The sequence below is a fragment of the Spermophilus citellus genome (genome assembly GCF_964194105.1).
Source record: "Spermophilus citellus genome assembly, chromosome: 3".
Taxonomy (NCBI): Eukaryota; Metazoa; Chordata; class Mammalia; order Rodentia; family Sciuridae; genus Spermophilus; species Spermophilus citellus.
In genome coordinates this window covers 137,424,597-137,525,885 of record NC_138184.1, presented here as the reverse complement: position 1 = coordinate 137,525,885, position 101,289 = coordinate 137,424,597, and the positions used below count along the sequence as shown (strand labels likewise).

At 34.0% G+C, this 101,289-nt stretch overlaps 1 protein-coding gene across 1 annotated transcript; it reads right to left on the bottom strand.

Annotated features, from left to right (window-relative positions):
• Positions 1 to 2,921: 2,921 nt before the first annotated feature.
• DPY19L2 (dpy-19 like 2) lies at positions 2,922 to 88,353 on the bottom strand (the record flags this gene model as incomplete). The annotated part of the gene is made up of 22 exons (XM_081284688.1): positions 2,922 to 3,072; positions 6,382 to 6,507; positions 7,687 to 7,786; positions 9,059 to 9,233; positions 10,099 to 10,218; positions 10,684 to 10,708; positions 20,657 to 20,703; positions 21,987 to 22,058; positions 23,291 to 23,392; positions 25,730 to 25,810; positions 37,618 to 37,677; positions 40,329 to 40,415; positions 41,196 to 41,273; positions 49,771 to 49,870; positions 52,308 to 52,399; positions 54,586 to 54,643; positions 56,765 to 56,858; positions 59,756 to 59,876; positions 79,277 to 79,414; positions 81,974 to 82,061; positions 83,414 to 83,438; positions 87,960 to 88,353. 22 exons carry the CDS (start codon positions 88,351 to 88,353, stop codon positions 2,922 to 2,924), a joined length of 2,334 nt encoding a protein of 777 aa, XP_081140814.1.
• Between the last annotated feature and the right edge of the window lie 12,936 nt (positions 88,354 to 101,289).

Sequence of the window (101,289 nt, the reverse complement as noted above, 5' to 3'; positions counted from 1 at the left end):
TAGACCACCTAGGTTTGTGTCAGTATACTCTATGATGTTTGCACAATAATGACGTTGCCCAGTGACTCATCCCTCAGTACATATACCTATAGTTAAGGGATATATGACTGTACAATAATAGCAAAAATGGAAGTATCTCAGAAATTGTTAAGTTATGCACACACACAGTATCATGCTGCATGATGTTTCAGTGATGAACCACATACACAGCAGTATTCCCATAGATTATATGATATAAATTATAGTTATGCTGCAGCTGTCTTAGTCTGTGTACATCTGTGATATTCAGACATGACAAACTTGCCTAACAACACATTTTTCAGAATGTATCACTATCACTAAGCAATAAATGATATACAAAACAGGATATTATATAGTCATTAAGTTGTTTACAACAATGTAGCACTTACATGTTTATATGTGAAAAGAAAAGCATAGAATAAGTTTTAAACTATTCTATAGAAGAAAATTAGCAAAAAAATGTATAGTTAAAAAAAAAAAAAAACAAGAATGATCCCAACGGCGTAGGAGGCTGAGACACAAGGATCTCAAGTTCAACAACACCAAGGCACTAAGCAACTCAGTGAGACCCTGTCTCTAAATAAAATACAAAATAAGGCTGGGGATGTGGCTCAGAGATTGAGTGTTCCTTGAGTTCAATCCCTGCCCCCGCAAAAATAATGAACAACATTTATGAGATTTTAATACAGCTTACTGAATATTTTCCCTTTCTTTCAAATTTCCAATCTTTTCAAAAATTAATTTTCAGTGAGTATGTTACTTATACAATAGAAGCATAGAAAATATAAACATATAATTTCATTTTGATTAAAATTAATATTTTGGATGTGGTATCTATCGGCTATAAAAGGGTAGAACACACATATTATTTGTTTAAGCCATGCATCAATTCCTGAGAGCTCGATGATGGAGGGGATTGCTGCAGCCTATGTACAGTTCATTCCTAGTCATGGTTTCAGATCAATGTGCAAAAAACGTTATTACAGGATACTAGTTTCGCTGAACTGGAGAATTAAGCAACATGACTGAGCTTGGTTACAGTGCACGGCACGCATAGCACTTAATAAATATGTTTAAATGGATGGATATACCTAATATATCCTAATATAGAAGAACCAGAATTCAAGCTTAGGTCCATCTTGTAACAAAGGTCAAACTATCTCCAGTGCCTTCCCTTCTAGCTGCAGCTATGCAGAATTGTCTAAAATAGTTAATTAAAGCCATTGCCAATGTAAACTTGGCTAATAAATCCAGCAATCTCCAATTTCTTCCTTATATCAGAACTCTTTCAATTTCAAAATGTATGCTTGATTAAGAATCAGAAGATAGAAAACACAAAGAATCTTCAAGTGTTTTTTAATTATTTAACATACAGAGGACAGAAAAATAAAAATCCACATGAAATCATTATATGTATATAGAACATTTTATAGTTAATAAACTCATCCATTTTTGCCATATTCTGCCAATTTTTTTTTAAAAAATATGACCTATGAAAACATTATCAAAAATGTGTTTCTTGAATTTTATGAATATTAGTTGTTATGTCACTTTTCCTTCTTTGCTCCACACTTACAAAAGGAATTATTTGAAAATTCTAAAATAAATAAAATGTGCATACTTTCTTAGCTGTTTTATATTCTATACTGAATATTTTAAACTACAAAGATTGAAAAACAATTTTAATGGTTTTTTCTATGTGTGATTGCTTGCCTTCTATAAGTGAACTAATCTATGGAATTAAATCATTTTGTTATCACAAGAACATAAGGGAAGTATAAATATAAAAACTTCAAGATGATTAACTTGAATGCACATTAAAATACTGCAGAGCTGGCATATTTAATATTTATCAAGCAGAGAAAAACAATGTTACTCTGCAATTGGCGACTGTATCTTCAAGATAATTACCACTTTTCAAAGCATTATTGTTGGATAGGTTTTATAGGGGGAAAGGAATTATAAAACATGACCTTCCTCATCCAAAAACAAAAGTAAATGAGACTTAAAAGTATGAATTATGAAAGATGGTGGCTGGAAATACTATGTCCAACAAGGCCCTCAAGCCATCAAGGTAAAAAGAAAGGCCTTTGCTTGATTCAAGATCTAGCATCTGAAAATCTCATTCGATAAATTTAACTGGATTTTCTTTTCTGATTATGTTTAACCACCAAATTTGATTGTGTGCCACAGCAATTTTCATTTTACCTGAGATTAAAAGAAAAACCACTGGATTCTAAAGACAGATTAATACCTGTTTATCTCAGTATGAAAACTGATCAGTGGAAAACATTAATCTGTTAGGGTAAATAAAATAAGTTTCTAGAAATTCAAAACATTACAAACCAAGCTGTTTTTTTTAAAAGCATTTGAACACTATTAAAGATCTTTTCTGAAGTCTAGTAAAAGAAAAAATACCACTTGAATGGACACAGAGTTTCCTCACAGACTGTACAGTGGTTGTGAGCAGTATCAGGGTCTCAGGAAGTGTCATTTCAGAGCTGCATTATTCTAAGTGGTTGAAGGAGTCTGAGCTGATACACCTGGTACTAGATAAAACCTGAAATGATTCACCTAGTTGGATAAGAAAGGACTTCCAAATCCTTGATTTATTAAATTCCATTGCTCTTTTTTGCATACATTTTTCCTTAAAACTCTAAGATGAACATTTTTTTCAATATAAATGATTTAATCATTTACACAACAAGCTTAATAAAGCTGACATTCAATGGAAAACAATGAAGTGATCTACCTTTAGTAATCAGAAAGACTTTAAATCATTTTTATTATCTTGTTTTTAAGTGTCTCTTTTAACACTTGTGATTTTATTAAATCACCAGGTAAAAAATAAGGCAAACCGTGTTTGTTTTCAACACACCTCTTGCACCACAGTGTAATTCTCAGTTAACCTTTAATACTCTGTACATACTATTCATAAATACTGTGGTGAAGTAAGGCCTTGCATCCTTGAGCAGGATGCTACATAGTGGAGGGTTAGCAGCATTGGAAGGGTCTTCAACATCCCAGATTTCAAGCATGCTGCAACCAGGCCTGAAAAAGACACAAATATATCTATATTAAAAATATATTCATGCATAGAGAAAATACATAAATTATAAAGTATTTCCTAAATTTCCAAACACTAACTTATTTAACAAATTAAAGATCTTAAGTGTCATTTCAAAGAACACAAGCTCATTATGATAAAAATGAAATTAAGTATGTTGCATTTTCATGTCCCACTTAATGAAATAAAGGTTCAGTATACATTCAAAAATACATATTTATAAATTCACTTTCAAAATGAAACAAATATATTTTCCAAGCACTATCACCATCCAAATATCAGGCCTATATGTAGTGAAATGAGATGAATTAAAGGAAAGCTAATCAAATTTCTGATTAATCCCAATTTGTTTGGCATAAATTTCCTTGATTAGCATGAAAACATACAGTCAAAAGCAGGGAAAGGAGGTTCTTATGTCAAGTTTGTTTTCTTCAATGCTTTCCTATTTTAGGTGGTTCTGAGTAGACTAAGAAAATATTTCTCACTAGAGTGGACTAAATAAGATAATCTTTCTCACCCTGCAAAGGAATCAAATTGATTTCTAATTTTTATGTTTCTAATTTTTGATACTTATATTGAGGTATAATTTATGTAAAATAAAATTTACTCATATCCTATCCTATATGGTAAAAGTTTAAGTATGGTCAAATGTGCATAGAATGTATCAACATCAACACAGTTATAGAAAGTGTCCATCAGTTTTCCCCTATTGTCTGCAATCAATCCCCTTCCCCAAGCAAGGTCCCAGGCCTGCCCTGATCTCTTTTCTGCACTACAGAATTCAGAATCCTATCCAAATATATTAGGTAGGTAGGCTTCCCATTTCTGGTTTCTTTACCTTAGAATGTTTTTGTATTCATACCTTAGATGTTGTACCTCCTACAGCTAATATTGTAGATCAGTGATTTCTTAATTTTCATTACATGGAGTTACAACAATTTACCCATTTGCAAGCTAATAAACATTTGAGATAATAAACAATGTTTTCCAATGACTTATGGAGGAGGCTTTGTATTGACATGTGTTATTACTTTAGGGCAACACCTAGTAGTAGGATGTTGTTTGATTAAATGTACATTTAACCTTTTAAGCAACTTCAAAATTGTTTTCCAAGGTCAATACATGATTTTCTATTTCCATCAATAATCTGTAAGACTTGAGTTGTACTACAAACACCTGGTATTATCCATCTTTGTAAATTTTGTCATTCTAGTGTTGTTACGGGTCATTCAGGATATCTTCTTTGGTAAAGTGTTTGTTTAAATATTTTGCCAAATTTTGTGTTGTTTCTTATTAGTGATATATGAAAGTTCTTTATATATTCCTGATAAAAGTCCTTGTAAGATATTTTAGCAGATGTATTAAGGCATACTTGATCAGATTATTCAACATATTCCACATATTTAGAGTGTATAATCTAATAAATTTGAACATATGTATATACTAATAGAAACCATAAATATAAGACAAAATTTAAGATAGTAATAAATAAAAATTACATTACAATCTGACAATTTCTGATTAAAATGGGATGTTTATATTTTATAAGAAAAACTTTGATTTATAAAACTCCTTATTAGAGCAGCTACATATGCTTATTTTCAAAATATCAGTTAATCTTTTCTAAAACATCCAATTATCCATGTGAACAAAGAGAAAAATGAACATGTGCTCCAACTGGAAAGGTCTTTTTCTCTGAGCATGAAATTTGTAATTACTCATATATTTTTATATCTGCTAAAAACTTATAACTAAATAAGATTCAAGTAAAATTAGAAAATAAAATTAATGAAAATTGATTATGTTAAAAGTGATTGTTAACAATAGGATTTGGTTTTGCATGTATATCCTCAAAACTTGCTTTTCAAAACATTTGTTTATAGTTAAATGAATTATTAGTTCAATTTAATGACCCATTGTTAGTAAAACTATAAAAGAAGACTAAAAGGTGGAAAAATCTTTCTTAATATTTGATATATTATTTTATCTTTGGAACATTTTATGTACATGTAATTAAATATACTCACCTCTCCCACTCCCCTTTTGCACGTCTACTCTCTTGTCCCAATCAACATCCCTTCCTAGACAACCATATACCAGCTTTCTCTCACTATAGATTTGTGTACATTTTCTGGAATTATTGCTTGCTTGCTTTTTTATGTCTGGTTTCTTTACTTAATTGTTTTCAGATTTACCCATATTGTTCTTTGTATCAGTAGTTCATTCTAGTTTTTACTGATGAGTAATACTGTATGGTCGAAATATTTCAATACTGTGTTTACTCATCCACCCGTTAATAGATATTTGGACTGCTCTTAGTTTTGGGCTATTATAAAAAAACTGCTGTAAACATTTGTATAAAATTATTGATGTGAATGTATGCTTTCTTCTATGCAAATACACACAGCAGGTGTATGTTTGAGTTGTTATGAACTGCCTGTCTTGCAAAATGGTTATGCCATATTACATTCACACAACCCACATATGAGAGTTGTAGGTACTCCAGTGTCAGCAAAGTTGGCATGATGAGTTTTTTTTTTAATCTTAGCCATTAAAGGAGTCACCAGACTCTGGAGTCTGCTTTGTTCTTCTGATAGCCTGTTTGTCATTGTCATTCTAGGAGGCAATTAACTTGCCTACATCTACTGTAATATATAGCAGCTAATATCTCTGTTCAGGAGTCTAAAGAAAGGCCTCAAGAATCCCTTAAACACCTTAAGTTTTTTGGTTATTTTTTTAAGTTCAAAAATTTTAAATTTTAATTAGTAATATTTTTCTTATTATGTCATTTTGAGTTATGAGAAACTTTTCTCTTAAGTCTTATAAATCCATTGTTGTTCAGCTATAGTACCAAAATGTTAATACTGTTGTTGTAAATTCAAATCTACATTTCTTACATCTAATACAAATTGTCATAAAAATATGAAGAAGTATGAAAAAAGCTAAGTTTAAGATAGATGTGTTTAACCTGATTTTAAACATATGATGTATACATGTACTAAAACAACCCCAATAATATGTAAAATTTTTATATTTTCATGTATCAATGAAAAAATAAATGTTATAAAAGATGCTAAATGAAAATCAAGATGCTAAAATGTTATAATAATTTTTTGAAATTAGATTATCATAATTTCACTTTGCTAACTGAAATGATTTTAAGTAAAATGCCAAGGTAATAGTATAATGGAATTTATTTTAAATAAAGTCTTAAAAAATTAGGACTATTGTAATAAAATAAAACATTTGTTGCTTCAAAATATACCATATCGTAGTATAGTGTTAATACTTACTTAGTTCTCACAACACACCATGCCTCTTCTAAAACATAATAATTCACATGTAACTCCAACAATTTATCTCTCACTTCTTTTGCAGATTTTCGACTATATGCTGAATAAACTATTTTTGTTCGGGCCCTTTAATTTCAAACAACAATTATAAACAGATTTTTAAATAAAGTATAATGGACTAAAGAAAATTTAATAGCAAATTGAAATTTCAATCCTCACAGGATGGGGTATTGGTATGTATGTAACAGAAATTATTTTTGAAATAGCTATTTCCACATTTCTACTTATATTGTGAATGCTCTAAAACAACCAGTTTGAATTTTGAATAATACTGCTTGTTTGTATGCAATCTAGTCTGGATTTATACTGAATAGCAGGATAATTTCTCAGAATATAAAATTTACTTTACATAATACACAAATTAATTTGCTCACAGAATATTTTCAGACAGAATCTGAAAACAGATTTTATAAATAATATCTAAAGAAGCACAGAAAAATAGATGAGTTATATTTCAATGTAGCAAATAGAATATTTAGATCCTGGGTATCAGAGAGGTAGAAGAAGCACATTACATATTTTTCACAACAGGGATATATTCATCAAAATATGGTACAATGAATGATTCGACTTTAAGTTCTTATGAAAGAATGAACAAAGCACCCTTTACATGTTAAATGTTACTTAGGACTTCAAGCATATGGGATGTTCAATCACCACAACCAGGCATAAAACTTCAAATAATTAAAAAATTTTCCTTTAAGAATAGGCCAAAAATCCACTAAAAGAAAAAGATTACACTGACCATTAATAGAATAATCAAAATGAGTTTTGGAAGCCAGTCATGTATAAAAAACAAACTTTCATGCCACAGTGGAAACCAGATTTTTCATAAGCAGTTAAATACCCCAGAATTTCATAAAAGATATAATAAGGCAAATTTCATTACTTTTTCTACCAATAAGATCTAGGAAGTTTCTTAAGTTAAGCAGAGGGACCTGTGTTAGAGTAGGGGTTGGCAAACTGGCTGTGGGTCAAAGCTGCTGCTTAAAGTTTTACTACAGCCTGTTCTCTTGCTCAGTTTTCAGATGTTTATTAAACCTACTTTGAAGGAAACAGGTGCATATTGGATGATTTCTGGATTGTGATTATAATCGTTTTAATTTCCAACATGATATGAAGATGAAAGTGTGTGTGTGTGTGTGTGTGTGTGTGTGTGCGCGCGCGCAAACATTTCCCCTATTCCTAAGAACCAGTAACAAGCAGGCAAATGATTCTGAGTGAAATATTCAGTCAATTACTAACCTCAAGTCTGCATCTTCATAATGTGGATGATTCACAATGGGATGAAGTGTAGACAGTTTGATGCTTGCCATTGTAGGCATAGCACCTGCAAAAACAGCATCTGAAAAATAATATTAAATGTAAAAAGACCAAAAGTAAACTTATCCATAGTATCTGAATTTAAATTAAGCAAGATGAAGCATTTACTTGAATAAGAACCATTGATATCATTCATTTTATTCACTCAGTATTCACTGTCTACCATATGACATCTACTTTTGTTAAGTATTATCTTGGTGTTGGGAATGGTGCTCAGTATTTTTATAAGAAGCCAATGATTTAATCTGCATAAGAACTCTATGAAGTGAGTTCTCTGTTTCTTTTTTTCTTTCTTTTTTTTTTTACTTTGTAGAAGAAGAAGCAGACAAACAGCAAAGTGAGTTGTCTAAGATTGTACACCTAAAAGGTTCAAAGCTCATACCCTTAGGCACTCCACTATCTCACTTCAGGATGACACTACAAGCCAGTACTACAGAGATGCACAGGACAAGGGACAATGTAAATCACATGAGTTATCATGAAATTAAAGCATTTAAAATTATTTAAAAATGCTAGGGAGTGAGAAACTGTTTTAAGTGTCAAGGCTCAATAGTACATTTTTTCAAATGATTTTTGTATGTTGTGATATGTAGTCATGTCTATGTGCCAGAGAACACATAAATGTCTTTCTTTAGATGATCTTTAAATATTTATAATTATGTTCTCTCAGTTGCCATTTGAGTTTATGCCATTTATACATTTCATCCAATCATTTTATAACTGTGAGTAATATTTTTTAATGTAAAGGCATGTATAAATTCAGTCATAAATAGGACTACATAAAAAACTATCTGGCTTCAGTGTCAGTTTTGTCTCCTGGTAAACCAAATGAACAAATGCTTGTAATTGTGAAAGTTGTTATCATTTTAATTAGCACAATACAAACAAGGCATGCTATTCAGATCTACTGAAGCAACTGTTTACTTTCAAATATAACCCAGCATTCTAAATGTAACTGTGAATGCAAATGCAAGACAAGCTATCTGCAATGTAGTAGGAACTATGGCCCAGTGCCACTGCCCAGCTTCAAGAGAGTATCATACTCTCAATGCAACTGGCCTAGAAAAAGATCACCACTCAAAGCTTAAGACAGTTTCTACTGAATGTGTATAGTGCTTCCTCACTAGTGTAAACATGAAAAATTGTAAGTCAAAGTACTATAAGTCAGTCTGTGCATACACACACAGACACACACACACACACATACAAAGTGCTAACCACCTAACTACACAGTATATATAAATGTCTGTATATGTATAAAACTAAGTATGCATATAACTAAATAGCTACATACCAGGTCTGGTATTGTATTTGATCCATTGTATAAGTTCTTCCTGAGGCAAATTATTAAATTCTCCTATTATGCTCCATTGGTTGTGGAGGTTTGCACAACCTTGTATTGACATCACTGTCAGAATGCCAAAGATAACATTCTCAAAATGAACTTTGCAAAAAAGCCAGCCAAAGAGCTGAAATGAAAAAAAACCCACATTTATTTATAATTCTTATATGAAGAATGCTATTGGATTCTTACTGCTTAAACCAAGATTTACATTTGATATCAGAATATAAATACAGAATTATCATCAGCTATTGCTTAAAAACAATGAATACATTACTAGGCCTCTCAAAAGAATTTAAAAAGGCATACCTGATCCTTCTAGTAATGATTTATAACCAGGGATTAGGATTAGCAAATCACAATTTTGAAAAATCCTAAAATTAGATACATTAACATTTGGTTGCCTTGTGGAAACCAGAGAAACTTTATTAGCCCTAAGGTGTATATTCCTCTCAGGAAAACAAACATTATATTTTCAGACTACATACTCATAATCAAAACTAAATAAGATGTTTCTATAGGTTCCAAAACTCCAGGTAATTTATCTAATTATTTTGTATGTTAGATACACCCAGGGAATCCAGGATCAACAACTTATTTTTTAGGAATTCTCTGTTCCAAACAGGACTATACTTGAGCAATTATTTTGTATCTGTTCACTGCTGAATGAATACTTGAGGGTGGTTTTGGTGGGCTGTAAACTGGCACAAACAACTCTGAAAGACAATATTGTAGGTTGAATACTAAACAGGGGATAATGTGTACCTAATCACTCATCAGAGAAATATCAGTTACAATCAAGGAACAATATTTAAAGCCACTTGAAGAAGCATCTTGCACTCAATAGTAAATTGTGAACTAAAATTTTTAATGATTTAAGTTAACTAAATTAAAGCGCCTCATTTTATGTTTTGGATTACTCAGCAAAGCCATGGTAACTATACTAGTATTGCTACAATATGACAGTGTACTTGCACAAGATGGTGCCTTACCCGCCGGTTGCAGATCAAGGAAGCCATAATACACATGTGTGGTGTCAAAAACAGTTTCAGCCTCATAATTAAAACAGCAAGGGAAGTAAATGCCATCAACTGCAAAGTGTGAAAAACCAGCTATAAAACAAAACAAAGTCTTTATTTTTTATATTTTATTATTAATAAGTATAAAGTATATTAAAGCCGTTATTATTCATTAGAACAAAGATCTTCTAACTATAATGTCTATTAATGTTTATTTATTCAGTAAATGCTAGGCACTGTTCTGAGTGCTTCAGATATAACACTGAGCTCTACCCTTGTGAGGCTAACATGTGAGTACAATTTAATATGAAGATACTGACAATAAATAGACATACAAAATAAATAAGTCAACTAGAGTCCATAGAAAATAAATAAACCTCATATAGTCCATTGGTAAGTGATAAATGGGCAAGAAAGTGGAACAGGGAAAAGAACCACCTGTGCAGAACAACTCAAGTACTGCTAAGGGTGCCCCAGCAGCCAGGCTACGTTTTGTGAATTATCCTTGAACGAGAGTTTAATATGCAAGTCTACCAGAGAAAAAAATGACAACTTTACCTCACCACGTTCAAGGAGTTGTTTTCTGGAATAAAATAAAAATATTACCTATTTACTGAATGCCCATTATACTATAATTACATAAAAACAGCTTCATTGATTTGTTCTTAGATTTTTGAAATTTTATTCTCTTAAAACTACTTGGGAGTTTAAATAAAAAATACAAAAGATTAGATAACATTACTAAAATGTACAGTAATTTGAAAGGCATAATTTATAGTCATTGTACTGAAAGTATGTCAAAAAGTCATTCTTCGGTTAAGATAAAAAATGTTTTGCTGATCCTTGAAGATTGTAATTCTGGAAGAATGAATACAAAGGCTTTCCATTAAATATTCATATTACATATAATAAATACTTTAGAAAACTACTACTGGAGTTTTGAATTGTTTTCATTTTCACAATTAAAAACCACATGAGCATTCTTGTGCAGTAAGTTTTGTGAGCATCACTGAACATTTTCTTAGGATAAAGTTCTAGAAGAAAAATCATTGGGTAAAGCACATGAATATTTTTAGTTCTAGAAGAGTGGTTCCAACTTATTGAGTACGTTCAGGAAACCTACTATGTTTTAACCACTGTATAGTGAAAAAGCAGAAACAGTATAGGTAAATTCTTATCCTTATGAAGCTTACATGAGAGTCAAAAGCCTGCCTACTTTATTGTTCCACTGAAAGTATGGGTATTTTATAATATCCAGGATCCCTAATAGGGATTTAAAAGTAGAAAAGAGAAAAATAAGCCAGTGTTCAAAGGAAATTCAGGGGTATACAGATCTGTAGTTTTTTTTTAAAGGGTGTTTGGGGGATGTATCTCAGGACAATTGTTACCAATTACTCTACCACCATTGCAGCTCCTTTCCTACATAGGCAGCCGAGAGAGAAAGGTTTTCCCATTTGTCCTGAAGTTGTCCACTCACAACAGAATCCTGGAGTGAGCTATTGCATGCAGAGAAAATGCCTGGTAGGTACGTATATATTATAATTGTCATGGACTGCCCCCCGCAACAGTAAATACTAATACAAATAGATTTAGGAGCTCATTTAAGATATGAATAAATAAGACACAAATAGCATGAAGGTGAAGCACCAGGATAAATGAGTAAAAACTCTGACCTCACAGAAAACAGAGCTAATTCAAGAAATAAAAGAGACTACTAAATGAAAATTCCAACTATGATCTTCAGAGAAGTTTGAGAGGATATCACATCCATGTAATCAGAAAGCTACCATGAAAAGGAGCTTTCAGAAATTCTGAGAAAACATATGTGCATAATTCAAAACTTCAAAATAACACTGAAAAATAGTGTACATAGCTGAAGTTGGTAATAGTGTACATAGCTGAAGTTGGTAATAGTGTACATAGCTGAAGCTGAAAACCAAACCATGTAATTCTCTGAAAACAGAGAGAAAAAAATAGATAATATGATAAAAGCCATAACAGAAGTTCAAGAAAGAGAGACTAAGTCAAAGAATAAGGGAGCAACAATTCCCTCAGCTGAAGAAGTAAATACTCAGATCAAAATAAACCTTTCTTTTCCCCCATCTCCCACCTCTACAAATTTCCAGAAAGAAACACTTTATAGAAGATTTTTCACTTGCAATGCTCAATATTAGAAAATGAAAAAGAAATCTACAAAATGCTGAAATATGATATGTCAAGAGCTTTGTAATGTTGTGAACAACCAATAAAAAAAAATTTAAAAAAAAAGAAATCAATCACAACTTCTGGAAATGAAAGACAATAAATCAAATAAAATTTTCACTTGAAAGCATCACCAACAGATTAGAATATGTATAAAATATAATTTTCAAGGCCTCAAAGACAGGGTCTGTGAAGTGGACCACTCAATCAATAGAAAATAAAAAATAAAAGAACAAGATCAGAATATATAGAAACTCTGGGACAATAGTAAGAGACCAAATTTAAGAATCCTCAGGATAGAAGAGGGCATAGAGATACAGGCTAATGGCATTAAGAAACTTTTCAGTGAGATAACAACAAAAAGTTGGCCAAACCTTAGGAATGAGATGGACATCCATATACAGGACTGTTTACATGACACCAAATAAAAAATATTTTTTAAAAAACTCGCCAAGACACATAATAATCAAAATGCATAATATAGATAATAAAGATAGAATAATAAAAGTCACAAGAGAAAAATGTCAGGTCACATTTAGAGGTAAAATAATAAGCCTTGCTTTTGACTGCTCAACTCAAGCCTCTAAAATACAGAATGACTTAATGAGAGAACCCATACTCTAAAAGAAAACAACTGTCAGCCAAGGTTGTCATATCCAGTAAAACTAACATTCAGAATCAAAGAACAAATAAAAATTTTTCATAATATGACTTAAGTATTCATGACCACTATATATCAGCACTATAGAAAATGTTTACAGAAATACTACACAAAGAAAAACTGAAAAATAAATTCCAAAGCTCTCAAATGGATAAAATTCTCCAGAAGAGTAATTAAGTGAAATAAAATTAAGAACAAATTAAATTTATAAAATAAACCAAAATGGCTGGAAATAATAAACATCTCTCCATAATAACTGAATATAAGTGATCTCAACTCACCAATTAAAAGTCACAGACTGGCAGAATGGATTAAAAAACAAGATCCAACTATATGCACTTTGCAAGAAACTCATCTTGTAGGCAAAGACATCCACAGTTGAAATTAAAAGAATGAAAAAAGAAATTTCATACAGGTGGAGTCCAAAATTAAGCAGATTTCAAGTAAAAAATTGTCAGAGAGACAAGGTAGGAGACTACATATTGTTAAAACAATTCAACAAGAAGATATGATAGGGCTGGGGTTGTGGCTCAGAGGTACAACACTCGCCTAGCATGCAAGAGGCACTGGGTTCGATCCTCAGCACCACATTAAAAAAAAAAAAAAAAGATACTGTGTCCACCTACAACTAAAAAATAAATAATTTTTAAAATAAGATATGACAGTTAAGATTTATGCCCCAAATGTTAATGCTTTTAGGTAAATAAAGTATACACTTCTTGTCATTCCCTCCCAGAAAGACCCCAAAACGTGTATGACTCCAATACAATAATACTGGTAATACCCGTTTCACCAATAGATAATCATCCAGATATAAAATCAATAAAGATATTTCCAGGCTAAATAATACTATAAATGAAATGAACCTAAGAGATGTCTATAGAATAGTTTATCCAATAACAGCTGAATATTCTTTCTTCTCAGTATTTCATAGAATTTCTTCCAAAATAGAGCATATTTTAGGTCACCAAGTAGGTCTCAGCAAATAGAACAAAACTGATATTCTCCTGTGCATCTAATCAGATCATATTGGAATGAAATTAAAAATCAACAGTAATAAAAATTATAGAAATCCTACAAACTTATAGAATTAAACAATAGTCTTTTAGATGAAGAATGGATCAGAGAAGGAATGAGAGGGGAAATTAAAAAGTTCTTAGAATCAAACAAGAATAGAGATACAACATGCCAAAATCATTGGGACAGTACAAAATCAGTTCTAAAAGGACAGTTTATAGCATTAGGTGCATACATTTTTTAAAAAGGAAAAATATCAAATAAACAATCTAGTGGTACATTTCAAGGTCATAGGAAAGCTGGAGAAAATGAATTCCAAAGCCAGTGGAAGACAGGAAATAATCAAGATCAGAGCTAAAATTAATGAAATAGAGAATGAAAAAAATACAAAGGGTCAATGCAACAAAGAGTTGGTTCTTTGAAAAGATAAGTAAGGCTGATAAACTCATAGCCGATCTAAACAAGAGAGTGAGAAGATGAAATCAATAAATTAGAGATGAAAAAAGAGATGTCATCACAGATATTTCTAAAGTAGAGAACCATTAGGGATTATTTTTGAAAACTTATAAATTGTAAAATCTAAAAGCTTTGATAAATATTGAGACACAGATACCTTCCAAATTGAATCAAGAGAATACAAAAAAATCTAAACGAACAAATATCATGCCATGAGATTGAAGCAGTAATAAAAAGCCTTCCAACAAAGAAAAAAAAACCTGGACCCAATAGATTCTCCACTACTAGACATTTAAAGAACTAAGACCAATCCTCAAATTATTCCATGAAATTGAAAAGGAAGGAACACTCACAAACTAATTCTAAGAAGTGGCTATGAATCTCATACCAAAACCAGATAAGTTTTCGGTCCCATAAGGACAGAAAACAAACCAATATCCTTAATGAACATAGATGCAAAAATTCTTAATATTAGTGAACTGCATTCAAAAACACATTAAGAGCGGGACATGGTGATGCACACCTCTAATCCCAGTGGATCAGGAGCCTGAGACAGGAGGATAGAGAGTTCAAAGCCAGCTTTAGCAACAGAGAGGTACTAAGCAACTCAACGAGACCCTGTCTCTAAATAAAATACAAAATAAGGCTGGGGGTGTGGCTGAGTGGTTGAGTGCCCCTGAGTTCAATCCCCAGTACAAAAAAAAGAAAAAAAAAACCACATACACATTAACAAGATTATATATCATGATCAAGTTGGATTTATTCCAGGGATGCAATGTTGGTTCAACATATTCATGATCAATAAATGTAATTCATCATATAAATAGAATTAGTGAGAAGTATCACATGGTTATCTTGATGGATCTTTGACAAAATTCAGCACTGATTCATATTAAAAATATTAGAGAAACTAAGTATAGAACAAACTTACCTCAACATTATAAATACTACATATGACAAACTTAAAGCCAACATTTCACTAATGGAGAGACACTAAGAGCATTTCCTCTAAAATTTGGAATAAGAAATTCTCACCACTCATATCCAATATAGTTCTTGAAACTCTAGCAGAACATCCAAGAGAAGAAAATTAAAGGGATGTTTGCTGATGACATGATTCTATATCTAGAAGATCCCAAACACTCCACCAGAAATCTTCTAGAGCTGATAAACAATTTCAGCAAAGTAGCAGAATACAAGATCAACATTCATAAATCAATCATTTTCATATACTCCAAAAATGAATCTTCTGAGAAGGAAATCAGGAAATAAAGGTATTATGTCTGTCTACAACTAAAAAATATTTTTAAAAAAAAATACAAATGGTGAACAAATATATGAAAAATGTTCAATATCATTAGCTATTAGGGATATGAAAATCAAAATTACACTGAGATTTCATCTCACTCCAGGTAGAATGTCAGCCATAAAAAATACAAACAATAATACTGGAGAGGATGTGGAGAAAAAGAAACACTTAACCCTATTGGTGGGATTGTACATTAGTACAACCACTATGGAAATCAGTGTGGAGGTTCCTCAAAAGGTGAGGCATGGAACCACCATATGACCCAGCTATACCACTCCTTGGTATTTATCCTACAGAATTAAAGTCATCATATTGTAGCAATACATGCATTTCCATGTTTATAGCAACACAGTTCACAATAGCTAAGCTATGGAAACAACCTAGGTATCTATCAACAAATGAATGGATAAAGAAAATGTGGTATATATACACAATGGAATTTTATTCAGCCATAAAGAAGAATGAAATTACGTCATTTGGCAAAAAAAAGGATGGAACTTGAGAATATTATGTTCAGAGAAAGAAGCCAAACTCATAAAGTCAAGGATTTATGTTCTCTCTCATATATCATTCTCATATGTGGAAGCTAGAAAAGGAGAAGGAAAAAAAATGGTTAGTGGGGGCGGAGGGGAAATCTCATGAAAATCAAAAGGAGATGAGTAGAGGAAAGGGACCAGGGGAAGGAGTGAGGGAAGAGAGAGAAGAAATGCTCAGGAAAGACACAACAAATAATATTGACCTATTTTGTGCATGTATGAATATGTTACAACAAATCATACCATTATATACAACTATAACACACCAATAAAATAATGGGAAAAAATAAAATGCTTATGCACAGCAAAAGAAATAAGAGCATAAAGAGAGAGCCTAGGACATCATTACCCTGGGGTACATGTATGACGCTACTTCATGTACAACCACTGAAATGAAAAGTTGTGCTGCAATTGTGTACAATGAATCAAACTGCATTCTTCGGTCACATATACCTAATTAAAATAAATTAATTTTAAAAAAGAGAAAGTCTAACAAATGGGAGAAAAGCTTTTCCAGCTATTCCTCCAACAGAGGATTAATATCCAGAATATATGAAGAACTCAAAAAACTTAACATTAAAAAATAATCATTTAATCAATAAATGGGCAAAATACCTAAATAGGCATTTCTCAAAAGAAGAAATACAAATGGTCAACAAATATATGGAAAAATGTTTGATATTCACAGCAAGCAGGAAAATGTAAATCAAAACTACACTAAGATTTCATCTCATCCCATATAGAATGTCAATAATCAAGAATACAAATAATAATTGCTGGTGAGGAAGTGGGGGGAAAGGTACACCGATATGTATTTGTGGGACTGCAAATTGGTACTACTTCGGAAAGCACTAAGACGACGCCTCAAAAGCCTAGAAATGGAACCGCTACACAACCTAGCTATTCTACTCCTCAGCATTTATCCAAAAGAACTAAAATCAAAATACTATAGTAATAAATTCAGCACAAGTCACAATAGCCAAGTTATGGAACCAGGAGAGGTGCCCATCAATGAACAAATGGATAAAGAAAATGTGGTATATATACACAATGTAGCTATTCAGTCCTAAAGAAGAATGAAATCATGGCATTTTCTGAAAAATGGATGGACCTGAAGAACATCATTCTAAGTGAAATAAATCAGATACAGCACTAAAAACACATGTAACAAAAGCAAACAGAGACAAGTGGGACTATATCAAATTTATAAAACCCCTGTGCAGGAAGGAAACAGAATAAAAAAATTGCTAAACATTTATCTGATAAAGGATTACTCTCCAAAATATATAAGGAATTCCTGTAACTCAATAGCAACAAAACAAGAATAAGAGGAGGAGGATGAGGAAGAAGAAAAAAAAATTCAATTACAATACAGGCTATGGACTAAGAACTTGAATAGATATTTCTCCAAAGGTGACAAGGAAGGGCCAAATGATGCAAATTGAAATCATAATGATTTATCCCTTATATATGTTAAGATAGCTGTGATAAAAGAAATAACAGCAACAAGTGTTGGCAATGATATGCAGGAAAAGAATCCTTGCATATTAGCTCCTATGGTTAAACAGTACAGAAGTTTATAAAAAAATTAAAAATAGGACTACCATAAAATCCAGTATTCACACATGTAGATATTTATCCAAAAGATTTGAAATTGAGATCTTGAAGCAATATTAACACTCCTAAGTGTAGTGCAGCACTATTCATAATAGTCAAGATGTGCAAACAACTTCATATCCTTTGACATATAAATTGATAAATAAAATAAAATGTTACAATGGAATATTATCCATACTTTTAAAAAATAAAATTTTGCAATATGTGGCAGTATGAATGAACCCTGGGGTCATTACCGCTAAATGAAATAAGTCAGTTTCATAAAGTTTCAATATTTCAATATACTTATATGAAGTATCTAAAGTAGTCAAATTCACAGAATATGGCTTTTGGCCATTTCCATGTTATCTTTACAGAAATGTGTATCTGAATTCTTAAGCTATTTTGTAATCAAGTGGAATGAGAAGGAGATGTGTTCCTGTTTTTAACCTATTAGAAAAAAAAATGACAAGTTGTGATATCATTGGTGTTCATGGAGATGCAGGGAAATGAGCATGTTCATCATTATAATTTCTCAGTATATATTAAATTATAAAATGCTTATAGTTATGATCCAGCAGTCCTATTTTAAATTCAGTAAGGTACAGAAATAGCAAAAGTGTGAAAAGGCAAATATACAAGAATGTTTATTACTCATAACATTGTACATTATGACAAAAATAAATAAAATTTAAACATTCATAGATACAGCAATGACAAAACACATGGTGGTCACCCATGATGGTAAACAATAAATGCCAAAAGTACTATGAAATGTAAGAAATATTTAGGCAGAAGCCCATGACACACTGTTAAATAAAAGTAACAAGCTGAAAAATAATAGGAATATTATGATTCTAATTTTTAAAATTTATATTTCCACATATGTTTTCTAGAATGATAAATATGAAGCTGTTTACAATATCTGTGAAGTAGATCTAAGAGAGGGAATATTTTCTCTTTTTTTGTTATACTGTTTTTCCAATATGCTATAAGCATGTATTACATTTGTGATTTAAAGGACTGCTCTGCCTCTATGCACAAAGGCTGTCATTTCTTGTATATAACCAATGAAAAGAGACTTGCTTTTTCTGAGTTAGGCATCTTCCACTCATTGACTCATGAGCCTGTCTCTTCCACATTCTACCCTCTCAAACACCTGAAGACAGTAGTCATGTACCTTCAATCTTTTATCCAATTAAACATCCCAACTTCCCTCATGAATTCCTTATATGAGTAGTTATCAGTTTCAATACACTGTTTCTGAATGTCAAGAAACATTTCCACAGCCTCCATCTGTCTAGAACGGTTGAGTGGGTCTATTATCACCTTTATTTTGAAATGATTTCAACAAATGCCTCAAAGGTCTTAATTAGTCTTCTGGCAACCACACAAAACTGCTAATTAAAAACTCAGCATGTTGTTCAATTCTCTCCCTCTTTTTCCTTCCCCCTTGCCCCTCATAACCTCTTATAATTTTATGTATCATTGAAGGTCTCCTACCATTTCCATGTGCTTTCCCTTCTCTCCCCGTTTCTCTCCCCCCATTCGTCTTTGTTTACTGTAGTCTTTTCCTCAATGGGAGGGGAGGGGAGGGGAGGGGGGATAGTAGGGGATAGGAAAGGTAGCAGAATACAACAGTCACTAACATGGCATTATGTAAAAATGTGAATATGTAACAGATGTGATTCTGCAATCTGTATTTGGGGTGAAAATGGGAGTTCAAAACACAATTTGAGTCAAATGTATGAAAGATGATATATCATGAACTATGTAATGCTTTAAATAATCAATAAAAAAATTTTTAAAAAAAAGTTAAAAAAAAACTCAGCATGGGGCAAGAGATTCATAGAAACGTCACAATTTTTTAATAAATCTAAAACTTCTGAAAAATAAAAGTCACTAAATAAAATGATACAACTACAGATACAAAATTTATCTATGTGTGACATCTGAGACATGTTATTTTTTGTTGGCATCTAGTTAGGCCTTATATTCTAGTAATTTCACTAAAATCACTAAAAATGTGATACAACAAACAGTTTTAACAATAAGTTTATAAAAACATTTCATTAATATTCAGAAAAACAATTGTACTTTCTTTTTTTTTAAAGAGAGAGAGAATTTTTTAATATTTATTTTTTAGTTTTCGGTGGACACACATCTTTACTTTTTATTTTTTATGTGGTGCTGAGGATCGAACCCAGCACCCCGCACATGCCAGGCGAGCACGCTACCGCTTGAGCCACATCCTCAGCCCCAATTGTACTTTCTTTAAAAGTAAAAAGAAAAAAGCCTGACCAAATTAAATTTTGAATTTAATTCAGGTTTATTACTTTAAATTCTAGTTATATATTAAAATTTAATCAATTTAAACTTTGAACTATTTCACAAGTATAAATATCTCCAAAACAAATTTGAATTCATAAAAGAAATCCATAGGAACAGTCTTATTTTTTAAAAAAAGAAACATCTAAATTTGGTTCCTATCTCTCTCCTTTCTTTTACATATATATGTTTTGAGATGTTAATGGACCTTTATTTTATTCATTTATTTATATGTGGTGCTGAGAATCAAATCCAGTGCCTTATACACTCTAGGCAAGCACTCTACCACTGAGCTACAACCACAGCCACAGTTCCTATATCTCTTAACCATAATGTTTAATGTACATTCATCTGAAAAGTTAATATTTCAGTAATATATTTCATATTTAACCTGATATGTTTTAAAAACAACTATGATATAATTACCTTAGATAAGTGTTTGTAGATAAGACACATAAAATATCACGATAAATCTGTGAATAAAATCAAATCAATGAGATTTTTCTAAGGAACACTGTAACATTTCAAGTGCTCTAATTAGTTAATATAAACATCCTAAACTAGAAAGAAGTGTTTTTGAAAATTAAAGTGAGTTCTCAGGAATAGTTTAGTCCCAGCTCTGCCCTAGGCAAATAACTTTTTAAAATTATAACTTCTGATTTTATTAGAAAAAAATGTTTTAGAATAAATCTTAAGTTCTACTTCAGCTCCAAAATTCTAACTTTTATAATGTGGATAACTAGTTTCTAATATTGTAAGTTTACATTTTTATGTGCCAGGGAGTAGAGTAGGAGTGTATTGTTATCTACAAAAGAGTCAGCTTCTTCCATGTATTTTCAGAGACTATTTTATCTTGGCCTCCCTAGCAAATTAGGAATCAAACAGTCACTTTCTCTACATATCTATATTCCTATTTTTCTTTCCCACCAACTTTATAGTCTATGTGAAACAGAGGAATGAGAAATGTGGATGTGGAAATTCCTTAGAGAAGGTGTGCAATTTGACTTTCAACAGGACCATAAATAGTATTGTGGTAGAGAAATCATGTTATTGCTTTAAAATCTAATAAATACATGACTTGTAGCAAGACAATTGGTAAATAAACATGATTCAAAATTGCTAAATAGATACATAACCCTAGGAATTTACTGTCATTAAATAGGCTCTTAAATAAACCACTCCCAGACCAAAAACATCTGCCAGTGGTATTTTAAAGATTCATTTCTTTATTATGATATTATTTTCCTCTGCCGTGAAGACAGTGAACATGTAGAAAAATATTTTTAAATGACTATACAAATTTTCCCTGTGTGTCTCAAGATTTCTTTGAATGTGCTTTATATTTGGAAAATACTAAAGCTGCACTTTACTTTGATTTCATAGCACATGTTACAATTAATAATTCTTTAACTTTTAATATGATTATTTTTTAATATGATTAATTTTGCCACTTTTCACTCCACAGGACTATTCAAGACAGACGTGGGTGTGTTTTATTTGTCCAACATACCTACAATGTTAATGTAGGTCTTCATATATAGTAAGAGATTGATAAAATCTTTTGAAAGAATAAAATTTCTTTAATAATGTGTCTTTCTACAACAAAAGTATAATACTATATAAAGTAAGACCTGAATAAAAATTAGAAAGATAAAAAATAATTCTAAAAATAGGAAGAAATTCTGAGAAATTAGCATTAATCTATCATAATCTTTATCTTGAACCCCAAAACAAGTAATAAAATTTTAAAAAATACCTTTTTAAAGATAAAATAAGTAATCACCAAAACAACTGGAAGCAATAATGTCTTTGTGTATCTCAGTGGAGTCTGAAATATAGTAAATTATTCAAAAATAGTTATTTATTCAAATTTACATTGTTAGTAAAAATCTATGTCAAACTGAATGCAATGAAGATATTTCTTAAAGGTAAAAATCATTGTAATTAGCAGAATATATATATTTATCAGCTGTCACATTCCAATGCAAGAATGAAAATTATAAAAATAGTTAATACTAAGTGTTCAAAAAATTAATTAAAAACTCTTAAACCTAAGTTAGTTCTATAATATTGTCCTTTCTTTTGATTTTTTTCCTTATTTAATAATATTAAGTATTAACATGTGAGTCTACTGATGCCTAGACCACATGTTGTCATTTCCTATACTGCAAAGTTCTGTTACTTTCATTAGTGAAACTGGAGCTAACAAGGAGGAAAACTAGCGAAAGTAATTACTAAAAATATGAATGAAATCAGAAACAGCACATCAGGTAGATATTCTCATGACCTGTTCTTGTGATATGGAGTGATTTGCTGTGTAACTAAATTATATATTTCTTGAAAGCAAGAACAAGGTCATTTTCCTCTGTATTCCCACAGCAAACTTCCTCACAGATACTTAGTGGTCAATAACCATTTTTCAATGAATATATGACTGGTTGGAGGAAAAGAAAATAATATAAAATTTCATTATTACATTGACCACTAATTATTAGACAAGGACTGATCCAGTGACAATTTTTTAATTGTCTTTGAAGAAAAAAATTAAGCCTCAGAGAGAGGAAAGAACAATAAATTGGGAGTTCTAGGATGCAATTAGAACTCACAAGCTTTTCTTTCTGCATCTGCAAAAGAAAGAATTATATTACACAGTTACTAATATCCTTTCCTGCTCTGATTTTTCATGATTCTACGAGAAAGCAAATATTTTAAAGCTTAACAATTTGAGCTTTTTTAAAGGATAATGCCATGAACTTTATATAACTTGAGCACTTTTAAAAGATAATACTTGAATTTCTAAAACTTATAATAAATTTTATACATTTATTAACTTATTAATAATATACCTTTTTGACAATAACATGTTAAAAAGTTTCATAATATTCGCAGTATTTTTAACTTAAGATAGGGACTATTATTTATTGATTTTACAGGTCATATGGTTAACAAAGTTATAGTTAAAATGATATAGTAAGTAAGTTGGGCATTTTTTGTGTGAAAGTTTGGAATTTCCGATTAAAGGAAAAACTAAAGAGGTAAAAAATAAAGAAATGTTCATACCGCTTTTTCCATAAAGTCAAATTCAGGAGCACAGGTATACACTAAGGTATCGAAATCTGTATACCCTAAGATTCTGGCTGCTATAAGGTCACTCAGGCGAATCTGGAAAATAAATAAAGTAAAATGAATTAAAATTACACAAATAATTATAGTCAGTAATAATTTAATTTGATGTGAGAGTCATGAAGTCTACAGAGCAGATAAATCCAAGATACATAGATGTATCTAAAATGCAGTAAATCAAATGTACTATATGCTGACTTATCAAGATAAACTGAAAATAAAGAGAAATATCAAGTGAAAAAAAATGAGAAAGAGGTCAGAGAAAAATAAGCAGAGAACATGATAAAGCTAAAATCAGCCATTGTTGGGAAGAAATGACTATGCAGTTCAAAATCATGAGATTTTATAATCAGATAATTTATTATTTAAAAGGTTAATTTCAGAATTCTGCAATCTGCATTTGGGGTAAAAATTGGGAGTTCATAACCCACTTGAATCTAATGTATGAAATATGATATGTCAAGAGCTTTGTAATGTTGTGAATAACCAATAAAAAAATAAATAAATAAATAAAAAATAAAAAAAGGTTAATTTCACCCCAAAGATTTCATTTCACCTTTCACCACACAGTATAAATCATAAACAAACCTTCTGTGCACTGTTACTTTCACAAAGCCTCAGATGCTGATTATGTTTGGTATTTCTTCACATTTTTTTAAACATACAGTTGAGTCATTAAATATGAAAGCTATTCCTCATAAGAATCAGAACAATTATATATCTAGATTTAGTTACTTGCTCTTAAGGCATTAAAATTATATGCCACACACAATCCCACTGTGGAGCTCCTATTATCTACTAATGATTTACTGTCTACAGTTGGTGAGACAATTATTTTTGCACTGAATTCTTAGAAGACCAGAAAAAGAAAAATATTTGGCACTAAAACCCTAATTCAAATTATTTGATAGGGACAGAAATTGTTTATACCAAGTTGATAATTATGAGTGTTTCATGTTCATTCACTGTTCCTCCTATCTACCAGTACCAAAACAAATTTAGAATTGCTCTTTCTTTTTCCAATTCTGAGTTTATCCTGGTGGCTAGAAAGAAGTTAATCAAACCACTAGAATTTCAAGTTTTTCAAGTCCTCATTGAAGACTACTAAGGGAGGATACATGTGTTTCTTGTAAAGAGTTGGGTGACAAAAAGAAACAAAAATCAGAGACCATCTCAATTGACAAATAAATAACTTAGAAGGCCTAAATAAACTTTATCATAAAATAATCTATTAAAAAAGCTAATAACAATAAAAAGGAAGGGTACAAGGGAGTATGTCAGATATATCAGACAGCAGCACAACAAATAAAACAAATAAATCACCATTCAAAGTCAGCAATAAATAGTAAATGAATGTTTACACTTAGACATTTTGTTTAACATCAAAATGTATGCATGTTTTATTGGATAGAAACAGTAGTTGGCTTTTTAGAGAGGAAGTACCATAATCACTTGCTCCAATTAGCATAATTTCAATATTAGAGAGGGCCCTTATTGGAAAGTACTAAGTAAGGTGAATTTCATACATTATGATATGATATGATCATGTATGATTATTTCTTAACAGAAAGTGCTATAAATCAAATGTAACTTTATGCATTGTTTTCTACTCCATAAACTAACTAGTTAAGTAGGGACTTAGGCCTAGAAAAGGGCCATCGCTTAAGATATTAGCTTTGAAAAACACATAAATAGCACACAAGAGATAAGACTCCACATATATTTTTAAAAGCTTATTCCTTTTTATTTTTATTTTTTAGTTGTAGATGGACACAATACCTTTATATCATTTATTCTTACGAGGTGCTGAGGATAGAACTCAGTGCCTCATACATGCTAGGAAAGTGCTCTACCACTGAGCTACATACAATCCCAGGCCCTCCACATATATTTTTTAAAAGTTGAAAGACTGAGAACTTTTAGCATTCTCTCTTTATATAACCATTAAAGATTAAAAATATCAAATCATATCTTAATTTAGTCCTTAATTATCCATAAATAAAACCACATTGAGATATTTAGTTCTGTATTTTGAAGCCAAGTATAGACTGCAATGTTAAAATCTATAAAACACGAAAAAACATTTAAATGACTATATGTATTTTACCTAAAATATTATAAATAACTAAACAAATTATTAGTAATCTTTTCTTTCCTAGAAGACTGAGTTAGCATTCACTGATACACTTTTTTCCTAGCTGATGCAAAGACCATTGATCTGCAGGACTTTATTAATAAATCTGCAAATAACTAGTCTGGGAACCTTAAAGAAATGGGATTCTCTGTAAAATGAAGAGAAAAGAATAGATTGTTTTAAGGTTTTAATGCAGCTACATGCTTTTAGAAACTTAATGCTTTAAATTAGGAAGTACTTACATGGTCTGAAACACCTAAGATTTTAGAGGTCAGAAATTTCAAAACGACAGTTCCAAACCACCAAATACCACCTTGAATTAGCTAGGAAATAAACAGAAGCCCAAGATTAAAAATATCATATTACTCATTAAAATGTTCAATCATACCTATATGTGACTTAGAATGATTGAATCATGTGAGGAACATTAGTAAAATACATATATTGTGAGCTATAAAAAAAAAGATGCCCCTTTAGAAAATTTTAACAGCAAGGAATTGCAATTGATGACATTGTTGCAAAATACACAACAATAATAGAGCACTATATACCCTAAATCTAAAGGAAATTATAAAAAGGTATTTCTTTCCAATTTTGTTAAGAAAAGACAGTTTATTTATTTATTTCCAAATATTATTACTCAGCTGAAAATGCATTTTTCAAAATACAGCTCTTTTCTCTCTAGAAATACATGAGTCTCTCTTCAAGAAAAAAAGTCTAAAATTTGAAATTTGAAAACTGAAGTTTTCATTTTCAGAAGAGATCTGTGTACTAAAACAGACAAGGAAGCTCCTTGGGGTAAAAATGGGAGTTCATAACCCACTTGAACCAAATGTATGAAATATGGTATGTCAAGAGCTTTGTAATGTTTTGAACAACCAAAAAAAAAAAAAAAAAAAAGAAAAAGAAACATACAGCTAGGCACAGTTGTGAAGGACTGTAATCCCAGCTACTTGGAAGCTGAGGAAGGAGGATCCCATGTTCAAGGTCAGCCTCAGAAAATTAGCAAGACCCGTCTCAAAAAATAAAAAGGTCTGGGGATGGAGTTTAGGGGTAGGATATCTCTAGATACTAGATTCAAACTCCAGTACCCCATCACCACACTCACCTACAGAAACATACATAGCAAAGAAACAGTGTAGCAACATTTCAAGAAACTCAAGAAAGTTTGTGAACCAAGGACTCCATATATAACCAATCTGAATTTCAAGTATAAAAGTCAAAGAAAAATGGTTTAGCGTATGGAATAATTGTAGAAGTAATATTAACCTCCCAAGTAAGAAAGTTTAAAACAAAGGAGAATCATATAGAGAAAAAAAAGTAAATATAATAAAACCCAGAGAAAATTTATAACAAAGATTTTTCAAATGTGAGACGCAACTCATGCTAAAAAGAGAAAACATCCTAAAACTGATTCAGAAAGGTGAAAAACAGAAGGGTGACAGGAGTATCAGGTAAATGATGTCCCTGTTAGAAACCCAGGGAGACTTGCTTAAAGTAATGATCTGAAGAATAGTCACGACCTCAAAAACTTGTATCAATAAAAATGAAAGAGTGAAAATAAATTCACTAAATCCTTATCTAAGAATTCTAGATTAAGACATAACAAAATAAACCAAAAGAAAGCATGAGAGGAAATTCTCATGAATAGAAATCATATTATCCATATGAGAATACGTTGTTCTTTATTTCTTACTAATATTCAAAGTTTCTTTCTCTCATCATTTCCTTTCTGTTTCAACAATTTCAATTAAGCATTCTGCAACAGTTTCTCTGTGAGTACCAAATTCTCTTTGTTTTCCTTGATCTGAGAATGTCTTCATTTCTGCTTTGTTCCTGGGAAAGGACACCTTTAACTCTAAGTACTAGTTGACATTTCTATCAGCTCTTCACAAATGCTGTGCTACCTCCTGGCTTCCACGGATTCAGGTGAGTCCACTGTAATTCAGACGGGTTTGCCCTTTAGCTAATCTGCCATTTCTTTCTACTTGTGCCTTCAGGAATTTTTCTTTGTGTTAAGTTTTCAGAAATTTAATAATGATGTATCATGGTGTGAGTTTCATTGGGTTTATCCCATGTGGGATTTGCTCAGTTTCTTGATTCTATAAGTTTGTCTTTTGCCAAATTTGGGAAGTTTTCAAGCATTGCTTCTTCAAATACTTTTCAGTCCCTCTCTTTTCCCATTTTTGCCACAATTTTGATGATATAAATATTGGGTCTTTTTTGCTCCCCCTAACAGATCCCTGAGGTTCTGACATTTTCTTCCACTTAGCTTGGGTAATTTCTACTGCTTTATCTTCAAATGCACTGATTGCCTCCTATCATGTTTGCTCTGCTATCAAGCCTATTCATTGAGTTGTTAAAATTTGTTATTGTATTTTTCAGGTTTATAATTCCCCAGCTGTGACTTTCAATTAAAAAAAGAAAGTTTTTATTTTTTGGTGATAGTTTCTAATCTTTTCATTTGTTTCTAGAGTATTTAAAATTTCTCAATGAAGTATTTTTTATGATGACTACTTTAAAATCCTTATCAAATAATCCCCAACATCCATTATCCAAACTCCCTCCCTTTCTTTTCCTTCCCGCTCCCCACCTCTAGTGATCACTAATATATGTTTCAACCCACTGTTTTTTAACATCCACATGAGACAGAACATGCAGTTTTGTCTTTTCTGGTTCTGATTTCTTTCACTGAACATAGTTGTCCTCCAATTACATCCATTTTGCTGTAGATGATAGGCTGTATAATATTCCATTGTGTATGCATACCACATTTGCTTTGTCCATTCATCCACTTATAGCATAGATGCTATTGAGGATAGTGCAGCAATAAACATGAGCATGCAGGTGTCTCTGTGATATGCTGATACCATTTCCTTTGGATATATACCCAGAAATGGAATAGCTGGATAGAATAAATTCTAGTGTTCTATGGTACTGGAGGGTGACTACAATTCACTATAACCTATTATATATTTTGTTGATAACTATGAGAGAGGAGGATGAAGGCTCCCAACACAATGTAAAGGTAAGGAGATTGAAATGTCAATTGCTTTGATTTTATCAGTACATATTATGTGCATGAATTGAAATACCATAAAAATGTACAATAATTAGTAAAAAGTAATATACAGATTTCAAAAACCACATAATTCTATTCATCTCAATGTTGACATATGTTGTCCTCTCTCATTCAACTTATTATTTTTCTTATTCTTGCTATAATAAGTAGCTTTCTATTGTGTCTGGTTCATTCTGGGTATTGCATTAGAGACTTTGGGTCCTATTTTAATATTCTATATGAGCAGATAGTCACATTGTTTAAGTTTATCATGCAAGTCCCAATCTTCTTTTGTATACTATTGTAACAATGCCAATTTGGTTTTCAGAGTCTTTGCAGTGCTATTCTGGAAGGTTTAATTCACCTGATGCCCTTGTAGGCTTCATTTCAGTCCCCACTCATGCTGTCCATAGGGAAGAATGTACCTCTCCAGCACTCTTGCCATTTGGTGGAGAGTTGGAGACACCAGGTTTGTGGGGCGCAAAGAGCTCTTTCTTGGCTGGTCTAGTGTTAGTACTGCTCCTGTTCAATCCCTGCTGGTGCCACTGAAGCTGTCCACTGACACTGGAGTGTGAGAAATGGTAGATACCAGACCCATGGGGATGGAGAGAATTTCCCTGTGTCTACTATGAGAATACCTTCCTCTATCTCTGTCTCCTAGTGCTGATAATGTTGCTGCTCCATCTTTGCCACACTCCTGATGAAGAAAACAATTACCAAAGCAGATGACTGCTACTTAGTAAAGGTCATAAAGATGTTGAGCTCAAGACTGTCTTCTGCCACTGCACTGAGTTTCAAGAGATGACCTGTTGTGTTTTTGCCTATTTATAATGCTGGACTAGCAATGGAAGTATGGTTATAAAATCATGAATTATTCACATACACACAAATGTATACATGCACATACATACATGTACATAGCTAAAGGGCCTAGAAGCAAGAACACACTGGTATTAATGAGAATACCTACCACTCAGGTCTTGAGTTCTAAATACCCTTCTCCACTAAGAGGAATCAGGATTGATTCTATGGTTGGGGCAAGAAAAATACAAGATTAGCCTGATGCATCTTGTTGAGTCAGAATGTAAGCAAGCATCCAAAGACTTGTGGAGGCAGGTCAAAGGGATAAAAGATCCAGCTTGAAACCATCTATGATGGCACAATGGTATTTGTACATAATGTGAATTTTCCCTATATGAATAACAAATTATTCCAGCATCATTCATTGAAAATTGACCAGCAAGTCAATCTTATTGACATTCCTTGGAATCTAAACATTACCTGGGAAGAAGTGAGATTATAAGGAGTTTGTGATGCGAGGGGAAGATGGCGGTGAAGGGAGTGCATCACCCCAGTGCGCTGCGTCACTGTGCGGGAGAAAGACGAGGTGAAACAGCTGAAGGCTACCTTGTTGGGAATTTCCAGTGAAATTGAGGTGCTCCAGAATCTAGTGGATGGATTTCCATCGCGCGAGGTTCGGCTGCGGGGGCTCGCATTGCCTGATCTGCGGACCGCCCCGCAGCTGGAGTCTGCGGCGCGCGCTGGGAAGCGGTGAGGTGCCAGAGCGGGAGTGCAGCGATGCGATTCTGGGGGCTCCTGCCAGTGGTGCAATGGCCGTGCTTAGTGCTGAGTTCTGGCTTTGAGACAGAGGAGAGAAGCTGTCCAGTTCGATTCTCGACACCGGTCGGACCATGGAGGAGGACAGCAGCTGCCATCTTGGAGAGCTGAGGTAATCATCCCTGTTTTCTACTGATCTCAGCTCATTCAGCTACGGAACAGGTGATTTCAGGCTGGTATTTGCCTGCGTCTCGCAGACAGATCGCTCAGGCTCGGGGCTGGAGAACCTGTGGAGAATACTCCTTGGGGCTTGCTCCTGGCAAGGTGTGCGCCGGGCTCTGAGCGGCCGGATTCTGGTTCCCTGGGCTGCTTTGGCCCAGGGCTGGGGAACCTGCGGAGACTGCGTGTTGAGGCCAGCTCCAAGTGGAGCGTGCGCTGAGCTAGGGGCGGCTGGGCCCTGACTCCCGGAACAGTTTTGGCCTGGGGCTGGGAAACCTGCGGGGGTCGCTCCTTGGAGCCTGCTCCTAGCGGAGCGTGGCTGGGATCGGAGAGGCCGGGTTCTGGCTCCCGAAGCTGCTTTGGCCCAGGGCTGGGGAACCTGCGGTGACTGCTTCTCAGTCCGGGTCCTGCTGGGTGCTGTGGGGGCCAGGGGGGCAGAGTGGAGCTGCTGCATGCGCCCAGAGCAGGCCAAGTGACCCGCCAGCGTGGTATCACGTCACCCCAACTGCAGTTGGGGCTGAAGAGAGTAGCCACCCACGCCTAGAACAGGACCAGCGACCCGACGGCGTGGTAGCCAAGTCACCCCATTTGGAGTAGGGGCTGTGCAGAGCCACCGTCTGAGCCTGCAAGGTAGGCAGACCTGTGACCCACTGGCAGGACAGGCCCGGTAGCCTGCCAGCGTGGTGGACAAGTAGCACCTAGGTAGTTACGTCACACTGGTAGGAGTGGGGTGGAGCAGAGCCGACGCCCGTGTACGGAAAAGGCCCAGCGACCCGTTGGAGAGGCAGTCAGGTACCCCCACTGGGAGTGGGAGCTGAGCAGAACTGCCGCCCAAGCCCGCAAGGTAGGCAGACCTGCGACCCACCGGCGGAACAAGCCTAGAGGCCTGCCAGCGTGGTAGACACATCACACCAATTGGAGTGGGGGCAGAGTAGAGCCGCCACCCGCGCCCGCAGGGTGGGCAGACCTGCGACCGACCAGCATGGTAGACAGATCACCCTAATTAGAGGAGGAGCACAGCCACTACCTGCCCTGCAAGGGAGATTTCCCAACTATACAAGAGCAATATAAATAAATAGGGGGAAAATTTCAAAAACACAACAGTTTCACCAAGCAGAAAGAAATGCAAGCAGTATGAAAAGACAAGGAAAGAAAGGACCACAAGCAATGCAGGTCAACTCAACTTTAGAAGAGGTAATAGCTGCAACAGATGGAATGTCAGATAAAGAGTTCAGGATATACATGCTTCAGATGATCTGGAGTCTCAAGGAAGACATGAGACAGCAAAATCAGACAATGAAAGATCACTTTGACAAGGAACTACATAAACAAATCCAGGAAGTAAAAGATCAATTTCACAGGGAGATAGAGGTAATAAAAAACAAACAAATAGAAATCCTAGAAATGCAGGAAGCAATAAACCAACTTAAAAACTCAATTGAGAATACTACCAGCAGAGTAGATCACTTAGAAGATAGAACATCAGACAATGAAGACAAAGTATTTCAACTTGAAAAGAACATAGACAGCTCAGCAAGTCTGCTAAGAAACCATGAGCAGAACATCCAAGAAATATGGGATAACATTAAAAGACCAAACTTAAGAGTCATTGGGATACAGGAAGGCACAGAGCTCCAAACCAAAGGAATAAACAATCTATTCAATGAAATAATACGAGAAAACTTCCCAGACTTGAAGAATGAAACAGAATCCCAAATCCTAGAAGCCTACAGGATGCCGAATGTGCAAAATCATAAGAGATCCACACCTAGACACATTATAATGAAGATGTCCAACATACAGAATAAGGAGAGAATTTTAAAAGCTACAAGAGAAAGGAAGCAGATTACATTTAGGGGTAAACCAATCAGGATAACACGTGATCTTTCAACACAGACTCTGAAAGCTAGAAGATCCTGGAATAACATATTTCAAACACTGAAAGAAAATGGGTTCCAACCAAGAATCGTGTATCCGGCGAAATTAAGCTTCAGGATGGAAGATGAAATTAAAGCCTGCCACGATAAACAAAAGTTAAAAGAATTTGCAGCTAGAAAACCATCTCTTCAAAAAATCCTTGGCAAAACATTACAGGAAGAGGAAATGGAAAATAACATTGAAAACCAACAGTGGGAGGTAGGACAGTAAAGGGGGGAAAGTAATCAAAGAGGAAAACAAATCAGGTTTAGTAACATTAATAAACAAATATGGCTGGAAGAACAAACCATATCTCAATAATAACCCTAAATGTTAATGGCTTAAACTCACCAATTAAGAGACACAGGCTAGTTGAATGGATCACAAAACAAGACCCAACAATATGCTGCCTACAGGAGACGCATTTGATAGGAAAAGATATACATAGACTGAAGGGGAAAGGTTGGGGAAAATCATAACACTCATATGGACTGCGGAAACAAGCAGGAGTGTCCATACTCATATCTAATAAAATAGATTTCAAGCCAAAGTTAATCAAAAGGGATAAAGAGGGACACTACATACTGCTCAAGGGAACCATACACCAACAAGACATAACAATCATAAATATATATGCCCCAAACAATGGTGCAGCTATGTTCATCAAGCAAACTCTTCTCAAGTTCAAGAGTCTAATAGACCACCATAGAATAATCATGGGAGACTTCAACACACCTCTCTCACCACTGGACAGATCTTCCAAACAAAAGTTAAATAAGGAAACTATAGAACTCAATAACACAATTAACAACCTAGACTTAATTGACATATATAGAATATACCACCCAACATCAAGCAGTTACACTTTTTTCTCAGCAGCACATGGATCCTTCTCAAAAATAGATCACATATTATGTCACAGGGCAACTCTTAGACAATATAAAGGAGTAGAGATAATACCATGCATCTTATCCGATCATAATGGAATGAAACTGAAAATCAACGATAAAAGAAGGAAAAATCATGCATCACTTGGAGAATGAACAATAGGTTACTGAATGATCAATGGGTTTTAGAAGACATCAAGGAGGAAATTAAAAACTTCTTAGAGTTAAATGAAAACACAGACACAACATATCGGAATCTATGGGACACATTGAAAGCAGTTCTAAGAAGAAAATTCATTGCTTGGAGTTCATTCCTTAAAAAAAGAAAAAACCAACAAATAAATGATCTCATACTTCATCTCAAAATCCTAGAAAAAGAAGAGCAAAACAACAGCAAAAGAAGTAGAAGGCAAGAAATAATTAAAATCAGAGCTGAAATTAATGAAATTGAAACAAAAGAAACAATTGAAAAAATTGACAAAACCAAAAGTTGGTTCTTTGAAAAAATAAATAAAATCGACAGACCCTTAGCCATGCTAACGAAGAGAAGAAGAGAGAGAACCCAAATTACTAGCATACGGGATGAAAAAAGCAATATCACAACAGACACTTCAGAAATACAGAAGATAATCAGAAATTATTTTGAATCCTTATACTCCAATAAAATAGAAGATAGTGAAGGCATCGATAAATTTCTTAAGTCATATGATCTGCCCAGATTGAGTCAGGAAGATATAGACGACCTAAACAGACCAATAACAATAGAGGAAATAGAAGAAACCATCAAAAGACTACCAACTAAGAAAAGCCCAGGACCGGATGGGTATATAGCAGAGTTTTACAAAACCTTTAAAGAAGAACTAACACCAATACTTTTCAAGCTATTTCAGGAAATAGAAAAAGAGGGAGAACTTCCAAATACATTCTACGAGGCCAACATCACCCTGATTCCTAAACCAGACAAAGACACTTCAAAGAAAGAAAACTACAGACCAATATCTCTAATGAACCTAGATGCAAAAATCCTCAATAAAATTCTGGCGAATCAGATTCAAAAACATATCAAAAAAAAATTATACACCATGATCAAGTAGGATTCATTCATCCCTGGGATGCAAGGCTGGTTCAATATATGGAAATCAATAAATGTTATCCACCACATCAATAGACTTAAAAATAAGAACCATATGATCATCTCGATAGATGCAGAAAAAGCATTCGACAAATTACAGCATCCCTTTATGTTCAAAACTCTAGAAAAATTAGGGATAACAGGATCATACCTCAACATTGTAAAAGCAATCTATGATAAGCCACAGGCCAGCATCATTCTGAATGGAGAAAAATTGAAGGCATTCCCTCTAAGATCTGGTACAAGACAGGGATGCCCTCTCTCGCCACTTCTGTTCAACATAGTCCTCGAAACACTGGCCAGAGCAATTAGACAGACGAAAGAAATTAAAGGCATAAAAATAGGAAAAGAAGAACTTAAATTATCACTATTTGCAGATGACATGATTCTATACCTAGCAGACCCAAAAGGGTCTACAAAGAAACTATTAGAGCTAATAAATGAATTCAGCAAAGTGGCAGGATATAAAATCAACACGCATAAATCAAATGCATTCCTGTATATCAGCAACAAATCCTCTGAAACGGAAATGAGGACAACTACTCCATTCACAATATCCCCCCCAAAAATAAAATACTTGGGAATCAACCTATCAAAAGAGGTGAAAGACTTATACAATGAAAACTACAGAACCCTAAAGAGAGATATAGAAGAAGACCTCAGAAGATGGAAAAATATACCCTGTTCATGGATAGGCAGAACTAACATCATCAAAATGGCGATATTACCAAAAGTTCTCTATAAGTTCAATGCAATGCCAATCAAAATCCCAACAGCATTTCTTGTAGAAATAGATAAAACAATCATGAAATTCATATGGAATAATAAAAGACCCAGAATAGCAAAAACAATGCTAAGCAGGAAGTGTGAATCAGGCGGTATAGCGATACCAGACTTCAAACTATACTACAGAGCAATAGTAACAAAAACAGCATGGTACTGGTACCAAAACAGGTGGGTGGACCAATGGTACAGAATAGAGGACACAGTAACCAATCCACAAAACTACAACTATCTTATATTTGATAAAGGGGCTAAAAGCATGCAATGGAGGAAGGATAGCATCTTCAACAAATGGTGCTGGGAAAACTGGAAATCCATTTGCATCAAAATGAAACTGAATCCCTTTCTCTCGCCATGCACAAAAGTTAACTCAAAATGGATCAAGGAGCTTGATATCAAATCAGAGACTCTGAATCTGATAGAAGAAAAAGTTGGCTATGATCTACATACTGTGGGGTCGGGCTCCAAATTCCTCAATAGGACACCCATAGCGCAAGAGTTAATAACTAATATCAACAAATGGGACTTACTCAAACTAAAAAGTTTTTTCTCAGCAAAAGAAACAATAAGAGAGATAAACAGGGAGCCTACATCCTGGGAACAAATCTTTACTCCTCACACTTCAGATAGAGCCCTAATATCCAGAGTATACAAAGAACTCAAAAAATTAGATAATAAGATAACAAACAACCCAATCAACAAATGGGCCAAGGACCTGAACAGACACTTCTCAGAGGAGGACATACAATCAATCAATAAGTACATGAAAAAATGCTCACCATCGCTAGCAGTCAGACAAATGCAAATCAAAACCACCCTAAGATACCATCTCACTCTAGTAAGATTGGCAGCCATTATGAAGTCCAACAACAACAAGTGCTGGAGAGGATGCGGGGAAAGGGGTACACTTGTTCATTGTTGGTGGGACTGCAAATTGGTGCAGCCAATTTGGAAAGCAGTATGGAGATTTCTTGGAAAGCTGGGAATGGAACCACCATTTGTCCCAGCTATTTCCCTTCTCGGTCTATTCCCTAAAGACCTAATAAGAGCATGCTACAGGGACACTGCTACATCGATGTTCATAGCAGCACAATTCACGATAGCAAGATTGTGGAACCAACCTAGATGCCCTTCAATAGATGAATGGATAAAAAAATGTGGCATTTATACACAATGGAGTATTACTCTGCATTAAAAAATGACAAAATCATAGAATTTGGAGGGAAATGGATGGCATTAGAGCAGATTATGCTAAGTGAAGCTAGCCAATCCTTAAAAAACAAATGCCAAATTGACTTCTTTGATATAAGGGGAGTAACCAAGGACAGGGTAGGGACGAAGAGCTTGAGAAGAAGATTAACATTAAACAGTGATGAGAGGTGGGAGGGAAAGGGAGTGAGAAGGGAAATCGCATGGAAATGGAAGGTGTTCCTCAGGGTTATACAAAATTACATATAAGAGGAAAGGAGGGGTAAGAGAAGAATAATACAAGTGGAAGAAATGATTTACAGTAGAGGGGGTAGAGAGAGAAAAGGGGAGGGGAAGGGAGGGGAGGGGAAGGGGGATAGTAGAGAACAGGATAGACAGCAGAATACATCAGACACTAGAATGGCAATATGTAAATCAATGGAAGTGTAACTGATGTGATACAGCAATCTGTATACGGGGTAAAAATGGGAGTTCATAACCCACTTGAATCAAACTGTGAAATATGATATATTAAGAACTATGTAATGTTTTGAACGACCAACAATAAAAAAAATAAGGAGTTTGTCTATGCATAAACATGGTTTATTTTTCTATTTTGTGGGATATTCTTTATACCTTAAAAATTTAAACATAAATTTCACCATGTAAATATTGTCATATTTTGTTAGCTTTAATCAAACACTATATATTTTTTCTTTCTGATATGTAAAGCATATTTTCAAAACTATGTTTTCTGTTTGTTGCCAACTTTTCTATACTCAGACTTTTGTTTCTTTGATATTCTTGAGTTTATAGCTTAGTTAATTCTTATTGTTCCAAGTCTATTGCTGAAAATGTAGTCGAAATGTAATCTAAGTCAAAAAAATTTCCTTTAAGTACAGCTTGGCAGAATTCCTTAAATGACTAAGGGTATTGTTTTACTTGTTATTTTTCAATAGTTTATAATTAAATTTTTGATTTTCTTTTGAGTTATCAAATTGCCTAATTTTTCTGAAGTGAAAAATATCATATGTTAGAAGTCTCATGTCATCCAACAACTTAGTGATCAAATATTTCTACTTTTTCACCAAAAGTGATTAAAAAAAAATGCCTCCAGAAAGCACAAACAGGCAACTCTTTCCATTTCCTTCTTTTGAATTCTGTGGAAAAATCTATTTCCTCATCTTAATAACTTTTCTAGTTTCACTTTTTCAATATATAATGTGTAAACATTTAACTCTTCAATATTGAAGGTTTTTTAAAAATAGAAATACATTAAAGACCCAGAGAAAAAGAATAAATGACATCTGAAGATGATTTTCTACCTTTGAAAGTAGCTATTGAGATTAAAGAAACTGTGTTTAAAAAAAAAAAACTGAAACTTACCCAAAAGTTGAGTTCAGAAACTCCCAATTTTTGAATTTGATTTTTCTTTAAAATTATTGCCTAAAATACACATAACAGGAAATGAAAATAAAATTAACAATTATATTTTATATGAAAGGAACCTTTCAAAAACTACAAAGCCAGAACTCTTCCATCTCAACTATTACCAGCCATTTTCCTAATTAATTGTTGACTTTTCAAATTTTGGACGTGACATAGCTAAGTGCTTTGTGTGCTAAAATTAGCCTCTTAAGTTGATTTCTCAAATAGTTATGATGGACTTTTTCTGTAGGGTTTAAACACCTACAAAGGTATGGACACCACCACTTTGTAATGCTAAAAAGTATGAGACAATGTTGAAAACAGCAAGAATACATTTTGTGGGGAAGGAGAAAGTGAAAGGATTCATTACCATGAGGAAAAAAAGGTGTAGGAAGCAGAAATGTTAAAATCTATAAACAATCTCATAATCATCTGCACACGGCAAAGTGCTATATTTTGACAATACTGTGGATGGTATCATATTTGATCAGTGTGGAAATGGAAAGTAGCAGAGACTATTCCAAATTCTGGCTTATGTATATCAAAAGTGTGCCTAAAAGTAATACAACTGACCATGGAACCATCATTCCAAACCTATCCACAAGAATATCATTCTGTGAGAGTTAAGTTAGGTGACGAGACTCGATATACTTATCCTAATTATGTTGTCATTGCTCAAGGAAATAAAATCAGTCTCTCTCCAAATTTTTACCTCACTTATTTTGTTTTACTCATAAATAAATTGTGGTAGTTAACACAAAAAAACCCTATATGCATACCTACATTAGAAAACATGGAGAAAAAGAAACAGAAGTGGAGATATTTGCTATATTAATGAAGGTCAATTTCAAATACTTTACCCAATGAGATAGTTTTTGATATTCACATTGAAATAATTTAAAATCTTTAAAAATATTTTATATCTGACCTAAAATATGAGATCATTCAGCACCTCAAAAGTATTTTAGAATACAGAAAGAATTCGTGTATATCCAGTCTTGGAACAGAAAGTGGCAACGGGGCTGATTAAAAAGAATTTTTTTTTTTTTTTTACAAAATATATACTTCAGTCATCACTCTACCCTATTACGCTGTGTAACCACCAGTTAGTCATTTCTCAGATTATTCATCCTTATAATAAAAAATAATTAACATATTTCATTCAGAAATCTTTCTAGATCTAAAATACTTCAACCCAAATAATACTTCATCCATTTCAATGATAGAGGAATATAATAGAATATATGACTATCTCCTTTGTATACAAAGCTAATATATTAACAAATACAATTTATATATGTGAAATATTAGAAAAGTTATAACTATTATTTGTTTTTTGTGGAAATTACACAAGTTAAATCATGAAATTTATTTTGATATGTGACTAAGAACTTTGATACTCTTTCTGAAGTTACTCCATTCTAAAATAACTGTTGGGCTGGGATGTAACTCAGTGGCAAAGCATCTGCCTTGCATTCGCAAAGCCCTGGGTTCGATCCCCAGTTCCAAAAAAAAAAAAAGACAAAAAAAAAGAACCCCACCAAAAAAAAATAAGATTTAAAATAACTGTTTATATCTCTTATTTTTAATTAATGGCAGATTTTTTTCATTTCATCAATATTCACAACAAAATTTAAAACTCTGTTATTCTGTTTATTTCAAAAGCTTATTTGACTCCAAATAACCAAGAAATCTTCTATGATATTAAAAAGTGTATGAAAAAGTCTAACTCAATTTGTATTTTAAGTAATATAAAATCTGTGCTTGTGAAAAAGGAATTACGATTGCAAAATAGCAACAAATATCTCAAACTGATTACTTATCTACTCAAAATGTCCTTTCAAATTAAATTTCTTAATGATAGTGATTCTAAGTCAAGTGGCTTCAAATATGTAGCTAAATGATAAGAGGACGTTGATTCTCTACAGACTGTATTGTTATTTATAAATTTATAATATTGTGTTTTGTATGATCTAATATCTTTTAAGAAAACTTCAACATAGAAGATAACTTTTTATTATTCATTCATTTATATAGCAAATAGTTTTAGAGAACCTGTGATGTTTCAAAGATTAATCTATTTCTCAAAGTACAAATATAAATAAACATGAATAAAGCCTTCATGATAAGCCCCACATACAGGTCAGTAGGAGAAGCAGATAAACACAATAGCAAACATACTGCAGTATTCTCGGAGTATTATGAGAATGGGGTACTTGGAAAATTGTATAGCATTCAGAAGAGAATAAAGTCTATTACAATTCTTTTCTTAATAGCAAAAATATAATTTAAAAAGTTCGTGCTTCAAAATATCATATCTAAAATTAATGTATATCCATTTAAGATAAAATTTGCTTTATTTATTTTTGGAATTTGACAATTTAATTCTGAAAATGAATAAATTTAAATTTTCCATGGAAAAAAGTCAGTCTTATTACTTCATAATACTTTTTAAAGTATTTATCTGTATACTGCTTTAAACAGGGAAACTGTACTATACTGTATTTCAAGGATGAGATACAGAAAACGTTTTTACTTGGGAAAAATTTTTTCAAGTTAAAAGATAATGAGAAAAGGGCCATATTTATTCTCCTATGCTTACATTAGACAGAAAAGCTTGCTATTTGATGGATGAAAAAAAGAAAACTCATGAGCTTAACAACACTTACCCATGTCATTAACAAAGATGAAGAATAATAAGAAGATAAGTACATTGGATTTCCAAACATCAAAATGAAACAAAGGAAAAGTGAAATCTGAAAAATGAAAAAACAAACTCATGTTTTATAGTTATTACATGTAGAGTATAATTCAAACTTCAGAGGCAAACAGCCACTTCTAATATGCAAATTTTGTTTGTATAAAGAAAATTAATAGTTCTTGGCTCAATTATAATAGAATTTTAAGTTACTATAAGGTTCTAAGTATTAAACTTCAAGATCATAAAATCTACACAGAATAATTTTTTTTTCTGTATCTACTACTTGGATAAAGGAAAAATTAACTCTTATTTCTATTGCTTCAATAATAGAATAACATAATAAAAATACTTAAACTATTAGTTTATTATTTTAGCAAATATTAGTTTTCCTAATCTTATTTTGATTACTACATAATTTGCATCACTGATGAAGCTTTATTCTTGTTTTGTTTTAAAGGAAAATACATTTGTGAACTAAGATAAAAACCAAAGTTCAACAACATAAAATTTCAATTGCAGAGTGTCATATTTATGCAAAGTTCAAAAATCTCAGGTATTAGAGAAAGACAATTGCAAAAGTAGTGACAATAATAAATAAAACAAAAATTTTAAAAATAAAAGTTTTAGAAAGCACAACACATTTATAGTTTAGTTGAAAGTATAATCAACTATAATACAGGATTTGTGACAGTTCAGTTTTCCTTCTAGATGCCATTGACATCATTATGTATTAAATACTACCAAAAGGAAGTATCCCATAAAACAGAATTATTCATGTTTTATAAACTCTGAGAGCTTATTTTAATATTTGACTTATGAATATTTAAAATGTTACCATATTCATATAAATGATCTTCCGAAATTTTCTTGGCTCAATGTACCCCACAACGTACATGGGAAATAATGAGGCTATCTGAAAAAAATATATAAAATGAAAAAGTGAAAAAATTATAATAAACAAATACTTCACTGTTGATAGGCAAAGTAAATATAAAAGGGAGAGCTATTTCTGATAACAATAGGCAAAGTAATTTGAACCACTTTCAACTAAGAAGTAGAATAGCTAAGAAAAAATATAAATATATATATGCATATATATGTAAAAATATAAAAAGTATATAAGTATGAAAACCATAGATTATTAACAAGGCAAATTAGAAATTAGCAAAATAAAACCAGGAAAAAGATATAAATCTATAGTAATGAGCATGACATTTTGGATTCCTTTTCTCTCAGTTCCAACAGAGGCAGATGCTTCTAGCTGAGAGGCAGCTGAGAGATCAGTAAGCAGAGCAGGCATTTCAGGTAGATAGGACAGTAGGGTACACCAAGGAAGGAATGCTTGGTAGACTCCCAGACTTCGGTCTAAGAATGAACCAAAAATCAAGTAGCCCTCAGAAAGACTGAACCCCACATTTGCATCATCTCAATCTAATTGTATGAAGATATTTCAGGATTGTTAGTGCCTTTCTTTACCTGCTGGAAGCAAATTTAATCTTGTCTGGAGAAAGTTCATATCAACTTAGCCTTAATTTAACTCTATGCCATATCAAATAATTGCCAAGCATAAGAGGAGATAAGACAGTATCACAAAAACTATAAAAACAGGTTGCAAAGGATCTAGATAAGGCATCAGTAAACTTGTCATGTAAAAAGCCAAATAGTAAACATTTTATGCTTTATGGGGCACATATGGACCCTGTTGAATAGACTTCTTTTCTGTTTTAATATTTTTTTCAGCAATACTTTAGAAATATAAAAACAATTCTTAGCTTGCGAATCACTCAAAAACATGTCTAGCATCATCAAACATAAATTTAAATTATGCTTGACATGTTCAAGGAAATAATAGGGACCGAATATTCTAAGAGAGCACAAGTCTTTAAAAAAAATGGGGGAAATCAAATTGGCTGAGCACCATGGTATACACTCATAATCAGCTACTCAGGTGTCTAAGGCAGTAAGATCACAAGTTCAAGGTCAGACTGGGCAAATTAACCCTGTCTAAAAATAAAAATAAAAAATGTCTGGGATGTAGCTCAGAGATAGAGCATGCTTGGGTTCAATCTGCAGTACCATAAAAAAAGGAAGCCAAATGAAATTTTAAAACAATATTAAAATAATCAATATTAAGACATTAACAAATGAGTTTAAAAACAGGATAAACACAGCCAAACAAAAAACTGGGTGAACTAGAAGATGGGTCAGAAGAAAATATGTGGAAGGAAGCACAAAATGATAAAAGTACAAGAAATTTATCTGAACACAAGAATAAAGATCAGTTATGTTATACTTTACATCTTAGAGGAGGAAACTAGGTAGAAGCTATATTTAAAGGAATTATAGCAAGGAGCTTCGCCCAAATTTATAGGCAATATCAAGCAATGATTTGTGAAGTATCACAAATTCCCAAGGAAGAATAAAAACAAAACAATACAAAACAAACCCCCACAAAATCCTGAGGACATAGGCATATCATTTTAAAAGCTGCACAAGAACAATAGCAAAGAGAAAACTCGTAAGAACAACTGGAAATTAACATACTATAAAGCTATACTATAAATCAAGATTGAATATCAAATTGATCGATGGAACAAAATACAGAGTCTAGAAATAAACACACACAAAGGCAGGTAGCTAAACTTTGAGGAGAAGAGATAGTCTTTTCAGCAAATGGTACTGGAACAACTGTACATTCAAATGCAAAGAAAAGGATTCTAGATAGGGACCCTACATCACAAAATTAGCTTAAAGTGGATTTTAAACCTGAAGGTATGAATCAAAACTATAAAACTGAAAATACGGGAGAAAATTTAGGTGGACCTTGAGTTTGATGATGAGTTTTTAAATATAACACCAAAGCCAATATCCCATGAAAGAAAAAATTGTAAACTGAATTTCATTAAGCTAAAAACTTCTGCTCTACAAAAGACACTATTAAGAAAATTAAATAATAAGCTAGAGACAGAGAAAATCTTTGTGAAACATATACAATTCAAATACAGAATTCCAAAATACACAAAGAACTCCCAAAACTAAGCAAGAAAACAAACAACCCAATTAAAAATGGGCAAAACACCTTTTGAAGAAACACCTCACCAGAGAACAAGGTAAATAAGCACATATAAAGATACTCAACATTGTATGCCATTAGAGAATTGAAATTCAAACAATAAAGAGCTATCACTGTTGCTTTAATCAGCTTGTGCATTGCTGTGACCAATATATATGACAAGAACAACTTAAAAGGAAGAAAAGTTTATTTTGGAGCTCCTAGTTGTAGAAGTCTCAGTTCAGACAGTCAACTCCATAGCTCTGGGACCAAGGTGAGGCAGAACATCATGGAGGAAGGACAGTCAGGAGGAAAACAGCTTGGGACCTGGCAACCAGGAAGCAGAAACAGAGCTCTGCTCACCAGGGACAAAATACAAACCCTAAAGGCAAACCCCCAGTGACCTACTGCCTCCAGCCACACCCTACAGTTACCACCAAGTTAATCCATATCAGTGAATTAATCCAAGGTAGGTTACACTTCTCATAATATAATCACTTTACCTTTGAAAATTCTTACACATTTGTGAGCCTTTTAAAAAAATTTTTTAGTTGGAGATGGACACAATACTTTTATTTATTTATTTTTTATGTGGTACTGGGATTGAACCCAGTAGCCTCATACATGCTAGGCAAGCGCTCTATCACTGAGGTACACCCAAGTCCCCACACGAGCTTTTTGGGGGCACCTTATACCTAAACCATAACAAATGATTAGGACAGAATGGCTAATATCCCAAAACTTATAGAATCAGCAATTTCTTACAAAGTTAAACATAACCTTACCCCACAATCCAGTAATTGCCTGCCTGGATACATACCCAACATTTGAAAACTTATGTCCACTCAAAAACCTGAACACAAATGTTTATGATAGCTTTATTCATAATCACCAAAGCCTAGAAGCAACCATAATGTCCTTCAATAGGTGAATGGATAAACCAATTATGGTACAATTATATATTTAAATATTATCTGGCAATAAAAATGAGCGATCAAGCCATGAAAAGACATAGAGGAATCTTAAAGTCATATTGCTAAGTAAAATAAATATGAAAAGACTACATAATGTATAATTCCAATGATATGACTTATAAAAAAGTAAAATTATACAGTTAAAGTCATTGCCAGGTGTTGTAGATAAGGTTGTAGGGTTGAATAAGTGAAGCACAAGGAAGTTTTTTAGAATGTTGAAAATATTTTATATATTTGTTATAGTTTGGATGTAATGTGTCCCCCAAAAGCTCATGCATGAGAGAACACAAGAGGATTTAGAGGTCAAATAATTGGGTTATGAGAGCAAACGAATGAATTTCCTGATGGGTTTAATTGAGTGGTAACTGAAGGTGGGTAAGGTGTGGCTGGAGGAGGTGGGTCATTGGGTGGCATACTTTTGGGGTATATATTTTGTATCTGGCAAGTGTATCTTGTATCTCTCTCCATGTTGTGATCAACATGTGGGCCACTTCCCTCTGTTATACTCTTCTGCCATGATGTTCTGCCTCACCTTGAGCCCTGAGGAATGGAGCTAGCTGTCTGTGGACTGAGACCTCTGAAACTATGAACCCCAAATAAACTTTTCCTCCTCCAAAATTGTTGTTGTCAGGTCTTTTAGTCACAGCAGTGAAAAATATGACTAAAACAATACTATAATGGTGGATACATATCATTACGCATTTGTCAAATCTCATAGAACTGTATAATACAGAAAGAGAACCTTAATATAAATTGTGACCTTTAGTAATAAAATAGAAATTTTAGTCTATTAGTTCTAACTAATGTACTATATTAATGCAAGATGCTAATTATAGGGGATATATGATTATATAATATAATGATATATCCCCTATAAGATATAATATATGGTTGTATGGGGTGGGATGAAGTAGGGATGAGGTGGGAAGACTGAGAATGCCCTCAAAAACAAGATTTACAACTAACCTCTTAACAGAAATGAATCAGAAGATAATGGGATGATATTTTCACAACACTGAGAAAATAAATTTTAAAAATTCCCAACCTTGAGTTCTATACCAGAGAAAAGAAAGAAGGCAAATTGAACATTCTCATACAAGAATGCAAAACCTGTCACCAACAGGTTCACACTAAAGGAAAATACTAATGAGTGCTCTTTGGACAGCAAAAAGATCCTCTGTGGAAGCTTGGAGACAGAAAGCATTCAAGAGGGAAATAAACACGTGAAAAATCTACTTAATCTTATATAAGTTAATTATATAAAATAATACAGATGCTATGATGTTTAAAAATAACTAAGTATGTGTGTATACATGTAAACACATATAGCATACATATATGCATATATATATGCAAATATACATGGACATACACACATAGCAAAAAACAAATGGCATTTAATCCAGAAGGAAAATAAATTGACTTAAAGTGTTTTAAGGTGCTTGTATTATTTGGGAAGAAGTGATAGTATTAATTTATACTGTAACTCAAAAATAAATGTTTTAATTTCTAAGGTCATCTTTAAAAGAGTGAAAAACAGTATGACTAAACGAATAAACACAGTAGGAATGTGGAACGATAAAAGCATTCAGCTGGTCAGATGGGAAAGAGGTGTATAAATATCACATAGCAAATGGGGCAAATACAAAGAAACTGCCTTAGAAAGATGATAAATTTAAAATTAATTATCAATAATTACATCATCATCAATGGACTGAATAACACAATTAAAGTATTATTTAACTAGATTTTTAAAAAACTAATTACAGCTTATAAAACACCTAAAATGTAAAGATGCAGAAAAATTTGAACATAAAAAAAATGGTGAAAGATCAATATAAACACTAAAAGAAAGGTGATATGGCTCTATTATAACAGAAATATAGGCTTTAAGGCAAAAATACCACTACCAATAAATAGGTACTTTAATGAAAGTAATATATGATAATTATGTACATAATAATAATGTATCAAAATGTTTAACACTTTACAGAACTATAAGAGATATAGACAAATCTACCATAGGATTTTAACACACACCCCCTCTATTAATTGAAATAAGCATACAAAAATCATGCTAGAATATTTTAATAATTAACAAAATTAACTAGAACTATACACTTAAGTTTAAAATACACCATTTCTTAAATGCATGAGAAATAGAAATTCCTGGGGACAAGTCTAAGGAAAAAAAACTATGAAGCATTATTGAAAGAAACTGAATAAGAAATTAAATAAGTGAAAGTGTATATCATGTTGTTTGTTTGAAGACACATCATTTAAGAATTTCAAATTTTTTATTTAATAAAGTGATACTTTTCTTCAGCCTAAAGGAAAGGAAAACATATAGAATCCCCTGAGATTTCACCTAAAAAGCAGCAGCCCAGAAAGCAGGTTTTAAGGGGCATTGGGACAAAGTTGCTTTCTGTTTGCTTGCTGTTTGAATACAGTTTATTTGATAAAATAGTTGTAGGTGTCAATAGAAAGATCAATAGAAAGATCAACCTGGTGAGGAAAAAATTTACTAATTATGAAAAATGTAACACGTAGATTCCTATGTAGGAAAGCAACTAAGTAACAGATTAATTAGTTTTTTACAAGTATATGTAATCTTCAGATCATTATAAATTTGTAGAGAGGGAGGTTGATATTTTTAATAAGAAAAGCTGCATCTACTTCCAGCAGAAGGGACATCAAATCCTCTCAGGGGTGGGGATATTTTGGTGGCTTCTTTCAGTTATTATAGATCAAACAGGTACACACTGTTTTTTGGAGCAGAAGGTTTCCTTCACTTAAAAAAGACTATCATTACTGAGACTCTTGACGTGTGAGATGTGAAGTTCAATGAAGAGGGAGGAAGTGGGAAACATGTCATATAGGAACCAGGAGTTTCCCCAAGTGGAAACCTTTTTCTGAGATATACTAATATTTGAACATCTCTGAAAACCTAGTGTAATCTTAACTTGGTTAAGCTAGCAAGATAGAACCCCAAAGAACTTGTAAAACACACAAAGAGTATGGGCTGGAAGACTCTGAACTTATGAGCTCACTTAACACTAAAGTCCCAGATCCTATCCTAGGCAAAGGCTAGTTCTACAAAGGGCATGTGGGTGATGCTGAACCACCTTTGACTTGACTCAGATATTTTAGCATTTCCAGTGTGCTATGAGACAGAAAGGCTGCATTCCCCTTGAAAAGAGTTGGGCCATTCACAAGGGTAAACAGGGAATCCTGGTCCATTTTATTATGAAGCACCCAGAATGTATGCCTGTTCCAAAGCTTTTTGTCTTTAAGAAGGTACATTTGAGTTTTTTTCTTTCCATGCCCACCAATGGGTCTTCTTCAAATCACTAGGAAAGCTTTAGGACAGAAAATTTAACTTGCCAGACGTTTCTCTTTAGAGAAAGAACTCACAGAAGTCCAAACAGCAGCCTTACCCCCAGGTTACATCTCAGAAGCAAAGAATGAGATACACATTAGGTAGGTGTAGGAGCCACCTGGCCTACAGGAGCCTCCATATGGGAAATGCCGTTAAAAGAGCCTCCTTACTCAAGAAAGCTCAGGTAGTCTTTGTTCACTTAAGATTCTTCCCAACTTAGTGCAATTAGGCAGTCATCAAGCAATGTGCCTAGTAACATCATGCTAGAAAGTTCCATGCAGAAGAGGAAAGTGCTTTGTAACAGCAGTGTGGTGGCATCTGCCATAGTACACAGAATCCCTGATAGTGACGGATCCTCCAGATTCAAGCAGCCGAATTTCTGGGCCAGGAGTAAGGATAGAACATCTACTATTGATCCTTGCCTACATAAATGGTTGACAATAGAAGGAGTAACTTCAAAGAGAGCAGTAGACATTCGTGTTTTAAACAGGATGGGGTCATGAAGTCACATTTAAATATTCAAAAAGATGTGACCTAATTTTGTACTCCAAAGAATCAGCTATATAGTGAGTGAAAATGAAATTGAAAACCAGTTTTGTATAAAATATCAACACTCTCTTCTTTGAAAATAATTCACATTTCTATCATTTCTGATTTTACAGTTTCTTTTCTGCAACTATTCCTTTCTCTTTCCTTAGTCATAACAATCACTCCTACATGCCTGGAATTCCCCAATAAAATATAATATAGAATATTTAGTTGCCAGAACTAAATCACAGTTTCTCAGTGTCTTAGAATGATAACATCTATGGTCTTACCATTCCCAACATTCTACATTTATATGATTGTCTTTCATAACATTTTCCTTTGAAAAAAGGAAACTTTTAATCCATAACTCTCATTTCTCAGACAATATGGGTTGGAGACGTGAACTAATTTTAGCCTTAATCTAAGAAAAACACAATAGAGAAGAATATTTCCAGAAAAACAAAAGAATTATTTCATTAGCATGAACAAACAAAACTCTACACATTAGTTAAAAAAATAAAAGCCTCAGATATCCTGAGTGCATAGGAAAACACTAAGGGATTCAAACCTACCCAAAGAGTTTCTTAAAAAGTTTCATCAGTCCCACTGGATTAATGAATTTGCTGACAATGAAATGTTGCTTATTAAGAATATATTCCATTATGTTGGCATGTGCAAAAAAATGAAAACCAGAGGGTAATTTCTGTGTAACAATCTGTAAGGAAGTATAGCAGTGGAAATACTTGAAACATTCTTTAAACATGCAATGTCAATTGACTTGAGGTTATAATTGCACTTTTTGTGGACAATTGGCAGCATGAGGCCTCTTTGTAGAATTTTTCACTTTCAATTTACAGAATATTATTATTATCAGTGTTTGTTAGGTGGAAAGGAACCCTAATGGAAATCCTAGTATCATGAAATTTCATCAGAACTGTTCTTTTATTTTCTCTACCCATTCAGTTTCTTGCCATTAGTTACTTAGGTGTTTTGGGAAACAGGATATCTCAATTCCTGTAAGTGATATCATGATAAAAGCTCTGAGAAATGGTTCCTACTCAAATTCTGCTCTTCAGACAAAATGGCCAGAATTCAGCTACCCTAGAAGTAGAAACCCTACACTAGAAGTAGATCATAAAGAGCAGGAAAGACTTTAGCTATCTTGTGATGTGGCACCAAAATGAGTTGTAAGGCAAAAGAAAAATACACAGGTAGATAGATACACAGATGTTATCTCAGCAACCAGAAAGAAAATTTGTTAAATAATAAATCATTTACATGTTCATCACTAATATTCATCAAACTAACCAATACGCTAATAGAATGTAATTAAATCATTGTAAGTTATGCATTTATTATACAGTTATAATTATTTATATTTTAAAAGTCTTTCAGGGCATAAATATAATCACATGTTAAAATTTCTACAGAAAAAAATATGTTACATTTAACTTAAATTAGCTTAAAATCATCTTACCTGTGTAAAAAGTATAAACTGAGCAAATTGCCAGGGAAGCATAAAAGCAATATTGGAAGCACAGAGTGCAATGAAATGTTTTCCGTTATTGTGTGAGGTCCTTAAATGGAAAGAAATGATACCAGTAAGTCTTGCCACGAACATAGTCAATCATTTTTAAAAAATAAAGAAAAAGACTACTTGCAAAATAATAAAATCTAAATGATCCCCTTACCTTTGAAAAAACAACTAACTTTGGAACTCAGTTTACTAAAAAGAACTAAAAATGCCTAGAAAATGCCCAGTGTAGAACAACTATAATTAAAGAGTTTTAGGAACAATATTGCAAAATTTATAATTAGATAAAATATTTTAAATATAAAAGTTTATTTCCCTGTTGATATGCCTAAAATTCAGAATTTAATATCCCAGGGAAGGTCAGAGATAGGACATGACAATAATCTGGCATGCCTCACAATTTTTTCTTATATGCATAGACGTAATGTTTATATACTACTATTTTTATGTTTCAGAAAATAATGAGGAAAATTTTAAGTGCTAGTGAGGAAATAAGTTAACAACTATGGAAACACTTTAAGGCAAAAAAAAATTTAAAAGAACAAATTAAAAATAGTTCCAGAATGTAGTTAAATCATTATGGCTGAAGTTTAAATTGTCTGTTCTGCAATACTAAAACACATTGGTAACCAACTCCTTTTATCACAGAAAAGTTGAGTATATTTAAGAATCTGATAAAAGAAATACATATATTTTATGTAAATAATAAAACAGCAACAGTTCCTTTTGTAAAAGCTGTACTGGGTTTTGACAAATCCTTATATAAAAGTAGATAACTTTTCAAAAACAGCATTTAAAACATAATGTCAGTAATATTATCACAAAATATTCATTAAGCACTTGGTGATCTTGCATTTTATCAAGCAAAATCATTTTTGACTAAGGTGTAGAATATAGCACATGCCTTCAAGAATAATTTCAAAATATCTAAGTAGGACATTTCAATCCAGGAACCCCTGCCTGGCCAGATTAATGTAATTTCAATAAATCTTCCTGGTAATTTAACTGGTAAGGGTTGGCGGAGGTACTGGTGGTTTCCTTCACTATAATCTTTCAGAGGAGGTGATGTACCAAACAAACCTATACAAATCTGTATATAGGAAGCAGACTTCCAAAGACAAATTCAACACCAAGATAAACTTGTCAGGTATGTGACACATCAGGGGTTAGTCTGCTCTCAAGATTTGTAAGCACATCTGGATGTATTAGTTGCCTTCATTTAATCAGCAATCATATAAGGCCTTAAATATTTGCATGGGAATATGCTAAGTGCTCTGTGGTTAAAGCACAGTACAACACAGTCTGTGCTTGGGTATACTTTTATATATATATATATATATATATATATATATATATATATATATATATACACACACACACACACACACACACACACATACATATATGTAGATGCAGACATTTGTGTACATAAACATGATTCATAAATTTATACTTTTAAGAAAGAAAGAAGATATATGTACACAGATGATTTTCATATAAGATGGAAACTGCCAGGGATTCGAAAATGAAGCAAAATAAGGCTCTCTCAGAGTTTGGAGTGATCATTATTTCATTCAGTGAGATCTCACCACTAACATTCTATCAAACTTATTCCTATGACAGTTATTTATAGTACTCTGCTACTAATTTTATATTGTTTCTCAGACCTCTTAAATTTCTGAAATGCTTCTAAACTTAATCCCAGCCAAAACTGTGTCTAAGAAAAACAGCTGAGATGACACTGGCTGATTGCTAGAAACACCATTAAGAAATAGGGAGATATATATATATATATATATATATATATATATATATATATATATATATATATATATATCACATAATCTTTATAACACAGTATTTCCCAAATTTGTACACAGAGCACATTTTTCATGGCACCTATATTAATGCTCCATCAAGACCACATATTGGAAAAAAAGATGGGTCAGAATACAAAAATTTAGTCTTTGCAAACTATATATAAACACATAGATTTTGATCTATGAAGATATAATGTATTTATCTAAAACCTGTAGCCTAAACTCTTAAATTGAGATTAATTTTTACATAGTAATTTTTAGGTTATCATCTTAACTCTATGCTCATTTTATTTATTTATTTATTCATTCATTTATTTTTATTTTGGGCAGGGAGAAGTACCTGGGATTGAACTCAGGGGCACTTGACCACTGAACCACATCCCCAGCCTTGTTTTTTTTTTTTTTTTGTATTTTATTAAGAGACAGAGTCTCACTGAGTTGCCTAGTGCCTTGCTTTTGCTTAAGCTGGCTTTGAATTTGTGATCCTCCTGCCTCAGCCTCCTGAGCTGCTGGGATTACAGGCATGCACCACCACACCCAGCTCTTAAAAAAACTTTTAAAAAATCACCTATATTTGGTAATTACAATTCAATATATTGAGTAAATTTTTATAAACATAAGTTAGAATTTATTTCATTTTCTTGTATAAATGAAAATTACCTGAGAATCATAGTTAAAATATACATCTGAAGAACAAGGAATGGATATGAAAAACTTTCACGGAGAGGTGGTGTCCACATTACACGGGTAGCCTGAAATCAGTAAAATGCTCAATTTATGTCATGTTCCATTACAACAAACATTATTAATTTAAAACTTAAGGGTTGGCTTACTTAACTTAATTTTAATACTAGGCTCACTAGATCCTACTTCTGTGTCTAAGAAAAACAACTGAGATGACACTAGTAGAGCTTCTCAGGTTTTGGAGCTCACTTCCACACAGCCATTAAGTAGAGAGTGATTAACTACCTATTCCAGAAATCAGTGAAAGATACTTCAGACCAAGCACAAGGAAACCCAAAGGCCAAAGAAGAGGGTAAGGATAGGGACTGTGAGACTCCTGGATCAGGTCCACGTGCCCGTCCTGCAGGCTTGATCCTGGAGTTTCAGGCTTTGAGGTGTGTACCTCTCCAAAAAATATGTAAACAAATGTCACCTAGGGCATTTGTAAATACCAAGATTACCACTGAATTTATTACATACATCTTTAAAAGAGTTTACTGCAAATTTTAAAAACTGAAAAAAATCTTTTACATGTTGATCACTAATATTCATCAAACTAACAGAGACACTAATAGAATGTGGAATTATATTATTTTCTTAAATCATACATGTACATAAGCTTTGTAATTATCCATATTTTGAAAATTTGGGGGTGTCTTTCTCAAACTAATGCATATAATAAATTATTCATTAAATTTTCATATATACTTTAACACTTTCTAAGACATATGGGTGTATGAGTCAGAATTATAAAAAAAAAATTTTATCAAAGATTCTGAGGGCTGGAGATATAGCTCAGTTGGCAGAGTGCTTGCTTTGCATGCACAAGCCCCTGGGTTCAATCCCCAGCTCCACAACTAAAAAAAAAATGAAAAAGAAAAAAAAGAAATTCTGGAAAGAATTTAAACTTTTTAATTTGCAAGAGTCTTTTATTGTTCTTCTAAGAAATCAAAATTTTAAACCTTCAAAGATTAATTATGTTAAAAAAGTCAACTTGGGCTAAGAGTGTAGCTCAGGCAAGGCAGAGCACTTGCCTGGCATATGCAAAGCCCTGGGTTCATTCCCATCACTACACATGAACGTGTGTGCACGTGCACATACACACACACACAAACTCAACTCATACCACCAGCTGTCTGTCATACTCAAGTAAAAGGCTTTTTATGTTAACAGATACCTGAATGACAAGGCATTTGTTTGCTTTAAGTTAATATATTTGAAGCATTTTATGTGCAATTTTTATTATTCCCTTATATAACTTATTAACCCACTTACAACAGATAAAAAGACTTTTCTCCTATGTAATCTGTGCCATTCCAAAAGTTAGCAGTAAGATTCTTTTTTACTGCCACATCTTTGGCATATAATGGAGTTTGTTACATGATATATACTCAACATTTTGTCAAGTGAATCAATGATATTTCAAGTAAGTTTCTATGAGCTCTTTTTTAGGCAATTTATGTTGTTCTGGGATGAATTAGTAAGCTAATTTCTATCTTAAATTTAGCATTTGTGTTTGAAAAGGGACCATGACATGATAGAAAGAAGTGAGACAGTTGGGTGGCAATGCCTCAAGTGAATGTCATCAGGCCTGAGGCCACTTCCATCCTTGGACATACGCAATGGCATAAGGTTTCAGTTATGCAAGATGAGTTAGTCCTATAGCTCTGCTGTTGTACAACATTTTATTAATAATGCTGTGTCACATACTTAAAAATTTTTTTAGGAGAGCAGGTCTTATGTTCAGTGTTCATGACAATTAAAAGTTAAGTACATATTTTATAAATAGAATGGAAAGTGAGGATCTAAAACTACACAGATATAGAATGAGAAACCCAGCTACATCAGGTAGTGAATCTTGGATAAGAAACTAATCTCTCTAAAATTCAGTTCCATAATGTGTATGGTGAGGAAAAAAAACTACTTCCAAAGATTTGTCAGAAATAAACAAAAGTAAAGTGAAGTGCCTGACTTGACAAGTACAGTGTTTCCTCTTTTCTAAAGAATATATGTGAATATTTACTAAAACCCATGCAAGATATTTCATATATTTAGTTCTAATGATTTAAAACTTTAAATCAACACAATTAAAATATCAACTTACAACATAAAGTTCTTTAAAATATTGCAAAATTACAAATAATATGCAGTTACATATTGTTTTAATGATATTTCTTTGTTCCTATACAGACCCTAATTTTTTCTAAAAACGAACCTCTCCATGGTTGAAAAAGAAGCACAGTACTGTAATTAGACCTCCTAACTGAGTCCCACTGTTTTATAAAAAAAAAAAAGAGCATAGTTACAATTTATGTATAGCAAGTTTTCCACAAAACTATGTTAGAATTTTAAATCATGGTTATCCATATTTAAAATACTATAACAGTAAGCCATTACTTGTAAAAAAAAAAATTTAAATACCCAGGTAGTCAAAGTTTTAACCTTGAATGTATAAAGAGACAAAACAAACATATAATAATCTAAATTTTAAAATTTATTATATTTAAATATTTTCTGAATGATGATATAAGGTCTGAACATGATTATTTTTTAACAAACAGGTCAGCATTTCAGAGTCTGTATTCTTCAAAAAATGTAAATGGAGATAAATTTTTGTCTTTTGAAATTGGATTTAAGGGACTGAAAGATACAAGAATCTAATAGCTTCATTTGATAGTAATTTCAAATTGTATAAGTAACTGCAATTATTCTATTGTTGAATCTGAAGTAAGCAGTAATCAGAATACAAACATCAGATCAAGGATGGCTAATAATCATCAAAGATTAAGAGCCATTTGTTTCTTTCTTTTTCTTTTTTCTTTTTTTTTTTTTTTTTTTTTGGCAGAGGGTACTGAACTCAGAGGCACTCGACCACTGAGCCACATCCCCAGCCCTATTTTTTGTATTTTATTTAGAGACAGGGTCTCTGAGTTACTTAGCACCTCACTTTTGCTGAGGCTGGCTTTGATCTCACAATCATCCTGTGGGTCCTGGGGATGAATGTGGCTCAGTGGTTGAGTGCCCCTGAGTTCAATCCTTGGTATCAAAGAAAAAAACAAGAACAAAAATAGGAAAACTAATGGGGAATCATTTGCTATAGACAGACTCACTAAAGGAAATTTAAAAAGGAAGAAGTTGAAAGAAGCAGTGTGAGAAACAGATGATTCATTCTAATAGGAACTAGGAGCATGTGAATAAATCAAACATTTGAAAACAAAAACAATGATAACATGGGCTGCTATGGAAAGGTAATAGGAATACTAAACTAGGGTACTAACATGTAAGATGTGAGAGGCTGTTTTGAAATATTTCCTAAAATACTTCACATTGATCAGAAGGGAAAAGATGTCAGTTCATTTTAGACTTTCAAGTTAGATGTACTTGTTAACATTTATGGTTAATTACTAACGGAATAAAAATAATCTACATTCCAAGTTAATGCCAGTGAGGGAGGGTGGCCAAAAATTCCCCCAAATTTCTATTTCTTTTGTTGCTCATATGCTATAATTCCTAGTCTCTTCACAGTTTGGGTGACATTTTTATAGCCAATATTGGTTATATCTATGTATTTTCTTAAAGACTAGTGACTCTTAATGTATTTGGTATTCTAGAATTTTGTAAGCAATTTACAGAGACATATTTGCTATTTTTATGGACTTTTCTTCTTGGTTACAAGATGATTGCTGGAACTCCAAGAATCATAACTAAGTAAAAGCAGGAAAAAAATAGAGACGAGGCAGCTGAATTTGTCCTTTTGTGACAAAGACAATGCTACACTAGCTGAAACCATGGCTGATTTTGCCCTATTTTCCACTGGGAAAAGTTAGTTCATATGGCTCTCCCAAGAACTATGGAGAGTGAGGGCAAAACACATGATTGTTATAATTAATTCCAACTATCATCAGAGACTGAGACCACTGCTACTCCAAATAAAACTGTGGTACTTCTATCAAAAAGCACAGGCTAACAGATGTAAGGATCCATCATAAGTGATGTATAGTTTTTTTTTCCCATAGCTATCTTAATCTCACATTTACAGACATTAAAATATGAAATAATTTTGCTATTAATGCCAACCAGAGTTCCCCTCTAATGCTATAGTAATTTTATACATAAACTAGAGACATTTTCATTAAAAACTTTGTTAAGAAATCTTAAGTTAGTTTTTAAAATCCCCACACAGATAAAAAGAGAGGCCTTTAAAGATATTTCTGTGACATTTTCAGTTTCTGGTTGTATTAATAATGGTTAAGCCTCTGAAAACAATCAAATGAATGTACAAACTTTCCTTCTACTAATCAATTAACCTTATTAATTGTCCTTTTCATTTAATCAAGAAACATCAGCCAGTCCTTATAACCTCTTTGTAAGATCTTTTAATTCAGTAGTCTTACCTCAGGTATGTACCATATACGAAGAATAATCCCATCATTAGTCCATTTAAAATAAAAATCACAGCAACATAAAAGCAAGCGGGGTCTCCCAATCCTTTGAAAAGACACAAATTATTCAGTGTTTAATGAACAAATGTTATAAAGCAATTGGGCATTCTTTTCTTAGTGCTTTGTAATAAGAGCTCATGAATCTGATGAAAGCATATACTTTCCAAATACCTGCTTTCTTTAATAGTTACAACAATCTTTACCCTTGTACATGTTTCTTTTTTTTTTTTTCTTTCTTTCCTTAGTACGGGGAATGGAGCCTAGGGCCTAGTGCGTACTAGGCAAACACTCTATCACCAAGCTACATTTCCAGCCTCTATAATGTATTATGTAGTTACATTTATGCTTTATTATACTCACACTTATACTATGATGATTTGTTGGAATTTCACACTAGTTTGTCTGCAACTCTCTACAGAACCACTTCATGAATTCCAAGAAAAAAAGCCATATCTTGTTATACTATTCATGTCTTTTGCCAAGCTCTGGGATAATAAATATTGTACCCCACCTCAAGGAGCAACTTAAGCCTATATGAGATGATCCAGTTATTTGATTAATTATTGTATGTAGCAAGAATATTAACATATCTTGTATGTTAGATTGTGTTTTTATGTATAGCACTTTGTGTGTTTTATAATCATCATTTCATATAATTCTTAGATGAGATTTATAAGATTATTGGGATGGAAGTATTCTGTGTTGATATTGAAAAAAACAGAACATAGAAAATTACTTGCTAAGATGTGCTCAACTTGTTGGATCTAAAATCTGAAGTCTGGCCCATGTGATTCCTTCTTATTCCTGTCCACTCCTTTCTGCCCACTGTAATAACTTCTCTGGTTTTACACACCTCTCTTCAATGCTAGACCACCCTAGCCTGTCACATGCTCTCTTCTCAATCTGCTTCCACTTCCTTCACCTCAATGACTATCTATATAGAGATGACTCCAAGTCTATCCCAGAATGCTCTTCTTATTCCTAATGTTATACATCCAGGTAGCCACTTGACATCTCCACTTTGAGGTCTCTCAATTACCACAAATATATCCACAATGAAATGTAGTGATTCAACCTGATACTTTTCATGTTTCCTACCATTCAAAGGAACTCAAGCTACAAACCAAGTAGGGTTACTTGGCTCTTCATTCTCCCTCTTCTCTCCCATCAACTGCCAAATCATGTTTATTCTACTTCCAGAATCTCTCTGAAATCCAGGGATTTCATAATATTTTTCTACAATTGCTTGCTGAGACCACAGCCTTCTTTTACCTGGCCTTACTGAATCCACCTGCACCTTATATTAATAGCCTTTCCATATAGCTGTCAAAGTCATGTCTAACATGTGAACCTACTTAAGTTCTTCAGTGGATAAAGTACAAAATTCTTAACCAGCATCTGGCCCATCATGATCTGACCCTTGCATGCATTCCCAGCATCATTTCACACCAATTTTCTTCTCTATCTCTGTGTTCCACTTCTAGTCTTTCAGTTCCCTCTTGCCTCCGGACTTTTGAATATGTTGGTCCCTATTCTTGAAGCATTTCTCTCTATTTCTCTTGAAATATTTCTCACTCCTAACCTCAGCAAACTTATTATCTCATTTGTAATATTCACCACAGTTCTAACACTTAACAGCCCTTTTATAGTATACAGTTTATGAGATCAAGGACACGTGTCCACTAGTCAATTGCTATGTCCCAAGTGTCAAACAATAACCTGTTTACTTATTGTGAACTTAGTAAGCATTTCTTGTGTTCCTATATAAGGTGATGGTTTTTCATCCCTCAGAAAAAGTTATATTTCTAATTGATTGAGTCATTGAGTCTTTTATTTAATGAGGCATTTTCTCCATTCCTTTATGTTGTAAAAAATATAATTTTCCCTCAGACAGCAGTTTAGTTTTAGATTTTATAAATGTCATGTAAAAGAATCAGTAAAATATTAGGGAAATGTAGATTTATTTTATATCTCAAGAGCTGAATGTTAAATGTAAATACAACCATACAAATGCATTTGTAAAATATAGTCAAGTAGTCATTCTGTGGAGAATCTAAAGAAAAAACAACTGTAAAAACGTTATGCAAGTAGAAGTATATGACTTTGAATTAAAGTCTTTAGGGACTTGGATTGTAAAAGTGCTAGATTACAAGTATCTTAAATAGAAATGACTATTTACATGTCCTGAAAAACTGTTTAAATTCCAAAAATGTTTCTTTGACAAAGACACCAGTGTAGAAGATACATAGGAAGAGTTTACTTAGAATTATTCATGGAATGTAAGCACACAATAAAGCAATATTTCTAATAAAATCAAGTATTGTATTAAAAATATTGTATATGTAAGTATGTGTGCATAATTAATGTTATATAATAACTATTACTAGCATTGTTGAATTGTTTAATCTATCCTCAACATTTACATACTGAAGTCATCAGAAACACTCTTTTTTTTTCTTCAGTATTATCTCATTCTGAAATGGAAAACTGATTTTTACTCAAGATTGCTTTACACTGGCCAGATGCGGTAGCTCATGCCTATAATCCCAAAGGCTGTGGAGGATGATGCAGAAGGATCATGAATTCAAAGGTAGCCTCAGCAACTTGGCAAGGTCCTAAGCAACCCAGCAGTACCCTGTCTCTATATAAAAACTGGCTGGGGATGTGGCTCCATAGTTAAGCACCCCTGGGTTCAATCCCCAGCACCAAAAAAAAAAAAAAAGATTGTTTTACATTGAAGTGTATTTATACTCAAATAAGGAAATACAGAGCCTTCTCAGAAATCTACTTGAAAGTGTAAAATACTTATTGGGGTAAGACATTTCTAAGGTATTCTAGAGAAAAAAATTAATCACAGTACTTTACAGGAATTGAGTCCTAACACTCTGAGATGTTTATGGAAACAGCAAGGACAGCACAGAAGCATTTTAGGAAGAAACATGCCTTCACAGCTTTGAACTTCGTTAAGAGGTTCTACTCTGGTGACATTCCAGCAGGTCTTAGTTTCTACCCCAAATAAATTCGTTATTCCCACGAATGTGCGATACCAGTAGGCTATGATTACCTATAAAAGATAAAAACAAGAAGAGAGAATGGAAGAAAATATACTCTCTTAAAATAATAATTCTTCCAAAACGCCAATTTACGATGGTCACCTTTGACATTATAAATTTTCACAAGTTTATTTAAACCATTGCATCTAGGAAACAGTCATTTTAAAATTATATATGTAATATTTATATAATCAACTATAAAATCAAGTCTAAAAATATATAATTAAAATAAAACTAATAAAAATACTAAGTTTTACAGGACATTTAATAACATTTAATTTAGGTTTCTGAATTTATTTCCTCATTAAAATATATAAAATATAGTTTATAGCAGCACAATTCACAATAGCCAAGTTATAGAATGAGCCCACAGAGCCCTGCAGTAGATTAATGAATAAAAAAATGTGGCATATACACATAGTGGAGTTCTACTGAGTTATAAAGAAAAATGAAATTATGTCCTTTGCTGGCAAATGGATGGGATTGGAGAACATCATGCTAAGTGAAATAAGCCATACTCAGAAAGTTAAGGGTTTTTCTTTCATATGTGAAAACTAGAGAGAGAAAAAAATAAATAAAAATAGGATCCCACAAAATTAGAAGACCGACAGAATAAAGATAGTGAATAAAAGGAAAGGGGAAGGGGAAGTATGTACTCAGGAATAAAAATCAAAGAAATTATGCAAAGTCTGTGTATAAATATACCACAGTAAATCCCACTTTTATATATAATTATAATGTACTATTTGAAAATAATAATAGAAGGGAGAACAGTAGAATAGAGAAAGAGGATGGGGAGAAGAAACATGGGAGGTAGTAAGGAGTGAGACTGATCAAATCATGTTATATGCATGTGCAAATATGTCACAATGAATCCCCCTATTATGTCTATTAAGTACTCATAGAAACCATTTATATATATATCAAAAACTGGAATGAAATGGAATAATAGCTTCTGTGCCCATTAAAACTTTTGCCAAGCAGAAAATTTAATTAACCAATTCTTTGCAATCTGCAATTCACTTTTAAAAGTCTAACAATGTGGGGGAGGGGAGAAAAATTAAAAATTTAAAAATGTTGATATCAGAAATTTTTTAAAAAGCGATAAAGATTTTATAAAAAAGAATGTGAGACCTTTGGGGGTGGGGAGCAAAATAAAATAAAGAAGAGTTAAAAAAATAAAATAAGAATCAAGTAGAACTAACACTGTTAATACTTTAGATGTCCTTCCAGACATCTCCCTGGGCATTAGAAGCAGCACATAGCTGAAGTCACTTGATACTACATAATGGCATCATATTATAGACATTCACATAATATATATCACTATACATTACTATTCTGTAATTTTATTTTTAAAAACTGACACTGAGGGCTGGGGCCATAGCTTAGTGGCAGAACACTTGTCTAGCATATGTGAAGCACTGGGTTCGATTCTCAGTACTCTATAAAAATAAACAAATAAAATAAAGGCATTCTGTCTATCTACAACTAAAAGAAAATTTTAAAAAACTGACACTGATAAAATCTATTATTTCCATTCTCTCAAATTTATCAAATGTATAAAAAATTACCACATTAAATATATGAACTAAATCTAGAATTATATTCATTTTTTTCTGTGGATACACTTTGAAACAAGAGAGAGTGCACTTTTATTTTATTTTTAGCAGTACTATGGATCAAACTCAGGGGCACTTCACCACTGACCTATATTCCCAGCCTTTTTTATTTTTTTATTTTGAGACAGCAATATCACTTAGTTGCCCAGACTGGAAACTGAGATCATCCTACCCTTGCTTCCTGAGTGGTTGGGAATAAGGTGTGCACCAGTGAGCCCAACGAAAGCATGGCTTTAAGTTCAGACCGGTAGTCAAATTCTGACTGCAAGCTATGGTTTCTATGGCTTCTGCGCCTCTGTCATGTCCTCTTTCAAATTTCAAGAAAGGTTAAGAATAGAGCTTATATGTAAAATGCTGGCATACAGTGAACATTAAATGCTTTTACCATTTCCAAAAATTTTTCTAAGCTTAATTTTTAGCTTCAGATGAGAATCTTGTGAACACAAAAAGTATGAACATCAAGTGGGCATACATCTCAACATCATAGCACTACACCAGGGGGGATCCAACGTGGCGGCCGGCGAGGAAGCAGCATTTTCAGTATCTCCACATTAACGGGATCAGAAAAACCCATTAAAACAGCTACATTCTACCTACTGAGGAACTTCTAGCAAAATTCCGCTGAAAGGAGACCTGCCGGGAATTAGTAAGTCTATTAGAGGTGACAGTTTGTCCCAGACAAGTGAATCTTGGCCGGCCACGCGGGCGCAGAGGTCCAATCCCGCAGGCACCGCCCGCCCGGCTCTGCAAGCGGCCCCCAGCGGTGCGGCGCGGCGAGAAGGGTCCCCGCCCAGCCCGGCAGACGGCCCCCACCATCCTGGCTCTCCTGGCGGCCCCGATCGCTCTGCGAACGGCCACCCCGTCCGCCCGGCTCTTAGCCACGCGGCCGCCGCCTGCCCGGCTCTACAAGCGGCCCCCGGCGGCCCAGTGTGGCGAGAAGGGTCCCCACCTGGCCCAGCAGATGGCCTGCGCCCTCCCGGCTCTGCTAACGGCCCCGTCCACCCGGCAAATGGCCCCCCGCCCTCCTGGCTCTGCTTGTGGCCCTGCCCGCACGCGAACGGCCCCCGCTCACCCGGCAAACGGCTCCCCCCCCCAGACGACATGAAGGGAATCTAACCAAGCCTTTATGAAATAGCGAACTGGGAACTAAAACCAGAGATTGTGTCAGACCAGAGACAAGCCAGTTCCACCCCTCCCTTCGGACACTCCGGCAAGGAGCCAGGGGCCCGCCATAGCAGAGAGGGGAAGTCACCAAAGTTCGGCCAAAGAGATTCCTTCCCAGCAGAATCTACTTTAGCAGGTGTGTGACTCCCACCCACATCAGATACAAACAACCCGGAAACTTCAAAATCTCTCCGTGGGCGTGACCATAAGGGCCAAAGGACTCTCTCGCGACCCCCAACTCCCCCTACTGCCAGTGACGTGGGCGTGACTGTAGGGGCGGAGGGAAGCAGAGCAGACTCCCCAAACCCAACTCCCCCAACCGCCAACTGAGAGGGCGTGATGGTAGGGGCGGAGGGAAACAGAGGACACTCCAGACCCCCAACTCCTCCTACCGCCAGCGGAGTGGTCGTGATTGTAGGGGCTGAGGGAAGCAGAGGGGATCCTCGACCCCCAACTCCTATTACCACCAGCGGCAACACCAATGGTCTTAGCCGCCAGATTCCGAAGGTGTGCCCACCAAAGGGGTCTGGAAAAATTAAACAATTGACTCCCAAACCACAACTCCACAGCACTGGGGCTTAGATGAATGACAGCGAGAGTGCTCAGTCGTTAGGGAAATAGAGCACTTGGTGGGGCTGAAAGTGTAACCAAATCCTTGGGGAACCGCCTCCGGTGAGCAGGACCTGGCTGGCTGGCAGGAGGAAGGGGAAGAGGGGCCGTAGAAATAAAACGGCTCTGGACCAACAGGATTGAGAGACTCCCAGGAGCCGCCTTACAGGGATTGCTGTTGACACATTGAGGGCAAAACTCAGCCCGGAGGGCACAGCTTTGCCTATGGGAAGAAAAGAAAATGGATCTCTAAGACCTAATTTTATTTCTTATTTTATTTTATTTTTTCTCTCCCTTTTTCCCTCTTTCTCTACCCTTCCACGTTTTATTGTTCTTTCCATTCTCCTCTATGCTATCTATCTCCCTCTCCTTCTTTCTTTTCAAGAGCACCTTCCTTCCCCTTCCCCCCCCCCAGCTTTCATCCCAAGCATTATGTCCTCCATTTCATGTAACTGTCTAAATGCAAATAGGTAAATGTTTCGAGGCCGACTATAGTGCTCCTAAATACCTAGCTACTACCAACACCCTGATCCAATCGATGGTTAGTATCCCCCTTCAGTAGAGCAATCTTCTAAAGTAGCCAAGACATACTAACCCTTATACCTTCATAGCACCTAACCTAAAGTCCTAAGAACAAAAAACAAATCACTATATGCATACAAAATCCGGAAGCCCTTTATAAATTGAATGAATCAGCTCTAAAGTACAATAAAACCCAACATCTATAGGCATAATCTCCCACCACAAAGGAGAAACAACAGAGATAAACAAAGCCAAAACAAATGTATAGGAGAAAGCTGTTACAAAGCAGTCAAACAGAGCTGGAAAGTAACGTGAACAACATGAAAAAACAAGGGAAAAAAGGATTACAGATAATGCAGGACAACTTAAATCTACAGGAGGACCTAGAAGCATCAGAAACATGGACAGGGAAAGAAATCAAGGCATACCTAACTCAGATGGAACGGAATTTTAGAGAAGACATGAGACAGCAAGTCCAAGAACTGAGAGTATATTTTGAAAACGAACTAAACAAACAAATTCAAACTGCAAAGAACGAGCTTACCCAGGAGATAGGGATCTTAAAAAAAAACAAACAGTAATTTTAGAAATGCAAGAAACCATAAACCAGATTAAAAACGCTAACGAGAATATTACAAATAGACTAGATCAAGTAGAAGTCAGAACATCAGATAATGAAGACAAAGTTTATCAACTTGAATATAGTCAACACTGAAAAGATGCTTAAATCTCACGAGCAATCTATCCAAGAGATATGGGATCTCATCAAAAAACCAAATTTGAGAGTTATTGGGATAGAAGAAGGCACAGAGATTCAAACCAAAGGAATGGACAACCTATTAAATGAAATAATCCTAGAAAACTTCCCAGAGATGAAAGATGGAATGGATGGCCAAATCCTGGAAGCCTACAGGACCCCAAACATCCAAAACTGTAATAGACCAACTCCAAGACATATAATTATGAAGATAGCCAACGTACAGAACAAGGAGAGAATATTAAAAGCTACAAGGGAAAGGAGGCAAATTACATTCAGCGGTAAACCAATTAGGTTTACGGCTGATTTTTCATCATAGACTTTGAAAGCAAGAAGATCCTGGAGCAATGTATTTCAAACGCTGAAAAATAATGGATTCCAACCAAGAATACTGTATCCAGCAAAATTAAGCTTCAGATTTGACAATGAAATTAAAATATTTCACGATAAACAAAAGCTAAAAGAATTCGCAGCCAGAAAACCAGCACTGCAAAGCATTTTGGGCAAAATTCTACAAGAAGAGGAATGGAAAAATAGTGCCCGAAACCAACAGCAGGAGGTATCTCAGTAAAGGGGGAGGAAAACAACCAAAAAGTAAAAACTAGCCATAGCACTACACCTAGCTGACACTAAATCCAGATCTTCTCAATTTTCTATTTATGCAACATGAAAACATGACTCAGAACAATCTCCTATTGCCTATCCTTAATAATGTTCTGAAGTTTTAAAAACAATGTAATAATAATTGCTATTTCATAATATCAAAGAATAAACTAAAATGTGATTATTCATCAATAAATATTGTTGAATAAATAAAAAGAGAACAGCAAATGTCTCTAAGACTGTATTGCTAGAAATTAGTGGAACAATAAGTAGTGATATTACTATATAATTAAGTAATCCAAAAATTGAAAACAATCATTATTGAACACTGGAAGAATGGAGGTTAGACTGATCAGCAAAATCCTCATGTTACACATGCAGATTAAGTAAAAATTAACCTTAGTTGAGGATATAGGAAACAAGTTTTTCAACTCTTTGGCTTCTGCATTTACATAACAATCAGAGAAAATCATCAGAGGAAATACAGAGTGGTGCCTCTAAGGAGTAAGCTGGGGTGCAAAGAAAGCTGGCACAGAACACTGCTCCTAACATCTCAGGCAGGACTATATTGTACATTGTTACTATTATAAAGTACATTTTAAAATTTGCAGAAATCAAAAACAGAAAGAAATCTGGGAAACTCCAAATACTTGGAAATTAACACAATCCAAATATCCAGTGGATCAAAGTAGAAAACATGGGAAATCCAAAAATAATTTAAACTGAATGAAAATGAAAAATCAATATATAGACATTTAAGTAATGTAAATATTTACTTTGGGGAAGATGGAATAGATGTACTTTTTCCTATTACAACTAAAACCTCTTTGAATTATATGTAAATCAAGTATAAGATTCTTGAAAAAGTGCAGAGTAGAGAGCAGACCTGAAATGTAAAGAATGACATCTATTCTTAAAGAGGCTGACAGTCCAGAAATTCCAGTGGGCAGTACTATGCCTCTACAATTAAAGTGTTGAACCTTAATAGCCAATGTGACAGTATTCAAAAGTGGGACCTTAAAGCCTCCTCATTTGTGAAAGGGATAAAGGTCCTTATAAAAGGGCCCTTATAAAAAACACTTCTTGCGATGTTTGGCCCTCTTGCCTTCTGCCATGTGAAAACAGGGTTCCTCCTCCCCGGAAGATGTAACAGCAAGACTTTATCTTAACAACAGAGGGCAGCCCTCACCAGACAACCCCACCTGCCATTGCCTTGATCCTCAACGTCTCAGTCACTAGATGATGAGGAACAAATTTATGGTCTTTATAAATTACTCCACTCTCAAGAACTTCTTACAGCAGCACAAAATGGGCTAAAACAGGCACAAATATGAAAAGCACCTATAAAAGGCAAAATACCAGGAAAGAAACAGCAAGGGAATACAGAAAACTTTTGAACAATAATATCTTTGCTTCAGCCAAATACTACCTCACTCCTATCATAACAACAAAAGCCAAGAGAGAAACCAACCTTTAGAGCCACCCAATCCATCTGCTGGGATGGGGTAAGAGAAGGATAACTAGGGAAATCCCTGTCCCTTGGTATCATTGATTTCCACCCCATGCAGCAGCCAAAAGGTACCTCTTCCTTTCCCCAGGGTGGTGATGTCAGAGATATAACAGGACATTTTCAGGACTTTCATCACCATTCATAGAGATAAGACCATCCCTACCAAAATTTCAGCAGAAATCACATGGCTAGTCAGAATTCCCAGCCCACCCAAACAACAGTGGGAGAACACTTCATCTTGACTTAATGGAAGCCAAAGGTGAACCTGGACTTTTATACCCACCTGACAATTAAAAAACAGTGCCTTCCCTCTTCCTTCACTAGAGTGGTACCTGAAGAAGCCAGCTAAAATAAAATTTCTAAGATCCAGTCGCATAACATGATATGTTTTCAAGTGAAACTAGACTAGATAGTTCTCAAACTGAAAGAAAAGAATCAATAGGTTGCAATAACTGGTATGACAGAAATACTAGAATTATCTAACCAAATTTTAAAACAAACATAAAAATGCTCAACTGAGCAATTATGAACATGCTTTAAACAAATTTAAACTAGAAAATGTTAGCAGTGAGACAGAAAGTCTAAGCAAAAAAATGGAAAAACAAATAAAAACCAAAAGGAGATTTCAAACCACACACACACACACACACACACACACACACACACACACATATCCCTGGGAGGGAGTGGGGGGGGGGACTGCAAAACCAGGGGATGACCACAACAACAGAATGGAGGTGGAGAGATCAGTGAACAAAAAGATAAGACAACAGAAATAAATCTGAGCCACAAAGAAAAAAAATACTAATAAAAATCACAAAAACAAAAAAACAAAACATCCCTACAAATCTATGACACTATTTTTTAAAAATCTGATATTCAGGTCTTTGGAATCCTGGATGGAAAGAATAAAGAGGGTAGATCTGAAAAAGAACTCAAAAGAAATGAGTTGCAAGTTAATGTTAAGAACTAATGAGAGATGACATGGTAGAATGGGGCTAGGATGCAATTCCCAATCTTCCCACAATACAAAAAGCAGGAAAAACTGATCTGAGAGAACTATACTACTACAAGTTTATACCTGGATTAGAGGGACTGTGGAGAACAGTACCAACAAGTTCATTGCTTCTTATACGGTTAAATATTACATGACTTGGCTCTAAAGTGCTTCTAGTAAATAGGGTTCAATGGCTTCTTTCAAAGTGGAGCTGATACTGGAAATAGCAGAGGTCACACATTAAGTTTAAGAATCGATATCTGGATATGCTCCCAACCCAGGGGTCTTAATAGGGAGCAGCTTATGAAACAGTCTCTTGCTTAAAAGAAGCAATAACTATCCCAATAGATGGGTAGACATACAAGTAATATGAAAAAGCAAGGGAACAAACCACCCCAACAGCCCACAACATTTCAACAACTGACACCATTGATGTCACAGTGGAGGAAATGTCAGAGAAAGAATTTAGAAAATTCAAGGTTAAAATGTTCAATGAGCTGAAAGAAGATATAAGGAATGAAATTAGAAAATACAGGAAGTGAAACATCACTTCAATAATGAAAGACTCTGAAAAAGAACCAAGTGGAAATCCTAGAAATGGAAGACTTAATAGAGCCAATTAAAAATTTATCACCAATTTGCCATAATGATTGCAAAAAAATGATGGCATTTAGAAAATGAAATATTACTCAGTCTTAAGAAAAGAATAAAATGATGGCATTTGCTGGTAAATGGATAAAGCTGGAGAATATCATGCTAAGTGAAATAAGCCAATTCCAAAAAATCAAAGGCCGAATGTTCTCTCTGATATGTGGATGCTAACTTACAATAAGGGCCAGGGGTGGGTGTTAGGGGAGAATAGTGTTATTTTAGATTAGGTAGAGGGGAGTGAAGGGAGGGGAGGGGAATGGGGTAGGAAGACTAGTAGAATGTATCAGATATTATTACCCTATGTACATATATGACTACATGACCAAAAGACTGGTGGGATTCTACATTATTTATAACTAGAAAAATGAGAAATTATACTTAATTTATGTATAATGTATCATAGTGCATTCTACTGTCATGTATATCTAATCGAAATCAACTTAAAAAGAATCAATAAATGGGATGGTATCAAAAAAAAATTCATCCCCAATAGATTAGACCACTTTGAAGATACACATTCAGACACTGAAGAATTAAACTATATAATCTTTTGGGGGAGGGGCAGGACTGGGGATTGAACTCAGGGGCACTCAACTACTGAGCCACATCCCCATACTTATTTTGTATTTTATAGAGAGACAGGTCTCACCTAGTTGCTTAGTACCTCACTTTTGCTGAGGCTGTCTTTGAACTTGTGATTCTCCTTACTCAGCCTCCTGAGCCCCTCAGCTTACAGGCATGTGCCACCATGCCCAGCTTAAACTGTATAATCTTGAAATAAAGTTGATCATAAAAAAAACTCAAGAAATATGGTGTTACACCATGAGACCAAATTTAATAAGAGTCACTGGGGTACATAAGACTCCAAAATACAAACAAAAGGGATGCACCATCTTTTCAATGAAATACTATTAGAAAATTTTTTGAATCTTAGGAATGAGATAGAAATTCAAATATAAGAGTCATATAAAAATCCAAATAGTTATCAGAATAGATCTTCTTCAAGACACCTTACAATGAAAATGCCTTATGTGCTGAATAAGGATAGAATTTTAAAAGCTATAAGAGTAAAATAGCAGGTCATATTTAGAGGTAAACCAATTTAGATTTCAACTTATTTCTCAACCCAGACCCTAAAATCCAGGAGGGCTTAAAATAATACACATACATCTCTGAAAGAAAATGGGTGCCAACCAAGATTACTACACCCAGAAATATTATCCTTCAGAATTCAATATGAAAAAACCTCCATAATAAGCAGAAATTAAAAGCATTCATCATGACAAAACCTGTATTACAAAATGTATTCAAGTAACTATTTCATGAATAAACAATAAAAATGAAAACAAAAAGCAGGATAGGGATGAGCTGAGTTAATTAAAGTAGAATCAGTCTAAATGAAACATCAGAAATAAATCAAAATGGCAGAAAATACAAATCCTCTCTCTATAACAACACTGTATGCAAATAGTGGGCTAAACTCTGCAATCAAAACACACAGATTGTCAGATTGAATTTAAAAAATAAGACCCAACAATATTCTGTTTGCAAGAGACTTGCCATTCTGACAAAGACATCCACAGACTGAAAATGAAAGAACAGGAAAAGATATACCACACAAATTGTAGCCATAAATAAGCAGGTATAGCTATTCTCAAATCAGACAAAGTAGATTTCAAGCCAAAATTAATCAGAAGAGGCAAAGAAGGTCATTTCATACTGGTTCAGGAATTATCCAACAAAAAGATATGATTATAAATACTTATGCCCCCCAAAATGGTGTATTTACATATATAAAAGAAACTCTTTTCAATGTTAAAAATCAAATAGACCACAATACAATAATACTGAATGATTTCAACACACTTCTCTCACCATTAAATAGATCATCCAATGATAACTAAGTGAAGTTTCTTCAGAAACTTAAAGTATTTATTAATAAATGCACCTAACATATCTATAGAATATTTCATACAGCAATGACTGTTTTAGTCAACTTTTGTATGACTGTGACTAAAAGACCTGATAAATAAATTTAGTAAACTAGCAGTATACGATGCCAAATACATAAATCAGTTACTTTCCTATATTCCAAAAATGAATTTGCAAAAAAGGAAATTAGGAAAACTATCTCATTCATAATAAACTCAAAAAAATAAATACATAAATGAAGAACTTGGGAATTATTCTAACAAAGGAAGTGAAGGACATCTACAGTGAAAACCACAAAACACTGAAGAAAGAAATTGAATAAGACCTTAGAAGATTTAAAGAACTCCATGTTTTTGGATAGGCAGAATTAATATTGTCAAAATGTCCATACTACCCAAAGCCCTATACAGATTCAATGCAATCCCCATCAAAATACCAATGACATTCTTCACAGTCCTAAAATTCTTATGGAAGAATAAAAGGCTCAGAAGAGCCAAAGAAATTCTGAGCAACAAAAGTAAGGCTGAAAGCAACACAATACTAGATCTCAAATTATACTACAGAGCAATAGTAACCAAAATAGTATGGTACTGGAATCAAATAGACATGAAAATAATTGCAACAGAATGGAAGTCACAGAGACAATCTACATAGTTATTGTCACACGATCCTTGACAAAATTTCCAAAAATATATATTGGATAAAAAAAGCATTTTAACAAATGGTGCTAGGAAAACTGAATATCAAGGGAAATAATTAAGAGTATGAAGGCAAAACCTACAGAATAGAAGAAAATCTTTGCTAGCTACTCTCAGAGGATTAATATCCAGAATATATAAAGAACTCAAAAAGATTAACACTAAAAATAAAAAACAAATACCAAATTAATAAATGGGCAAAACAACAGATATTTCTGAAAAGAAATACAAATGACCAACAAATACATGAAAAATGTTCAACATCTCCAACAATTAGGGAAATGCAAATCAAAACTACAGTTCATCTCACTCCAGTCAGAATGACAATTATCAAGAATACAAATAATAATAAGTGTTGGTAAGGATGTGGGGAAAAATAAAAATGTACACTCACACATTGTTGGTAGGACTGCAAATTAGGACAACTACTTTGGAAAGCAATAATAGAGATTCCTCATAAAACTAGGAATGGAACCACCATGTGATCCAGCTATCCCACCCCACAGTGTATACTCCAAAGATCTAAAATCAGCATATGATAAGGATGCAACATAATTCACAATAGCTAAGCTATGGAACCAAACAAGGTGGCCTTCAACAGATGAGTGGTTAAGGAAAATGTGATATATATCCACAACAGAATATTACAGCATTTGCTGGTAAATGGATGAACAGAGACTATCATGCTAAGTGAAATAAGCCATACCCCAAAAGTGAAAGGTTAAGGTTTTTTTTTTTTTCCTGATAAATGGAAGCTACTCAAATATAAGGAAAAAGAAAGGGGTAGGATTCCATAAAAAATAGAAGAAAGATTAGTAGAACAGAGGGAGGGAGTGTTGGTCAGGAAAATGGAATAACAATGGACTAAATCTGGCCTATGTATGTATATGAATATACTATGAATATACTTCAGTGAATCTCACCATTATGTATATGCACTAGACACTAATTTAAAAAACTATAAATTAATAGAAAGATCAGTAGAACAGAGGAAAGGAAACAGGGTGAGGGAGAAGGGAAGGGGAAGGGAACTGGGGGCTGAATTATAGGAAACTATATTCCATGCTTTTATCAAAATATATCCTAACGTTATATATAACTAAAAAGAACCAATAATTTTTTTAAAGAACTACTGTTCTGTTAAGCTTTAGAAGCATCCTACAAGTTTGAAAACTTACCTGGTCTCTCCACAACAAAAGAAGAATTTTAATGTCCACCATACAGAGAACATTTTTGCTAAAGGAATACTACAGCTGCCCAATTTGAAAACAACTACTACAAGAAGCAGAGGCAGATGGCGGCTAAGTAAAATCTTTCAGAGATCATCTCCCTACAAACACACCAAACTACCTTCACAAGAGCTAAGGAAGACAAGTGAGACACCACACTGACTAGTTTTAGTATAATAATAAAAGACACAAGGGTAGGAGGAAAATGTTGCCCAAGTCACCAGTCTCCCAACTAACTTCAGCAATGCAGAGAGAGATGTTTTCTGCCTGGGGGAAGGGGAGGTAATTAAATCCAGGCCTTAGACTTAAAACCCAGTACCAGCCCTGTCATGGTGAACCCAGTGTGAGGTTGAGCCCCACAACCCCTGCTCCAGGCCCGCAATACCCACACTGAGCTACTAGAACTGCATTATCCAATAGGCCCAAGGACTGCTGTCATCACCCCTCCCCCAACCTTAGGCTTCAGGGGAGGGAGGCAAAACATTTCTTCAAGATAAAAATGCTAAGCAAATTAGGTATATCAGGGATACAACTCAATACAATAAAGACCATTTATAACAAACCAATAACTAATATTATATTAAATGGGAAAAAGCTAGAAACTTTATCTCTAAGATCTGGAATAAGACAAGTATAACCACTTTCACTATTTTATGCAAAAACTATTAAAAGTCCTAGCCAGAGCAATTAGGCAAGAGAAAGAAAGAAAGTGCAAAAAAAGAAAAGGAAAGGAAAAAACAAGCTGCATCCAAATTAGAAAAGTAAAAGTCAAACTCAGTTTTTTCAGATGACATGATCTTATTATATAGAAAACTCCACCAAAAAACCATCAAAAAACTAATAGAAATAAAAAATTCAACAAAAATCACAGGATGTAAAATAAATATACAAAAATCAGTAGCTTTTTTATGTACCAGTAATGAATTATCTGAAATAAAAAGTAATGTCACTTAAAATAGCAACAAAAAATAAAATACCTAGAAATATATTTGACCAAAGACATGAAGAAGAAGAAGAAGAAAAGTAACCAATCAGCCAAGTCTTATTGAGGAGGGGGAAAAAAAAGCTGGAGGCATTATACTTCCTACCTTCAAATATACTACAAAATAGTAATTGAAACAGCATGATAGAATGGGATTATATCCAATTAAAAAGCTGCTTTGAACAGGAACAACAATAGAATGAAGAGATAAGCTGCAGAATGAGAGAAAATATGATCAACTATAGTTCTGACAGGAGTTAATGTTTAAAATACACAAGGAACTCAAAAAATACAATAGTATCAAAATCCAATTAAAAAATAAGAAATGGACCAAAAAAAATTCTTTAAAGAATTCATCAAAATGACCAGGAGGTATATGAGAAAATGCTCAACATCACTAATTATCAGGGAAATGCAAATCTAAACCACAAAGAGACAGCACCTCAATCTAGTAAGAATGGCTACTATAGAAAAGACAAAAGATAGCAAGTGCTGACAAGGATATAGAAAGGAACCCCTTGTATTCTGTTGTTAGAGATGCAAATTAGTACAGCTATTATGGCAAACAGGAGGGAGATTCCTTAAAATATTAAAATTAAACTACCATATGACCCAGAAATCCTACTACTAAGTATATATCCAAGAGATATGAAATCAGAATGTTCAAGAGACATCTAAATACCCACGTTTATTGCATTATTCACAATAGCTAATAAATGGAAACAACCTAGGTGCTCAACAACTGAAGACTGAATAAAGAAATTGTGGTACATATATACATTTGGAGACTATTCAGCCCATAAAAAAGAGTGAAATCCTGTAATTCACTGAAAACATGGATGGAACTAGAGATGATTATGTTAAGTGAAATAAGTCAAACAGAGAGAGACAAGTAGAGCATGAATATAAAACATTGATCTCATAGGAGTTGAAAGTAGAATGGTGGTTACCAAAGGTTGAGAAAAGGGGAAGGGTGGGATGGAGAGAGATTAGAGGTTGTTCAATGAGTATTAAGTTACAGTCAGATAAGAATAAGAAGTTCTGCTGTAGCACTGAACAGTAAAATAACTACTGTAAATAACTACAGGTAATGACTATGTATTTCAAAAAGCCAGAAGAGTTGAACATTTTCACCATAAAGAAATGATAAATGTTTGAGGAAATAAATGTTTACCCAGCTTTAAACATTATACAAACTATATATGTATCTATATATCACATAGTATCCCATAAATGTATACAATTTTATTTTCTATTTATCAGTTAAAATGAATTAAAAATTAATTTTTTCAAAGAATTCAAAGAAATGTCTGAAACTTCCCATGTTTTGTAGAAGATATAAATTTAAAGATTCAAGAAACTGAGCAAACCTTAAACTGGAGCAACTTTTTAAAAATCCACACTGAAACACATCATACTTTTTAAGACTTTTTACTTTGAACAATATACTTTTGAACACCTTTAAAAACCAAACTGTGCCCAGGCTCCAATGTCAGGAGAACCACAAGTTCAAAACCAGCCTCAGCCACTTAGTGAGACCCTGTTTCAAAGTAAAAAATAAAAAGGGGTGGGGATGTGGTTCAGTGGTAAAGAGTCTCTGGATTCAATCCCCAGGAAAATAATAATAATAATAATAATAATATAGGAAAAACATTGAAAACAAGGAATAAACAAAATCTTGACTAAAGAAGAAAAATAATTCAACAAACAGTATTATTTCTCATCAGAAACTATGGAGAATGAGGTGTCTCAAGACCTGTTAAATGCTGAAAGGAAAGAACTTCAACTCAGAATCACGTCCGACAAAAATATCCTTCAGGAATGAAAATAAATTCAACATTCTCAAACTAAGGAAACCTAAGGAAATATGTTGCCAGCAGAGATCTCCTTGGGGGTGGGGAAAGGCTAAGGAAAAAAATCTCTAAATAAAAATGAAATGATAAGAGGAGGAATACTAGAACATCTAGAAGAAAGAAATTCAAAAACTAGATAAAATAATTTTCACTCTCAAGTTTTAAAAATAAGCTTGATGACTAAAACATACCATAATAAAATGACAACAGTGATAAGACTCTAACAATCATGTGTGTATGTGATGTAACAACTGGGATAACCATTTAAAATTACATAAAGAGGTATATTCAAAACATAATCAATCAACCAAAATAGTAAAAAATGTTCAAATAACCCACATGAAGGCAGAAATTAGAGAAATTAAAAACCAAGAGCAAACTGAAAACAAATAATAACATGGCAGACTTCATCTCTAACATAATTACATTAAATATGAGTAGTAAAATGGTAAATACACCAACACTGAACTGCTTTTATCAGCTGTACATATTTATATAGTTTTCTGAGTTCTCTGCTGTATTTCATTGATTTATGTATCTTTTTCTTACTGATACTATAGGGTTGATTAATATATCTATATAAATAGTATTAGAATCAGGTAACCTGATTCTTCCAACATTATTTTTTTTCAAAGTTAGTTTAGGTAGTTCCTTTGCTTTCACATATATTTACAATAATATTTTCTGTATATACAATAATCTTGAAATTTTGATAAGAATTGCATTAAACCTGTAAATTTACTATCTCCAGTCTTCCAATCCATGAAGTTGGTATATCTTTCAAATCTCTTTATCTGCACTGTGCAGTTTTTATCATCCAAATCTTAATAACGTATTTTGTTAGATGTACATCTAAGTATTTCAGGCTGTTTGAGTATTGGTAAATGGAACTATATTTTTAATTTTGATGCCCATTTCTAGTACATGGAAATACAATTGATTTCTGTTTATCTTTTATCCTGTAACCTGCTCACTTATTAGCTCTTGGGTGCTATTGTTTAGTTGTTGTTTTTAGATTCACTGGGATTTTCTACATAGATTACCATGTTATATGCAAATAGGGACCGTTTTACTTCTTCTTAATCTATATGCATTTTATTCCCCTTGTATGCTGTATGGCACTGACTAGAACTTTTACCATTGTGACTGTGAACCTCCAATGTCTTGTTCTCAGTCTCTGGAAAGCATTCAATATAATGATAAGAATGTCTGCAGCCAGTGTTTGGCAAATCAGGACCTGTGCCCTATTTGTATACCAGTATTGAAGGGGGAAAGTGTTTAATACCCTATCCCCCAGTTTTTTAATAACTATTATTTCCACAGGAAAGATATGAAAGGAAGGTATGGGTGGGTTCCATGCCTTTCCCTAACTAGCTACCAATGTTCTCTCTAGTCTTTGCTCAGCACCCTGAGGTCTGTGAGAAATGCCTGCAAGTAAACTGCAAATTCCTTTGCTAATCCACACTAGGTAGGTGAAGTTGGAGTTCATTGTTGCTATGGACCCTATGGATTTTAAATTGCTCTAATCATACTGGTCTTCAGCTTGATTTGAGGTTTTTCCCTTTGTGTTGCTCCCTAGAAACTGTGCCTTGCAGGTATAGTTTTCACAAGTGGTCCTACCCCTTCTTCTTCTAGAGTTTCATCTGTTTTCTAATCTATTTATTTTTGTTTTTTTTTTTTTCACTGCTTGTAAAAAAGCAGTAAAAAGCTGAGAGGAGGAGTAAGGAGAGGTAATATTACCAAGGAGTACTGAAACTTCTAGGATGATGGACAAGGCCATAGTCTTGATTGTGGTGATACAGGTGGGTACATGGGCCAAAATATATCAAATGATACACTTTACACATGACTAGTTATGGGATGTCAGTGACACGTCCGTACAGCTCTTTTAACATAAATGAATTGGAAAGTAAGAAATACAACTGCTTTTATTCATGGACATCATCATCATATACATAGGAAAATTCAAAAGAATCTATTAAAAAAAGCTTCAAAGCACGATCGTGACACAGGTGTAAAGTCAACATTCAAAATCAACTACAGTACCAAAAAAATTAAAAATTTCAAATAATACCATTATAATAGTTTTTTAAAAGAAGTACCTAGGTATAACTATATACTAGAAAATAGCACTGCTGAATCAAATTAAAAATAATTATCAAAATAAAGACCTACATACCACAAACATGGATTATAAAATTTAATATTGTTAGGATGTCAGTTCTTTCTAACTATATTTATAAATCCAATGTAATCTCAATCAAATTCTAGCAAAAATATTTTTTAAAAGTAACAAGCTAACATTTATATTAAAATGCAATTTTGAGAAGAAAAAAAACTGGAAAACCTTTTTCTTTCAAAATTTATAATAAAACATGGTATTGGTATAAATAGAGAAATTAACTGAACAACAGAGTCCAGAAATGGATCAAAAATAATATGGTCCATTTTCAATAGATATGCTAAGACAATCCAACAGAGAAAAGAATTATCACAATGGAGCACAAAGAAACTTTTTTGTGTTACAAAGATGTTTTATAACTAGACTATCATGATGGGTATATAGTTTCATAGATTTGTCAAAACTCAAAGAACTACACACTCAAAATGAGTGTGTTTTATTGCATTACTGTAAATTATACCTCAACAAAGCTAATTAAATCAAAAGAAGTCAGAATGCAAGAAGACATGCTCAGCACATCTCACTAAAGATAACTACACAAAAATACTAATAATGCCAAAAGTCAATAAGAAAACCACCACCAAATAGGTGACAAAGATTTATACAGGTGACTGATAGACAAAAAATCCAAATGTCTATTACACATGGCAATATATTTAACCTCACAAATAATAATAGAAGTACAAATTAAAACAAAAACATATCCCAGCTAAAAGAAGAGATCCGATTATTTGAAATCTAAAGGATATGAGAAAAACTGATTTCTACACAGCAGTGTGAATTGCTATATTTTCTTGAGAGATCTGTTTAACAATATTTGGTGAAGATGACAAAGCACATATACCACAACATAGCAATTACACTTCTATGTGTGTATTCTAGAGAAAATTTTGCACACATACAGGAATAAACACATACAAGAATATATATTTTAAAACTGAAATAGAAAGATTGGAAATAATTTAACATGTACAAATAGGGAAATGTATAAATAAAATTTAGAATTCATAAAAATGGTTAAAATTAAAGGAATAAATATATATACACACAATTTAAAAATCTAATGCTGAGGGGAAAGACACAGTGAGTATAAGGGCATTTATGAAGACCTAAAAATATATTTTAAAAACCCTTAAAATAAGAGATTGGATGAATATGCACATCAAATTAATGACAAAAGAGCAAACTGGACTGTTAACAAAACAAAGGTGACTTCAATGATATTTATTAATGCTTATTTTAAAATTCTGAAGCAAAAGATGACATTTACATATTCTAAATGGTTGATTATACATTTCTGATATTATTCTTTTTAGTTTCTATAATTTTAAACTTTCCAAAATCAAAATAATAATTTTTAAACCTACAAAAACATGAAGGACCAAAGGTACTAACTTTGAATTCATATTCTGGATTTTGAGATAACTTTAATCCAAAAAGCAAGATTTACCTCCTGATAAATAAATTTAGCATTTATCTTGAGTACAAAAATTGAGTTTACAAATTTTCTGTTGTTTCTCAAATTTCTAGAGTTGGCAGACTCCCATGAAAAAAAAATTTAAAGTTGTAAAAATTGTAAAGTAAACAATGGAAAAGAATATTAATATAACCTTCCTTTTTTCTTTCCCCAGCCCTGGGGATGGAACCTAGAACCTCCCACATGCAAGGCAAGTGTTCTACCATTGAGCTGCACCCAAAGCTCCTTAAATCTTACTTCAGTGATGTAACTCCAAAGTCACTGCTCTGATGACCATTTTCACTGCCCCTCCATGTGGTCCTCAAAGCCACCCATTCAGTCTCCAGAGCCAACAAACCCATGCAGAACATTTTTTGGCTCTCCTGACTCTTTCCCATTTGGCTTGTCTATTATCCTGGTCCTAACTTCATACTAATGTTCATTTTTAAGTTCATGTGGGCATGGTTTATGTGGACTTTAAATATTAAGGGAGAAATTTTTGGTACTATGCTCAACTACAAGAATATTTATAATCAATAAACCTGAAACCCACCACCCGATTTTCTTGTAGTATCATTATATTTTATGCCTTTATTTTAAAAAATTCTCTCTACAACTATTATTTGTCTCAAAATATTACTCACCTCTGGATAAAGATGGAAGCGTTTCACTGTATTAATTACAAGGGGATACTCAGTAAGCCTATCATTCATAATCATCCACAGTCCTTCCAAAAATGAAGGTGCTTCAATAATGGTCTTGAAGTAGGAATAATAAAGTCCCTTTATTAAAAAAAAAGGCACAGAGGTCAAATATAAATAAAACTTTAAAATATTTTTACATCTCCTTTTAGAACTTTTTTCTGAAAAAAAGGTCAATAATAAGACTTTTTAATTACTCCTTGATATTACATTAGTAGACTTAAAAAGCAAGTTTTTTCAGATATCGCTTTACTATTCTATCAGCTTTTCTGAGTGCTTAAAGTTTTTCAAAATGAAGAATTTTAGGGATGGTCAAATGTTTGAAAAAGCTTTTCTAATAGGGCCTTAACATATGTATACAATATACTTTAAATTTTCCCAAATCTGTTGTGCCCACAGTCCTTGGATTGTTGGCATATAATGAATTTTATCATAAATGGGGATGCTTCTGTGACCCTATGCAAATTTTGCATATGAAATATTTCCTTTTTTCCTATGCTTTTAAGAAATATCACATAATGATCATAAACACAGCTTGAGAGTGGAACTTCATGCTTCCTGCTTATTTCATACCTCTATCATCACTGCACAAAGTGACAGCTAAATGTCATTGACTTTTGCTCACAAAAGCTATATATTGAAAAAAGAATTATTTTAACATATCATTTCAGCATGTGAAATAATGGCTTCATTAGGATAGTAAAAGTGCCTTTGATTTAAAATTCAAGCATTTTTTTAAAAGCACGATTTTTCATATCACTTTGTCAACTTGCTATTTTCAAATAAGATAGAAAATAAGGGACTGCATGATTTATAAAAGGAAATAAAGGTTTACATTGTTTGTAATAATACACTCTGGCCCCAAAATAATAAAAATAATTTCAACTTTAGACTCATTCTTCCTTCATCCAACTATTTTATTTTTTTACACACAAAATATCTTTTATTCCAAATTATACAAAACCAAAACCCCAAACAAGTATTACTTATAAGATGCACTGATATTTATTTTTAAATAATATTACATAAATTTAAAAAATCTGAGTTCACTCAAATTTGCCAGTAAATGATTAGATTTTTTGCTAACTATGCTCACCAAATTGTAAGAACAAACAAAACATCCACATTAACACTTTACAGGTTTTGACGTGTGATAATACCTGGATATTAGGCAGCAGCCAATAAAAACATCAATATAGTTTTCATTCATCAAAGGAAATATTATTCAAGTTTCCAAAATAAGCTTGAGTTATTTGGGGTTTGAATTTTTTCAAAAGGCCAAGTTAAAATATAAGAACAAATAGTTTTCATTTAGTGGGAACTGAAATCAATGTGTGTACTTTCAATCAAATATCTGTCCCAGGGAACATGATTCATTTTTAAGAGTCAAGCCAAACCTTTGCTGCTTTCGCTCCTCCAATGCTTCTGTTTGCTTTGCTCAAAACCCAGCAACACCCCCCTCACCCCACCCTCACACACACCAGGCCTTTGTTTGTCCCTGTGGTGCTGGGGATCAAACCCAGGGCCCTGCACATGGTAGGCAAGCACTGTACCACTGAGCTACACCCTCAGCCCTTTTCCCCTTTCTTTTCTCTCACTATGCCTTCAGCCTTTTTCTCTGTTCTGGTTGATCCGTACTGGGACTGTCCATGGTGGTCTAGAAGAATCTTTTTGTCTCTCCATTTATCAGTCTCCATTTTCATTTCATCTTTTTCATCTTTTACCAATATATTGCATTTTTCGTGGCCCTGTTTGGGTAACAACAGTTGCTATCTCTTGAACGTCTTTCATTAAAACATCACTGTATACTTTGAGAAATATTTTAAGTCTGTTATGCTCCTTTGGAGTACTTTTTTTTTTCCAGCAGTCATCTTCCCTTTCTACTTACTCTGTAAGCTTTTAGCCATTTAGATCATACTCACTGGAATTCAACTACCTAATTTTTGATAGGCCAAACAACACTAATGGGTCCTCAATTGAAGATCTGTTTTAGCTCATCTCTGATTGGCCATTTTCTCATAGTTTTGATTGTCAAAATATCAGTTCATGGAAGTATTTTCCTTTCAGTGCAGAAAGACAAGCAACACAACAATTAAAAGATATTTAATATGCAAAAGACTGTATTTAGGAAAGCAATGTATATATTTAAATAAGTTATTGATAACAAGATATTATTTTGTTATACATGCTTCTGTTCATTTTCTCCCTTTGTTTTCACTAAAACCCTATGAGGAAACTATTATTTCTACTTAATAAATGAGATGAGAAAGATAACTGATTAGCCATCAAACAATGAAGCACATTACTGCTGAGTCCTGTGATCTGTCACCAAAGCCCACACTCTGTCACAGCTACCCTCTTTATTTAATAATAGTTTATATCCTGTCACAGAAATATAACTTTTTAAAATATTCATATCTTAAAATATGCTATGCAAATATTTATGAATCAAATTCTTCAAAACTTTACAGGTGTTAGAAAGATGAAAATGAACAAGAAGTGGCTAAAGGACCTAATATTCTGGAAATTTATAAAACAGAAATTAGACACAAAAATTCATTTCCATTCCTAATAAATTTCTACTTTACATTCTTTCTATTTTTAAATCACAAATGAATTCATTAGAAGATAGAGGCTAACCATTTCAGTGCGAAAAGTCATCTCTCGTTCCAAAGATGAGAGGTGAGAAAAATGACGGTCATTTTCAAAAAGTGATATTAAATGTATCCTAGGGAAAAAATGAAATATAATAAGAACGGGTGTCAAACCAATGCTAAAACATTTTTAGGCTATAGCTAAAGTAAGAAAGCCATATAAAAAATAAATTTTTATAATAAATATTAAGATAATAATAGAATTGTTTACTAACTTACATGTTTGGGGCATTTATAATCCAGTGTAGCACATATGTGAAATTTATTAACTTAGTTCTTAAACTTATTTCTATGTATATCCAAAATTCCTCCAATTCTCTCCTCCCTTCCTTCCACCCTAGGCTTCTAAATCAGAACACTGGCAAGTTTTGTTTTGTTTTGCTTTTTAAGTTTAAGAAGTGATTCAAATGTACCAGGTTGGGGAAATACCTTTATTAACTGTTGAAAAGTATTCAGAATATAATTTTAAGTAAAATTAGATGAAATTGATTTTTAAAGAAGTATAGTATCATATAATGGATCAACTTTAAAGTGCCAAAGAACACAGAACTATACTTAAAAAATATTTTAATAGTGCAAATCAATAGCTGTAGACAATGACAAAATATGTGATAAATAAATTAGTTGCAGTTAACATTTATGCGATCCTTAATTATGTGGTGCTTTCCAATGAAGTTGAAAATAAAGCAAAATTCCATCCATCAACTTGGTTTTCCACTCCCCCTTATTTACACGTGGGTCATATGTCAGGAGACTAATATCAGTAAGAATCCTTCCTACCATTATAGCTAACATCAAAAGCTTCCTATAGACACAATGACCAGAGCAGCACTATTCCAACAGAACACAGCATCCATACTTCCCAAAAGTAGAAATCTGAGCTCAGTTGAGACAAAAATATTCCAGATGGAAAATATTATTATTTTACAGATGATTTTTACAAATAGATCACTTTTGTAAAATAAAATGCCCATGCATAGTAAAAGGCTCAAAGTCATTTATTTCTGCCTTTACTACTACTAGAGTCTTTCTCTTCAATTCTACCTGCTCACCAGTTGACAAGTATTAATAAAATTTTATCTCTAAACTCATGTCACTTAACAACACATTGATACTCTAAAGTAAGGAAGTATTTTAGTTTAAGCTACAAAATACACTAGGAAACTTAAATATTTAAGGAAATACAGTGGGGAATTCTTTGGTAAAGCCAGAATATTTAAATTTGTAAGTAACTATTCTCATAATTAATCTATTTTATAAATTCTGCTTCACATATGAGATTTATTAAAAAATAACATTTATAAATTGGTACTCATATAGATATTCCATATACATGGCTAGAAGTTATGTTTTACTATATGAAAATATTGATGGCAAGTTATAAACAAATTTTTTTTATTTATTCCAAAAGAAAACTAAATCTTACCAGTGCAAAATTCCCACAATAGCAGCTGGAAAAAGAAAAAAAAAAGGAAATTAAAAGATGCTTTACCTGAAATACCTTTAAAACAAGTATTTCAAATGCATTTGCTTACATGTCCAGAGAGATAGAAAATAAAGATAGATGGCCAGCTACTTCTGGTTCATGTGAACATAGGACACAAAACAAATTGCAAATCACACTTACCTTTTGCAAAAGGACCTTGACAACTGAGCAAAGGGGGAGACTTGAAAGGTTTATATATGCCTCTTAAATAATTTGTAAAGGAGTGATGAAATATGTGCTTTTGAAACTTTTGGGGTTTTTTTCAGTATTATTTTCTATTGTCTCTTATTCTCTATTGTGTAAATTTTAAAAAAGAAGTAAATAAGTACACTAGGCTCAGATTTTTTTAGAAAAGACTTAAGCCAACAGGAGCCACTCTAGAACACTGTCCCTTGGGCTCATCAGAAAATGGTTAAATGTAGAAAATCATTTCTTAAGAGCCCATATGAAAACCCCATTATGCAATTCAAACCTTGAGGAAGTGTCAGCTCTTTGTGAGTTCCCAGATCTAGGTACCTCTAAATGGCCCATAACATGCACCCTGTGCATGAGGCCTTACTAGAGGGCTATGAGGTCCCATAGGGACTCTTTAGATATGGAGCTTTTTAAAGAGCAACAAACATAGTCTGTGCCCTCTGGTGACCAGAAAGTTGCTTTTTATAAGAATACCATGGAGCTGGGGAGAAGAAAGGGGTGAGAAGGGGTGGGCAGTGGTGGAGGAGGCAGAACAAGAATACCACAAACCCTACCGTCCTCAAAGGGTTCAGTAGCTTTACTTGAATTAATGTTCTTTAGGTTATTGTAATCCTTTGGCTAATTTCTGAAGTTATGAAAAAGTTGATTTTGATAATCTCCTAAATATCTTCCTTCTTGTCAGGGAGAAGTGAATTTACTATTTCAGAAGTCCTGCCTTCCTTCTAAGACTTTGTAATAATTCTAATGGTTGCCCCAAATATACTTAGCAAGTCATCTTAAAAACCACAAACATTAACCCCTTTAAGAATTTAAAACTTACTCAAATTGGCTAATAAAATAAATGCAAGTTATTCAATAAAGGAATTAAAAATTACAATGATGAAATCCCCAATCATGTTTCTCCAGCTCTTTTTTCATATTACTATCCTGGATTCATCTTAAATAATTTCCACAAAATTTACCTGCTTTATATCAGGATGGGTAAACTGCAGCCTATGGTTTGTTTCTGTACTTTCCACAAGCTATAAATGGTCTTTATGTTTTTAAAAGGTTGTAAGAAAAAAAAAAAGATGAAGATACTGAGCAGGTGGCACATGCTTGTAAGCTCTGGAGGCTAAGGCAGGAGGACCGCAAGTTCAAAACCAGTCTCAACAACTTATCAAGGCCCTAAGCAACTAAGCAAGACCCGCTCTCAAAATAAAAAAAAAAAAAAAAAATTTAAAAAGGGCTGGGCATGTGGCTCAGTGGTTTAGTGTCCCTGGGTTCAATCCCTGATACCAAAAAGAAGATGATGATACAATGGACACTATGTGCCCTGCAAAGTTTGAAATATTTACTCACTGTTTATACATTTGTTATACATTTCCTATCTAATGTAGTCTGAGTCACCGTTCTCTCTAAATTGGAAAAAGATGCCCATCTGATAAGGCTTCATGAACTTTAAGAAATACAGTAACTGTAATATTCAACTATATTTGTACTCTCTTATTCTCCCGAAAATGAAATGCATTGGCAAAAATTCTTAAAAATAATATTTTAAGTGGAAAAGATCTACCAAAAGATTCCACCAAATCCATCAACCTTTTCAAAGATCCTCAAAAGTCTTTGTGTAACTCTCTCCCCCTCACCCTATATTCCACACCTCCCCCCTAAAGGACAAACATGGGTATGATATACAGTTTTCCAGGTGCATGAAGTGCTTAGCATTAGGCCTTTACATAGTGATGAAAAGTATGTCCCTACACCCTGTGTCTATCAGTCTCACCCTGAGGGTGACCCAGTCTTCAACTTGACTGAAACAAACACCAAGGGCCACCAGCACTCCCAACTGCTTTTACCTCCACTTCAACATTTCCCTATACAGTAATCCTTGTTTTTTTTTATTCTCTACCACCTCGGAAGAGAAAGTCTCTCTCCTTTTTTCCCTAGTTTCTCAAGTTTGTGTTTTTAATTCCCCCTTCTCAAACATTCCAAAACATTGCTCCATCAATTATTTCCTTTCTTGGGTCTTTCATTTGTTGATCTTTCATTTTCCTAGAACTGAAAACACTTCCCTTAAGGTAAGAACGCTTCCAAGTGTGGAATATGACCGCCCCTGTTTCTCTCCCATTTAATGACAAGACTCTTGGCCACTTTTCTCCTTTGAAGTTCCCAAACTCTTTAAATAACCAATGACCTCTTAGTTATCAAAATCAACGCTCTGTTTCAATTCCTATGCTCTTCAATCTTCCTGTAGCATTTGATCAGTTTCTTGGATTTTTTTTCTCTCATCTCTGTCACACCAAATCTCCCCATTCTATTTTCCTAAAAACATTTTATACGTTTACCTGTTTTTTTTTCCTTTTCTTCTCATCCTCTGAAACTAAGTTTAAAAGTTTTCTCCAGGTCTCTTTACTATATCCCCCTTTCTCTCGCCACATTGGTATCTCTTGGCAATCTCAAATTCTCAATGATCATTTCTACACTAATTATTACCACATCCATGATCTTCAAACCTGAACTTTCTCTTTCCCTCCACCTCCCTCAGTTCCTGTTCTAACCACCTATCTTGTCCTGTTAATCTCTGTCTGGCCCTCCCCATTCCTACGTGCTAAGACCATTATAGCCATTCTATTTCCTTTTCTATGTCCAGCCCAGTGTCCACCCTGCTGCTGAGTTAACCTCTGTGAAGCACACGCCTCATCAAATCATTCTCCAATTTGAAAGTCATTCAGTGCCAACACAGTGAATGTACTAATATGCCACTGAATTATTCCCTTTCAGGTGGTAATTTCAAATCATCTCCTTAAAAAATGTTTTTGAAGAAAAGAACCAATCAGCGCCTTCTTACTAATAAATAATAGAGGTCAAATGCCCAACCCTCGGCCTTGATTTGGCTCTTCAAAGCCAATCCCAATCAACCTTTTCAATTTACTTCCTACTTTCTCTTTTTTCCACATCTTTCCTTTCAGCCTAATTTGGCTTTCATGTTGTCTTACTTCCACAACTTTAATCATACAGTTCCATCAGCCTCTAATACTTGTTCTCAGCTCCGTACATCCAAATATTGGCCCTTTGTGACAATTTGAGCCCCAATTTTCCCCAACAGTGTTTCCTGGTCTCCTTTCTCACTCCCAGCCCTGAAATATTAACTTGTTCTTCTAAGCTCCCATAACAACTGATATCGTCTGTCATTACTGCACCCAACACTCATCAGGTGCCTCTTAAGGACCAAACTTCAGTGCACTGGAACTTGGATTTTGGGAAAATGGTGTGGTTTCCAAACCCATGTTGATTCTGGATGTGGAATATGTCTACTGACATAATTGGAAATGTGATAAAAATCTAAACAAGAACTACCATTATTTCTCAAGTATTGTTATCACTCCATGTGTGGAGCTTCCACTAACCTGGTGGAAAAGAAAATACAATGACTCACATTAAAAGACATTTATCTATGTCTCAATTTATATTGGTATTCAGTCTGATCAAGGATTGGGTTCAAAATAGAGACAACAATAACATTTAAGTTATATCCCAAACTACAAAAGATGAAGGAAGAAAACTATTTGGGGGCTGGGGATGTGGTTCAAGCGGTAGCGCGCTCGCCTGGCATGCGTGCGGCCCGGTTCGATCCTCAGCACCACAAACAAACAAAGATGTTGTGTCTGCCGATAACTAAAAAATAAATATTAAAAAAAATTCTCTCTCTCTCTCCCTCTATCACTCTCTCTTTAAAAAAAAAAAAAAAGAAAACTATTTCAAGTACCTAAATAAGACAAAATCCCTAATTTTAAGCACGGAAGCACCACACCAGACCGAAAGTAAATGGGTATCAGCACTGGGTCATCTTTGTCCAGTCTGACCCTATTTTCACTATCAATGATGTCAACTAATTTGAAAAAACACTTCCTTTGTTTTGCTTTATTTAAGATGAAGAGAAGCATAAAATATCTTTACCTCCCACCCAAAGATCTTGCCAATCACTTTTACAAAGTGTGAGAATTGGCTTCCTAGGTTAAATAATATTTTATTGACATAGAAGTGACCACTAAGCCCAAAAATCCTACAAAAGTATTTTAACACAAGAAGTAAGGAGGCTGGGAATTCTTGGCAAGTGCTTCTCCAGCGCTTGGATCTCATCATCATTGCTGCTAGGAACCCACAAACGCTTGTTAAATTCTTCTCCATTAAGACTCAAGAAAACCACTTCAAATCTTTCTAGGCTCCAAGGGAAAAGCCTAGCACCACGGGACCCTGGCAGGAGCGCCATCAGGCTCCTTCCAAGGGCTCTCCTGCCTGCTCTGCTCACCTATGCTTAAGGTGGTCCTGCTCGAGACCTTAAGGGTCTGCAATACGTGCACCTTTTCGCGGACCTGTTCCAGGAAACAGAAGAGAAATTGAAAGCGGCCGAAAAGTAGTGTTTTGGCGAGCTGTTCCAGATGCAAGCAGTTTTGCGTGTTCAAATTTCGGATCTTCCGCGGCATGTAATCCCGGGAGCCCCCTGGCAGGTTTCTGCCGCTTAGGGACGAAGGCTGCAGAAGCAGCTCCGGCTTTTCCATCTCCTCCTGCAGCTCTTTCTCCAACTCGGGCTCCCCGGATCCGGCTCCGGTGGCCTTGCGCCGCCGCTTCGACTGCAAGGCGCGAGTAGATTCAGGTGGCTCTGAAGTCGCTTCTTTGAGTTTACTCCTCGTTTGCCCGACCATTTTCTCATAGTCCCTGTTCGGATGGAGCTGGGTCTCTCTAGGCAGCGGGCCCAGCCGACTCAGGCGAGGTCCCGAGGGGCCTGACTGGCCTCGCAGCCTCAACGACTGGTCCTCGCCGCCGTTGCGGGCTTCCCAGTCGTCATGGCAACCGCGAAACGTGGAGGGCGGGGGCGCGAGCCTCGCTGCTTCGCGCCGCCCGCGCGCACAGCCTCGGCGCAGCACCCCCGCGCACGCCACCTCCCAAGAGCAGCGCTCCACGCCTGCTGCACTCGCGCGCCACCCACGCGCACCGCCTCCCGAGCACAACCGTGCGCGCATCCAGCCCGGCTGGCATCCAGCCCCCACGTGCCATCCCACGAGCGACGGGTACCCAGCCCTCGTGAGTCAGGAGATGTCACCCCACAGCTTGATGTGGACGTGTGTAATGTGATACCATGGTTTTCTCCTTACTATCCTTTATTGGAGTTCCACCAGGGGCGTCAGAATTCCTCTGCCATAGAAGGGTTGTGTTCAAGGCGTGCAGCACTTTCCTAAATCAGTCTTTACCCAGGACCAACTAAGAGGTGCGCGCTTGTTGTCACAGTCACCACACCATCCCATGGAGGCCTGAGCGGCTGGTACAGATGGACGGGAGAGGGTGCGGGGTGGCATATTTCATGTCCTCTGGCACAGTCCATAATGCAGCAGTCATACTGCTTCACGTTCCATCTGTTTTGTTTCGTTTCGGTTTTTTGTTTGTTTGTTTGTTTGTTTGTTTGTTTGTTTGTTTGTTTTTGTCGATGAGATTTAACTCCCTTAATCCCCAGTTCCCCGTCAGAACTATAAATCACTGTAGCCAGGTTAGTGACCCTGATGCAACACCGTTTAGAAATGTTCATGGCTCCACATAGCCCATAAAGCGTAAACTCCCTGGTTTGCTCATCAAGCCTTCAGTAATCTGCCCACATCTACCTTTTCAACTTTCCCGTTTCCCAGACGCTGATCTTCCATTCCAGTCATTCCAAGTGAGAGGGCCACAGCAGGAGGCTCTATAACTGGCTTTTTAAAAATCCTTTTCTCCCTGCCCACCTGAATTTTGTTACCTTTGGGCTGCAGTAATTACTCCTTCTCTGAGAGTCTAGAGCTCTTATGGACAGTATTATTCATCTGGATACTAGTTTAAATTCACTAAGCACAAAAATAAAAATATTTAAAAACACCCAAAGTTCAATAAGTACTGTTATGGTCAATGTGTTGTTTTACAAGGTTGGTTGTTATTGTTTCTCCCCAGGGAGCATTTCTACATTCCTGTACTGTGGTTTTTTGTTTGTTTGTTTATTTTTGTTTTTGTTTTTATGTTTTGGCACTCAACTTATAGGAAATTGCAGATCAGGGATATAGTAATTTGCCCAATTTTTAACAGCTAGTAAATTCTACCTGTTCAGTACTGAGTTTAAAATACAAGGTATTTATGAGTGGTTGGTAAAAGTGTTCTTGAATGAATACACAAAATAGAACACTTTATGTTTTAATATTTTGGAACAGTAAGGGCAGTAGAGTAATTGTATTTTTCGTTTTGAATCAGATATGTAGTAAACATAGGATTAATTAATAGTGTTTGGCACTGTTCTAAATCTTTTACATAGAGGACCCTCATAGGAAAATCAACAGTGTGACATTGAGCTAGTAATTTAGCCACTCTAAGATTAATTTCTTCATTTGAAAAATGAGTGAAGTTCATACATCTTACTGAATGGTATCACTGAATGAAATAATGATCGTAAACCACCTAAAACCTAGTGCATACTTCATTAATGTTACATTACCATGTTTTAGATGGAATATTTTATGGGATGCTGGAGAGTATTACTTCCAATTAAAATTTTGCTCACCTGGATTCATAATCATCAAGTTATATATCAGTTCTATTATTGAACAACACTACATGTTCTAAGTTCATTAGTTAACTGAGAAAACTGAAACAGTTGCCTAAATAGTTATGTGTTCTGTTACTAAACAGAACAGATCTGTGTGTAAGAGGGAAATCATGACATTTATTTTATCCACAGTTCATTAGAATCATGCATGTTTTCATCTTTTTATATCTTCTGTAAGAATGATCTCTTTTGAACCTAGTTATCTTAAACAGTTATTTGAGTCACATTTCAGCTACATGCTTATTAACAATAACAACTTAAACCAATATTCCTGATATTTCATTCTATTATAAAATAATTTAAATAGCACAGTATAATTAGATATAATGCAATATATTTCTACATTACCTTATGTTGTTAGAAATGAAGATGCCTCATGATACATCAACTGATTTTCCTTGCATAAAGATTTCTAATCCAGTCATATGTATCTAAAACTTGCCTATTTGTTCCCTTTGTCTTTTAGTAAGGTAATTGGTAATTTTTTACCAAAAAAAAAAAAAAACAACTTAACTATGTAACCAGCAGGTGGCAATAATGACCTGTGAATCAGAATTTTAAAACATTTTAGGTAGTTTTAAATGAATAAATTAAAAATTTTTTAAAAAGAACAAAATCACTATTATTGTAATGAATCAGTTTACTAAATATGAAATGTAGGGAAATGCTAAATGTAACCCCACATAATAACAATTATATAGCATATTTCCTGTATGAAAATCATTAAAATAGTCATTATGAGCAATAGTTTTCCAAATAATAATGACTGTGTTTTAGTTGGTTCAGAAAAATTGTCTATAACATTTCAGTGCTTTAACTTTGCACAAATACACAGATACAAATTTAAATTAAGCTAAGCTACATCAATATCTACCTTGATTATGTGGACCAATTTAGATAGAAGGAATTCAGTGAACACCATTTTGAAAATGTTATAAACTTTGCACTTTTAATTTGATCATTTAAAATCCTGCTTTCACTTTGATTGATATTATTCTGCATGAAAGATGGGTTTTGTGCTACTTCGCACAAAATGCTTTTTATGGTGCAATGAGTTGGAAATGGCATCAATATATTTATCTTTAGTCTATCAAATTAGTTGTCTTCCAAAATGCTGGCAAAATTCTTAGGATCACACAATTATGTGAACTGCACTTAAGCTACATTTCAAATCTTTTAGATAATTTTACTTTTTAGTTTTACTCACTTTAATTATACTTCCTTAAGACTTTTTCTATACATTCAAAGATTAAAATTTTTTTGTTTTATTATATATCTGTATTTTGGTCTCCTAAAACTAGGATATGTGCTTCTTAAAGGCTATTTGTTTTTCACATAATTTCAAATCTGTTTTTATATATTAAAAGAGTCATTCAAATTATTCTTCAGCAAGTTGCCTCTGCTGAAAATGAGTATCTTTCAACTTTGTGTATTTTATAAAACACCTGCTTATTTAATCTATAATCATTACAAATCTAGGGTTGATTAATTTTTAAATAGTAAAAATTTTACTTTAAAAGCTAATATTGAATTACTTTATAGAGCTTTTTAAAATTCTAGTTGGAAGGGAGAGAAATGAATTACAGTAGATGGGGTAGAGAGAGAAGATGTGAGGGAAGGGGAGAGGGGATAGTAGGGGATAGGAAAGGTAGCAGAATACAACAATTACTAATAGGGCATTATGTAAAATTGTGGATGTGTAACCGACGTGATTCTGCAATCTGCATTTGGGGTAAAATTGGGAGTTCATAACCCACTTCAATCTAATGTATGAAATATGATATGTCAAGAGCTTTGTAATGTTGTGAACAACCAATAAAAAAAAAATCTAGTTGGATACAGGGGCTGCTTTAAAGGGGAAAATGGAAAGTTGTCATACAGTGAAGCATATAGCAAGTTTAAAGGTAAATGCATCTTTTTAAAATTTTAACTTGTTATATGTAACAACAGAATGCATTACAATTCATTTTACACATGTAGAGCACAATTTTTCACATCTCTGATTGTACACAAAGTAGAGGCACATCCTTCGTTCTTCATACATGTACTTAATGATGACCATTGCATTCCACCATCTTTCCTACCCCTCTGTTCCCTTCCTTTCCCTCCATACCCTTTCCCTTTGCCCTTTCTAGAGTTCATTTAATCCTCCCATCCCCACCCCCTGTAGTATATTATGAATCAGCATCCTTGAATCAAAGAAATGATTCGGAATTTGGTTTGGGGGGATTGGCTAATTTCACTTGGCAATATATATATGAAGGTGCCTTTTTCCCCACATCCTTGCCAACACTGATTGTTGTTTGTATTCTTAATTGCTGCCATTCTGACTGGAGTGAAATGAAATCTTAAGAGTAGTTTTGATTTGCATTTCTCTAATTGCTAGAGATGTTGAATATTTATTAATATATTTGATAACTGATTATATATCTTCTTCTGGAAGCATTTGTTAGGTAGCTTAGCCCATTTATTGATTGGCCTCATTTGGTTTTTTGCTGTTTTGCTTTTTGAGTTCTTTATATATTCTAGAGATTATTGCTCTATCTGATGTGCAAGTGGTAAGAATTTGTTCCCCATTAGTGGGCTCTCTATTTACCTCACTGATTGTTTCTTTTGCTGAGAAAAAAGTTTTTTATAGTTTGAATACATCCCATTTATTGATTCTTGATATTAATTTTTGCGATATAGGAGTCTTATTAAGGAAGTTGGGGCCTAATCTCACATGATGGAGATTTGGGCCTATTTTTTCTTCTAATAGATACAGCATCTCTGGTTTAATTCTGAGGTTCTTGATCCACTTTCAGTTGAGTTTTGTGCATGGTGAGAGATAGGGGTTTAATTTCATTTTGTTGCAGATGGATTTCCAATTTTCCCAGCACCATTTGTTGAAGAGGCTATCTTTTCTCCAATGTATGTTTTTGGCACTTTTGTCAAATATAAGATAATTATAATTAAATGAGTTAGTCTCTGTGCCCTCTATTCTGTACCATTGGTCTACAAGTCTATTTGGTGCCAATACCATGCTGTTTTTGTTACCATTGCTCTGTAGTATACTTTAAGGTCTGGTATAGTGATGCCACCTGCTTCACTCTTCTTGCTATAAAGATTGCTTTAGCTATTCTGGGTCTCTTATTTTTCTAGATAATTTTCATGACTGCTTTTTCTATTTCTATGAGGGATGTCATAGGGATTTTGATTGGAATTGCATTAAATCTGTATAGTACTTTTGATAGTATGGTCACTTTGACAATATTAATTCTGCCTATCCAAGAGCAAGGTAGATCTTTTCATCTTCTAAGGTCTTCTTTAATTTCTTTCTTTAGTGTTCTGTAATTTTTATTGTAGGGGTCTTTTGCCACTTTTGTTGATTCCCAAGTATTTTATTTTTTTGAGGCTATTGAAAATGGGGTAGTTTTCTCATTTCCCTTTCTGAGGATTTGTCACTGATATACAGAAATGCCTTTGATTTATGGGTGTTGATTTTGTATCCTGCTACTTTGCTGAATTCATTTATTAGTTCTAGAAGTTTTCTGGTGGAACTTTTTGGGTCTTGTAGGTATAGAATCATAACATCAGCAAATAGTGCTAATTTGAGTTCTTCTTTACCTATCCATATCCCTTTAATTTCTTTCATCTGTCTAATTGCTCTGGCCAGTGTTTCAAGAACTATGTCAAATAGAAGTGGTGAAAGAAGGCATCCCTGTCTTGTTCCAGTTTTTAGAGGGAATGCTTTCAATTTTTCCCCATTTAGAATGATGTTGGCTTGGGATTTAGCGTAGATAGCCTTTACAATGTTGAGACACGTTCCTGTTAGCCTTAGTTTTTCTAGTATTTTGAACATGAAGGGGTGCTGTATTTTGTCAAATGCTTTTTCTGCGTCTGTTGAGATGATCATGTGATTCTTATCTTTAAGTCTATTGATGTGATGAATTACATTTATTGATTTCCATATGTTGAACCAACCTAGCATTCCTGGGATGAACCCCACTTGATCGTGGGGCACTATCTTTTTGATGTGTTTTTGTATTCGATTTTTCAGAATTTTATTGAAAATTTTTGCATCCATATTCATTAGAGATATTAGTCTGAAGTTTTCTTTTTGATGTGTCTTTGCCTGGTTTTGAAATCAGGGTAATATTGGCCTCATAGAATGAGTTTGGAAGTGCTCCCTCTTTTTCTATTTCCTGAAATAAATTGGAGAGTATTGGTGTTAGTTCTTCTTTAAAGGTCTGTAGAACTTGGCTGTGTGTCCATCTTATCCTGGGCTCTTCTTGGTTGGTAGACTTCTGATGGTGTCTGCTATTTCGTCACTTGAAATTGATCTGTTTAAATAGTGCCATCCTGATTTAAATATTTAAGTATCACCCCAATTCAATTTGGACAATCGTATGACTTAATAAATTTGTTGATACATTCAATATCTTCTACTCTATTGGAGTACAATTTTTCAAAATAATTTCTAATTATCCTCTGTATTTCTGTAGTGTCTGTTATGATATTGTCTTTTTCATCACATATGTTAGTAATTTGAGTTTTCTCTCTCCTTCTCTTCATTAGTATAGCTAAGGGTCTGTCAATTTTATATATTTTTTCAAAGAACCAACTTTTTATTTTGTCAATTTTTTTCAATTGTTTCTTTTGTTTTGATGTTATTGATTTCAGCTCTAATTTTAATTATTTCCTGCCTTCTACTGCTTTTAGTGTTGATTTGTTCTTCTTTTTCTATGGCTTTGAGATGTAATGTTAAATCATTTATTTGTTGACTTTTTTTTCTTTTAAGGAATGAATTCCATGCATTCAACTTTCCTCTTAGTACTGCTTTCATAGTGTCCCAGAGATTTAGAAATGTTGTGTCTATGTTCTCATTTACCTCTAAGAATTTTTTAATCTCCTCCTTGAAGACTTCTACAACCCATGTTCATTTGGTAGCATATTGTTAAATTTCCAGTTGTTGGGGTAATTTTTATTTTTTATGTTGTCATTGATTTCTAATTTTATTCCATTATTATCTGAAAAAATGCAGGGTAGTATATCTACTTTTTTATATTTGCTGAGAGTTGCTTTGTGGCATAATATATGGTCTGTTTTAGAAAAGGATCCAGGTGCTGCTGAGAAGAAAGTATATTCCATTCGTTGAAGGATGAAATATTCTATACATGTCAGTGAAGTCCAAGTTATTGATTGTATTATTGAGTTCTATAGTTTCTTTGTTCAGCTTTGAAGATCTATCCAGTGGTGAAAGAGGTGTGTTAAAGTCACCCAAAATTATTGTGTTGTGGTCTGTTTGACACTTGAACTTAACAAAAGTTTGTTTGGGGCATATATATTTATAATTGTTAAGTCGTGTTGGTGTATGGTTCCCTTGAGCAGTATGTAGTGTCTTTCTTTATCCCTTTTGATTAACTTTAGCTTGAAGTCTACTTTGATATGAGGATGGAAACCCTGCTTGCTTCCACAGTTCATGTGAGTGGTATGACTTTTCCCAACCTTTCACCTTCAGTCTGTGGATGTCTTTTCCTGAGATGAGTCTCCTGGAGGCAGCATATTGTTGAGCCTTTTTTTTTTTAATCCACTCTGCTAGTCTATGTCTTTTGATTAGTGGGTTTAGGCCACTAACATTCAGGGTTATTATTGAGACATGATTTGTATTCCGAGCCATTTTTGTTTATTTTTGGTATTAAACTTGACTTGGTTTCTCCTCTGATTAGTTTTTTTTTTTTAATTGTAATACCTCCCTCTGCTGATTTTCATCATTGTTTTTCATTTCCTCTTGTGGAATATTTTGCTGAGTATGTTCTGTAATACAGGCTTTCTAGTTGTAAATTCTTTTAACTTTTGTTCATCATCGAATGTTTTTCTTTCATCATCAAATCTAAAACTTAGTTTTGCTGGATATAAGGTTCTTAGTTGGCATCCATTTTCTTTCAGAGCTTGGTATATGTTGTTCCATGATCTCCTGGCTTTGAGGGTCTGGGTTGAAAAATCTGCTGAGATAGGAATTGGTCTCCCCCTATATATGATCTGATTCCTCTCTCTTGCGGCTTTTAAGATTCTACCCTTATTCTGTATGTTAGGCATTTTTATTATAATGTGCCTTGGTGTAGACCTGTTGTAATTTTGTATATGTGGTATCCTGTAAGCCTCCTGTATTTGGTTTTCCAATTCATTCTTCATGCTTGGGAAATTTTCTGATATTATCTCATTGAAGAGACTGTGTGTTCCTTTGGTTTGAAACTCTGTTCATTCCTCTATCCCAATAACTCTTAGATTTGGTCTTTTGATGCTGTACCATAATTCTTGGATGTTCTGTTCATGGTTTCTAACTTTCTTCACTATGTGGCCAACTTTATTTTCCAGATTGTATACTTTGTCTTTATTATCTGATGTTCTTTCTTCCAAGTGATCTCTAGTCTGTTGGTTATGCTTTCCATTGAGTTTTTTACTTGGTTTATTGTTTCATTCATTTCAAGGATTTCTGACTTTTTTTTTTTTTCAGAGTATCTATCTCTCTCTTGAAGTAATCTTTTGCTACCTGTATTTGCTCTCTTATTTCTTTGTTGGAGTGATCAGTTTTTGCCTGCATTTACTCATTTAGGTCAATATTTAATTCACAGATCATTTTAGTTATGAATCTTCTGAACTCCTTCTCTGACATTTCATCAAATTCTCTGTCCATGGGTTCTGTTATTGTAGGGTTCCGGTGTGTTTGGGGCACTTGTCTATGTGTCTTCCTTTCTTGCATCATGGATCTGAGATATTACAGTTTCTACCCTATATTCTTGTAGCACCTGTACCTCACTTTGATGTTGGGCTTCCAGACCCTGCTGTTGTCCCTCAATTTATGCTACTACAACTAAAGATAGTGGCAGCAATAGTTGAGGTAACTCAAGATAATAGTGAGGTGCCCTAAGATGGATGCAATGTCTTACAGAGATGGGGCTGAAAGGGTGGGCCTCACGGTGGCCTCACACTCTCTTTGGGATGCCTGCTTGAGAAGCAACTGCTTCTAGGCCCTGTCTGTTGTCAAAAAGGTAGGGGTTACTGTGTGGGGAAGGCTATGGTGATGTCTGTAGTGTCCCAAGATGGAAGTGAGTTAGGCTTGGTTCCCAAGTGGGGGAGGGGAATAGCAAATTTGGAACTACCCTGGGCCTGGGTCCCGCATATGTTGGTGTGGGCAGATCTGGGCCAGGCCTGGGCTCCCACAGTGGTCTGCTGGTCAGAAGAGGTGGTCCTGTGCCAGAGCCTAAGCTCCCAGCAGGTGTCTGCCAGTGGCAGATGGACCCGGGCCTACTGTGAGCCTGGGTCCCACGGAAGTCACTCTGGGTAGATCTGGGCCGGGCCTCAAGGTAAATGTATCTTTATGTGATAATTTGCACAGCACTGCATTTTGGACTTTGGGAGAAATTGTATCTGTGATAACAAGATAGAATTTCTAAGAATGCCCGTCTACTTCCTGTATCTGTGAAGAAGCTGTCCTATACCTCAAAAACAAACAAAACAACTAGAACTCTGTAAGCCATTCATGCTATGCTTAGTGTAGTTTTCTAGGCCTATCTCAGATGACAAATTTGAACAGTCATATACAAGCATGTTTCATTCAAAGGGAAGGAGATGATCAATGAATTAATTGGGAGAATTCTTTTATCCCTAAGACACTGCACAATTGCTTAGTATATGCACACTGAATTTGAACAGAATGGTACTTAGTAGTCATTGTTAAATGACTTAAATTCTATCCTGTGCACAAACTCCATCATATTCATATTATTTTTATCATTGCCAAAGTAACTAATATACGACGATGTAATTCAATATCAATATTTACTTTAATATTTAATATTTGAACTTAATATTTAATTCAGTATTAATAAGCAAAACCTTCAAATATATTGAAGAATAAGTTCATTAAAGAATAAATTTTAGAATATGGACATATTAAATGCGAAATGACAAAAATAGCAGTGACACATACTGAATCTGTGTACTGTGTGCTACATAACATAATAATTTAGCTTGATTTAATTTAAGCTTTGACTTTGATTATGATATAGTGACTAGAAATTCACTAGACTGGGTTCAGTATACTTTGGGCAATTTACTTCTGTACCTGTAATTAACTCAACTATGAAAGATTTTGGGCAGTATGTCCTTAATAAGGCATTTTAAACTTTTTTGATTCTCGTTGGTATTTGTATACATATTTAGGAAGCTGGACAGATGTACCTCTGAGTCATACAATAACTTGTACTAAGCCCTCTTCTTACCAGTGTTTCCCTTCCCTTCTCTGTCTTTAGCTCTATGTTCTAGCTCTGGTCTCTGTTCCTCTAGTTCCTTCTATTTCCACTTGCTGTCTTGTCTCTAAACTCTATTATTCCTATTTTCTAATTACTTCAATCCACTAGCAGCCTATGTTAGTAGGCTTTATACATCTGTGAACAAAATATTCAATAAGACCAACTTAGAGGAGGAAAGTTTATTTTGTCTCACAGTCTCATAACTGAAATGTTGGGGTTGGAGGGAGCTCTTGGAAGTTCATTGGAATTGGAAATATCAATGTGCAGTCATGATTTCTAATATATTTTATACTTATTCTAATAGATGTGTAGAGGTATCTCATGTTGTTTTAATTTATAACTCCCTAATCACATGATGCTGATCATCTTTTCATATGATTATTTTCCATTTACACCTTCTTAGGGGAGATATCCATTCAGATAGATCTTTTATCCTTATTTTAATTAGTGTTTGTTTTCATAATGTTAAGTTTTTAACAGAGGTTTAGTCCATGGTGGGCTGACTCATTGCTGTGGGCCCAAGGTGAGGCAGAACATCATGGTGGGAGGATGTGGTAGAGGAGTGGTACTCACTTCATAGTGGCCAGGAAGCAGAGAGAGATTCAGGGAAGATGAAGCATTCCAGGGCACACCCCCAGTGACCCTCCTCATCTAGCCAGGCCCTACCTGCCTACAGTTACCACCCAGTTGGTCCACTCAAACTAGGTTATAGCTCTAATAATCTAATCATTTGACTTCTGAATATTCCTACAGTAACTCGGGATCTTTTGGGGGATGCCACATATCCAAACCATAGCACAGCCTAAATGGAAACTAGAATATAAGGAGCAGGGGGGGAACATCCATGAATAACTCATAAATGGTTACATCAAGACCACAAAAACAAAAACAACTACCAGACCTTTGTTTTGGGCAGCAGAGTCCAGCTTGCACATAAATATTAACTCGTCTCCCAAAAATAAATATGGAACTTTAAAGTCCTCTCCTTGTCTCTGCTATAGTCTGATGAAACCCTTCTTGAGATACTTACCAATGACAATTTTTACTCCATTAAGTGAAAAATTGTTGAGTTATCCAGGTTTTATATTTCTTTTTCACTTTTCTAAGTGTCAAATAATTCAATAAATCATTGTCAGTAGGAATTTGCTCTACATTTTTCTCTTTTTCCATTTTATATTAGAGCATTCTAATTGTACATAATGTCTATTACATTCCTCCATACCTTTTTCCTCAATCCCCTTTGTCTACTATAATGGTCTCAATTCTATTATTTTTTTAGTTTTTTTTTAGTTGTAGGTGGACAGAATACCTTTTTTTTTATTTTTATGTGGTGCTAAGGATCAAACCCAGGACCTCATACTTGCAAGGTGAGCACTCTACCACTGAGCTATATAACTCCAGCCCTCAATTTTATTTTTTATTTTTTTTTAAAGAGAGAGTGAGAGAGGGGAGAGAGAGAGAGAGAGAGAGAGAGAGAGAGAGAATTTTTAATATTTATTTTTTAGTTCTCGGCGGACACAACATCTTTGTTGGTATGTGGTGCTGAGGATCGAACCCGGGCCGCACGCATGCCAGGCGAGCGCGCTACCGCTTGAGCCACATCCCCAGCCCCTCAATTTTATTTTTGATGAGGTCCTTTTCTTTCCTTTTTCTCTCTTATGTTTCATATATGAGAAAAAACTTAGGACCTTTGACTTTTTGAATCTGGCTTATCTTATTAGCATGATGTTCTCCAATTCCATTCATTTTCCTGCAAATGCCATAATTTCTTTCTTCTTTATGGCTGAATAAAACTCCATTATAAAACTCTACCTTTTTAAATCGATTCATCCATTGCTGGAGAACAAGGCTGGTTCTATAGTTCAGTAATTATGAATTGTAGTGCAATAAAATGGGTAGGCAGGTATTGCTATAGTTTGCTGACCTTAATTCTTTTGGATATGTTTTAAGGAGTGGCATAGCTGGGCCATATGGTTTTTCCATTTCTAATGTTTTGAGGACCCTCCATACTAATCTCCACAGTGGTTGTACTAATTTACAATCCCACCAATAGCATATACACATTTCTTTTCCTCCCGAATCCTCACCAACATTTATTATTTTTTTTTGTATTCTTAATGATTGCATTCTAACTGGAGATGAAATCTCAGTGTAGTTTTGATTTGTATTTCCCTGATTGCTAAAGATGTTGAACATTGTTTCATGTATTTGTTGGAGCTTTTATATTTCTTAATTAAGGTTGTATACATGGGTTCAGAAAAGACAAGGTTGATGACACAGCTAGCCTGTGGCTTGTCCCCCAGAGTTTCCTTTGCAGTAAGTTTTGTCCCCAGTATAGCAGAGTTGAACTGGTGAACCCTTTAATAAGTGGGCCCGAGTTGGAAGTGACTAGGTCATGGGCACTCCACTCTCATGAAAGAATTATGTGGTAGGAGTAGATTCATTCCCATAAGCTCACCTTTATGAAAATGGTTCATGGGTAAAATAAATATTTTATAAAAGATAAATAAATATTTTATAATCATCACCATATTAACGATCAAAATGGAGAATGGATTGTGTACATGATTTTTATTTATTTTCTAAGGAGTCCAAAGAACCAGCTTTGATTTTGTTCCCTAGGGGGAAACAGAGAGAAAACTAAAAAAATAAATAAATAAACAGGAAAGAAAAATAAACTAACATAAATTACATAACTTAGGTTTCACCTGAAGCTATCAAATAGC